The sequence below is a fragment of the Lynx rufus genome, unplaced genomic scaffold (assembly GCF_022079265.1).
Source record: "Lynx rufus isolate CCGP_SWC_20201006 ecotype Redwood Valley unplaced genomic scaffold, mLynRuf1.p SCAF_2, whole genome shotgun sequence".
NCBI classification, from domain to species: domain Eukaryota; kingdom Metazoa; phylum Chordata; class Mammalia; order Carnivora; family Felidae; genus Lynx; species Lynx rufus.
Window position 1 is genome coordinate 133909472 of NW_025814834.1, and position 144179 is coordinate 134053650.

Below are 144179 nucleotides of genomic sequence, written 5' to 3' on the forward strand. Positions count from 1 at the left end.
AGCAGGCATCATTGTCTTCTCCTGGTCTTAGAGGAAAAGCTCACAGCTTTTCACCTTTGAATATGATGTTAGCTATTGGCTTGGCATATGTAGCATTTATTAGGTTGAGGTACTTTCTGTATTTAATGTGCTGTGATGTATTACCATAAAAGTATATTGAGTTTTGCCCAATGTATTCTTTTAATTTATTGAGATGATAATTTGTTTTTTACCCTTTGTTGTGTTAATGTAATATGTCACATTTATTGATTTAGTATATTGAACCATCTCTGCATCATGGATGTAAATCCCACTTGATCAGAGTGAATGATCTAAAAGGGTGTACTGTTAAATTCTGTTTGCTAGTATTTTGTTGAGTATTTTTGCATCTGTGTTCATCAGGGATAGTGGCCTGTAATTTTCATTTTTTGTGTGGTGTTATTGTCTGGCTTTGGTATCAGAGTAATGCTGGCCTCATAAAATGAGTCTGAAAGTGCTCCTTCCTGCTAGGTTTTTTTGGAAGAGCTTGATAGGGATTGATAGTAATTCTTTTTAAATATTAGTAGAATTCACCTGTAAAGTTATGTGCTCCTGAGCTTATCTGTGTTAGGAGATTTTTGATTACTGATTCAATCTCCTTCCCTACAACTGGTCTCTTCAGATTTTCTATTTCTTCATGACCAAGTCTTGATAGGTTGTATGTGCCAAAGAATTTTTAAATTTCTTCTAGATTTTTAAATGTCTCCTAATTTGTTGGTATATAATTGTTAATAGTAGTGCTTTAATATCCTTTGTATTTTGTGGTATCAGTTATAATGTTTTCTGTTTCATTTCTGTTTTATCATCTCTTTTCTTAGTTACTCTAGTTAAGTTTGTCAATTTTGTTTATCTTTAAAAAAAAAAAGCTCTAATTTTCATTGATTTATTTTGTGTTGTTCTTCCAGTCTCTGTTTCACTTATTTTTGCTCTGATCTTTGTTATTTTCTTCCTTCTTCTTACTTTGGGCTTAGTTTGTTCCTCTTTTTCTAGTTCCTTAAAATGTAAAGTTAGATTGGTAATTTGAGATATTTTCCTTTTTCTTACAGGAGGCAATTATTGATAATCTTTCCCCCCAGAATTGCTTTTGCTGCATCCTATAAGTTTTAGTATGTTGTATGTCCATTTTCATTTGTTTCAATATATTTTTTATATCCTTGTTGATTTCTTCCTTGACTCATTGGTATGGTATGGAACCACAAAGACCCTAAATAGCCAAACCAAACTTGAGAAAGACAAAACTGGAGGTATCACATTTTCTGATTTCAAACTATATTACAAAGCTACAGTAAATCAAAACAGTATGGTAGTGGTACAAAAACAGGCATATAGACCAATGAAATAGAATACAGAGCCCAGAAACAAACTCACACATGTATGGTCAACCAATTTTTGACAAAATTGCCAAGAACATACAATGGAAAAAGGATAGTCTTCTCAATAAACTGCCTAAAAAACAATATCCACGTGCAAAAGAATGAAAATGGATCCCTATCTTACAGCACTCACAAAAATTAAGTGGAAATGAATTAAAGACTTAAGTGTAGAACCTGAAACCATAAACACCTAAAAGAAATAATAAGGAAGAAACTTCATGACATTGGTTTTGGCAATGGTCATGGATATGACACCAAAACACAAGTACAGAAAGCAAAAATAAACAAGTAAAATTACATCAAATTAAACAGCTTCTGAATAGCAGTCAATAAAATGAAAAGGCAACCTACAGAATGTGAGAAAATATTTGCAAACTATATATCTGATAAAAGGTTACTATCCAAAACATATAAGGAACTCTTCTAACACAATGGCCAAAACAAAACACAAGTAACCTAATAGAAATGGCAAAAAATCTTTATAGACATTTTTCCAAAAAAGATATATAAATGGCCAACAGGTACGTGAAAAAGTGCTCAACAATACTAATCATCAGCAAAATTTAAATCAAAACCATAATGAGATATTACCTCACATCTGTTAGAATGTCTATTTTCAAAATGAGATAACAAATGTTGGAGAGAGTATGAAGAAAAAGGAACCATTATACATTTTTGTTGGAAATGCAAATTGGTACAGCCACTATGGGAAACAGTATGGAAATGGGGGTTCCTCAAAAAATTATAAATAAAATTACCGTGTGATTCAGCAACTCTACTCCTGGGTATCTATCCCAAAGAAACAAAGTCAGTATCATGAATTGATACAAGCTCTCATTTGATTGCTGCATTACTCACAGAAACCAAGATATGGAAACAACCTAAGCTTCCATTAGTGGATGAATGGATTAAAAAATATTTATTGTCAAAAATATTTATTGTCATAAAAAAGAAAGAAATACTGCTATTTGTGATGATATGAATAAAACTGGAGGACATTATGGTAATTGAAATAAGCCAGAGAGAGAGAAATACTCAATGATTTTTCATATGTGGAATCTTAAAAAAATTAAACTCATAAGAAACTCATAATAGAGTAGAATGGTGGTTGTCAAGGACTGGGAAAATGGGGAGGTGTCATTCATAGGGCACACACTTCAGACATAAAATGAGTAAGTTCTGGGGGTCTATGTTCAGCATGGTGTCTATAGTTAATATAGTATTTAAGTACTGTATGCTTGAAATTTGCTGAAAGTAAATCTTAAGCATTCTCATCTCACCAAAAAAACACAAACTATATTAGGTTGATAAGTGTATTAATTAAGTTAATTATTCCATTTTTAAAGATCAGCTCAAATCTTTTACTTTGTTCCATGTGTCCAACAATTTATTACTGCTGACTTAGTTTAAGAGTAGTGATTTAATTCAAAGCCTTAGTTCACATGATCCTGGATAAGCTCCCAAAATGTGGTCTAGATGTCAGTTAGGGTTTGCCTGCCCCTTGAGAGCTATATAAGCCTTGATAAAACTCTCAACCCATCTTTGGAAATCCAAAGCCATCAGGATTTCTGTTAAAGGATAATAGGGAGGGAATGAGTTCATGTCCTCATGGTCCCTAATTTTATTTCTTTTCATAGGAAAAAAAATCCCCTCCTTTATAGCACAGACTAGAAAACCACATTTACTTTGAGGTCTTGTCTCAGAATCTCACTCACTATCTGCCAGTGGCTTTTCAAGATATCTTCATAAAGAGGAGCATTTTATCTATGAGAGAATTGAGATGCCAGATGCTAAAATAACACATTTCCAACTTCTCATAACTGCCTTGTTACTCAGGTTCTATAATTTGGGAAGTTATTTTTTAGCTGTAAAGTAGGCTCTATGGAAAGTGGGCCCTATCAAGTATCATCTTGCCCAACATCCTGAGACCTATAGAGGAAATTGTCTTTCCCAAGATCCTGCTATTAATATCAGAGTCATACTGCATCTCGAGCCCCTGGATTGTCATTCCAGTGTTCTTTCTATTACTTCATACTGCACTGATACTCAAAATAAATGAAATCATTATTTAGGCAACTCACTGAAATAATTTTCTTTTACTTAATCAAATGATAAAAATTCAAAGTACTTGGGTGCCTGGGTGGCTCAGTCAGTTAAGTGTCTGACTTCGGCTCAGGTCATGATCTCATGGTAAGTCAGTGCAAGCTCTGCATTGGGCTCTGCTCTGACAGTGAGAGCCTGCTTCAGATCCTCTGTCTCCCTCTCTCTCTGCCCCTCCCCCACTCTTGCTCTCAAAAATAAACATTTTTAAAAATTCAAAATACTTAATAAGATTTAAACTTATATTTTCCTTTGAATACTTAAATTAATAGTAACCACTCATGGACCAGATGTTCTTTGTGAATTTATATTTAAAAAGTGATTATGTATGCCTATAATTTATTACTCTTTCAAATCATAGTTCAAAATTCCACAGACTAATACAATTGCTAAATTAAATTTATCAGTGCTGTGAAGTCAACTTTTATTTGTTTACATTTTTAGTTCACTATGTGTAAATTCAATTTAAAAACAATTTAAAAACAAGCTTAAGGGAAGAGAATCCATTGAAGTAATTAAATTGGTTAGTATCTACTCAATTTATCAAATGCTTATTTTTTATTTTTGAGAGAGAGACAGAGAGAGCAAGTGAGGGAGAAGCAGAGAGAGAGGGGGACGGAGGATCCAAAGTGAGGTCTGCACTGACAGCAGAGAGCCCAATGTGGGGCTTGAACTTATGATCCAAAAGATCACAACCCGAGCTCAAGTCAGACGTTCAACCAACTGAGCCACCCAAATGCCCCAGTACTACTCAATTCATATACATTATTTATTTATTCTTTCTAATCAAAATAAGAAAGTTTTATTACAATAATAACTATAATTTGTTGCACATTCATTGAGGCAGGCACTGTGGCCTATGTATTATCTGATTTCTGTAACTTCTCTGTAAGTTAGGTATATTTTAGAATAATTAACTAAGAACACTAAGATGCAGAAAGGTTACAGGAAATGCCCACAGCCACACAATAAAGTGGCAGGTATTAAATTCAAACCCAATCCATTTTACCCAAAACCCACACTTTTACAAATGTGAAAATTGATTCTTTATTTATGATTATCAATATCCTTGTACTATCTATTTATATCTATTTGCATGTAGGTCATTTTTTAGAGGTCGCATGTGATGTGATAAAGATTTAGTATATCCGTAGATGTTAATAAATATTTGAGTAATTATAAAGATTTGTTCTCTTTATAACATTTTATGAGCTATTCTCAAATTATAAATTTCTTAAAATAGATAACTTGAAATACTTAATGCAATAATAAATTTTGAAAATCTTTTTCTAAGCTTTCTGATCTATTTTTCCCCTCATAAACCTTGCCAGTTCCTCATTTAAATTTTTTTGTCCAAAATTTCTGGAATAATGAGAATGCAGTTTTGCCTGACCTATACATGGACCCAGTCTCCCAATTATACTGAACCTATTTTCTTAGATTTTTTGACTGTCCCCTAACATATAGGTTCATCCTTGCACAGTATTAATCTTTAAGCAATACAATCTGGGACGGGGTGACAGGAAGACTACCTAATTGGCAATATGTCAGCATTTTTCTGGATGACATGTGATGATGGACTTGGCAGCAATAAGATCATGGGCATACCTGACCTAGCAACATGTAAAGCACTCATGTAACACAGATGATTGAACTATATGAACAGCCAATATTCCCAGAATAAGTTTTTCCCTCAAAATAAAGCAGCCATTTCTTAAAGACTTAAATCCATGTATTAAAATACAGATTTGACTATAATCATCTACCAAGGATGGGCTAAATGATATAAATTTGTTCCAAAATCTAATATGACTTCAACTAATTTGATGGGAGATAGAAGGTCAAGAGCAGGAAAAATCTTCTTGGACCTACCTGAATTTGTGCCAAAAATAGGAAATTTCAGAGAAACCTTTGTTTTTGAGAATTGTCTAGGACCAACCAGGGCCTCCATATTAGTTTGTGCACATCAAATACAAAATGATATGAGGTATTATCCGAGATGTGAGAAAAAGAATACAAAATCCTTATAAGGATAATTCTAATATACTTCCAAATATCAGTGTCACCATTTTATGGTATATACAGAAAAAGAACAGTTGTCTCACATATAACCTTGGATGGTGCACCATACAAATACTTATCCTTCCTGCCTCAAACTTTCTTGTAGGCCACTATTCATGTCCCTGTTTATCTTTTCAGAATCCTTTTGAAGAATGCCACCCCATACGCTCAAATGGCAAAAGTAGGGACTGGCCACACTTGCTTTTTACTGCCGTGAACTTTTATCCTCTCCTGTATAATTCAATCATTACTGAAGATTGGGAGAAAATAGACCAAACACTGGAAAGGAGGATTTCAAGACAGTAAATTTTATTTTCCCCATAGTTCAAAGAAAAGGCACAGAACCAGATAAACACAGAATTTCTTCTCAGAAACAGCTCATTCTTAAAGACTAAGCCATTCATCAAGTTGACTCTTCACTAGGAGTGCCTATTTCTTTAAAGTGCCATTTTACAGTTCTATAACACTCATTAATAAAATCCAACTCTGTCTACCATGTTGCCCATACTGTAGAATACGTGTTTTTTCCAAATCCCCAGAATGCAGTGGGACAAAGACAGGATTTTCCGAAGTCTAACACTCAGGATATTACAGCAGGACTGCCTACATTTTAACCTGAGATTGATCATGCAATGGATAAATTAGTCTGTGTTTGTGGCTTTGGAAAAGCTGAAATAGGAAAAACATGCATAGTTTGGAAAAATTTATATATATGTATGTATTTTTTTGGTTTATTTATTTATTTTGAGAGAGAAAGAGCAGGGGAGGGGCAGAGAGAGAGAAAGGGAGAGAGAGAATCCCAAGCAGGTTCTGTGCTGACAGCACAGAGCCTGATGCGGGGCTCAAACCCAGAAGCCATGAGATCATGACCTGAGCCAAAACCAAGAGTCAGACATCTAACTTACTGCACCACACAGGCTCCCTTATATTTATATTTTTAAAAACAAAAAACATTGAAATATAATAAAAAAATCAAAAATTTGTCCTTGTATTTATAAGCAATTTAGCATTTCATTTGTTTCTTTTTTTAAAAAAATTATTATTACAAAGGAATGTGGGTCCAATATGGTTTCGGTAGTTAGTGACTCTAAAAGTTTGAATCTGCAAAATGATAATAATAATAATAATAATAATCCAGTGAAGAAATGGGCAAAGAACATGAACACTTTCACAAAGAAGACATCCAGATGGCTAACAGACACGTGAAAAGATGCTCAACTTCAGGGAAACATCACTCATAATCAGGGAAATACAAATCAAAACCACAATGAGATATCACCTCACCCCTGTCAGAATGGCTAAAGTGAACAACAACTCAGGAAACAACAGATGTTGGCCAGGATGAGGAGAAAGGGGAACCTTCTTGTACTGCTGGTGGGAACGAAAACTGGTACACCCACACTGGAAAACAGTATGGAGGTCCCTTAAAAAATTAAAAATAGAACTTTATGACCCAGCAATTGCACTACTTGATATTTATACAAAGGATACAAAGATACTGATTCAAAGGGGCACATGCACACCAGTGTTTATAGCAGCACTATTGACAATAGCCAAATATGGAAAGAGGCCAAATGTCCACCAATTGATGAATTTATAAAAAAGATGTGAGGTACACACACACACACACACACACACACACACACACACACAATGGAATATTACTTGGAAATCAAAAAGAATGAAATCTTGCCATTTGCAACAACATGGATGGAACTAGAGTCTATTACGCTAAGTGAAATAAGTTAGAGAAAGACAAATATCATATGATTTCACTGATATGTGGAATTTAAGAAACAAAACAGATGGACATAGAGGAAGAAAAGCAAAAATAAGATAAAAACAGAGAGGGAGATAAATGATAAGAAACTCTTAAATATAGAGAACAAACTGAGGGTTGCTGGAGGTGCGTTGGGTAGGGGGATGGACTAAATGGGTGATGGGCATTGGGAAGGGCATTTGTTGGGATGAGCACTAGGTGTTGTATGTGGGTGATGCAACACTAAATTCTCCTCCTGAAATAATTATTTTTTTTTATTTTTTTTAACATTTATTTATTTTTGAGACAGAGATAGACAGAGCATGAATGGGGGAGGGGCAGAGAGAGAGGGAGACACAGAATCGGAAGCAGGCTCCAGGCTCTGAGCCATCAGCCCAGAGCCCGACGCGGGGCTCGAACTCACGGACCGCGAGATCGTGACCTGAGCCGAAGTCGGATGCTTCACCGACTGAGCCACCCAGGCGCCCCACTGAAATCATTATTATGCTATATGTTAACTAACTTGGATTTCAATAAAATTAGAAAAATTATAAAAGAAAATAATAAAAGAAAATAAAATAATAAATGAATAAATAAATAAATAAGAAAAAAAAGTTTGACTCTAGCACTGGCTTTGGCACTCTAATTCAGGTGACCTTTGATATTTAGAAATAAATGTGAAGCAAAAATAAGGATTCTCCATTTTTTTCTAGGGTATACCTATCATGAAAATGTCTTTTGGGGCATCTGCATGGCTCAATAGGTTATGTGTCTGACTCTTGGTTTCTTCTCAGGTCACGATCTCATGGTTTTATGTTTGAGCCCTGCATCAGGCTCTGTGCTGACAGTGCAGAGCCGGCTTGGTATTCTCTCTCTCTCTCTCTCTCTCTCTCTCTCTCTCTCTCTCTCTCTGCTCCTCCCCAACTCATGCTGTCTCTATCTCTTTAAAAATAAATAAACTTAACAACAAAGAAAGAAAACGGTTTTCTGGTCTCTCTTTCCCTTTCTATCTGTCTCTGTCTCTGTTGTGGATATTATGTATTGACTTCCAAATTTAAAAGACTATAATTTAGTGTTATAATATATCCCTCATACATGCACATTTTCTGGTTCCCATCCTCCCAATTTGGTTTTATTAGTTAAATCCAAATTTACTGCCTTCAACATTATGTCTATGTAAACATCTTTTATTCTGAGCCAAGAATTTCAATATCTTTTTTAGACAAGAGTTTTTACCTTTCCAAGTTAATTTTTAAATTTACTTTTACTTGCTTGACATTTTTCAAAATCTACTAAACTTTTCTCCAAACTCCAACACTTCTCTCTAATGCTTTTTACTCAAATTATTCACATGGCCAAAACTTTCAGATAATGTATTAACTTTATTTTCCTAAAAAGACCTTTCTCACAAATCCCACTAATGTCCCAATCTAGTATTTACTGGTTTACTTCTAGCCTGGTGGAACCCTACTGTTCTGGGACTTTTTGTCATTATATTGAACATTCCCTTAGTTTCTTTTTGGTATTTAATTCTATCTCAAAACCTTATTTTCCTCTTTCTGGGTTGACTACCTTATTTTGGTAAAAAAAAAAAAAAAAAGGTACATGGGAGTTATAATATTTCAGGTTTTCATATGTGAGAAGTATCTATTCTCTGCCACAAATCATGACTTGTAGTTTGGCTAGCTACAAAATTCTAAGTTAGAAATCATCCTCCTGAAGATTTTAAAGATATTATTCTACTGTGCTCAAGCTTCCAGTGTTGCTATAAGTTTTCTAATAATAGCTAACACTAATTTAGCACTTCCTATGCACCAAGTTTTATACTAGCCTACTTATTTCTTATAACAAACTTAAGAAAAAGTAGTATCCTTAATGACAGAGAAAGAAATTAAGATCCAAAGAAATTAAGTAGCTTGTCTCCTCCCCCCCCCTCAGTTTTCTGAAGTATTACAATATGCACTGCTCTCAATATTTCAATTTTTAATCTATATACAGTACTTGTATGCTTGAACTCACAATTGCCTTTTTCCTGTTTTCCCTATAGTCTCTTCAAAAATCACTGCAATTAAATGTTGAGATTCCTAGAATAATCCTCTAATATTCTTATCTATTCTATTTTCTATCTCTTGTCTTTTTCCTCTATGCCCTATTTCCTTAATTTTACATTCCAAATTTTCTATTGAATTTTTATTTTGGTTAGCACATTTTTAATTTCAGAAATCCCATTCATATGTATAAATATATTACTGTTTCTTTTTGTGTGTCTTAAACATTCTAAAATTTTCTTTATAGTATCACTTTCTTTTTTTGTTACATTTATTCTTATGTTCCTTATGGTTTTGTTTTTATTGTAAATTATATGTTTTTAAATTATCTTTTCCAAATTTGTTGGTGATTTTTAAGAATACCATTGATTTTGTACTGCTATCTTCTGTTTATCTTCCTTTCCTTCTTTTATAATTACTTAACATGGGCCATATGTCATTTAGTATTTTTTTAGGTTTATTTATTTATTTTGAGAAAAAGAGAGAGACAGAGTAAGAGGGGAGGGGCAGAGAGAAGGAAAGAGAGAGAATCCCAAGCAGGCTCTGCAACATCAGTGCATAGCCTGATGCCAGGCTTGAACTCTTGAACCGTGAGATCATGCCCTAAGCCAAAATTAAGAGCCAGACACTTAACCGACTCAGCCACCCAGGCGCCCCTGTCATTTAGTTTTTGATTATTAACAATTTTTATTATGACTAGGTCTCAATTCAGCTAAAGCTCTGTATTTGTATGTTTGGGTTTAGGGGGCCCATGTGAGCTGGGACAGCATCATTTTGTATATATTGTCTCAGGACACTTTTTTATCAAACCTTCTGTGTAAGCTCAAAGATCATTTATTTTCCTCATAGTACTTTTGCCTGTGTCTAAATATGTTTTTTAAATGAACAGAAAATCTGTATAGCTCATTACGAAGCTTTTTATTTTATAGGATTCCTTTGTGGCATTAGTGCAATTTGTTCCCCCAGGTTAACATGTAGAACTGGATTATCAAATCTGAGATCTTATTTTAGCATCAAGCTTTACTAATAATTTCAAAGATAGAGTTAATTAGGAGGTTTAGACAAAACAGAGAAAAGCCTAAGATATCAACAACAGCTCTTCAGGTCCCACTTCCTGCACTGCACATGAATATCTGACTCAGAAAAATAGATTGGGTCTCTAAATAAGGAATATAGAGTTATCTCACACATAGAAGATTTTAAGATATAAAACATCTCCATTTTAAATCTAAAAGAGTTGCATAACTTATAAAATATCACCATGCTTCATAGATTCTAGATTCTAGTTCTTATAGGTAACACTTAGCCAGGGACCCTCTACAAAGGGCATTTCAGAGATAAGGTTTCTTCCTCCCAACCAAATATCAGTAGAAAATTTCCCCAGAAATCCGGGTGACAGGAAAATTAGACCAGGTCACCTACCTCCTATTTTTCCTCCCGGGACATCTGACAGTCAAGAGAGTTAAGAGATTTCAAGTCAACTGCTTTAATTACTTCTAGATAGCCCTAAATGACTTTATACAATTATCTGGCTGATCATCAAACATATTCCTTGCTACTACTTCCAACTCTTGTTAACTTCTGTGGAAAAAATAATTTTTCTTTGTGGCTTTTCTATTCTCACACTATGGAATAGGATTTGTGTATAGTTCCAAATCCCTGGTAGCTCACTGTTCAAAGAAAGAAATCTTTGATTAGATTTTTAAGGTCGGAGACCACCATATTTCTAAGAAGTTTGTGCCATGCACAAAATCTGTTGGTACTATTTCCTCTATAGATTATTCCAAATTCCACTTGATTGGCATTTCTATTCAGGGTCTTATTGTTTATTATTTGCTCTGGAAATCTCATAGTTTTATTAGAGATGAATGGAATTATAGTTTTGCTCTTTTTATTTTCTGTTTTCACCAAAGAGGGTGGTTGGAGTAGAAATATCTTTGTAATCTCCCAACATAAGAAAATGAAACATTGTTTTAAAGGCTTTCTACCTCTATAACTAAAATTTCTGTGATTTAAAGAAGTTTTGAAAAACAAGATTTTGCTTCAAACTCATGTATTTGATATTTTTGTAAATAATCTTTTAAAAATTTGGAATTAACAAAGGCCCTATGTAAACTTCAAAAATATGCAAAAAGCTTTTGAAAAACAAATGTTTATATTTTTAAATAATTTTTGGATGCTATCTGTAAATAATTTATAGACAAATATAAGAGTGAATAAAGGACAAATAGGACTAAACTTTAGATTCACTTTTAACTATTTTAAATTAGTATCTACAGTGTGAAATTTTATATGCAGCAATAAGGAAATTTAATTCATTTCAAAGATATAGTGAAAAATAACTGTATTTTACTATAAGCTCTTTTTTTACTATATATATATAAGGTCTTTTTTACTGTATATTGAATTAACACATGTATATATTAAACATATATATATAACATACATATATATATAAATAACTGTATTTCACTATAAGGTCTTTTTTTTACTATATATGTATATAAGGTCTTTTTTACTGTATATTGAGTTAACTTTTATATATATATATGGAAAATAACTATTTTACATATATATATGTATAATCAACTATATATTGAATTGTTAATATTAACAATTGAAGGTTAATTCAATATATAGTTGATTATATATATATATGTATATATATATAAAGGTTAGTTCAATATACAGTAATAAAGACTTACATATACATAGTAAAAAAAGACCTTATAGTAAAATAGTTATTTTTCATGTATATATATAAAGGTTAATTACATATATATATATATATACACATAGATATACATATATATGTATATACATATATATGAAGGTTAATTCAATATATAGTATGTGTGTGTGTGTGTGTGTGTGTGTGTGTGTGTGTGTGTATATATATATATATATATATATATATATATATATATATATTTGGGTTAACCAGGGAATAAGATGCAAAATTCTCTGATCTTCAGGCAAATGCTGGCCAGATTTCAGTAAATGACAGGCTCTTCAGAGCAAAGGCCACAAGTTCTTTATGTTTTTACCTTTCATACCTAGCATTTTATCTTGCTGGTAGTAGTCACTCTTCCAATATGTGTGCCTGGTACTGCTGTCAAAAATGTGCTAGATATAGTTAAACAATATCTTTTTATTATCATTTTTCTAATAATTAGTATATTTTAATTATAATATTGGTACTTTTTCATATGTACCATCTCATTAATCTCTATGGACTCCAAATGTTATTTTCAATGAGTTAAAAGAAAATGATTTTTTCTTGGAAGGGGAATAGAAAATCTTCAGCAAAATAACACTTGTCAAAAAGGAGAGAAAGAGAAAAGGAAATATCCCAAATTAAATTACAGAAAGGACTGGCATTGATAGATTACAAGTGCTTAAGATAGAATAGTCCAGAATTCCTAAAGTAACACCCAATTCTTATAAAATGTACCACTTGGAAACAGAGGTTCTATTTTACATCTCATTGCATCTGAAAAAGCAATCTTTTAGCACAGTCCCAACATCCTTTTTCAATTTCAATATGACATTTTATTCTGAGGTTAATAGATATTAATAATACATACAACCACAGAATACCAGCTACAGCAAGACGCTAAATATAGAGAAGGTAATTCTGTGGCTTCTCTTCCATTATGACACTATCACAGGGCCAAAATCTGACCAGATGTAAGATGTTTATACTTTAACTTATTCAGTCCACAACTGCACCATAGAGCATCTGAGAAAGTCCCCCAGGGACAGTATTTTACTGTCACATCTTTCCTGACTTAGTTTCCTCTCTCACAGAATTTCATAGGAACAAAAGTTTGGAAACTATTGGTGTATCATTGCAAAAGACTTAAATAAGATAAATTATTAAGTATTAATAATTATCACAGTACTGAGTTAAAGGATATTTCAAAATATAAGGATTTATGCATTTAAATATTGTAACAACAGTACTGCTAACCCATAAATACATTAAAGTAAATAAGTGAAACAAGAAGTCAATTCCCAGAATTATTTATATGTATGTGCTCAAGGGTAGGGGCTTGAAGCAGAGTTAGGTGCTTAAGTGAGTCCAAAATAACCATCCCAGATAGTCAAAAAAGGAACCAAAGAATAAGTCTGATGATTTAAATAATTCTAATAGCTCTCTAATTTCTAACAGAGAATGATGGATCCACTGAGACTTCTGAAGTGTTCCTGCTTGCCTAAAGATATACCCCCATTCTATTTTAGTGTTAAGCTTCTGTAGTGTTAACCTGCATTGATCTAATCGTTTGTTGTTCTGAGGATAAGATGAGATAATGAAGCTGTATCTTAGAAGTTAGTTTATAAGTTTAATGCCTATAAGAATTCATGAACCCAATGTATCCAATCTTAAATGTTTTATTTTTTTGTGGTGGGATTCCCAACATGATCAGAAGCTGTAATAATGTAGAATTCCACCAATGAAGGACTGCAAGGGACAAGTCTCCTCTCCCTCCCAAGAAATCAAGAAACCTTGAGGCAAGTAGTCATAGAAAGAAAGGCAAAACCTGATCGAAGGTTTAAGGGATCAGAGTAATTCTGAGTACCATAATATTGCCTCCATCTTTCAAATTTTTTTTCACAAGTTCCCATAGATTAAACTATGCATATAAATTGATAATCATTGTGATATATCTGAATTAAAAGGCAACACTGATTTGAGACTCAAGCAACATGTCATTGTTGGAGGAAAGGAATTCAAAACAAGGCTTTGGCATATCAAGAGCTTCCATCCATCAGTAAGTACATAAGCTCTATTAGTGGTTTTGGCATAGAAGTATGGCTTCAATACATCATGGCCTTTTTACAAAGAGGCTTAGCATCAGCAAGGAAGGGGTTGGCAATCTATATTGGTCAAAAGACAATTTAACATTGTAGCTTAACAGGTACTGACGAAGCCATAAATACAAAGGAGAAAAATGGCAGGTGTCACATGGTTTACAAGAATACATTCATCCATGAGATACGGCATTTGTTCTTCCAGACAGAGAATTTAGTATACTTTGAAGGGAAGTCTTCCTTCCTTTGAAGGAAACGAATGGCACAGTAATAGGTATAGTCAGAGTCTTAAGACATACGATGAAATATATAAAACTTGGGACACATTTTCACTGAGATCTGGGGGTTAATATGAATGCTTAAATGAGAAAACAAAAATGCTGGTTAAATAGCAACTTAATTCAGCAACTCTGCTCTTTCAGGAAAAATAACAAATGAATTATGCATCTAGGATATAGTGAAAAATTAAGATTATAAGAAAGTAGAGGATCCTTGAAAGATGTGGGGACATGTGTGTGCAAGCAAGGTGATATAAGTGAGTCCAGAAATGGGGCATTTTGGAGAAGGACTGCAGAAGAAAAGCCCGCAACTGGTGTTAGTATGAATGGTATAGATTTCAAGTGACAAACACAATCAAAATGACTCAAGCACAATGAAAATGTGTTAGTTTTGTAACTGGGAAGTACACATACACAGATGACTTCAGACTGGAATTAGGAGCTCAAACATTATCTCTGTCCATCTCTTGGCTCCGCCTTCTTATGTCTTGGCTATATTCTCAGGCAGGCTTTTCTCATGCAGTAGCAAAGCTGTTCAAACACACTGTCAAGCTTACATTCTACCAGGTCTGCAAACTCAGAGAAAAAAGTAAGCACTTTTTTCCTAACAGTTTAAGCCAAAGACCCAAGGATGAGTCTTAATTGATTTGGCTTCATTTGTAAGCCTTATCAGAACCCAAACATTGTGACAGGGGAATGGAATGTGATAACAATCAGCATAGATCACATTCTTACCCCTGGAGATGAGATATGAGGTCAGCTGTGTCTTCACAGAATGGGTGAAACATGGCCTCCAGGTGGTTTCTTAATAGGAAGGTGATGCACAGTTACCAAAAAAGGAGGAAAAGATGCTTGACAGCTATATACAATAAATATTCATCACATGCACATGTTGAAGATTTCTAGGTCAGGTGACCCCAGATTGTACTATCACTAAGAGTTATTACTAACTAAAATAATTAATTATAAAAGGAAATTATAAAATCTTAGAATTGCTGTAGAGGACAGTATGCATGTGTATGTAATGTCTAATATGTTGCTGATTCAGAATATCATATTTGTCCTGAAGTGTCCATGATAAAATTCACGTTTAGTTTTTTTATTTTATTTGTCTTTGATATTTTTCATTTGGATTGTTACTCCAAACTCTTTAGCTGTTAATGTTAAAGAAATAAACACCCATGTCTTTTGCCATATGACTTTGCAATTCCTATAATATAGAGTACATTTTCCCACTCAGCCAATTGGTATTGAGCTTGACCATGTGTCTTGTTTTGACCAGTGGAATGCTTGCATATTGAGGCAAGCAAAGGTTTTAGATGTCCTTTCAAAGACTTGTTCCCTTGTATTTCTGCCTTGCACCATGAAAAGAACATACCTTGAGTAGCCACTGATTGAAGAAAGTGGATCAGATGTGACTTCACCCCCACAGCCAGGAGTCAAGCTCAGGTAAACCACAGCATGAAGGAGAGGCTAACCCAAATAACCTGCAGACTTGGGAGCAAAAACCATAATCATTTGTTACTTTAAATTACTGAGATTTTGAAATTGTTGATTATGTGGCATTACTATAGCAGAAAACTAAATATTAAAGTATTTACACTACTTGTGGGTTATATTCCACTGATTTTCAATATTGTATATTTTATAAAAATGGTGCTGTTAAAGAATAGTGCTGTTAAAAATAGTAAGAAAATGTTGACATGTAACAGTGGAAAATGAAATAGTAGGCAGTTACTGACAGTTAGTGGTTGGAAGACTTACCAAGAGCCTACTTACATATCTCCCCCATTATGATGTCAATAACTCACACCTCTGAGTTAAGACACCATATCTCCATATTTTTAAATAATTATTTAAATTATTTTCATTAAAAAATTAATTCAGTTAATAAAAACTATATTAAGCCATTAACATCTACTAAATCTTTGGGGCAGTGAAAAGAGATAAATTCAATTTTCTTTGAAAACTCATTTCCTTTTCTCTTTTGGTTGTATACCAAGAAGCTGACACCACAGGTCTCACTGACCTCAATGGGAGAAAAGTAGTATTAGAAGCTGGACTAGAAGCCATCTTTTCTTTTCTTTTTTGTTTTATTTATTTTTTGAGTGAGAGACGGACAGAGAGACAGATCCTGAGTGGGGGAGGGGCAGAGAGAGAAACACAGAATCTGAAGTAGGCTCCAGACTCTGAGTTGTCAGTACAGAGCCCGATGCGGGGTTTGAACTCATGAACTGCGAGATCATGACCTGAGACCAAGTCGGATACTTAACTGACTGAGCCACCCAAGCACCCCTAGAAGCCATCTTTTCTAACAAAGTCACTTCCTATTCCCTCTCCATATTTATGTGACATTGTGGGAGTGGGGGCCGCTCCCTTTTTACTGTAGTACTTTCTGTGGCCACCCAGTCCAGATGTGCTAGTCAAAGCATAACTGCCTATGGAATAATGAAATGTCTACAATATGTGTTTATAACATTCCTCAGTAAGCCTTTTTTTTTAATATTTACTGTAGTGAAATTAGAATCTCCTTTGAATGACAAACATGTTATTTTTTAAGATTAGTTAACAGCAACAAAAAGTTTTAATGGAAGAATTGTGGACCCTAAAATTGTAAAATTGCAGAATGCTCTTCTTAATGCATAATGGTAGGAGGAAAAGAAGACCAAAAATAATCATTAGGCAGGCAAAGGAATTCCAAAGAAAGCTAACCACTATAGAAAGTTCTGAAATTCTATTAAAATGTCACTAGCAAAGAATAATGAAAATATATAGATAGAAACTGGAATTAAGAAGCTATGTTTTCATATTCTTTTCCTTTTTTCTTTTTTCCTTTAAACTTGTTGATTTTAATACAAAATACTTATTCCCCTTCTAAAATACCAAAAAGCATGCAGATGGTTTTCTCTACTTGTTTCTTTTCCTGAGGAATAGCTACATTTACAGAACACTTTGGTTTCACATTTACAGAACACTACCACTTCACTCACTAGAGAAAGTGGATAACATCTTCTTGATGTTTGGACAGAAATATTGGACACACTCCTCTTTCCCTTGTGAATGATTTACATGCTGATAAAATATTCTGTTTGTTTGTTTGTTTGTTTGTTTTCCTAGAGAGGCTTTGCTCCTCTCTAGGGGAGAGCCCTGCCCCATTTCAGGCTGTTGAGTGGGAATGCCTATCTAATTCTTCGGTTCACCATTAGAAATGCCACTTGCCCGTTGATACAAATTGTGTTCTCCTGTATCAGCTTTTTACTAGAGGTGATGTTTTGGTTTTTATCTTCCTTATTCTTGTTTGCTTTTTCAATTAGTTTGACTCCAAGACCCAGAAAAATGTACTACACATTGGGAAGCATCTAAGCCTGCATACAGTACCTCTAAAATATGTCCATATAGTATATCCAAAATTAAATCTCTATAAAATAAAACTGTATTTTTTGAGTGGAGTTAAGATGGTGGAGAAGTAGGGGAACCGGAATTCCCCTTGTCCCCACAGCTGTATTGAGGTCAGAACGCTTGGAATACCCAGGCATAGAGGCTGCAGAGTGACAAAAAAATTTCCACAGGTGGAAAGAGACAACTTGGCAGGACAAGTTGCGTGTTTGTGAATTGGGAGAGATAGAAAGAGCAGCATAGTCATGGAGTGGGGGAACGATGTTGGTGGAGAAATAAAAGGAAGAGACGGGAGGCTGTAGAAGTGTGGTATTGTATTTGGGTAAGAGAAAAACCTCTCTGGACCACAGACTGGGGAATGAAAAATACAAAGATACCAAGAAAGCCAGTTTCTACTTTGCAAACAGCCTAGGAGATACAGACTAGAGTTATCAGAGTTGCGTGGCTTTCTTCACACTGGAGCCGACCATATGCGAGTGCCTGCAGAGGAGAGGAGTCAGCCCAGGGACCTCTTCACCAAATGCCACCCCTCCATGCTGGTAACTGCTTATCTACTGGAGTGAGATGGACACTGATGGAATCATACGGCCTCTTCTCCAGACGAGCACAGCCACCGGTTCCAGGCACCAACAGACAACTGTCCAGTTATTTTGTATGTTAGTCTGTTGTTGTTGTCGTTTTCTCTTTTCTTTTCTTTCCATCACTTCTCTCTTCCCTTTTTTTTCCTACCCACCCCCTCCTTTTTTTTTCTTTAATTTGGAATCAAGCTCACAGTTTATGATTTGATTTTTGGTCAATTCCTATTATTATATATCCTTTTTGTTCCCTTTCTCTGTCCTGGTTGTTTGTTTAAAATCATTTTTATTCTATTCTTTTTACACATTTTCTGTATCTCCTTCTTCTTTATTTTCCTCTCTCTCACTCTCTGGATTAAGACTTATAGTTTCCCTGATTCCCTGTCTTGTTTTTGTTTTTTCTTCCCCCCCCCCCCTTCATTTTTCTCTTTGTACCAGATAAGTCTTCCCCTCCAACATACACTTTTTTCCCTTTTTTCCAGGGTTACTGCAATGAAAAAATCAAAGCACACCTGGTGAAAGGTCCAAACAATCCCCCACTGTGAGCAGTGGGATAGAATAGCCAAAGACACAACAGAGTGCATGCAACACACTCCAAAAACACTTCTTGAAGTGCTAGGCCCTGGAGAGAGGATGACCCCTTTTTAATATAGTAGTACTCACAGGTGTGGGACACATAACAAGCTATTAAAACACATAAAAGACAGAAATTGGAACACAGGGAGATTTGGGGAGAATGGAGTATCTCTGGATAGAAAGGAAGCTCCACATTCCTTCCCTATACCACATCCTATGCATCTCTTCTATCTGGATGTCCTTATCATATCCTTTAACGAACTGGTCAACAGAAATAGTCTTGGAATATGAAAAAGAACACAACAACTGAGAAACTTTTAGCATGACAAAAAGTGGTCATTGGACCATCAAGAACCCAAGTATTTTACCCATTTGAACCACTTTTGCTTTTGGAGCAACGGGACACTGAGGTAACTAAGACACAGTCTATCATAAATACAGTTGTGTCTGATTCCTCCTAAGCCATCCATAGCAATGTCAGCGTAAAGAACCTCCTTTTGGAGGAGAGGCCAAGATGGCGGCACAGCATGGAAGCTTTTTTTGTGTCTCTCAACCCTGAAACACAGCCAGATCAACAATGAACCATCTGGCACACCTAGAAAACTGATCTGAGGGTTAACACAGCAATCTGTACAACCTGAACCACAGAACTTGGCAGGTACATGGCACGGAGAGGTGAACCAGCAGGGAGAGAAGCCACAGAGGGCAGGGAGCTGTTTTTGCTTGTGGAGAGAGGTTGGAGACAGGGGAGGGGAGAGTATGGGAAAAGCACCCCCCCCGCAAAAGTATCTGGAGAGAAAGTGGAAAAGTGGAAACAGCCACAGGGACTCAACAAAAAAGGGATAAAGGAGAAAGGAGAGGGTTTAAATTTCATTAAGACTATACACAGGGAGCGCAGAGTCTGAAACTCCACAGGTTGATACCTGGCGGTGCTCTGGTGGGAAGGGCAAATCCCTAGGAGCAGAGAGCAAGCTCCAAGGGGTCCATGGGCCACTGGAGAGTGGCACTTCCCCTGCAGGGAGGACATTTGGTAGAGGCTGTGAGGCCACCCCACAGGCAAAGGTCCCAGCAGACACCAGAGAACAATCACATTCACTGGTGTTGGAATAAGGAGGTTAATGAAGAAGCCTGGCACTAGATGGTGTTGTGATTTTCCATAACGCCTGAAATGCTGCTGTTACAAAATCACACGAACTTTTTCTGGGGTGGGCTGGCACCCAGTCGCAGTCTCTGGGTACCAGCAGCAGCACAGTCTCACCAACGTTCCTGGGGGCAGGCTGGCACCTGGTCATTGCTCAGTTAGACCCTCCCCCAGAGGATCTGAGCAGCAGTTCCTCAGAAGTGAGGGGTTGAAGGAAGGGGCCAACATGGAGGAGAAGTAGGGGGATCCAAAGTTCCCATGTCTCTCAAACAAAGCCATGTTGACACCAAAGAATTTTGAAACCCAAGCTTCTGGGAGGAAAAGAGGCAGATTGTTTCCAGGGACCCACCTGGACAACCTAATGGGCCACAGGTGGGGAACCTTCAGGGAACGACAGCAGGCCCACAATAGAGGCAGGACCCGCCTACAACCATCCACGTCCCTCCACACCTGGTAACTGTGTATCTACGAGAGTGGGATTGACACCGATGAACCAGACAGCCCCTCCTCCAGAACAGCATGGTTGCATTGTCTGGTTTAATTCTCAGACAATTCTTATTATATAGATATATTCTTCCTTCCTTTTCTTCTTATCTCTTCCCTCCTCTAGTCTGGTTTCTCTGGTTGTTGCTTGTTTAAGCAGACATATTTAATCTATTCTCTTGATACATTCTACATATCCATATTTATTTTCCTTTCTCTCTCTCTGGATTAAGCCATATGGTTTCTCTACCTGGTCAATTTTTATTTTTTCTTTTTCCTGTCCCTGTCATTTCTCTCTTTGTATGGGATAAGGCCTCTTCCATCAGCACCACTTCCACCCTGTTTGTACTTGTAGCTGGTGTTTCTGGTTTTTTGTTTTGGGGGTTTTTTGAGTGTTTGCATGTGTGTTTGTTTGGTTTTATTTTTTGTTTGTTTTTTTTTTTGTTTGTTTTTGGTTTTTTTTGTTTGCCTGTTTTCCTTTCCAGGGCTACTTCAACGAACAAATCAAAGCACACCTGGTGGAGGGTCTAAAACATCACTACAAGTAGAGAGATAAAGTAACCCAAGTCACAACAGTAGACAGCAAATAACTCACTCCAAAAAACACCTCCTGAAGGGCCAGGCCCTGAACAGTGCATGACCCCTCTTTAATATAGTAGTGCTCGCAGGTGCAGGACACATAACAAGGTTTTAAAATGAATAAGGAACAGAAAACTAGCCAAAGTGATGAAACAGAAGATTTCTCCTCAAGAGAAAGTCCAGGAAGAAATGACAGCTAAATAATTGATCAAAACAGATATAAACAATGTAACTGTTGAACAGGAATTTAGAATAATAGTCTTAAGATTAATTGCTGGGCTTGAAAAAAGCATGGAAGACAGCAGAGAATCTATTGCTGCAGAGATCAAGTAACTAAAAAAATAGTCATGATTAATTAAAAATGCTATAAATGAGATACAAAATAAATTAGAGGTGGTGACAGGTTTGAAGAGGCAGAGGGGAGAATAGGTGAAATAGAAGATAAAATAATGGAAAAAGATGAAGCTGAGAAAAAGAGAGATAAAAATATTCTGGATCATGAGAGGAGAATTAGAGAACTAAGTGATTCAATGAAATGGAACAATATCTGTATCATAGGAGTTCCAGAAGAAGAAGAAAAAGAAGAGAGAGAGAAAGGGGCTGAAGGTGTACTTGAATAAATCATAGCTGAGAACTTCCCCAATCTGGGGAAGGAAACAGACATTGAAATTCAGGAGGCACAGACAACTCCCTTCAGATGTAACTTGAATCAATTTCTGCATGACATATGATAGTGAAACTGGCAAAATACAAAGATAAAGAGAGAATTCTGAAAGCAGCTAGGGATAAACAGGTCTTAACTTACAAGGGTAGACACATAAGGGTAGCAGCAGACATATCTACTGAAATTTGGCAGACCAGAAAGGAGTGGCAGGAAATTTTCAATGTGATAAAAAGGAAAAATATGCAGCCAAGAATCCTTTATCCAGCAAGCTTGTCATTCAGAATGGAAGGTGAGATTAAGGTTTTCCCAAACAAACAAAAACTGAAGGAATTCATCACCACTAAACCAGCCCTACAAAAGATCCTAAGGGGGACTCTGTGAGTGAAATGTTGCAAGGACCACAAAGTACAGAGACATCACTACAAGCATGAAAGCTACAGATAACATAATGACTCTAAACTCATATCTTCAAATAATAACACTGAATGTAAATGGACTAAATGCTCCAATCAAAAGACACAGGGTATCAGAATGGATTAAAAAAGAAAAAAAACCAAGACCCATCTACTTGCTGTCTACAAGAGAACAATTTTAGACCTGAGGACACCTTCAAATTGAAAGTGAGGGGATGGAGAACTATCTATCATGCTACTGGAAGTCAAAAGAAAGCTGGAGTAGCCATACTTATATCAGACAAACTAGACTTTAAATTAAAGGCTGTAACAAGAGATGAAGAAGGGCATTATATAATAATTACAGGGTCTATCCATCAGGAAGAGCTAACAACTATAAATGTCTAAGCACCAAGTTCGGTAGCACCCAAATATATGACAATTAATCACAAACATAAGCAATCTTATTGGTAAGACTGTTGTAATTACAGGGGACTTTAATACTCCATTTATAGCAATCGACAGATCATATAGACAGAAAATCAATAAAGAAACAATGGCCCTGATTGATACACTGGACCAGATGGACTTGACAGATTATTTAGAACTTTTCATCCTAAAGCAGCAGAATACACATTCTTCTCGAGTGCACATGAACATTCTCCAAGATAGATCACATACTGGGTCACAAAACAGACCTCAATAAATATAAAAGAATTGACATCATATCACACACACTTTAAGATCACAATGCTATGAAACTTGAAATCAACCACAGGAAAAAGTCAGAAAACCTCCAAAAGCATGGAGGTTAAAGAATATCCTACTAAAGAATGAATGGGTCAACCAGGCAATCAGAGAAGAAATTTAAAAATATATGGAAACAAATGAAACTGAAAATACAACAATCCAAACCCTTTGGGATGCAGCAAAGGCAGTCCTAAGAGTAAAATACATTACAATCCAAGCCTATCTCAAGAAACAAGAAAAGTCCCCAATACAAAATCTAACAGCACACCTAAAGGAACTAGAAGCAGAACGGCAAAGACACCCCAAACCCAGTAGAAGAAGAGAAATAATAAAGATCAGAGCAAAAATAAACAATATAGAATCCAAAAACAAAAAACAAAAACAAAAACAAAAAACAAAAAACAGTAGAACAGATCAATGAAATCAAAAGTTGGTTGTTTGAAAAAAATAAACATAATTGATAAACCTGTAGCCAGGCTTCTCAAAAAGAAAAGAGAGGGCCCAAGTAGATAAAATCATGAATGAAAATGGATTTATTACAACCAATCCCTCAGAAATACAAGCAATTATCAGGGAATACTATGAAAAATTATATGCCAACAAACTGGACAACCTGAAAGAAATAGACAAATTCCTAAACACCCACACACTACCAAAACTCAAATGGGAAGAAATAGAAAATTTGAACAGATCCATAACTAGTGAAGAAATTGAATCAGTTATCAAAAATCTCCCAACAAATAAGAGTCCTGGACCAGATGGCTTCCCTGGGTAATTCTACCAGATTTTTAAAGGGTTAACTCTTTAATACTTATCCTTTTGAAGCTGTTCCAAAAAATAGAAATGGAAGGAAAACTTCCAGACTCATTCTATGAAGCCAGCATTACCTTGATTCCCAAACCAGACAGAGACCACACAAAAAAGAAGAATTACAGGCCAATGCCCCTGATGAACATGGATGCAAAAATTCTCAACAAGATACTAGCAAATCGAATTCAACAGCACATAAAAAGAATTATTCACCACGATCAAGTGGGATTCATTCCTGGACTATAGGGCTGGTTCAATATTCACAAATCAATCAATGTGATACATCACATTAATAAAAGAAAGGATAAGAAACATATAATCCTGTCAATAGATGCAGAAAAAGTATTTGGCAAAATAAAGCATCCTTTATTAATACAAACCCTCAAGAAAGTTGGGATAGAAGGAACATACCTTAACATCATAACAGCCATATATGAAAGGCCCACAGCTAATATCATCCTCAATGGAGAAAAACAGAGCTTTCCCACTGAGATCAGGAGAGCTTTCGCCTGAGAGGAATTTCCACTCTCACCACTGTTGTTTAAGATAGTGTTGGAAATCCTAGCTTCTGCAATAAGACAACAAAACGAAATAAAAGGCATCCAAATTGGCAAAAAAGAAGTCAAAATTTCACTTTTTGCAGATGACATGATACTCTACATGGAAAACATGAAAGACTCCTCAACCCAAAAACTTCTAGATCTGATACAGGAATTCAGCAAAGTCGCAGGATATAAAATCAATATATAGAAACCAGTTGCATTTTTAGACACCAATAATGAAACAACACAAAGAGATATCAAGGAATTGATTCAATTTACAATTGCACCAAGAACCGTAAAATACTAGGAATAAACCTAATCAAAGATGTAAAAGACCGTATGCTGAAACTATAGAAAGCTTATGAAAGAAACTAAAGAAGACACAAAGAAATGGAAAAACATTCCATGCTCATGGATTAGAACAACAAACATTGTTAAAATGTCAATACTGCCCAAAGCAATTTACACATTCAATGCAATCCCAATCAAAATAGCACCAGCATTCTTCACAGAGCTAGAACGCACAATCCTAAATTGTGTATGGAACCACAATAGAGCCCAAATAGCCAAAGTAATGTTGAAAAAGAAAACCAAAGCTGGAGGCATAAAAATCCTGGACTTTAGACTATTACAAATCTGTAAGCATGAAGACAGTATGATATTGGCACAAAAGCAGACACATACATCAATCGAATAGAATAAAGAACCCAGAACTGGACCCACAAACATATGGCCAACCAATCTTTGACAAAGCAGGAAAGAATATCCAATGGGAAAAAGACAGTAACTTTAGCAAACTGTTCTGGGAAAACTGGACAGCAATAAGCAGAAGAATGAGACTAGACCACTTCCTTACACCATTCACAAAAATAAATTCAAAATGGATGAAAGATCTAAATGTGAGACAGGAAACCATCAAAACCCTAGAGGAGAAAGCAGGAAAAGACCTCTCTGACCTCAGCCGTAGCAATTTCTTACTTGACACGTCTCCAAAGGCAAGGGAAATAAAAACAAAAATGAACTATTGGGACCTCATCAAGATAAAAAGCTTCTGCACAGGAAAGGAAACAATCAACAAAACTAAAAGGCAACCAACAGAATGGGAGAAGATATTTGCAAATGACATGTCAGATAGAGTTAATGTCAAAAATCTGTAAAGAACTTACCAAATAAACTCAACACCCAAAAACAAATTCAGTGAAGAAATGGGAAGAAGACATGAATAGACACTTTTCCAAAGAAGAATCAAGATGGCAAACAGACATGTAAAAATATGCTCAACATCACCCATCATCAGGGAAATACAAATAAAAACCATACTGAGATACTACCTCACACCTGTCAAGTGGAACAACTTAGGAAATGACAGATGTTGGCGAGGATGTGGAGAAAGGGGAACTCTTTTGCACTGTTGGTGGGAATGCAAACTGGTGCAGCAGCTCTGGAAAACAGTGAGGAGGTTACTCAAAAAAGAATTATGCTATGACCCAGCAATAACACTAGTAGGAATTTATCCAAAGGATACAGGAGTGCTGGTTTGTAGAGGCACATGTACCCCAGTGTTTATATCAGTGCTATCAATGAAAGCTAAATTATGGAAACAGTCTAAATGTCCATCAACTGATAAATGGATAAAGAAGTGGTATATGTATATACAGTGGAATACTATTCAGCAATGAAAAAGAATGAAATCTTGCCATTTGCAACAACGTGAATGGAACTGGAGGGTATTTTGCTAAGTGAAATAGGTCAGTCAGAGAAAGACATACCATATGTTTTCACTCATATGTGGAATTTGAGAAACTTAACAGAAGACCATAAGGGAAAGGAAGGAAAAATAAGTTACAGAGAGAGAGGCAAACAATTAAGAGACCCTAAATAGAGAACATACTGAGGGTTGATAGGGGTGGGGAAAATAGGTGATGGGCATTGAGGTGCTGTACATGTGATCAATCACAGGAGTCTACTCCTGAAGCCCAGACTACACTATATGTTAGCTAGCTTGAAAATAAATTATTAAAAATATTAAAAAAACAAACAAAACAAAAAATACTGTATTTTTCTGAAACATTCTCTTTCTAAGAAAAAATACTGAAATATTAGTCCTTTTTCCCATCCTTTCTAGGCCTTTTTGTTAAATGCATACACATTTCTTTATTGGTTTTTTTTACTTTTAGAACAAAAAGCAGAAAATATAGCAATTGCTTTTGTTCTCAAATGAAAATTATAGAAGTTTATTTTCATTGAAGTGGGATTTTACTGGATAGAATTCCATTTTTTAATTTTAAAACATATTAATACTCATGACATAGGGAAGCATTTTTTTTTTTTTATGAACTTTCTTCTACTAAGCCAGCAGTATTGTAAAAATCATTAGTTCCTGGCAGATTGAGGGGCTTTGTGTAGTTTTATAGTATGCTTGAGGTGTCACTTGATTGACAGTTAAATCAAGGGATAGTTCTATTATTTCTATCCCCAATGACATAAAAATAGTAAGCAGGAAGCAGGTTGTCATTCAAAACCAATTATTTCAACATATGACAATAGAAGTCTGGAGTGACGACTGACAAATACAGGTTCATGAAAATCTTAAACCATTCAAAGACTGGCAGACCTATATGAAAGTGGACTGAAGAATTCAGTTTTGTTTAAACTGCATAGCTGGGAGCTGGTGTGAGGAGGGAAGCAAACCAAAAAGGTAACATACAGTAAAACTTAATAAACTAATTCTGTATTAATATAAGGAATGATAGTTTCTACAATTTCATTATCTTGCATAGATAGTGATATCCTTTATATTCACAAATATCATTGCTGGTGTCAATATATCAAATCTAACAGGAAAATCTTGACAGAAAATGCATTCTGTTGTTAGTCTCACTCTACCTTTCCAACCTATTTTCCATTAGTATCCCATGAATCCCCCGCTCTCCAGCACTAATCAACTGATATATTCACTGCCATACAGTCTTCAGTCCCTTGGGCTTCTGCCATACCTTTTTTATTCTTGATATATCCCTCCCTCCTTTCTCTTTCTTACAAATCCTCTTTATCTATATGAAGACCTTCCTTTTCCATCAAGCTTTCTCAGACCATTTCAGCACATGCGTTATCACCCTCCTTTGAAATCAAACAACCTACTATCCACAATTTATTATGCATAACTTTAACTATTTTTCTCTAGTTTCTTTAATGTATCATATAGTTATATTTTTTCCCAATGATACTATATACTTAAACATGGATAATATATTTCAAAGTACCTAAAAGAGTGCTATGCACTTAACTAATATGTTACATTGATTGACGTGCATTTTGTTTATTACATAGAGATTTGTTGAATCTTTATTTGTAGCTCTTACAGCACATGTAAGATTATAATACACAAAGCTGAGGCTGAAGTTTCTCATAGAAGAATTCCTACAGAGAGAACCCAGAACTGAATTAGAAACACTATAGTCAAGATAAGAATTTTCTGTCAACTTTCAGCCAACGGCATATAGGTTGAACCTGGCAAAATTTCACATTAGTATAGATGTTACTTTCTGCTCCAATTCCAATGTTTTGTGGGTTCCCCCCTGTTTGAGTTAGATTTTAGGCAAATATCAAGTTGCCAGCCCTCAGCATTAAGAGACATATCTTTACTGAAGAGATAAAGAAATGTGTATTTAACCAGAAATAGTGGTTAATATATTATATGTAATTTCTCATTCAATACACCAAACAAAAAAGGTGAGGAAACTTTAGTTTCAGAGAGGTGTTTTTAAAATGTCCCTTGAATTGATTATGAAAATATAATGATTTCATGACTCCAAACAGATCCTTAAAAATATCAAAGAAAAAATAATGAGTTGGATTTGACAAATTTACAATTATAGAGAAATAATAAGTATCACCTTTTATTCTAGTGTAAGTGGTGCTGTATGAACCTAAACCCTTTCAACACACCTATTTTTACCTAAGTAGGTTATGTGAGTGGCTCTAAGCCACACTTTTCCCCCCCCCGAGAGTTTAAATTCAGTTCAAGGACAAAAAAAAAACAAAACAAAAAACCAACAAGCAGACTGTGTATTTGCTCATCTGTTCCATTTCTTGGGAAAGACCTTTAAAAGTCTTTTAATATATCACTTACCCTTCTGTTTTTGTTAAGCACTGTTTTTATTGGAGTTCTTAGATGATTTCTTCTAAAACCTTAGGATTTTCTGCAACAAACTATAAGCTACATCTGATATATCTAGATTTTTCTGCTTTATACTTACTTTTTTTTAGAAACTTATAAAAAAAAAAAAACAAGAGAAAAATTGAGATTCACTCAATAAAACTAGCCCTGAGTTAAACCCCTGAAATTTTTTTCCACTCATTTCCAAATTGGAAGAAAGAATTTATTTTAACATATCCATAAGAATAAAATACAAATCCTCAAAAACTTTGATTTAAATACTTAGATATTTTACTATCATTTGCAAAACCTGTCTCATTTATCTCTTACATCACAGAAAGTGATCTCTTTAGAGATCTGGTTTATTGAACGTAAGTGTCTTTTTGGAAGCTCTTATCATGTATTGGTCTAGCATCTAGATATACTTTATTTGGAAGTTTAATGATAATAATAATGATACTAATAATAATAATGTTGACATTACTCTGGAAAGTCACTGATCTTTTCTCAATCATTCTTTGTAATCATATTCTGTCATTCTTTGTAATCATATTCTGTGATGATGTTCAGTGGTTCACTTTTAACATGGAAGTGAAAGGCTAACCGTGAAAAATAATTTTTCAACATAGTTATTTTCCCTTCCATGAAAAGAGAAATAACTCAATGTTCACATGAAGAATTGCCTCAATACATAAAATGAAACATCTAAAGGAAGAAACTGTTAACAAGTTTCTTGGTATGAGAAATCACTAAGTACATAACATAAGTGGATTTCAAATGTATTATATCCTGATCAGTGTGGCATCATTTTCCCCGTGTCAAGAATATTAGGTTGGAGACTTCTGGGTGCCTCAGTAGATTAAGCGTCTGACTCTTGATTTTGGCTGAGGTCATGATCTCACAGCTTTTGAGTTCAAGCCCTGTATTAGGCTCTGCACTAACAGTACAGAGCCTGCTTGGGATTCTCTCTCTCACCCTCTCTTTCTGCCCTTCCCCTGCTCTCACTTGCTCTCTCTCTCTCAAAATAAATAAATAAATTTTAAATAAAACTTTAAAAAGGAATGCTAGGTTGATATAACAGGGGCATAGCTAACAAAAAAATTGACTGCTCTTATAACTTAAAGATCTTGAAAACATATGAATTTTAGGGTTTTTTTTCTATTTCTTGAAAAAATGCCATTGGAATTTTGATGGGAATCTTATTGAATCAATTGACCACTTTGAGTAGTATGGACATTTTTTTAGATGTTCATTATTTATGTTGAGAGAACAAGAATGCAAGCAAGGAAGAAGCAGAGAGACACAGAGAGAATACCAAGCAGGCTCCACACTATCAGCACAAAGCCTGATGCAGAGCTCAATCTCACAAACTGTGAGAGCCAAAATCAAGAGACGACACTGAAGCAACTAAGCCATCCAGGTGCCCGGGTAGTATGGACATTTAACACTAATTTTTCCAAACCAAGAACACAGGATATCTTTCCATTTATTTGTGTCTTCTTCAATTTCTTTCTTTAATGTCTTATAGTTTTCAGCATATAGAATTCTTCCACCTACTTGGTTAAGTTTATTCCTAAGGATGTCATTGTTTTCCAGGCTATTACAAATGAGATTGCTTTCTTAATTTTTCTTTTTGAAAGTTCATGTTAGTGTATTGAAATGCAACTGATATTTGCATGCCTAATTGGTATCTTGCAACTTATTAAATTTATTAGTTCTAACAGTTTTTTTGGTGAAGTCTTCAGGAGTTTCCATATATAAGATTATGTCATTTGCAAACAGAGACAATTTACTTATTTTCTGATTTGGAAGCCTTTTATTTTTCTGTCTTGCCTTATTTCTCTGGCTAGTACTTCTAGTAGTATGTTGAATAGAAGTGGTAAGAATGGGCATCCTTGTGGGGAATAAGCTTAGAAATTCCCTGGGCTTACATCAGTGGGTTAACAAGGCATAAAGAAATAAAAAGCCATAGGATGCTCACACCTGAGTTTGGGTAAACAAGATTGGCACCCCAGGAATAAGGAGGCTAAAGGCACCAAAAATAGAGAGGTGCAAAGGCATGCCAGAATAGAGACAGGGTGCAGAGCACCCAGAAGAGAGAAGGAGGGGCAAGGGCCCCAGAGGCGTGCAAAGACACCCAATACAAAGGTATATGAGGTAAGCGAGATTAGACGTTCAGGGAAGAAGAGCCCCTCAATTTAGTACTATAGCAAAAAGCTGCTTTCACAGGAGGAAAGGACCAAGTTAGGTAAACAGGTAAGTTGCCCTATAGACTGCTGTGCTGCAGGGGAAGCAGCCCAGAGCAGAAATGATTAACAAAAGAAAAGGTGCCTTGTTAACTCCGAGGTTATTCCCCCTATCTTCCTTATCCCCAAGGCTAGCTACAATAAACAGACATGGGGCCTCCTGCCTGCCGTTAACAACTGCCCATCTGCCCATCTGCCTGGCGCCAGGATTTTGTTTTATATTGACCCAAATCCTAAACACCGTATACCTTCAAAACCCCCCTTTTCCCTCACATCCCCAAGTTAATGTTCCCAGTTTTTTTGTCTTTTTGTGCATGCCCATCATGTTTGTAAGCCTTCTGATCTTAGTAAATACAGGGCAAGGACCCTTATTCGGGGCTGTTGTCTTTTCCCAGATATTAGCCATCTCTCGGTTTTCATTCTCTTGTCTTGCTAGACAAGAAAGAACTTTAGACCCATAGTCTATGACACATCCTTTTCTTGTTCCAGATTTTAGAGGAAAAGCTTTCAGCTTTTCATGATTGAGCATGATGTTTGCTGTAGGCTTGTCATATGTGGCTTTTATAATGCTGTGGTGCATTCCTTCTATACCTAATTATTGAGAGATTTTATCATAAAAAGATGTTGAATTTTGTCACATACTTTTTTGCTTCTATTGAAATTCAATGACATTTATGACCTAACAAATCAGGGTTAACCAGGAATTAATTTAATTTGGGAAGAACTGGGGAGGGAGTCATTGATTTGTTAGTTGGAAGACATGTAATCTGAGGGGAGTAATCTAAGCAGAAAGGGAAATATTACTAAATCAGAAGAGAAAGAATAATGAAAGAAAGAAATTTCCCCACAAGATAAAAAAGGAAATGGTATTATTAACACAAGTGAGAAGAATGGCCTTTGGTAGAATGAAGTACACTTTCTTCATTATGACAGGCAGGAAGAAGAAAATAACAGGGGCAAGTACAGATAAATTTACAGGTAAAAAGAAGAGACAGATTCACAATTATGGTTTTATTTTATCACTCAAGCATAAGGAAAACAACTGAGAGTTATAAGACCCAGATGAGATCCTTACCAAATTACACATTTAAAGTCAAGGTGAAGGAAAATGAATAGCTAGAGGATCAGGAAAAACATCCAGAGCATATGGTGTAATGAAAGTCCTAAATAAATAAATAAACTCATACTGGGGGTTAGGAGATGAAAGAAAACACACACACAAAAACATCAAGTTAAAGACATTACAAAGAGAAAGAGAAAAAAATACAGAAAGAATATTCCTGGGAGCTCCATACAATTAAGAATGATACCTTGCATAATTTAAGTTTTTAACTTATTAACTGTAAAAGGGCTTTCATACTGTTAAAACCACTCAAGTGTTCTAATTCTGTATGGGAATCATCATTAAATCAACTATCCCTAACTAATTCTTAGAAATACTTGATGGAAGAAATACAGAAATACATACTGGGCAAATGGTGTTAATGGCAACAAACATATTTATCAAGATGCCTCTCTGAATTCTTAGAAATTCTTTTGACAAATAAATCATCATAAGTCTTCTAAAATATAACATGATGTTGATTGTGGCTACCTTATAATTATATATGACTTGTATGCTTTTCTGAGTTTTTCAAGTTGGTTACTTATAGCTTTTACCAAAAATTAATGAATTATAAGAATACAAACACACACACACACACACACAAAGAAATACACTTGGTTTTTTCTCTGATTATGTATATTTGCTTCAAATTTTATAATTTAGATTCAGCATGAATTGCAATAAATGGATCTTCAGCAGAGTTACTAACAGAAAAATGAGCATTGCCATCCCCAGAAACATAAATTTTAATTCCTGTACAATTGCCATCAATTTTATCTCCAGAAATAACATCACAATATGTGCCAGCAGGAAGACCAGTTTGCAAAGTTAAAGATAATGGCCTGCAAAATAAAATTTAAGATTTAACTTGAATTCAACAGAATGAAAAGCAAGAATTCAGACTATCTCTAAAAGGTTAACTTTGTGCTGTAGAACTCTAAGCACAGTCTCAGTGAGAAGAAAATCCAAATACAAAAACCTCTCCAGTAGATGTGAACAGTTTTCCAGGACTAAAAGTAATCTTACAAAAGATTTACTAATTCCCTAGTAAATAGTGAATATTACCAGAAAATTAAAGTTGAGGAATATCAGTGAAGATTTGAGTGAATTATCACCCTTCGATAAAAGCAATTCTTGTAGTTAACACAATTCTTTTAAATTTGTTCTCATCTAAACTTAAGAAAATAATAATTACTTTCAAAAATTTAAATTTGATTATTTCTTCAAAAATATTTTTCACAAGAGGCTAAAATGAATTTGGGCTGGAGATAAAAATAATCTTGGATTTTGTGAAGTATATGGTTTTAAATATAACGCTGTCTCATAAATTTATGGGGCACCTGAGTGGCTTAGCCAGTTAAGTGAATCTTGATTTTGGCTTAGGTCATAAAAGACTCTTGACTTTAGCTCAGGTCGTGATCTCACTGTTTGTAAGATTAAGCCACAAGTCCAGCTCCTCACTGACAGAGTGGAGCCTATTTGGCTGTCTTCTCTCTCTTTGTCCTTCATCCCATTCACATGTGTGCGCGCTCTCTCTCTCTCTCTCAAAAATAGACAAACATTAAAAAAAAGAGGTCTTATAAATTTATTTTGCTTCTCCCATCCAGAAAAGATAGAAATGAAAGGACTAGCCATGGCTTCTTTTGGTAAGAAAGAGATATATTCAATTTATTTTTTTGTCAGCAAAATATAATTTAAGCTAGAATGAGCTAAGCATGAGTGAAAGTTGGCCTTGGACTGAGACATTTCAATTGCTTAAAAGATGTCTTCTAAGCTATAGTTCTATATATTAGGGAATCAATATACTAGAGGCAGAGGATATAAGTATGACCAATGAAAGCCAATAAGAAGTCTCAGAGTTAAAACTCAAAAATCTCCTGAGGCGGGTCACTGATGGACCATAAGATACATGCCCTTTATACATATGCTTTAAAAAACATATTATTTGTCAGAGAGAGACAAGGAAATGAAAAAAGAAGACCAAAAATTAGATAAAAGAGTACTTGAAAAAAAGAGCTAAAAAAAGATACTGAAGCAATATTTTTCCATTATTTAAAAAAGGGGAGGAAAGAGGAAAGGGGCTATGACATGTTCTTCTAGTGATTTCACAACCTTTATATCAACTACTCTGTGTATTTTGTGTGGGGTATATGTGTGGAAACATACATGTGCAGAATATCTGCACATGATATGCAAGGGTGCACATAGAATAACTCCACTTAGAACAGAAAGTCCTAATAAGGAAGAGATCAGAAGAATAAGAGCCATCATTTTTCTTCTGGTTCTTTTCAGATTCCTGTGTTTTCTTAATCTGCTGACTAAAGAATTTTTTCAGATATAAAAAAAGTAAATGTGTAATAAGAGAAAGTAGTAAACCAAGAACATACTAGTATAAATGTTATTTAAAATGTTACTTCTAATTGATATCTACTTACCAGTCATCATTGTTAAAAACAATAAATCCTCTGTTTCCTCTTCCAAAAGCTACTTGATTGCTACCATTATCCCACCAGTTTCTAAAAGGTTGGCCATCAACTACATTACGGAACATAACCATGTTCCTAAAGATAAAATACCACATAAAATGCTGATGAATACATTTAACAGTTTAAAATAAAATTTTAAGAATGTTTAATATTAGAGGTCATCTCTAAATAAGAATTCCTACCTTATTTGACGCCACCGATGTTCACAGACCCAATCATTGCCACAAGTGGTGTCTGGATTAATAGTAACTTCTTTAATTACTCCATTATTATTTGGTGGCCCAATCCAATCATTAACATCCTTAATTAAAGGAAAAAGCTTAGATTTTTAACATTTCATGTATTTGTTTCTTTCTTCTTTATTACACAAAACCCAATCTGTCTTACTTGTGTCTACAGCATCTTCATTTAGTAATACTAACTCCTTCAGTATTTTTATAGCCCTTTACCAGGTCCTTACCATTTTCTTCCCAATTGCTAATTCTCTTAGTGCCATATATTAAAGGTCAGATTTTTTTTTTTTTTTTTTTTTTACCTCTTCACTTTCTTTCCAAGGAATTGTTATGGCTAAGCTCTGGGAAAAAAGTGAATGACATTGAAATGACAAGAACTGTAGTGTCAGAGACAGCAGAATGAAAACATAGATTCTATTACTATTAGATAAAAAATCTTAGATAACATTGGGGTGACTGGGTGTCTCAGTCAGTTGAGCACTATACTCTTGATTTTGGCTCAAGTCATTATCTCATGGTTTGTGAGTTCAAGCCCATCTGGCTCTGTGCTGGACAGTGCAGAGCCAGCTTGGGATTCTGTCTCCCTCTTTCTCTGCCCCGCCACTGCTCATACTCTCTTTCTCTCAAAATAAGTAAATAAACATTAAAAAAAAAAAAGAAAACTTAGTTAACATACATAACTTCTCTGTGCCTAATTAAATAATTATGTGAAAAATACCTTGAATATGATAATTGCTGAATAAATATTCATTTCTTTCATTCTTCCTTTTGGATAAATGTGCTAGTCAATACATCACAATATTCTTTACTAAATTGATCAAATTTTTAATCTTGTGATTTTCGGATTGGTAATTTTAAAGATAGAGAAAAAAATGGAAGAAATCAGTCTGGTTTGAAGTGAAAAAGATTTTTTTTTTTTTTTTAATTTTTTTTTTCAACGTTTATTTATTTTTGGGACAGAGAGATACAGAGCATGAACGGGGGAGGGGCAGAGAGAGAGGGAGACACAGAATCGGAAACAGGCTTCAGGCTCTGAGCCATCAGCCCAGAGCCCGACGCGGGGCTCGAACTCACGGACCGTGAGATCGTGACCTGGCTGAAGTCGGACGCTCAACCGACTGCGCCACCCAGGCGCCCCGAAGTGAAAAAGATTTTTAGTTTAGGTATGAAGTTGCTGTACAATGCTGCATCTGAAATCTTCAGTTTAAAAAAAAATTCCAATAACTTTCCCAATACATTCATAATTTTATTTCTCAGTTCGTTTTTCAAATTGCTACTCAATACCCCATATATTACCCCAAATATTTTTCTCATCTTTACCTTTTCCAAAATAGTCTGTAAATTTCCCTTCTTTAATACATATATTTTCCTTCCACTTATAAGATATTTTCCCTATTTAACAAAAGTTCAACTGAACAACTTCTTTGCATTCCATACAACTTTTTAAAAAAAAAGTATTTAACAAATATTTATATTGATCATACTATGGGCAGGTACTGTTTTAAGTTCTTTACAAGTGTTAACTTGTAACCCTCATATCAACTCTATGAAGTAGGTACGTATGAGAAGTACATATTTTACTTACTATATCCTTATTTTAAAGTGTTTCTTTGGGGAGGGGATGTTTGTCATACTTCTGATATAGCCTACAATACTCTTTGACAACAGAGACCATAATATTAATTGAATTGCTAAAAGCATCCTGCATCAGGTTTATACTTAAATACTTGATAAATAGTAAAAATAATAGTGTCATGTACAATTACAACAAAACTGCCTTTCCTGAGAAAAATATATATTGGACAGCACAAAAACTTACTTTTCCATTTTCAAAATGTCTTGGCCAACGGAAGCTTGACATTACTCGTGTAAATCCATACGGATGAGCAAGCATAAATCCAACTGCCATTTTGTACAGTCTGAAGGTTACAAAATGATATCATCATAGAAGAAAACAATACTTTTAATGTCATTAAAACAAATGTAAAAAAATAGGGGGGGGGGTAGATTTTATTTCTTACCTGGAGTCCCAGAATGTTAGAATAGATGCTCCTCCAGCTCCATGTCCTCGCTGATTGTCATGATTGTCCACAAAGACAAGTGCTCTGTCAGAACGCATGAAACCCCATCCTTCTCCCCAGTTCCTATTAAAACACATATACACAAAAATACATGTATTCTTTTCCAATAGTTTTAGGGTAACCTAAATGTGTATTTCTTTTGGTATAGCATCCCCAAATGAAATTCTGTCTCTAATTAAATGATTATTGTATAGGAGTGTTTTTAAAATAAAAAAATAAATATATATAGAGATAAATAGATATACTATATATATATAGATATACTATACATTCAATGTATGTATATATGTATGGATTACTTGTATTATATTCATGTTACAGGTATAAGATTTTTGTTATAAAAAGTCCTTTTAGAGGTTTCAGTATAATTTAGATGAGACTTCAGAAGGATCAACATCCATATCACATCATACAGAATGGAAAACTGGGTTAAAATCAGGTTTCAATATTATATTGTTATAATATAAACATTCTAATATTTGAAATTAATTAATTGATATAATATATGTAAACTCCATAATGTAGCCACATTTTAGGTACTTTATAAATGATACAATCATTTTAATAATAGCATGGCCTTCACATATTGTATACAAACACTAGTCAAATATAGTAGAGTTATATAAGACATAGATTAAAGTCTCTAGGTTATGTTTGAGGTTTTGAGATATCCTCATGATTGACATTCTAAATAATAAAGATGATACATTGGAATTTGGGAAACTATAACCCTTATTATTAGTAATTGAATCTTTAAAAATTCTAAATAAGTTCCAAAGAAGATAACTCAGATTGGAATAATAAGACTAATACATCTGTGAAATAATTTAAAAGACAAATCGTATTTCATTTACTTTAAGTAAGCCATCTTCTCTCCATCCCACTTGCGCAGAACTGTGCCTAATTTTGCACCATACTTGAATTCTGTCACACAGCCATTTCCAAAGTACTCATTGCTTTTAATTGGCTCACCACCCAGATCAATTACCTAGTAGAAATACAAGAAAAATATTACTTTAATAAGAACTTTAAAGAATTTTAACCAAAACGTTAACATTATGTAGAAAATGACTTGAAACTATTTATGTTATATGAAATACCCAAAATGGTTTTCTTTATATCAAGATTCTACCTTTTTTGCTAAATTATATGCTACAATATTAAAAATAACATGATACAAGGTGATCTGTTGTCCTGTGAGAATGTTGACCTAATTTAGTATTGTACATAAATGATAACAATAGGTCATACTTATATAGCACTTGATATCTGGATGAAAACATCTCTAAGTGGTTGATAAATATTAACTCATTTAACTGTTGGACAAAGACAAAGACATAACTATTATCACCATCCCTTTTCTTCACTTGAAAATAAAATGTTGCATACAGAGGTTAATCAACTTGCCTAAGTGAACACAGCTACTAGTGCTATAGCCAAGATTTAAACTCAGACTGGCTCAAGATAGCAACTATGTTATTATCTGTCTTTTCTAATGGTCTCTGGGGAGACGGTAAATGACACAGATGTTTGCAGCCTAAATGAATTCTCTGCACTTCCATAAAACCTCTTGTGATACAGAGTTAGATGTTAGATGCTGTTCCAATGAAAGAAGGGTAAAGAACACTCTTCTATACAAATGATACAGCCATTAAACTAAAGAAATTCTATCTTTAATTAAATCTACCATTTATTTTCTAATTAATTAAGTTATATTTTTTCATATACCTATGAAATACATATACATATATGTACTGATGTACCTCCTGGTAAATGAAGGGTTTACTTCCTTCGGGGAACCAGTTTGTATTTAGATTATGCAGTTTATCCAAAATTGCCTTCATGTCTCCAGGCCACATGTGCTTAGAAGCATCAATTCTGAACCCTGCTACACCAATGTCAATGAGGCGGTTCAGATATTCAGCAATCTTAGAACGCACATAATCTTTCTCCAGTGCAAGATCAAGAAGACCGACCAGACGACAATCTCTGACCTATTGAGGTAAAAATTTTGTGATTGATACACAAAACACCACCTTAACCTGACAATCCATTTGATTATTCATTCATTTATTCATTAACAGGTGTTTCTATAGTGTCTTTTTTGCATTGGGAACTGAACATACTGACATTCTAGTATGGACATACCTTTGATGTATTAGAAAAAATGGAGTATGTAGGAAATAAAGTAGATGAGTTTGTTTTTTTTTTTATTGGGACAAATTTAATTGGGAAAAATATTTTAAATACTGATTTGAGTTTCTAATTTTTAAAGAGTCAGACTTGGAATCCTTATTTTCATAAGGAATCTAAACCAGTATTTAAAATGAAGATCAATAAGCTACATGTGGATAATTAAAGGCACGGATAGCTCTTTATTCCAATCACTGTGGTTTTTTCTTTAATTACCTGATAAGGATCATTATAGTTCTCAATGTCTCCACTTCCAGTTCTACATTTACCATCATTAAAATCCCAATGAGAGAATGGGACTGCTGGAAAATCTCTATTTCCAGGGTTGAAGTAACTTCCACAAGTACTGCTTGTTCCTGCACCCACACCATTCCCACTCATATGATTAATTACAGCATCCACATAAATATGGACCTGAAAAACAAAGTTTCTATTTCAGTTTGTCTTTAGAGAGGTAGAAATCTATAGTATTATCGACTAAAGTTTACAGCATGTTAATCACACTCCAAAACTGGTATTTGTTATTTTTTAACTTACCTTCCTAGTAAACCAAAAGTTAAGTGTGAAGGGAAATCCATGTGAACTGAATACCTATCTGCATTTTACCCTCTTGGTAAAATATTTACATAAATGACAAACTGGTAACTAAAACTACCATAACTATGAAAAAATACAAATAGCCTTTTGGGGGGACAGATCAGAATCATAGAAGACAGGAGAGAACATTGGTTTTTGAAATTTCCATGCATCATCCTAAGAAAGAAGCAGCTAGCCTCTATTATCTACTTAGCATCTAAAGAGAGGAAGGTAAATCTCTCATAATATAACTATTTACCATCAAAAAACCTATGGGGAAGAAGACCCAGAAATTATAGGTGCATATACAAGCCACATAAAAATTATAACAAATATTGCAACTGGAATTTCCAATTCCTAACTAGAAAGTATTCCCCAGAAATGTGTACAGTTATATTTGCTTTATAAATAATTTTAGCTTTAAACTTTGATTGAAATTTTCTTTAGTAGACAAATGGTACATATACAAAGATTTACAAAAGCTAAACATAGGTAACAATTAAGTTCTAGTTATAGCTTAAGTGTAAAGTAAAATAAAATAAAATAAAAAACTATGGAAAATATTCTGCTCATAAGGAACAGGAGACAAGAGAGAGAATTTTCCTAAATAATGTTTTTAAAGGAAATTTTAATTCACTTACACCAACGTTGTTACATCTAGTCACCATGTCTTTGAATTCATTTTCATTTCCTGATCTTGTGCATAACTTGTAGCTAACTGGTTGGTATCTTTCCCACCAAGGTCTTAAAGGGCTATTAATCACAACATTTTCATTGGGTGGAGAGATCTACAAATAAACAATAAGTATCATATTATGGGTTACTTTATATCATCAGATACTCTATAACATAATCAATGATCTAAACTTATTTCTGAATCTTTGCATATACAGCTACATTTTTAACTACCACATTGGAAATGTCCTCCTGAAGAAGGTTTATATCAGAAACAAAACATAAAGTTGTCAATAATACTAAATTTTTTTCTTCCTCAGTAAACCATTTTAGAGTACCTATTTGTGCAGTAAAATCTTCCAGCTTCACAGATATAGATCATAATACCATTTACTATAAGCACAGAAAACTTTGCAGTTTATACTAAGAATAATACCCACCTGAACCCCTCCAAATCCTTTGGGAGCTAAGTATCGCTCACATTCAAGAGCAATGTCAGCCCAGCGCCACTCAAACAGATGGACAATAGATGTCCGTCCAGGCTTGGTATTTGGGTTATACTGAGCCCAGCAGAACCCAATGACTGAAAGCAACAGAAAGAACTTCATTTTGCTTTGAAGTTGTCAGTGTTCTTTGCAGCAACTATTTATCTTCCTGTAAGAAAAATATTTTACTAGGTAAATATTAACATGAATAAATACATAGAGCATAAAGTGTTTAATCATGATCTGAAAAGAATTATCAACAATGATAATATTAACAGGTGAAGAATATCTGTAAACAATATACCAGGCAAACAATCTAAATGACCTTTTAGAACTTAATGCTTTGTTTACTGAGGGAATATTAACCTTTTTCAACATCTGGAATTTTATATAGAGAGAATCCTCAATCATAGATTATTTAATCAGAATTAGATTTTCTTTCTGAAGTCCTTCACAAATAGAAGGAAAATCACAATCAAAGCCAGTTGAATTTATAATCAAAACATTGCCTTAACTATCTATTTGCAAACATTATAATGTTTCAATTTCAAAAAGAAACAAGATATTTAATTCAGTTCTTTTCTTATACCACCACCCTAATTTTTAGTTATTTAACTTTCTACATTAAGATTTAAGAAACTATTTGGAAGTTGAAATAAAGATAGAGACACTTTTCTCCACTCCATCAAATCATATGCTTAATGCAGTGGCTGTAGCAGCAGAGCGTTTTGTTTTTTTCCCCTTATAGCCAAATATTTCATACCTGATAGGACACTAAATTAATAAATTCACACCTCATTTTCTTCTTAACGTAAGTAAAAACCTATGAAAGAGAATAATAGTACAGGTGGAAAACACTTAATCCTTTAATCCAACAAGCATTAACTGAATATTGTTTTTTGTTTAAGCATGTGGATGATATTTGGGATACAGTAATAAATAAGATAGATAGGATTCTTGTTCTTGTTACATTCTAGTGTGGAAAGAAAATATATGAGTAAATGATGATGATGATACATTGAAGATATCAATAAGAACTAGTATGAATTAATAGTAATAAAATAGAAAGTGACTTTGCCATTAAGGTATTTTAAACTAAATATTCAGGAAAGATTTCTTTGTGGAAATGATTTTCAGCTAGTATTTGAAGGATTAGAAGCACCCAGTGATTTGAAGATCAGAGAAAGAGCAATCTAGAGGAAAGTACAACAGAAAAAACCCAAGGAAAGAAAAACTTCAAGCAATATTAAATAAATAAATAAATAAATAAATAAATAAATAAATAAATAAAAGTGTAGCTAAACAATATGTAATAAAGGGAAGGGCAAAATGATATGAGGTCTGAGAATTAGGCCAGATCATGTAGGATCTTGTAGAATATAATGAAAGAGAGAGGCATTGTGTCTGTAAGAAAGGGAGCTAAGAAACTCTGGTGTACTTTAAAAGAAAATCACTCTTGTTACTCTGAAGAAATTGGATTATAGGAAAACAAGAGTAGGGGTAAGGAGATCTGTTAGACTTTTTTAGTGGTTTAAGAAAGAGGTGAGTGGCTCAGACTAAGGGCATTAACAGGATATATTTCATAGGCAGAGAGGTAATAGGTTTATGGATAGATTAGAGCTGAAGAATGAGGGAAAGAGAGGGGCGCCTGAGTGGCTCTGTAGGTTAAACGGCCGACTTTGGCTCAGGTCATGATCTCTCAGTTCATGAGTTTGGCTCAGGTCATGGTCTCTCAGTTCATGAGTTTGAGCCCCACGTTGGGCTCTGTGCCAACAGCTTAGAGCCTGGAGCCTGCTTAGGATTCTGTGTCTCTCTCTGTCTCTGCCCCTCCCCTGCTTGCACTCTGTCTCTGTCTCTCAAAAATAAATAAGCATTAAAATTTTTTTTTTTTTTTTTTTAAAGAATGAGGGAAAGAGAAAAACTAAAGAACTAGGTATCTGGTAATGATACCATTCATTAAGATAAGGAAAAATAAGGAAGTACCAGCTTTGGGGAAGGGTTACATAGAGCACTATGGTCCATAATTATTTCTCTAGCAACCCTAATGCTCTCCTTTGGTCCTTCTTCCAACTCACCATGTAAACACTATGTGTCCTACTTTCTTAGTCAGTTCAAGTTACTATAACAAGATTATCACAGACTGGGTAATAATCAACAAATATTTATTTCTCATAGTTCTGGAGGCTAGGAAGCCTGAAATCAAAATGTCAGTAGGTTCAGTGTCTGGTGAGAGCCCCCTTCCAGGTTCATAGATGGCCATCTTCTCCCTGTATCTTTACATGATGGAGAACAGAGTAGAGCTCTAGTCTCTTTTCTTACAAGGACACTAATGCCATCATGGGGCTCACTCTCATGACTTCATCTAAACCTAATTACTTCCCAAAGACCCCACAACCTTATACCACCCATGGGGAGCTAGGGTTTCAATATGTAAAGTTGGTGGGGGGGAGACACAAACGTTTAGTCCCTAATGCTTACCCATTGCAAAACTAAAATTTCCTCATATTTCACAAGTAATTTCACTGCTCCATAATTTTTGAAGTGTTTTCCTTCCTATAATCACCTTCCATCATCCTTGTATACTTCATAAGCAACATCTTTTAAAGCCTTTCCTGTTATTCCCAGGCATAGTTAATAACTGATCTATATGATAGCTTTTTAACATATATCACAATATTAAGCTGTATTTGATTTATATTGTAAATATATTATAAATAATTAAGTACTTATGTGTCCATCATTCTGGACAAAACTTCTTAAAGGTAGACTTCCTATCTAATATTCCTAGAAACTAGCAAAACAAATAGCTAGTAATGGCTTATGTAATCAACAAATTGTAACATAAGATTCTAAATTCTAGGCACTGTGCAAGGCATTGGCATAACTTGGGTTATGTCTTCAATGATTTTTAAAAATAAACAAACACTGTCAGAAATTATGTGATACAATTTAATCTTTGCAAAAACTTTTTACACATAAAGGAACTATAGCCCAGATAAACAGTAAATTGTCCAGGCTCAGACAGTATATAACAAGCCAGAATTTGATAATAGGTCCTACCACAAATAAACATTCTCTGTATTATACCAATATTCCTCATAGTATTCTAGAGGTGTGATATCCAACATGGTAGCTACAACATTTGGTTACTGATAACTTAAAATATTAGTCTGTACAGAAATGTGCTATAAGTGTAAAATATACTCCACATTTTGAAGAAATAGTGTGAAAAATTAATGTAAAAAATTAATAATTTTATGTCATTTATATGTTGAAATGATATTTTGTGATGCATTAGGTTAAATAAAATTTATTATTAACCTTAATTTCCCCAGTTTCTTTTGGCATCTTTTAATATTTGGCTATCAAAAATTTTTAAATTATATATGTAGTTTTCATTAAATTTCTAATGGGCAGTACCATTCTAGAGATAATGTTAAATCAGAGAAAGGACACAACTGTACACAAACATAAGTAACAATAATAAAATAAAGAATATGATTACTACTTTAAGAAAGATACAAGTAAAGTGTTTCATGATTTCATTGATAGAAAAAATAATTTGTGCTGGATGAGAACAGAGGAAGATACAGTCAATTCAAAGAACAGGTTTGACTTTAACCTTTAAATAAAACAGAGAAGGTGAAATAGCTCTGACTAAAAAAAATAAATAAAAACAAAAACAAAAATGAAAACAAATTTAGGAAATGAGAAAGAAGAATATCAAGAAACCAATATAGTTTTGTAGAACACTAAGTAAGGTGCAGGGGAGCCATAGGAATTAAGGTAGGAGAGTCATATTGAGATCTCTTAAAGTCAAGGAGGAGAAAGTAGAATTTCTTCCTAAAGCTATAAGAAGCTACATAGAAGGGTGTTGTTCATTTGTTTGTTTGTTTGTTTGTTTTGAAAAAGAACAGTAACATGATTAGAGCTTTTAAAGTATATCAGATGGATTGGGAAGCAAAGAGAACTGAGATAGAAACAATTGAAAATAGCAGTAGGAGTGAAATTGAGTGTATAATAAATTGTTACAATCAGTGTCACCCAGTGAATGACACTTGCTTGTATCCAATTTGGGGTCTCTTCCTTCACAGGCTATGGAATTGGCTTATAAGTCGTTTTGCCCAGTGGGATGTCAGCAAATAAGACACAAACAAAAGTTTGACTATCATTTACCCAATGGATCTTGATCTCTTGAAAAATCTAAGACCATTGTGTTGTTTGGATAACTAGGATAAATTACCACATGAAGAGATCTAATTGTTTCTACCCATTCCAACCATCTGAGTTGATCTACCAACTAACTGTAGTCGAATGGTTATTCCAGGGCAAAAGCAGCAGAAGAACCACCTAGCCACCCATAAAATTGTGAGGCATAATACATTATTATTGTTATTCGGCAATAATTCACTAATACAGAAAGGAAAGATAAAATAGATTTGGTGGAGACCAAGTCTACATGAAATGGTAAGTAACTGGATGTAGGAAAATAAAGAAAAGGAAGAGTCAAAGGGGACTCTGATTTAAAGGTTAATGAATCGAAGAATGACAATGCAATTACCATTCTTGAGCAATCTAGAAGCAGACTTGGTTAGGGAAACTGAAGAACTAATACTGGGATATACTGAGATTGAAGTATAAAAAAGTATTAGATATGAAGAAAGAAGCAGATAGATTTGGGAACTTTCAACAAAGCAATGATAGTTTCAGAAATGGCATACAAAATATTTAACAACTGGATTTGGTCACAGACACTGACCAATCAGAATAGATACCATCTATAAACAACTAGTATATATAAGTCAATGAACATGGATGAATTATCAGGCCTGGAGAGCTGGACCCTTGAGAGTAGACAAAGAGAGTTGACAAGACAGCTGTTGAGTCCAAATTTACAACTTTGTTTGGGTAAAGCCCAGCAGTGTATATGATAAGGGAGATTGGTGGGAGCATATAAAGAGGTGCCTTCATAATAGGGAAAGGACTTTTATTACCAGAGAAAGGCTTTCAAAAACAAATAGGAAGGAAAATTTGCAAGGAGGACAAGAGACCAACTGGATGTAGATGAGTATTAGAATAAGAATAGGAGAGAAGACTGATGAGACTGTGGATGATATAGGGCTGATGGTGATAAAGAGGCGGGAATTAGATAAGAGCAGCATGGTTTGAACTTTATACATGACTTAAGGTTCCAAATGTTAAAATGTAATGGTTAAGAACATGACCTTAGGAGTTAGACAAACTACAGTTTAAATTCTGACCCTGTCATTTATCATCTGTGTGACCGTGGAAAATAATCTCTTTAAGTTTATCTATGAACTAGAAAAAGCAATATGTACCTCATAAAGCTGTCATGATGATTAAGTGAATTAACACCAATAAAGCTGTTATCCTGGTGTATGAATACAATAAAAACTCAATATATTTGGCTGCTGTAATGTTATTATTGTTTTGTTATTTTTACTGCTGGTACTGTTCAAACTGCTCTAAACTCAGGCTCTCTTTCTACTTCTACTTATTATCACTTGGACATTCTCTCTTTCCATTCCATTCTTGCCAAATTCTAATAATACTTTGTATTTCTCAGAACTATTTGCACACCCCCCCCCCACACACACACACACAAACACACGGAAGAATAGATAGTGATAAGAAGGAACTGGCAATGTTTTCTACCTATTTTTTCCACTCTTCTTTTTCTCTCTTTTAGTTTTAACCGCTTTAGAACTTCTAGCAGACACACATTGATTTTGAGATAACTTCTCATCACTGCCTCATTAGTTAACTCTGAACTGTTCTTTTAATAGCAAGTGTTTTTCACATGTATGTTAAGATGTTATTAAAATAAGGGATAACATATTAAAATTATGCAGACATAATTCGGGAAATTTTACCGGCACCCCAGCATAGGTGGATATATACAATCATACAATAATCTTTACCAAGGGTCAGTCACTGTCCTATATTTTCTCATTTAATCTTAATTTTCCTCTCAATCTAAAGAGCTATAAACTCCATAAGCATTAAAACAACTAAAGCATATTTTTATATCTTGTGAAGTAAAATCTGCAAACAAATCCTTGACATCTTTGACATCAATAACAAATTAAAAAAATAAGAACTTGAGATAGTTATTATGGCTACTTCTCATTATAGATTTCCTAAAATTGTTCCCCTCAGAGAAGCTATTCACAGTTATTAATACTAATATCAATGCTCTGCTGCCCACATCTCATATTTCTTCTTTAAAAGAAGAAATTTCCTTTTCAAGTTTTAAGGGTTACTATAATAAGTCATATGAGATGTCTTGGGAGTTCCTTAAAAATATGAGCTAGAACATTTGATAATATCTTACCGATAAAGCAATACTCCTTAAGAAGTATTTATATTTGAAGTGCCAATAAAACATATCCGATGTTAAAAAGAAAAAAAAATTCTATTAACTCAGACTCCTCCATAAGTTTTCTAGTTTCTGATGTTCTCAAGTATTTTTTTTCTCAATCAGTATTATATAAAAGATACTTGTTATTTTATTTAATGTCTACAATATAAATGACATCATAAGGGAAAGGCTCTAGAAAAAATTCAGGACTTCTCTTAACACATGAAATACCATAAATTTGGTCATTTAGCTTAAGTCTACCTAAATCATACCATGGCTTAAATAGCATAAAGGAGCTCTATTAAAATGTTAAGCAAAAAGTAATAGTCAAAAAACCACTATCTATTTCTATAGCTTCCTTTCTACCTATATAAATGTCAGTTACCTATATAAGTATTAGTTATTTATAATGTTCTTTTCCCCTTTCCAAAACAACCTCTCATCTCAGGCATATACTAATATATTTTTTAACATGTAGATAAATTAACATTAACCTAAAATAAACAAGTTATCTACTCTTGTAATTTGTAGTTATTAGCCTAGATACTTCATATCTATATAAATATCTTTAGAGTAAGTTGTTTAAAGTATTATTAAAAATTTTAACAGAAATACCTTAAATGTCACATCTATGCTTGTTATTTTGTCACTTTTATTTATCTCCAAATGTTTTCTTTTTCTATTTTTCTAGTTTTCAATATTCTAGAACTTTAATTAGTATTATCAATACAGTAGTTGTTCAAGTTAGTGGTTTCCCTTACTGAAAAAAAGTCTTAATTCCTCTAAATTTTACACTGAATCATGTACAATTTTCTCAAAACAGTATCCTGTCTCCTATGAGCTACCTACCTCCATAAAACAAAAAGAAAAACAAAAACAAAAAACTTAAAGGAAAAACAGGAAAATGAACCCTGAGCTCAGGATAATAAATCACCTGTGAAGTTAAAGAAGGCAAATATAATCAAGTCTACCTACCAGATTCTTTAAATGAGAGAAACGTTTTGAGCCAAGACTCAGACACACTTCAAACAGAAACAGTACATTTTGTGCTGCTGGAAACTGAAACTTGAGTTGTCAACAAACCTAAAATAGCTTGTAAAACTTTGACCCATATCAAATCATATGACAGAAACCACTTATTTCAAGACAAAAAACGGGGGGTAGGGACTACAATACTCACAAAACATTAAGATAACTTACCACATCAACTTCTTTACATCAGCAAACTCTCAAATTGACAGGTCAGTCTTTTCAATCATACAATAACAAAAATCATATAGTTCTTGTTTTGCTTTCTCTTCAATGAGGAAAAAATGCTGAATTTAAAGCTTTATAGATTTCCTATAATCCTCTTCTTCTCCATAGGTGCTCTTACAATGCTGTTCCAACTCTCCAAACCAAATCTGTGAAAAAAAGTCTAATGTGAGCTCCACAGTGATACTTGATTAGCTACTATCACTCCCAATTCCCAGGAAAACCAACTGTCTTCCCTCAGCTCAATTTGCCTCCCTGACACTTCTAATTACACTGTACCTTTTCAGTTGTTTGCTTTCTCTTTTGGTCTTCCTTTCTCTTTCTCAGTATTATCTCCCAATCTCAATTAGTCTTTTTATTTCCTAAATCATTTATATCAATCTATGAATTTTTTTAAATAAAATAACCTTTAAAGACACAGATTAAAATGATTGTGTTACATTATATAAAAAAGTGTGAGTAGGATGTAAACAAAGTCTCTAAACCAAAATCTAATTTTGCATCTGAGCTTTGCGACCTACTTTGTGAACCTTAGGGAAAAGAGAAGCCTATAGATTGCATTTAGATCTTAGTTGGAAAATGGGGATAATAGTATTGTTGATAAATATGATAAAAATACAAAAATAAGTAAAACCAACTAACAATATACATTGAATGTTACTATTACCACTTTGATTCCTTACACAAACATAAATGCAAGCTAGAACTATGATTATACCCAGTTTTAAAAAAGGAAACTGAAGCACTAATATTAAGTAAGACAACTATTCCATGGTCAAATTTCCATAAACACTGCAACTGAAATTCAAAACCAAGCAGTTTAACTCCATAGTGAGCTCTTAGCCATTACTCAGTCTTATCAGTCCCCATCACTGAGTCAAGTGATAAAAGTCAAGTAAAATACTTTATGTGAAGATATTTTAGAATCTGGAAATTTCTGTTTAGCTAACATTAATAAGTTTATAAAATTGCAAAAGTAGTAAGGGTTATTAGTCTCATATTTCCTGTTTTTCAAATTTTCACACTGAACAAAATTAATCTTTCTCTGTTACAGTTTTTATACCTGATTTCATACCCACAGAAGGTATTACTATTCATAAATATTCAGTGCTCCTCCCTGCAGGTTACATATACCTTGTCCTGTTGAATTTGGGAATTGTCATGTCATTTGCTTTGGCAATAAAATACAAGCAGAAGTAATATGTTTTGTTCTGGGGCCTCTGTATTAAAATAAAGTTTCAGTGGCAGATTGTAAAGTGACTAATATGAAGAGTCCCCTTGTTGATCTAAGATAAACACAAGAAATAAATTTGGCTACATAAGCTACTGAGTATTCAGCTTTTTGTTACTGCAGCATAACCTAGTCTATCCTGATTGACACAACCATTAAGTTCCTGTAAGCTCTTTGATTCCTAAGACATTCTATATGCCATTTCAGTTTTCTTGGGATGTAGGAAGAAAAAATAAATAAGATCAGAGAATATTTATATTGAAAGAGACTACTGGAATAGTCCAATGGTTTCTAGATTTTGAGCTCTAAATAATAGAATTTTAAAAGAAATTGTATAAAAAATATATTTTCAGACAAAAGTCATGAAATTCAGTTTTACAAAAATATCTACCATTAATATATTGTTCTTATCTTTCTCTTCTTAAATTTGAAACCACTTATCTAAATCTAATATTATTTTATTGATATAAAAAAACAAGACCTAGGATTAAGACAAGTAGCATTTATATTAAACCAATAACAATTTAAAAAAATTGACATGTGATGTCAGCATCATGGTGGTATGAGTCATTCCTCTTTCATCTCCTCTTTGATTACAATTAATTAGTCACCTATACATGAATAAAAGTGCCTCTGTACATTACAACAGGACACCTGTGAAATTTCTATCTACTCGTGCACCCGAGAGAAAGTGGATAGATCTCAGAGTGAACTGTGGATTCAGCGGAATTGGTGAACCTGCTCCACCCACATTGCCATGATTAGATAAGGGGAAGCTGGAGGGTATACCACTGGACAGATACACATGGAAGCATCAGCCTGATAGGAGAGCCTGGCACACCATCAGACTGGTACAGAGGTGAGTTTGGAGGCAGAGGTAAGAGAGGAACCCACTGAGGCAGGCTCCCTCTCCAGGACATCAGTGCAACACTCTGGGCTTTTGGCAACAGAAGGAGTTACCTCTCTGGCAGAGGATGTGAAAAGCACAAGAAGTGACAGACTGCCCAGCTGCACGTGGGCTGCAGCTGGAGAGCTTGTTTCTCTCCTGCAGCACCAGAGTTCTAAGGAATGACCTCCCTGACTTGGAGGAGGGAAGGGAAATGGAAGGAGGCAGACAAGGAATATCAAATGGCGTTTAAGGAACTCATTTCCTTCTGTATGCTTCAGGGTTTCAGCTGTAGATCCACTCATGGACCTTTTGAAGTTCCCTACACTAAGATTCACCTAATGGGCTGTAGGCATGCCCAAAGTCCCAGGTGCTAAACCCACATCTCTCCCAAATCTGCTGCCAGCTCTTTTTGCACACTTCATCCTAACAGCCATCTCCCACAGGAAAAACCAAAAACTTGAGGTATAGTGCCATCTTCTGGACTACAAAAGAAAATTTTCTAACTGCTAACCTGTTGAACTACTGTAACAAGCCAAGTTACACAAATCCTTAAGTAGGAAAAGTGTTTGCTGCTTCAAATGTAAAATCAGAGGCATATATTGTTAAACACAATGAAAATCAAGATAATATTATATAATGGAAATAAGATAATTCTCCATATACTGAACTCAAAGGCACAAAATATTGAGACACAACTGTTAAAGAATTCAAAATAAATTTTATGAAGAAATTCAGTGAGCTACAAGAAAACTGAGAAAGGCAATTCAATGAACCTGGGAATAAAATTAATGAACAGAAGGAGTTCCCTACCAAAGAGACTGAAATTTTTAAAAAAGAACCAAACAAGCACCTGGGTGGCTCATCAGTAGACTCTTGCTTTCTGCTCAGGTCATTATCCCAGGGTCACAGAATCAAGCCCTGCATCAGGCTCCATGCAGAACACACAGCCTGCTTAAGATTCTCTTTCTCTCTCCCTCTGCCCCTCTCCCTAGCTTGTGCTCTCTCTCTCTCTAAAATAAATAAAGTGAAAAAAGTAAAAATAAACAAATTCTAGAGCTGAAGAAGTAAAACAATGAAATGAAGAATGCATTAAAAAACTTAACAGAAGACCATGGGGGAGGGGAAGGAAAAAAACAGAGAGGGAGGGAGCCAAACCATAAGAGACTCTTGAAAACTGAGAATAAACTGAGGGTTGATGAGGGGTGGGAGGGAGGGGAAGGTGGGTGATGGGCATTGAGGAGGGCACCTGTTGGGATAAGCATTGGGTGTTGTATGGAAACTAATTTGACAATAAATTTCATATTAAAAAAAAAAGCACAGATAACAGGGCAGATAGAATGGAAGAAAGGATAAGTGACTTGAAGGACAGGAATTTAGAAATGAATCAGTGAGAAGGGAGAGAAAATTAAGATTTTATATTAAAAGCAAAGAGGGGTGCCTGGGTGGCTCAGTTGATTAAGCATCCGACTTCAGCTCAGATCATGATCTCATGGTTTACAAGCTGGAGCCCCATGTCAGACTCTGTGCTGACAGATAAGAGCCTGGAGCCTGCTTTGGATTCTGTGTCTCTCTCTCTCTCTGCCATCCCCTCCTTGCACTGTGTCTCTTACTCTCTCAAAATAAATGAACATTTAAACAGTAAAAAAACCCTATGAGTACTATAAGATTCTATCAGAAAAGCAAATAGAATAATTAATTTACCAGAAAAAGAGAAAGGGAAGGGGCAAAGAGTTATTTAAAAATACAATAGGGGCACCTGGGTGGCTTAGCTGGTTAAGCTTCTGACTTCAGTTCAGGTAACGATCTCATGGTTCACGAATTCAAGCCCTGCATTGGGCTCTGCGCTGAAAGTGTGGAGTCTGCTTGGGGTTCATTCTCTCTACCTCACTCTCTGCAAACCATCCCCCGCCCCCCGACTCATGCTTTATCTCTCTCTCAAAAATAAATAAATAAAACTTCATCTCTCTCTCTCAAAAATATAGCTGAGAACTGCCCAAACCTGAGGAAGAAACCGAATGTACAAGTCCACAAAACTAGAACACTCTATTATTTCAATGGAAAAAGACCATGTCCAAGACACTTTATTAAAAGCTGTTAAAAATCAGTTATAAAGAATCTTAAAGGCAGCCAGGGATATCAAAGAAAGCAATCTACAAAAATACTCCCATTAAACTATCTGTGGACTTTTAACCTGAAACTCTATAGGGCAGGTGAGAATGTAATGAAATATTCAAAACGTTAAAAGATAAAAACTGACATCATTTGTTTAATGAAAAAACAATCTAATTTAAAAATGGGCATAACTAAATAGATATTTTCCCAAAGAAGACATCCAAAATGTCAACAGGCACATGAAAAGATGGTCAAAATCACGAACCAACATGGAAATGTAAATCAAAACCACAATGAGATGTTACCTCACAATTGTTAGAATAGTTATCATCAAGAAGGCAAAAGATACTAAGTGATGGCAAAAATGTGCAGAAAAGGGTACCCTTGATTCAACCACTGTGGAAAACAATATGGAGCTTTCTCAAAGTTAAAAATAGATCTACAATATGACCCATCAATTCCATTTCTGGGTATATACCCAAAGGAAACAAAACCAGGATTTCCAAGATACATATCTGTACTCCCATGTTTACTGTAAGCATTATTCACAATAGCCAAAATATGGAAATGAGCTAAGAGTCCCTCAATGAATGAATGGAGAAGGTGTTGTATAAATGTTATGGAGTATTAGTCAGCCAAAATGTCTTTGTTTTATCTTTATTCCTCAAAACTACTTTCTCTGGGTAAAATTATAGAAGCTATTTTCTTTCACTACTTTGAGTATATTCTACAGACATCTGGCTTCCTTTGATGCTATAGAGAAGTCAGATGTCAGTCTAATTGATATTCCATGGAGGAAATCCTTTTTTTCTCCTTCTTAAAAATTTTTCTGCTTTAAAAATATTGTCTCTGTGTTATGTCTAAATATGGGTTTTAAAAAATTTATCCTGTATTCTTGGAAATGTGTGTGTGTGTGTGTGTGTGTGTGTGTGTATCTTACCAGATCTAGAAAATTCTAAGGGCATACTTTATATAGCCATGCTCTCCACAATCCATTTATTTATTTTGCTTCTTTTGGACTACAAGTGAATATATGATAGTTTTCACTCTATCCATTCTGTCTCTTAGTCTCCTATATTGTTCATATCTTATAATTAGCAGCCTCTCAAAATGAAATACTTAGGTAAAAACCTAACAAGATATATGCAATATCTATATGAAGAAAATTACAAAACTCTGATGAACAAAATCAAGGAAGAACTACATAAATGAAGAGATATTCCATATCCATAGGTAAAAAGACTCAATATTGTCAAGATACTAGTTCTTCCCAATTTTATTATAGAATCAATACAATCCCACTAAAAATACTAACAAGTTATTTTGTGGATATCTACAGATTCTAACATTTATATGGAGATTAAAGAGACAGAAAAACACAATATTTAAGAACAACAGTCAGAAGATTGACATTACCTGACTTTAAGACACTATAAATCTATAGTATTCAGAATGGTATTGGCAAAAAAAAAAAAAAAAAAAGACAAATCAATGGAACAGAATAAAGATCCTAAAAATAGAGCCACAGCTATAGTCAACTGATCTTTAACAAAATAGGAAAGGCAATACAATGGACAAAAGACCATCTTTTCAACAATAAAGGGGGCAGGGGTGGGTTTCTGGACACAGACTTTACATACTTCTACAAAAATTAACTCAAAATTAACTATAGACATACATTTAAAATGCATACTATAAAACTTCCAAAAGATAATATAGGAGAAAATCTAGATAGTCTTGGATTTGATGATCACTTTTTAGATACAACACCAAAGGCACAATGCATGGATGAAATAATTGATAAGCTTGATTTCATTAAAATTTAAAACTTCTATGTCAAGAGGATCAGAAGAAAAGCCACAGACTGGGAGAAAATATATACATGAGACATATCTGATAAGGATTATTACACAAAATATACAAAGAACTTTCAAAAATCAACAAAAAAATGAACAATGCAATTGAAGAATGAGCAAAATATCTAAACAAACACCAAAGAAGATATACAGATGGCAGGTAAGCATATGAAAAGATGCTCAATATCATATGTCATTAGGGAATTGCATATTAAAACAATAAGATATCATTACACACTGATTAGAGTGACAAAAATCCAGAACACCTACAACAACAAATGTGAAGGAGGATGTGCAGCAACAGGAATTCTCATTCATTGCTGGAGCAAATGCAAAATGGTACAAACACCTTGGGAGGCAATTTGGCAGATTCTTACAAAACTAAACACACTCTCACCATATAATCCAGCAATCATGCTCCTTGATATTTACCCAAATGAGTGGAAAACTTATATCCACAAAAAAACATACATACAGATGCTTATAGCAGCTTTATTTATAATTGTCAAAACTTCAAAGCAACAACATGTCCTTCAGTAGGTGAGTGGATAAATAAACCATGTTACATCCAGACAAGGCAAATTTATTCTGTGCTAAAAAGAAATGAGCTATCAAGCCATGAAAAGATATGGAGGAGCCTGTATGCATATTACAAAGTGAAAAAAAAAAAACAATATGAAAAAGCTACATTTGACAAATATAACTTGACATTCTGGAAAAGGCAACAGTTTGGAAACAGTAAAAAGATTAGTAGTTGTCAGAAGTTAGGGGGAAGGAGGAATAAATAGGTGGAACTCAAGAGAATTTTTAGAGCAGTGGATTTATTCTGTATAATGGCGGATATATATTATGCATTTGTAAAACCACATAAAATGTACAATGCCAAGAATAACCCTTAATGTAAACTTTGAGTGATAATAATGCGTCAATGTAGGTACATTAATTATAATTAATGTACCATTCTAATGCAGGATGTTGATAGTAGGGGAAGTTTTACATGTGTGAGGGCAGGGATTATATGTGAACTCTGTAGTTTCTCTCAATTTTGCTTTGAAGCTAAAACTGCTTTTAAAAAAATAAAGACTATTGAAACTTTTTAAATAAATAAACACTTTTTAAAAAAGGTACCAGACCCTATTCCCTAGAACCTGTAAATGTTTTCTTGTTTGGAAAAAGTCTTTGCAGATGTAATTAAGTTAAGGATCTTGAGATGAATAGAGTAACCTGAATTATCCCAGTGGGTTCTGAAAACCATATGTATCTTATAAGAAAGAGGAAGAAAGAGAGTCAATACCATGGAGGCGTAGATTGGAGTGATGCAGTCACAAGTCAGGGAATGCTGGCAGCCACCAAAGCTGGAAGAAAGAAGGCTCACTTTTTCCTTAGAGCCTCTAGAGGTTGCATGGCCCCCTGCCAACACCTTGATCAGTGAAAAGATTTTGGATTTCTGGCCCCCGGAACTGTAAAAGTGTAAATTTCTGTTGTTTTAAGCCATGAAGATTATGGTAATTTGTTATAATAGCCATAGGAAACGAATACAAGTATGTGCTCTTTTGTGTATCAGTAGTTGTTTATATCATATTATTGTGGATTTGGTATAGTGAGGTCTGACTCAGATCAAGAGAGAGAAACCAGGAGGTTTTACAATTTGTTATTCTCACAGTACCCTGAGGAGAAACAGGACATCACACAGGGCCACTCAGGGGAAGCACCAGAGTTGGTCACCAAGCAGAAGAAGGAAAGGAAACTATGAGCAAGTTCCTTTTTTATGGTTTCTACAGGAAGAAATGGGTGAAGGAGGGTAGGCAGGCTTAGGATGTCTACTTTTAATAATTTCAGTGGGTTCCAGGGTAGAAAGATACTCCTGGTTGTCTAGTACCTGGCCCTTGGGTGATTAGGGAAGGTATACAGTGATGTGACCCAGAGTGTGAAAGTCTGATAAGGGAAGTTGTTTGGGATGTGGACTTAATCAGATGCCCAAGAAAGTCTGATTGACCTGTAGTCAGGGCCTCAAAATTGGATCAGACAGCATTTATAAAAAATATATTACAGTAGTCCATTTCTTTATATTGCTGGGTGGTAGTCTATTATATACATGTACCATCATTTGTTTATCTAATGTGTTGATGGCCATTTAGATTTACATGTTTTGGCAATGATGTATAAAGCTGCTGTGAACAAGGATAAACAAGACTTTTTATAGACATGTATTTTCATATCACATGGATTAATACCTAGATGTAAAAGTGTTCATTCTTATTATAAGTATGTGTAAAGTGGGGGCACCTGGGTGGCTCAGTCAGTTGAGCATCCGGCTTCAGTTCAGGTCATGATCTCACAGTTTGTGGGTTCGAGCCCCACATTGGGCTCTGTGCTGACAGCTCAGAGCCTGGAGCCTGCTTCGAATTCTGTGTCTCCCTCTCTCCCTGCTCCTCCCCCACTCATGCTCTGTCTCTCTCTCTCTCTCTCCTTCAAAAATAAAAACATCTAAAAAAATTTAAAAACTAAGTATATGTAAAGTTTATAAAGATAGTCAAATTATTTCCAAAATGATTGTATCACTTTATACTCCCACTAGCAACCTATAAGTAATTCAGTAAAGTTCTTTTTTTTCTAATGTATAAATCTGAGTTTTAATAAATGTGTACATATACCCATCTCAACCACAATATGCAATATTCCATCATACCCCAAAATACCTTCATCCCTTTGTAGTCAATTCATCCACCCACACCTAGCCTCTGGCTCATCAGGTCTCTGTACTATAGTTTTATCTTTATATGATTTCATGAAAATGGAGCCACACACTGTGTGACTTTCTGAGTCTGGCTTCTTTTACTGAACATGATGCACTTGAGATATATCCATACCGTCACATGTATCAGTCATTAGTATTTCATATAGAGGTACGATACTTGAAGAACATTTTGGGTTGTTTTCACTTTGGAGAATGATGAATAAGGCCACTCTAAATGTTCACATACAGGTTATTTTTTTTTTATTAAAATTTTTATATTGTGGTAAAATACATATAAAAAGTTTACCATCTTAATTTTTGTTAAATGTACAGTTCAGTGTAGTATATTCACAATGTTGTGCAACCATCACCACCATCAATCTCTATAGCTCTTTTCATTTTGAAGAACTGAAACCCTTTACCCATTAAACAGAAACTTGAGGGGCACTTGGGTGGCTCAGGCTGTTAAAGGTCCACCTCTTGATTTTAGCTCAGGTCATGATCTCATGCTTTGTGAGATCAAGCCCTGCATTGTCAGTGCAGAGCCTGCTTGGGATTCTCTTTCTCTGCCCCTCCTTGGCTCATGCTCTCTCAAAATAAATAAACACTTGAAACACACAAACAAACAAAAAAACAAACAAGCTGCTAGAAACTCTCCATTGCTCCTTCTCTCCGGCCCCTGGCAACTTCTATTCAGCTTTCTCTTTGTGATTTTGACTACTCCAAGTACCCCATATTGTGAAATCATACAACATTTGTCTTTTTGTGAGTGGCTTAGTTTATTTATTATAATTTCACCAAAGTTTATCTCCACTATAGCATATGGCAAAATTTCATTCTTATTAAAGACTGAATAATATTCCCTTGTATGGATAGACCACATGCAACTTATCCATTCATCTACTGATGTACTCTTGTGTTGCTTCCACCTTTTTGGCTATTATAAATAATGCTGTTATGAACATGGGTGCACAAATATCACTTTGAGAACTTGCTTTCAATTCTCTTGGGTATATATTCCAGAAGTGGAACGACTGAATCATATGGTAATTCTATTTTAAATTTACTAAAAACTGCCACACCATTTTCCACAGCAGCTATACCATTTTACATTCCCACCAACAATGCACAGGGTTCAATTTTGCCACATCCTCATAAACATTTGTTTCCTGTTTTTGTTTTGATAGACATCCTGAATGTGAGGTGGTACCTATGTGCATATTAAACATTTATACATATTCTTTGGAGAAAACTCTACTCAAATTATTTGTCCATTTTTTTAATAATTTTTTAAATGTGTTTATTTAATTTTTGAGAGAGAGACAGAGCATGGGTAGGGGAAGAACACAGAGAGAGGGAGACACAGAATCTGAAGTAGGCTCCAGGCTCTGAGCTGTCAGCACAGAGCCTGACGCGGGGCTCTAAGTCATGAACCACAAGATCATGACCTGAACTGTAGTCAGATGCTTAACCGACTGAGCCACCCAGGCACCCCAAATTCTTTGCCCATTTTAAAATTAGGTTGACTTTTTTGTTGTTGAATTTTGGGTGTTCTCTATGTTTTCTGGATATGAATCCTATATCAGATTTATGATTTGCAAATATTTTCTCTCATTCTGTGTACATCTTTTGATATACACATTTTTAAAAATTTTGTGAAGTCCAATTTGTCTATTTTTTCTTGTTACCTATGCCTTTGGCATTGTATCTAATGCATCACTGTCAAATCAAATGTTGTGAGCATTTGCTTTATTTTAGGAGGTTTTTTAGTTCTTAAATTTATGTATTTTGATCCATTTTGATTTAATTTTTATATACAGTCTTAGGTAAAGGTCCATATTCAATCTTTTGCATGTGGGTACCCAGTTCTCTCACCACCATTTGTTGAAAAGACAGACCTTTCCCACTGAATGGTCTTGGCATCACCCTTGTCAAGACCATTTGAACATGTATGTAAGGATACATGGATTTTTCCTATTTCTGGATTTTATTCTATTCCATGGGTTTATATGTCTGCCTTTATGCCAGTACCACAATGTTTTGATTACTATAGGCTTGTAGTAGCTTTTTAAAAAATGTTTATTTATTTTGAGAGAGAGAGAGCATGAACACACAAGTGAGGAGGCACAGAGAGACAGACAGAATCCCAAGGAGGCCCCGTGCTGTCAGCACAGAGCCTGATGTGGGCTCAATCCCATGAACTGTAAGATCATGACCTGAGCCGAAATCAAGAGTTGGAAACTTAACTGACTGAGCCACTCAGGTACTCCTTGTTGTAGGTTTTGAAACCAGAAGTGAGTCCTCCAGTTTTGTTCTACTTTCTCAAGATTGTTTTGGCTACTCAGGGTCCCTTAAGATATGAATTTTAGGATAGGATTTTCTATGAAAAATGAAAAGCCAGTGGGATTTTTATAGAGATTGTATTGAATCTGTAGATCACATTTGGATGTATTGACATTTTAATACTATTAAGTATTCCATTCCATGAAAATAGGAAGTGTTTCAATTTATGTCTTCTTTAACTTTTTTCAGCAATGTTTTATAGTTTCCATCATTTGAGTTTTCACCTCTTTGGTTAATTCCTAAGTATTTTATTCTTTTTCATGCTATTACAAATGTAATTTTTTCCATAATTTCCTTTTCAGATTGTTCATTAGTATACAGAAATGCAACTGATTTTTTTTAAGTTTAGTTGTTTATTTGCCTATTTATTTATTTGTTTACCTATTATTTATTTATTTATTTATTTATTTATTTATTTATTTCGAGAACATGTGGGAGGGATGGCGGGGGGGGGGGGGGGCGGGAGAGAGAAAAAGTCCCAAGCAGGGCTTGGATTGGGCTTGGAAAAAATCCCAATACAGGGCTCAAACTAATGAACTGTGGGATCATGACATGAGTTAAAATTAAGAGTCAGATGTTTGACTGAGCCATCCAGGCACCCCAAAATGCAACTGATTTTTGCATGTTGATTGTGTATCCTACTACTTTACTGAATTTATTAATTCTGACAAGTTTTGTAATGGAATCTTTATGATTTTCTAATATAAGATATTTACAACTTGATAAAATAAAACTCAATAAAACAAAAAGTGGAAATAGGGCCTAAATAGACATTTTTCCAAAAAAGACATACAAAAAGGAAACTGGTACATGAAAAGATGCTCAACATCATTAATCATCAGGAAAATGCAAATCAAAACCACAGAGAACTAATACCTCACACCTGTTAGAATGATTATCATAAAAAAGATAAGAGATAATAAATGCTGGCAAGGATGTGAAAAAAAGAGAACCCCTCTACATTGTAGATGACAGTGTAAAGGAGTACAACCACTATGGAAAACAGTGTGGAGGTTCCTCAAAAAACTAAAAATAGAATTACTATATGATCCACCAATCCCAGTCATTTGTGACAACATGGATGAACGTGAAGGGCATTATGCTAAGTGAAATAAGCCAGACACAGAAAGAAAAATACGGCACAGTATCACTTGTAAGTGGAATCTAAAAAAAAAGGGAAAAAAAAAGTCAAAACTATAGTCAGAGAGTAGAAAAGTGGTTAACAGGAACTGGAGGATGGCAGAAATACAAAAACGGTTGGTAGAGTATAAACTTGCAGTTATAAAATGAACAAATAAAGTCTGAGGACCTAATGTATAACATGGTGACTATACTTGGTAACACACTCCGTAATTGAAATTTGTGGACAGAACTTAAAGGTAAATATGTCAGATGATGGATGTATTAATTAACTCAATGGGGGGGGCAGATTTTTTCCACAACGTATATGTATATTAAATCATCACACTGTACACTTTAACTATCTTAAAAATTTATTTCTCAATTATAACTCAGTCATGCTGAAGACCATATCATCTGTGAACAGAGATAATTTCACTTCTTCCTTTTCAATTTGAATGCTTTCCCCGCCTCCATCCCCACGCCCCTGGCTAGAATTTCCAGCACTATGTTGAAGAGAAATGGTGAAGTGAGAATCCTTAACTTGTTCCTGATTGTAGAGGAAAATTTTTCCCTGCTTTTCAGCATGGAGTATGATGTTCACTGTGGGTTTTTCATATATGGCTTTCATTACGCTGAGGCAGTTTCCTTCTATTCCCAGTTTGTTGAATGTTTTTATCATGAGAAAGTATTAAAGTTTGTGAAATGCTTTTTCTATATAATTTGAGATGACCATGTGGTTTCTGTCCTTTATTGATTGATTGATTGATTGATTGATTGGGAGAGTACACACATGCCTGCAAGCAGGGGAGGGGCAGAAAGAAAGGGTGAGAGAGAATCCCAAAAAGGCTCCACCCTGACTGCATGGAGCCTGACGTGGGGCTTGAACTCATGAACTACGAGATCATGGCCTGAGCAGAAATCAAGAGTTAAATGCTTAGACTAGTGAACCACTCAGGCACCCTAGTCCTTCATTTTTTTAATGAGCTGTATTTAATGAACATTGATACATTTTCATATGTGGAACCATCCTTGCACTCCAGGAAAGATCCCACTTGGTCATGATGTGTAATTCTTTTAATATGCTGCTGAATTTAGTTTGCTAGTATTTTGATGAAAAAAAATTTTTTTTCACATCAATGTACTCACTTTTGAAGAATGGTTTTGCTAGATATAGGATATCTGTTGATATTTGTTGAGCTCTTGGATCTCTATATTCATAATTTTCATCGGATTTAGGAAGTTTTCAGCCATTATTTTTCAAATATTCTGTCATTTTCTCTCCTTTTCTGGGACTCCCATAGCGTATATACATCTGTTTGCTGGTGTTCCACAGATCCCTTATGCTCCGTTCATTTTTCTTCAATCTTTTTTGCTTCTGTTCTTCAGACTTAATCATTGTCCTCTCATCTGGGTTGTTGATTCTTCCTTCTGCCTACTCACATCTTCCTTGGAATTCCTCTAGAGACTTTTTCATTTCATTTATTGTCCTTTTCAGTCAGGTTTGTTTGTTTTTTTCCTAGCTTTCTGTGCATCTTCCTTTAATCTTTTGAGCATCCTTATAGGTTGTTTTAAAGTCTTTCTCTTGTAAATGCCATCAGGTCTACTTCAGGGACAGTTTCTGTTTTTTGTTTCCCTTTTGAATAGGTCATACTTTCCTGATTTTTATTGTCTTCTGGTTTTCTGTTGAAAATGACATTTTAACCTAACAATATCTTAATTCTGAAAATCAGATTCTTTTCTTTCCCTAGGATTTACTGAGGGGTTTTTTGGTTGTTGTTGTTGTTGTTACTGTTTTAGTTTTTTATTGTTTTTTGCTGTCTCTGTGCTAAGGATCAGCCTGAGGTATAAAACCTAAGGTCTTCTCAGATCTTGTTTGAGTCTTCCCTTGGGTATTTGTGGTCAATTTCTAATTTTTCCCATATATGCATTTTTTTCTTAATTTTTTTTTTAACATTTATTCATTTTTGAGAGACAGAGACAGAGTGTCAGCAGGGGAGGGGCAGAGAGAGAGGGAGACACAGAATCCAAAGCAGGCTACAGGCTCTGAGCTGTTAGCACAGAGCCTGAGGCGGGCTCAAACTCACAAACCACAAGATCATAACCTGAAGTCAGACACTTAACCGACTGAGCCATTCAGGCGCCCCGATATATGCGGTTTTTGAATATCTAGTCTTTAATGTCTAGCTCTCTAAAGGGGGGAAAAAAAAAAGACAAACAGAAAGAAAAAGAAAAAAGAAAGGAAAAGAAACAGGAACAGAAAGGAAAACAAAGAAAAACAGGGGGAATATAGGAGGATCAGTCCTTTTATACCCTTGGAAGTCACTTCATAAGGGGTTGGGGGGTTGCTTACAATGGAAAGAGGTAGAACAAACATGGTTTCTCAATTCTTTTTTTCTTTTTTCAACTTTTTTTTTTTTTTTTTATTTTGGGGACAGAGAGAGACAGAGCATGAACGGGGGAGGGGCAGAGAGAGAGGGAGACACAGAAACGGAAACAGGCTCCAGGCTCTGAGCCATCAGCCCAGAGCCGGACGCGGGGCTCGAACTCACGGACCGCGAGATCGTGACCTGGCTGATGTCGGACGCTTAACCGACTGCGCCACCCAGGCGCCCCTCAATTCTTTATCTCCATGATCAAAAACAGAAATCAGCCATCAGCACTGATACCCAATATTTGGAGGTGAAGGTTCTTTTTGTCTTCTCTGGCTCCCACTAGCTGTGCACAAGCTGCTCCAGGAATACACGCAGAGCTGCCGGCTGTATGGCTGGGGTTGGTTAATAGGTAACTGCTACTCTGTTAAGAGCTAAATTTGAATGAAATTAACTTGTTATTTACTGTGAGAGCTTTCCCTTGTTAAGTTGCAAGGCTTCAATAGACTCGAGTTCCAAAATAGTTACATCAAATAAATACTACCAGTGCAATTGTCATCTAGTTGGGGAGATGGATTCCTGGTGCTTCCTACTCTACCATGTTTCCAGAATCCTTTCACATACAAGTTTTTTGTGTGAGAACGCAGTTTTTTGTTCCTTTTAAATACTCTGAAGTGTGAAAGCTAGATCACATATAAGTGTACATTTAACTTTATAACAAACTTCTTCAAAATGTGGCAAAGCAGCTGTACCATCTTGTACTTCCATCAGCAATGTATGAAAGCTATAGTGCTCCATTCTTGGCAATTGTTGCTACTGTTGGAATTCGTTTTAAGCCATTCTAATAGGTGTACAGTGCTATATTACTGCAGCTGTTTTACATTTATCTAAGGACTAATGATGTGCATCTTTTCACGTGCTTATTTGCCATCTATCTTTGGTAAAGGATCTTCAGATTTATTATCCTTTGGGGGGGCTATTTTTTTCTTAGTTTTGAAAGTCCTTTATATATTCTGGATAAAACTCAAATGTATGTTTTGCAAAACTTTTTCAGTCTGTGGCTTGCCTTTTCATTTTCTTAGCAGTGTCTTCTGAAAAATACAAGATTTTTATTTAACAAAAACCAATTCTTTCTTCCTTTCCTTCCTTCCTTCTTAGCGTGTTGTACTTAAGAACTTGTCTAAGCAAGGTCATACAGACTTCATCCTATTGTTTTCCCCCTAGGAGTTCTATAGTTTTACACTTTATGTTTAGGGCTATGATTCATTTTTGAAGAGATTTTTGTGTAAAGTGAAAGGAACGTACAGAGGTTTTTAGCTTATGGATGTGCAATTATTCTAGCATCATGTTGAAATGACCATACTTTCTCCACTGAATTGTTTTCTCACCTTTGTAAAAAATTACTGTACATGTGAGTCTATTTCTGGACTTTTCTGTTCCAATGATATGTGTGTCCATCTTTTTGCCAATACCACACTAACTTGTTTGTAGTAAGTCTTAGAATTAGGTAGTCTAAGTTATGCAATTTAAAAGAATTTTTTTTTTTCAAAATTGCACTGGCTATTCTAGTTCTATTCCTTTTCTAAAGAAATTTAAATCAGGTTGGAAATATCACAAAATATACTGCTAGGATTTGTGAGTAGTAATGAATCAACTGGGGAAGAGTTGATAATCTTAAGAATCATGAGTCTTTTGACTCATGTACACAGTATCTATCTCTCCCCATTTATTTAGATAGTCACTTTTCATTATCAAAGTTGGTGAAGGGTTGTAGGTTTAGTACATATTATGTAGACTGATTATTTGATACTATTGCAAATGGTACTTTTAGAAAAAAATTCAATATCCAGTTGTTCATTGACTTTTAACCTTGCAACCTTGCTTACCTCACGTATTAGTTGTAGGCTTTTTAAGTCTTTGGGATTTTCTACAATCAAGTCATCTCTGAATGGGGACTTTATATATTTCCAATTTGTATGGTTTTTGTTTTATGCACTGGCTATCAGTAGATATTGAAGTGGGGAGATTAGTGTGCACTTTTTCATTTTGTTCTCAATCTTGGGGGAAAAAATTAGTTTTTAACTACCATCAGGACATCTGTAGGTTTTGTAAACACTATTTACCAGATTTAGGAAGCTCTTTTCTAGTCCTATTATTACTGAGATTTTATTAAGAATGAATGTCTATCAAATGCTTTCCTTTCATTTATTAAGATAATCATGTTTGTTTTTTTTTTTTCCCCCTTAGCCTCTTGATATGGATTACTTTTACTGATTTTCAAAGGTTGGGCTAGCCTGTATTTCTCAAGAAAAACTGCATTTGGTCATGATTTATAAAACTCTTTACACATTACTTGATTCAACTTAATATTTTGCATCTACACTCATGTGAAATATTGATATGTAGTTTTCTTGTATCCTGTCTTGTTTTAGCATCAGGGTAATACAGGACTCATAAAACGAATTTGGAAGTATTCTCTTGTATAGAATTGTTGGTTTCCTCATTAATATTTAGCAAATTTCACCAGTGAAGCTACCTATCTAGGCCTTTAGTTTTCTTTGCAGAAAGATTTTTAACTACAAAGTAAATTTATTAAGTAGCTATAGGATTGTTCAGGTTACCTACTTCTTGAACAGGCTTTGATATTTTGTCACTTTTATGACGTTGGCCTATTTCATCAAAGTTGTAAATTTATGGAAACACATTTTCAAAATATTCTAAATATTTTCTTACAACTTTGGGGGTATTTTTTCTTTGCAATTTGGCTAGAACTTTCTCAGTGTTATTGATCTTTTAGGCATTAGTTTTGTTTACAATACTTTCCACTGTTCTGCTTACAATTTCACTGATTTATTTATTATTTCCTCTTTCTGATTGTTCTGGGTTTTACTTGCTCTTCTTTTTCTAGTTACTTAAGGTGGAAAACTGAATCATAAATCTGATTTTTCTTCTTTTCTAATATAAGCAAATTCTCACTAAACACTCTTTTGGTATATTCCACAAATTTTTTATGATTTTCACTTTCATTCAGTTCAAATACTTTTTAATTTCCATTAAGAATTGTCTTGATCCACGTTATTTAGAAATATTAATATCCAGAAATTTGAACATTTTTCACATTTTTTCTGTTACTGATACCTAATTTAGTTCAACTAAGGTCAGACAATATACTTTATATGATCTGTTAAGGTTTTGAACTTATTGTTTTATCAGTACCAAATCATGTGTCTTCCAAATGAATCACTGTTGTTTAGTTCTTGGGATGGAAAGGAAGAAAAATCTTACTATTTATCCATAACAGATAAACATACAGTTCAAAAACAAAAAGTATACTGTGATATTAAAATTTCATGTAGAGTGATTAGTGAAAAAAATTCTAAAAATGTTCCTTTGGGGAGGGCATATGAAAACATAGCTGCAAAACACTGGATTAGAGGTGTTCCACTATTTTATTTTAAGTTGTGATATAGGTCATACAGAAAGATGCAAAACAACAACAACAAAAAATTACAGACCCCATGTCCCAAGACCCAGATTTAACAGATGTTAATATTTTACCAAAATATTCTTCAAATAACTTTTTAAAAGAAATGTACAATATATAGAGCTATCCAAACCCCAATCTTTCCTTCCATCCTTTTCTCCCACAGCAAGATATTAAATGCCTCCATAAATATTATTTAATGGTATTTTATGCATCTTTTTCTAAGCTCTGAAGTTTCATACAATAAATTACCTCTTGCTCAGACTTGCTTCTTGAATTCTTAAGATTTTCAAATATCCTAGTGTATCAGTACTATATCATAATTTAAAAAAATTAACATTTCTTGTATAGTCAAATACCCCTTTTCTCATTTTCAGTTGATATAGTTTCTAATAGATGTAACCCCTTTTAATCACAGATGTTCTAACATGTTGATTCATCTCCTAATTTCACCCCAAGGCATTAAAGCTTATGCTTGTTGCATACAGGTTCTCCCTTTCCCAGTATTTTTTCAATATTTAGTGAGTTTGAGCCGTTTACTTTAGATTTCTTACTGGCCTTTATGTGAATCCAATACCTCTATAACAGCTTCCTTTCAGAAAATGTCAGAGTAGGATATATAGTAACTTCAGTTCTTGGAAAGAACTGAATAGAGTGAGAACACTATTCCTCCTGAGATCATCAGTTCTCTTATGTACCTAACATATGTGGTTGGCTATCACCTCTCCTGAGCAATCATATTGAGGTCAATATTCTTTGTTTTATATGTATTAGTGAGTTATAAATAAAACAAATATCTTATTAACTTACAGCTAAAGTTTATTAAAAAAAAAAAAAACTCCTCCATTGCTCACAATGGGAAATGTTCTCTTCTTATAGGGTGATGAAGATCAAATAATTACTGTAAGTACAGGTGCTCAATAAATATTATTTTCCCTTACTTCTTTTAAAAGCCTTGATATATCTTGATATTGATTTTAAAGGAGTCTTATTTGTATAGCATATACTTTCCAAATCATCTAAAGCAGAAACCTGAATGCTACTGCCTTTTGATTTACCTAATCAGGATTATGCTGATTCCATTTATGTTACTATAGTAGGAGGCAGAGCCATGCTAGGTTGGGATGAGGAGCACCTGCATTATTCTGTGCCTGACTACTTAAATTTTATACCCTATAGGTCTCACTTCCCTCATACTAATCCCAGCCTTTGTAGAAGGCATAAATGGAAAATCACATGGAAATAAAAGTATATATTGTATATTGTAGTAAAACATTTGATTTTGGCTGTCAAGTACCTACTTTCTTAATTTCATAGCACTGTGCTTTTCCTCTGAAGAACAAACCCTTTCTAACTCTCACTTTATGTGGTTTATATGAAACTTCACTCCTTATGCTTTAAGGGTAACATATATGACCCATAGTCAGCCCATAAGGGTGCCAAATCCCTCCAGCAAAAGGAAAAAGTACTTATTTAAAGTTTGCTTTGTTTATAGTAACTAAAAAATTCAATGACAGACTAGCTGTTAGGGTTTTTAGTATAGGCTTAAATTATTAGTACTTCTCCATGATGATTTTTTTTAAAAACTCACTGATAACAAACAATTATCACAATTACCAGGATAATGCTTAGCAGCTCCAGGTATAGCTCTATCCAGTTGAAAGAAAAGAAAGAAAAGAAAGAAAGAAAGAAAAGGAAGGAAGGAAGGAAGGAAGGAAGGAAGGAAGGAAGGAAGGAAGGAAGGAAGGAAGGAAAGAAAAGAAAAAAAGAAAGAAAAGAAAGAAAGAAAGAAAAAGATAGCAAGCAAGCAAGAAAGAAGGAAAGAAAGAAAGAAAATTAAGAAGGAAAGGAAGGAAGGAAGGAAGGAAGGAAGGAAGGAAGGAAGGAAGGAAGGTCTGTACAAGCCCTGGAAATCCTTCTAATTGGACCTATTCGGGTCATATGCTCAATTTATGAAATAGACACAGTGGTGGGATGGTTGTACATTATCCATAAACAGGTTAATAATTTCTGGACACCAAAGTTCTTAAACTTGCCAAGAAGTCTCATCATCCAAGTGTGGCAAGGAAGTGTGAAGGCCAAGGACAGGCTGTCCCCAAAATGTGCCACCTTGGCATACTAATTATTAAGAATGCTCTCCCCCTCCCCACCTTGTCTCCAGAAAGCAGGAAATAAATGAAAGGCACTCTCCCTGAGGTATCTTTATCACCAGAGATAGGAAATTCAGAGCTATGAAGGTTGTGTGAACATGTCTTGTTAGTTTTAGTAATTTACAACCATAGCCTAAATTCTGTTTAGAATCCTTCACTATTTGAAGCTCCCAAATTAAGTTTTCTTTATCTTGTCAATTCCTCATTGATTTATGTCTGTGTTGGAGTAAGCAGTTAGGTTCTAACAGGATACCTGGAGGCCAGCAACAAGGAAGTCATGGCCAGCTATCAGAAACGTCAGAGAGAGGCCTGTCCTGGTAGCAGTCCACAAGAATCTGGACCAAACCAGACAGGCCCAAGATGGCAGATGCCATGACAGGAAAGCCCTGACCAAATTAGTAAGAAAAAGTATGAAAGCCTGCTTCCTGCCCCAAGTAATAAATATTCCACCCCCTAGTTAACAACTGTCAATAAAAGTTAGAAACCCAACCCCTAAGGCACACAGCTCTCTCTTGAGCTCACTTGCTCTCATATCTCCAGAGTATACTTTTCAGTTTAATAAACTTTCCTGCTTATGTCGCTCATCCACTGTGTTGTGTGCCTGTCCTTGAGTTTTTTCAAGACAAGACAGAGAGCTCTTGACAACTCCTTCAGCTAGGTTGAGGCCCCCTGGCCTGGAATCTCCCTGGGTCTCCCCAGTTCACCTGGCAACATCTGCATAAAATGTACAGAAGCATATAACTTGAATATTTAAGACTTCATGTTATTATTGGGCCTCCATTAATTAAAATGTTTTTTTCCTACTATGAATTTGTTTCATGTCAGCTTAATTCTTAGACCAGTTAGAAGAATCTTGAAGGAAATTTTTTCCTCCCCAACAGTTGGCTAGTTGGCAGGATAAACTTTAACTGGCTAAATATTGCTCACCCTGAGATTGTTGTAGTTGAGAAATCCTGGCACATCTGAGACAGCTGGCAAAAGGTAAGATTTCTTACCATGTCAACCTCCTGCAATCTGTCTGCAAGGTCTGGTGGAACAAGCAGCATGAGTCCTTTTTCTTTCTAAATTTAGAGGAGCGAGAGAAAATATTTTTGGAAATAGTTGCTTGGGCTTAGCAATTCGAATTAATTTGGTAGAGAGTACTCTTGGTTTTTACTGACTGATTTCCTCCCAGAGATCGTCACTCCATTGTTATAAAAAGGAATTACTACAGGTTAAGAATATCAGCAAAGGCCCTTACAAGTCTGCTGTTCAAACTAGTATTACAGACTTCTGAGTTCACAATTCTCATCAGACTGGCATATGTTTTGACAAACTTTGCTGTGTGGGTCTCTCACGTAAAAACTGGATGAGGTTTTTCCTTTTGTCTTGCTTTATGTCTTGAGAACTTGGATTTGTGATCTGTGAATATATTCTCTCTGGTCTCCACCACTCTGGAGGGTGTACTTACTGGGGTGCACCTTGGTAGCCACAGAGAGTGGGGTTGTGAGATACGAAGTTGAAAGCAGCACTCTCTTTGTCCAGCCAAGCCAGCTCTCAGAAAGGTAAGTCATAAAAGGTCCCAGTCCAGAAGGGACTTTTGTGGTTTGCTGATTACTGCCGAAAAGTCCCATTCCAGTAGCATCTGCCTGGTATCACAGATTAGTGGGTCTATGACTGGAGGTATCTCAGGTTTCTGTGTGCTATCAAAGACACCGTTTTCACTAAACTCATCCACACTGCCTATGTAACAAAGGTTTTTGCTTCCTTAGACTATTTCTGGGAGTTAACTTTGGGATCATGAGAACTGTATCTATCATCCATGCCCTCTAGATATGCCTCTCACATTCATGGCCTAAGCCTAGAAAGTCACCTAGGAGTCTTTCCATAAAAAGGCTTATCAGTTTGAGTTGCTATTAAAATCAGTAAGATCTTGGGATGCCTGGGTGGCTCAGCGGTTATGCATCTGACTTTGGCTCAGGTCATCATTTTTCAGTTCATGAGTTCGAGTCCTGCATTGGGCTCAGTGCCGACAGTTTGGAGCCTGGAGCTTGCTTCAGATTCTACGTCTCCTGCCCTTTCTGCCCCTCACCCACCCATGCTCTGTCTCTATCTCTCTCAAAAAATAAACATTAAAAAATAAGTTTTTTTAAATAAATAAAGTTAATAAAATCTTACTCATCAATGGTGAGACAATAAATCCTTCACATTGGCTGTTTAAAAAAAATTTCTTTATATAGAGCTCTCAATTGTCTTAATAGTATAATAATTGCGAGCCTTAGGGATTTCCTTGACAAAATGAAAGAGAAATTAGACCTAAGACAAATACTGATGTCTACATTCAAAGTAAATTCCCCTTCTTAAAATCTGGCCCCATCTGCCTATTTTAACTTCCCTTTCCCTACAAAAAGTACTCCAGCCTAAACTCTAGATTCAAAGTATATAGGTTACTTATGTCAATGCTAAATAAAACCCATGAAGTGGAATTTAACAAAAGCACTGAAGCAAGTGATACGGCTCACTTTCCTGTTTCATAACAACTCCTACTTTCCAGAGCTCTGTAATCAGGCTCTGCCAGCTGTAGGCATTCCTATGCAATATCATTTGTAGATATATCCTGAACCACCCCACCCAGGGGGAAAAAAATTTCATGTCCCTAGGAGAGCAGTAAATCTTAAAAATTACAAAGCCCGTTTTTACCTCCACTTTCAGAAGATCCCACCAAATTTAGAAAGAAATTAGAAGATTGGTAGCCACTCACAACCTCCCCACTACAGAATAAACAGATGACCATAATTTCTTCTGGCCTTCCTACAAATGAACAGCAGAAGGCTGATATTCAGGGGCTAACAGAAGCCAACATTGAATTGTGAAGGCTTCTGTTAAAATAATTTTTACAGAATTTTTTACAAAGATATAAATCTTCTGATTCCCACTTTAGTTGAAATCTCCCTGATCTAAAGAGGCAAGTTTTAGATGGCTGATCAATCCTGATATTCTAGCTGTAATTCAGTTCTTTGTGGGAATTAGAAACAAGTTTGCCTGCCAAATTTCTACAAAACGAAAAATGCAACTCTAGAAGCAAATCAACCCCCCCCCCCCGCCCCGCTGCAGTCTCTACCAATTCCAAAACCTCACCTATTCCTCTTGACACGTTTATAGATACTATAAAGATCAGGATATTGAAGCAAAATTGTGCTGTATTTTAAAAAAGGTAAATTCTAAACAGCAATTATCCTGTAACTCCTAGAAAACACACACACACACAATTTACATTCTTTTTCTGTCCCTTAAAGTCATAAATCTTGTATCTCTGAAGTGTAAATACAGCCCACAACTACCAAGGCAAAGGAAAAAAAGAAGGAAGCAGGTCTTTTTTTTTTTTTTTTTTTTTTAATTCTTATTTATTTTCGAGAGAGAGAAACAGAGCACAAGTTGGGGAGATGCAGAGAGGGAGACAAAGAATCCGAAGCAGGCTCCAGGCTCTGAGCTGTCAGTACAGAGCCCTATGTGGAACTCGAACTCATGAATCAGGAGATCATGACCTGAGTCAAAGTTGGACGCTCAACCAAATGAGCCACCTGGGCACCCCCTGAAAGCAGCTCTTTTTAAAAAGTACACTGCAAAAGGGCTCTCTTGCCCCTTTTTCTCTTCAAATATTGCTAACTGTAAGGCTTCTGCCTTTGTCAGTATATGTATCTATTGTAGATATATGGCTTTTTCTACCTCCAGTTGGTATTGCTAAAGTTAATTTGTAAAAGACCTCTGTTCAATTTGCTTAAAGAAAATTAAGCACATAATAATTTTGAATTCCTAAAATTTCTCAAAATAAAAAAGAAAATCCAAATGAATTTCAACTTCATGTGATCTGGGAAAGTATTTGGTATTAAAACTAACTGAAGGTTTTGGTTTAATTAAAATAGACATGTCTTTAGAGTTATCAGCATTAAAATAATACTTTTATTCCACCTGGGTTTACTGAAAGTCAAATAAGTTCATGTAATCTCTACTGCAAAACTTGTCAGCCCAAAACAATATAAACTGAGAATAATGTCAGATTCTGCAGACAGAGTTGTTTTTGTGGGCAACCTACACATAATTGTTAAGAACAAGTAAGTTAGATAGATATAGGTAAGATAAAAAGGTTTCAGGTAAACTTTTAAAATATTGTCCCCAAATCTTTTTGGTAATCTGAAACCTAAAAGTTTTACTAACTGAGGAGTTAAGGTAAATTTAAGGAATATCTAATAAATCATTTCCAAATATGATAAAATAATGAAACAATTACTGAACATAGATTTATCTACTTTTGGCTTCCTTATTACAGAGAAACTAAAGATAAGCTTGAGTCTGATACTGAACATTTTCTTATGTTTTACTGAAAGATTATATTTTGAAGAAGCACATTTCTTGAAATTATGAATTATGTCTCATGTCAATTTAATTCTTAGATCAGCTAGAAGAAACTTGAATAATAGAGGAAATTTTCCTGCTGAACAGAGGCAATAGAAGTTCTGGTCATCACAGTGGAGAAATGACTGTCTGTCTAAGATCTCAGAATGTTTATGTCACCTTTGGAATCGGTGTGAGTTGAGAATCACCACAACTACTACTACAAGAGTTAATATTTATGGAGAATTTGAATATTATATAGATATACATATATCAGACTCGTTAAGTATTTTATATTCATCACACATCTTTACAACAACCCTAAGTATTATGATTATGCCCAGGGAAACTGATAGAGAAGGTAATAACTTGACCAAGGCCATAAAGCAATTAAGCCTTAGAAACAAGATGTGATGTTAGAATATACATCTATAAAACCACTGCAGTATACCACTTTTCAGTAAATTAACCTGAACTTCCTGTCACTGTAGAAAAGTTTTATGATTAATTTTTAAAAACTGTTTTTTGCATACCTAATACAATTACATGTTCTAAGGAATAATTTTATTTAGCTCTTAGCTCACTGCTCCTGTTATAAATCTTAATAATCTCAAAATCCACTTATATATTTCTTTTAATACCCAAGTTTCTCAATATCTTTACTTAATCTCTTTCCATGACTCTGCTTTCACTCAACTACCATGTCCACATCCTGGAACTTGCAGTCACTAATTACCGTCTTCTCTCTACTATTGTCAATTGCTGTCACTTTATTCTCTTATTTCAACCTCCCAAATTTGTACTTCTTACTCTAGTATATAACTCCAACATATCTTTAATCATACTGCAATCTGTAATTGATCATACCATTTCTCCACTGTGTCTTAACCTTCATTTTCTCACTTTGCTCTTTATCCAGATCTCTTTCTACACCACTTCTTTATACTCATTCCCTTGAGTGTATCAACACTTTTTCATTTCTCCCACTTGGCTGTATTCACCTAGGAATATTTCAATTCTAATTAAATTCAATTCTGTCTACTTAGTGATAGCACCAATTCTAGAATACTTGGAAATGAACACAGAACTATTTGACTAGTGTCACTTAAATTAACAACAGACTTCAAAACACCACTTAAGTACCTTCTAGCCATCCTTCTAAGTCTATTCACTCTGCCATTCAAGTGTCTATTTTACACCTTCCTTTTTGCCCCTGGATCCAACACTCTTTTCCTCTTCATGATCTTGCTTCCTTTCTATTTCACTGAAAAAAATAGAACACAACTTGTACATGCTCCTACTATGTATCTACCAAACTATAACCATTTAGACTTACACAATCTGTCCCTTCTGTTGCTATTAGTGAGATGTTTCATGCCCATCTTTAAAACGAACTCTTCTATTTGTACACCATATCTGTACCTCCAGCAATATCCCTTTCCCTCCTATATCATACTTGGTTTTGCTTTTTCCTCTACTGGATTAGTCCATACAAACATGCTGTATCCTCAATCTTTCTAAAACAAAACAAAATCAAAAACCTTTTTAATACTGTATCTCCCTAGATTAAGAGTACATTTTTCTATTCAACTTGAGAGCAAGACTCTTCTAACAGTCATCTTCATTTCTCACTATATTAAATTTACCTCCTCTCATTTCTTCCATCCATCAAATCAGTTTGTCAGGAGAGAGGTGTGTTAAGAACAGGTATGATGTAGTTGACCACCCCTTCCTACTTGAAGATACCTTCTTCATTTGGCTTCTGCCTATTCCTTAGTCTTCTTTACATATTTGACATCTAAACACGAGCATGTTCCCGGATTCACTTCACCATACTTCTAATGCTTACCTTTAAAATTTCTATTTTCTTTATTTCACAATGCTGTGAAGAATAAACTGTGATTCACAACAGCTTTCTAACAAAGACCCAAGTCTTTGGGCAGTGATTCTAAGATGAAGCTACTATTACATATTCACAGGACACTTTTAATAAACAAATTAAATATATCAAAGTTTTATATTAACACATAGCTGAAACTAATTTCACTAAGACAACAGGATACTTTTGTATGGGAAACATTTACACCTTTAAGGTTTGGGGGCACCAAAATAAAAGACAATTAAGAACAAGAATACAAATCCCCTGAAGTGGGAAAAATCTTCCACTACTAAAACAAAACAAGCAACAACAAAAAACAGCAAAACTCATAGCCAAACAAACCACTCCTAAAATAATTACAAGAAATAAGCAGTAACATTATTAAAAAAAAAAAAAAAAAAAAAAAAAAGTATGTGAGTGCAGTGGTATCCAGGTAAGAATGAAAAAAGAGCTGTATCCATAATCATAAAAGAAAATTTCTATTTAGTATTATAAAATTACCTGAAAAAAAATTTTTTTTACCTGGAAAATTTTTTATGTGATTATCAAATTACACTTTCCAAATGTATTAAACATAAAGAAAAATAAAGAACATTTATTGGAAAGAAAATAATTTATTATATATGAGGAAGATGATTAAAATACATGTAATATATCCCCAATAAACAGATTTAAATGCATATAGATTTAATTTTTAAATATACTTTAAAAGCTGTTACGCACAGTTCCATAGTCCAGGTGTCAATTTCTTCTCCTCAAAGTTGGAAAGCAGTTGGAAGACATGGAAGCAAAAGGAACCTAAAACACCGTAAGAATTCATTAAAAATAATGATTATAAAACATTTCAATTGTTTTAAAATAACTAAAAGCTAAAACATTTATATTTAGAAAATTAGTGAATCATGTCAGTACTACAAATTTTTGATTGTCAACATAAACAGCTTATATGGAAACGGATTTATAACATTAGAAAATAAAACATTTTAACTGTCTCTATTAAAAAATAGCAATTTCAACATCTGCAAATTTTCGTACTCTTAGAGTGATAATTTATTAACAGAATTTTGAATTATTTTCATAGTACTAGTAATAGAATTTGCAAGAAATGTAGAGGCTCTAATTCTTGATTTTCCTACTTGTAGAAGGTTGGATGGCTAGGCATCTAACTATTTTAATCTAAGTAGTATCTAAACTGGTCAGCCCTTGTAACTACTGAAGGAACCTTTTCGAATTAGATTCTTGGTCTCATTCACAGAAATTCTGATTTATTAGTTTTAGGAGAAAGCCCAGGAATCTTTATATGTAAAAATCCTTCCTCAGTGGTTCTCAACCTTGGTCACACATTAGGAGGGTTGAAAAACTCCAGTATCTATGTTGTACTCCAGACCAATTAAATCAAAACGGAGAGAAACCTAAGCAATAGTGTTATTTTTCAGGGTTTTTTTTCTTTTTTCTTTATCAGTATTTTTGAAGTTTCTCAGGTGATTCCAAAATGTGGCCAGGATTAAAAACCACTGTTTTGGGTAATACCGGTCACCAACTAGTCTGGAAACCATTGTTATTATGTATACCTACCAGTATTGTTTCTTTTCACTTAATGTGCTACCCTGAGTCAACATTATGTCTTCTCCTCTCTGTTCCTCTTTTCTTATTCCTTTTGTTTTGTTTAGAAAAAGAAAGAGGAAAAAAGATACTTCTGCTTGCTATCTATGTCAAAAGACATATCAATATTAAAACCTGAGATGTGAGATCAAGATTAAAACCTGCTCCTCTTATTTGGAACTGACAAGGAAATCCAGTTATTTTAATTTTCATTATGTGTACTTTTTTAAATGAAAAAAATCCTTTCCCCAAACAAAATTTACAACACATTATATAGAACACCTAAACCAGATACATCATAAAACAGAAGGCATGTTACTGAATTAGGTTTAGGAAATACATAAATATAAGAAACAAGACTAATTTCTGTGTTAAAGCAAATGCATACATTCTCCAAGTAAATATGTTGACCTGATTCACTAACTTTCCCTGGAAAAATTACATAACCTCAAGAACGGCATAGAAAATTCAGCAACAAAGCAAAAACACCAAAAAAACAAAAACAACAAAAAAAACCCAAAACAAAAAAACAAACAACAAAAAAACTTCCCAAAAAACAAAAAAAAACACCACATAAATGATTTGTCCAATCAATGTTGATAATTTTAAAAATAACTCATTTGAATAAAATTATAAAAAACTATTGCTTATTCTGAATCCATGAGTGGGAAAGTGACAAAACATTTCTAGGAAGAACAAAAAACACTGCCCCAAAAAGGATACAACAAGAAAGGATACACTTTGTATGACAGTATTACAGCAGTATTTACGCAGGAATGCTTCTAAAGAAGAACAGCAGAATGCAGTTTAATTTTTTTTTCTCAGTTTTCACATTATATTTACAAATAAATTACTTTTTTAAACACACACTGAAAATTGTTTATTTTTAACTGGTCCATTAAGGTATTTGTAAGAATTCTGACTACATCAGGATATATACTTCACAAAATTCAAATTATCATGGCATTTCACAAAAGAAATAAACATTTTGCAAAATTTTCCCTAATTATATTTTTTTTAGCTTAACACCAGTGAAGTTGACCAAGTTATTTCATGTTCCTCCAGTTTATAAAGGCAGGAAGATTTAAAATAAAACAAAATGAATGTATTTCTACTCATTTGATTTCCTAAAATCAAACAATGTAACACAAACTTTGAAGCTTAAAATGGTTAATTCTACCACTTCTAATCATTAAATTACTTAAGTACGCATTAAAATTACTTATTGGAAAGGCAAAAAATTTCTTGCCTCAAAAAATATGTAAATAGTTCTGTGACATATATAATTAGTAATGCAAATTCTTAGGCCCATTAAGAGTGACCAATTTGTCTTGGCTTGGTAGACACTTTCCCAGTCTCAGCACAGGAAAACTGGGATGACTGACTACCCAAGACCCCTACTCCAGACCTACTGAGTTAGGAAATGGGTGAGGGTGAGGGGAAGCCTAGCAAACTGTTTTATCAGACCTTCAGAATACCATAGTACATATTAAAGTTTAAGAAGCATTGCTTTCCTCTAGTTAGAAAAAGATTTAACAAAGACTCATTTCTCTCATAAATTCATTCTCCAAACTAAATTTTTACATACATATGGGCTTTATTCATAAGGTAGTTATAATTTTGAAATTCACTGAGAATTAACTGCACAGTGACACAGAGAGATAGAGACATGGGTGGATCGATCAATTGATTCACATCCTTTAAAAACCTTAGGAGATACCTGAATTTATCACTATCAGGCTTTTATCTTTCCTTAATTTTATCTCAAGACAGTTTGTTCTTTTATTATGTTATATCCACACTTACCTTTATTAATTTTTAACACTTTCTTTTTCCTTCTTTAGAATCTTGTTTTGGTCTAGCAGATCGAGCAAATTGCTAATATTTAAAAATTAAGGTTTCCTTCACAAACATGACAGTAATCCTCTCTAAATAATTATTAAGAACATTCTAGTATAGGGTAGAAGTACAGTTTTTAAATTTTTTTAATGTTTATTTATTTTTGAGAGATGCAGAGCGTGAGCTGGGGAGGAGCAGATAGGAGACACAGAATCCGAAACAGGTTCCAGGCTCTGAGCTGTCAGCACAAAGCCTGATGTGGGGCTTGAACCCATGAACCTTAAGATCATGATCTGAGCCGAAGTCGGATGTTCAACCGACTGAGCCACCCAGGCGCTCCAGAAGTACAGTTTTTAAAATGTATCTCTTATACTTGTCTTCCTACTCTCAGACATTTGTCAAATATTTTTTTAAGTGCCTACCTGCTGCTCATGATTTGCAAAAGTAAAAAATTTACCTTTTCTTTATAGTCATTTTTTTACACCTGGACCTTCACTACATATATCCCTCTGATTTCTATCTTGCAAACTGCATTAACTACTAAAAGCAGAATGTTTAATCAATAATATATTTTGGTAAATTTTCAAATAGAAATATGAATTACAAAATAAAACAGTAAAACTGCAGTGAATCATATCTTTTTTAAATGACTCCTAGTGGATTTGTGAATATGATAATCTTTTAAGCTTAGCATAAAAATGTACTACTGAGCTGTAGAAATGAAATGTTTAAACATGGCTAAATTTTAATAACCCCATGCTGCTGAGGTTCCTCTATTCTCCAATAAAAATCTAAACAACCACCTGATTCAGCTAAGTATGTTTGTAACTGAGCATCTGGAGCTAGAATGCCAAGTGTTGAGACTTCTTAACAATAACATAAAAATTAGTTGCAAGTATACCCTTCTGCTTAAAAGACACATTGTCTTTGGAAAAGACTGTTTAAAGGATACAACCACCATAGGTTTTCCAAAAAGAACATATCCATTAGCTTCCTTTAAGGCTTTTGCTGCTGCTTTTTCATTTGGAAGTCCAATGAAAGCTTGTCCTTTCATGCGACCTTCTTTCATCAAACGTATATCAAACCTAGAAGTCAAGGAAGAAAAAGAGGTTTTGATTTAAAGAATGTCAAACAATTTTGATGAGGGGAATAGAAATGTGTCAAACATCTAAAATTTTTTCCATTTCAAAGTATAAATGACTACAGTGTCTGATTAGAACATTACTCAAGACTTCTTAAAATTATGTTTTGTATTCTGTTCTAAAATTGATTCTACGTAATATAAGTTTGATAATGTGCTTATATCTAGCTTTTTAAAGCTATGTTAAATGTATTTAGGTAGTTTATTTTTATTTATTTTTTGGGGGTACCAAATTACTTTGTTTGAAGGAATGTTACAAATGAAGGAAGTTAAGTAGATGTTTTGGTACAACTTATAGAAAAGGGAAAATGTCACCCCAACATACATGCACTGCCTCGGTGACCAGGGAAGTCACCCATGTGGCGATGGGAAGACAGCCTAAGGCTTAGCTCTCATTATCACTGTTTCCCAACATGTGCTTGTCAAAGAGATACTCTGCCATGCTGTATTTACATAGTTTAAAAATTATATTGCTAGAAACTATGAAAACAAATTTAAATTTTTATTTTGTAGCTCTATTTTTAAAAAATTTCAGGGGCGCCTGGGTGGCGCAGTCGGTGAAGCGTCCGACTTCAGCCAGGTCACGATCTCGCGGTCCGTGAGTTCGAGCCCCGCGTCGGGCTCTGGGCTGATGGCTCGGAGCCTGGAGCCTGTTTCCGATTCTGTGTCTCCCTCTCTCTCTGCCCCTCCCCCATTCATGCTCTGTCTCTCTCTGTCCCAAAAATAAATAAACGTTGAAAAAAAAAAAATTTAAAAAAAAAAAAAACAAAAAAAAAACAAAAAAAAAATTTCATACAGCCAACTCAATACTAACTACCCAAGTGACAAAAAAAAAAACTACATAACCAAGAACAGAAAGGCTGAGAGGTACCACAGAAAAGTAACATAGAATTTCAAAGTAGAAACAGACTTTATTATCTAGTCAAAATCATTTTTACAAGTGACGCCTACAGAGAAAGAGTGACTTCTTCAAGGTCATACAGATAAAGTTAGAGTAAAACAGATACCAGATTTTTTTTATTCTAAGTGTAGTGTTCTATTATTTTATAGCATATTCATTTTTCAACATTTTTTGGAAAACTGTATTAGAAAATCGGAAAAACCGAACTGTAATTTACAACTAAAGTACTGCCTACAACTGTGATAGTCCATACAAAGCATTTTAAAAATGCAGTGATTTTTTTTTAATTCACATGACGAGTCCCATGGAAAACAATTAATTGATCATTTTGACGTATACAGCTTTCTCCATATAGAATTATCTTTCCTCTCAAATTCTAAATGCAGCAATACAAAAAAACAGAGGAAATGGATAGACACACACACACATATGTATTTATGTACACTAAACATTTCATACATATATTCTTCTGTTTCTTATAATGATTCAAAAGTAGAAACAAGAAAAAGGACCAGTATTTTGCATGCCTAGCAACAGAAACTATTGGTATAGTATAAGAAGAGATATTTGCCACTGACAAGTATAAACAAGCCAGACAGACTTTAAAAGATTAAAACAAGACTAACTAGTTCCAGTTACTCTTTTATCTCCACTCTTTTACCTCTACTCAAGTCTCTCTCTTTTCCTTTTCTACTTTTCCCTACTTCTAATTTATGTGGTTGAGGGTCTTAAATACTTGAGTTAACTAATGATGGCATTTTAAAGAATGATATTCTAACTCTAAACATTAGCTTTTAACTCATTTACAAATCACATCTATTTCTTTTGCTCTCACAAAAAGTGGGAGACTTGCTTAATGCAGACTAATTAAAAGAAGGGAAGTTACTACCAATGTTAAGAATCTGAAAATTAGGCCTGACTGCTATATATTCCTGCATGAGTTATTAAAGCAGTAGTTTCCAAAGTGTAGTCTTTGGACCAGCAGCTTTGGCATCATCCATGAGCTTTTTAGAAATACAAATTCATGGGTCTTACCTCAACCCAGATGGGCTGAAGAAACTGTTTTTACCAAGCTCTCCAGGTGATTTTCACTCAGGGTAAAGTTTGAGAACCACTGCTTTACAACTGGGGACTAACACTGGAATTTATGCTACTTGTATAAATAAAGTTTTATTGGAACTCAGCCATAAATAATAGTTTATGTATTGTTTATACCTGCTTTCATACTACAAAAGTAGAACTGAGTAGCTCCAACAGACACTTTATGGCCTGTAATAAATTAAAAATAGAAAATGTCTGCTACCTGCCCATTTACAAAGAAGTTTGCTGACTACTGCTTTAGATATCTAAAACTTATGCAACAGGGAAAATGCTGGGATAAAAAGGGGTTAATTTGTAACAGATAAAATAAAAAAATTTAAGAATATGCTTCCACTTACATTATCCGTTGTGTTTCTGAAGAAAAGTCAACGTATCTCCCAAAAATAAACTTAAGGTCCTAGAATTTTAATAAGAAAAAGAAAAATAAGAAGGTTCAGGGGAAAAAAAAGGTAAAATAAAAAGCCAATTTATAAATTTCAACTTACCTTTTCTTGAACATGTTTAGCTAAATTCTTTACGTAAATTCTACAGTTTGGTTCACCAGGTTCGTAACTTCTGAAAACTGAAAGTGTTTCCATTTCTTATTTAAAAGGAAAACAAAACAATATAAAATTAGTATTTTTTCATTAATTATTTTCAAAGAAAAACCATAATAACAAATACAAATGTTAAATAGATGAAAAAAGCATATGAAATTGTCAAAACTACAGCCATTAATAGCAGTATTATTAACAAAAATACCCACTAAAAATATGAGTTGATAATATGAAAATAAATTTAAGAACTTAAGGCATCTAGGGGCACTGGGTGGCTCAGTCAGTTAAGCATGTGACTTTGGCTCAGGTCATGATCTCACAGTTTGTGAGTTCGAGCCCCATGTGGGGCTCTATGCTGACAGCTTTGAGCCTGGAGCCTGCTTCAGATTCTGGGTCTTCCTCCCTCTCTGCCCCTCCCCCCACTCATGCTCTATCTCTCTCTGTCTCTCAAAAATAAATCAACATAAAAAAAAAAAAAAAGAATTTCAGGCATCCAGAATAACCAAAACTTATCCAATAAAATATCTATTATTGAGGCTCCTTTATGATGTTACTTTATTAAAAAGACTGAAGCAATTTAATGTTATCAACCATTTGTGTCACTGTTTTGCTTAAAGTCAATTTCCCAAACCACCAGGCACAAACACAGTCAAATGTAAGTATTAATTTAGTCAAACCTGATAATCAAGTATTTCGTACAAACTGTGGCTTCTGAATCCCTATACAGTTACTCCTATTAAGTGTCAATTATCAGTTCCTAACAACTGACATTCTATGCAAAAATGCTAGTTGGAGGGTTATTTCCCATTATTATGGAAAAAATTATAACATGCTACATGTCAATTAAAACCCCTAATTTCCTAAAATGTAGTAAAACAGGAAAAATTCTTTAGAAATAAAAAACTATCATGTTAGGAAATAAAATCCATAAACACAGACTTTAATCACTACAAAATTGAAACTTTTTTTTTAAAACAAACAACTGCTTTGCATGCATCTCAGACACAATATTGTGATGATATATCTACTGCATTTGGAATATAGAACTACAAATTATGGGCCACTTGATTTTTTTAAATGTCATATGAAAGTTTTAGGAATGAAAACAAAAATTTTTTCCAATTATATATAGACTGAAAACACTGTATTGAGAGACACTTTCCTCCCTACCGAATATGGGTATTAAAAATAAAAAAAAAGTGATTAAAAACATTAACTGGAAAGATGTTTTGAAGGATATGCCTTAAATATGGTAAAGAACATGACAAGTTTTGTTGTTTCTGAAGCATCAAAGAAATGGAATGAGCACTGGTTTATTTCACAAAATTACCTTCTCTAGAAATTCTGCCTTTTTCCAACTCCCTTCTAGAAATACACTCTGATGGCATTTCATCACAGTCTTCTTTAATCTCCTCTGTGATGTTCAAATTAGGTTTGGGGAAGATTTTTCCAAATCCTACATTGGGTGCATCATCTTCAGTAGCAGGTAAATCTAAAAGTTAATGTTAACATCAGCAATTAAAAATTCCCTCCCTTCAAAACAGGTTTTGTTTTCCATTTTAAGGTATCTTCTGGCACTAAAACTCTGTAGTGTTTTTCTCAATGCTTTAGAACTTTTCTGTAGGCAAACTTTTTCTGTAAATGTTCAAATAGCAAATATTTTAGGCTTTGCAGACCATATGGTTTTTATCATGGCTATTAAACTCTGTCACTGTAACATGAAACAGACACAGACAAAAGCTAAACAGCCAAATGGTTGCTTTGTGTTGCTACTTGTAAGAGCCTGCAAAGTGGAAAGAAAATGAATTTATTTTCAAGGAATTTAGTTCGAGGTGCCAGAGGGGATATCTGATTAAATGTGGTGAGCAAGATAAGCAGAAATGTGTGTTGGAGGGGAGGGGTTGTCAACAGTATTTTGTTTAACCCACCCACTCTGAACTATGAATAATTACATGAAAGAAATCTGCAATTCATTAAATAAATTACATAACTATCAAAGGCATTCTGTAATGGCATGTGGTCATTCAAGATTATACAATGCATTTGATGACTTCATAATGCTACATCAGAATATTAGAAAACAACCATCAAAGATTATTAAAAGATTAAGATCAGAACATTTGCTGAAATCATAAGACACTTTCATTCGAAGTTACCAAAAAAACTTCATTAAACCTCTCCCCACTCTCCCACCAAAAAAAAAGTCAATCCTACTCTTGGATCCTACAAGAAGTACAGAAAAACAAGTACTCATACTTAAGAGATTACTGACTAGGAAAATTCAAAAACACTGCAATTTTTAAAAATTTTTTGAATGTTTATTTATTTTTGAGAGAGAAAGAACAAACAAGCAGGGAGGGGCAGAGAGAGAGGGAGACACGAAATCTGAAGCAGGCTCCAGGCTCTAAGCTATCAGCACAAAGCCCAATGTGGGGCTTGGACTCACAAACTGCAAGGTCATGACCTGAACTGTTGAAGTCTAACACTTAACAAACTGACCTATCCAGGTGCCCCAACATGGCAAATTTTAAATTTTATATAGCAACATTAAAGATTTCATTTACAAAACATGAATTTTACCTTCAGCAAAAATTAAACTGGTATGGGAAGGATAGGGTTAGGGTTAAACATTCACTAGAAAAATTCTAGTCATACTACCAAAAAACTAAAAAGCTATGAAAATAGTGCAAAGAATATGCCATATTTAGAATTACAAAAGTTTGTACGTAATGTTGAAAAATTGTTGTACAAACAGATCTCCTGTGGCCTGAAAGCATCAATAAGAAAAAAAAACTTTAAGACTGCTTCTACTATTACTTCAACATTACTACTTGCACTGATGTAGAATGGGAAGACTATTACCCTCTCATACAGGTCTAAACCTTTGAGAAAATTAAACTTAAAAACTAAAAATATTGCATGTAAGGGTGACTAACATGAAACAAGAAAGAAAAATATACAAAAAGAAAAATATAGGGGTGTCTGGGTGGCTCAGTCAGTTAAGCATTGGGCTCTTGATCTTGGTTCAGATCATGATCTCAGTTTGTGGGTTTGAGTCTTGAATCGGGCTCTACGCTGATGGCATAAGAACCTGCTTGGGATTCTCTTTCTCCCTCTCTCTCTGTGTCCCTCCCCTGGTTGGGCTCACTCTCTCTAAATAAATAAATAAACATATATATGTATATATATATATATATGTGTATATATGTGTATATATATATGTGTGTATATATATGTGTGTGTATATATATATATAAACAAAAAAGGAGCTATCTGTGCTCTACCTACTGTTCATTTATTAAACAACAATAGCTAATATTTAGACATTTAGACCAGGCCAAGCAGTTTACTTGGATCATCTTGGTTGTTTCTCACGATATTTATGATCTCCTCTTCTGTGATGGGCACTGTGCCCTGGGGCCGGGGTACTGCACATGCTGCCTCTCTGGTGGAGATTATGGTCACATGGCTGACACAAGCCCAACCCTAATGCCAGCAGGGCCAGGAAAAGAGTACAGATGGAGGCATCATACCATTTTCTTAAAAAAAAAAAAAAAAAAAAAAAAAACGATGAAGAAAAAAAAGGTAATGCCTTCTCACTAACCATGAGAAAGGACTTAAAAGCAGTTTTTCCACTCACTTTCTAACAGTTATTGGAACTATGATCATATATTCACATAAGTGCTCAAAAACACATGTGCAAAAATTTATGTTCCAGTGGTTTCTCAAATAGTAAACAGAAACAACCTCAACTTCTACCAACAGAGCATGGTTAAATAAAGATTGATGAAGGGCACTTGGGTGGCTTGGTCAGTTGAGCATCCAACTTTGGCTCAGGTCATGATCTCACAGTTCGTGGGCTCAAGCCCTGCATCAGGCTCTGTGCTGACAGCTCAGAGCCTGGAGCCTGCTTCGGATTCTATGTGTGTCTCTCTCTGCCCCTCCCTCACTCATGCTATCTCTCTCTCTCTCTCTCCCTGTCTCAAAAATATATAAACATTAAAAAAAAATAAAAATAAAGATTAATGCAACTAGACTATGTAGTATTATGCAACCATAAAACAAAATAAGGTTTATATTTTATGTTCTAATACAGTAAGCCACTCCCACTAGATTTTAAACTCCAAGAGGTGAGAGACGATGCCTAACTTGTCTTTTAGTGCCAAGCACAAAGTCTGCTATGCTCTACACTTTCAATAAGTCAATATTAAGTGAATGGCAAATACATAAAACATGATGCCCATTTAAAAAAAAAAGAAAACGTGTTTACACATGTGTAGGATAAGGTCTGAAGAATAACTATATTCTACATTATTAACAATGGCTGTCTCTATGGAGTAAGATAGGGCACAGTGGGGTTTGAGGTGTTAACTCTTAAAATGTTACTTTATATGTTTATTTTCTATAAGCTCGTATTATTTCCAAAATTAAAAAACAAGATTAAAAATAAAAGGAATGTTATTATAATATCAAATTAATGCCTAAAGTAAGCAGAAAAAGTATCTGTAATGTTAATAATCTTTACACTTAACACCATCTTAGTAAATAATCTTCCATGTCTTTTGGATAAAAAAAAAAAAAATTTACATGAAATCTACAACAGACACAATAGTCACATAGCTTGTTTCCTAATCAATAATACAACATCACATCTAACAATGAAAACATAAGTCAACAGAAGAAACTTTTCTATTGTATTTTTAGTGTAAACATCAGCAAAAACCAGACTAAATTTCACCCCATAGTTCATTACTAGCAAAAGGCAACAGTGATGGTCTCATCATTAAGCACTAATTTTGATTACAGGAAAAAGTTCAAAATGGATAGTATTTCATGATATTAAGGAAGTCTGCATATTTCAAATATTTAATTCTAACACAAAAAGCAGATTAAGAATTTTTACATAGCATATTAAATAAAGAACTAGAATATGCTTACCATAATTTTGTTCTTCACAATTTTGTTCTTTTTCTAGATCTTTCTTAAATGCAGATGGCATGTCAGTAGATATATGAAATTCAATTTTCTTATTACCTACAGGTTGTGGTTGGTCAAATACATCCGAAGGTAACAGCACTGGATGTAAACTGCTGTTTATAAACAGTGACAGCATTACTTTGTAATTGCAAATAAAATCCTGAGTAAAACTTCATTTCATATTTACCATAACAATGATAAAGTGCTCATAATACTATAAGCATTACACAAAGTAACTTCCATTTAATACTTCAATAAATCCTAACAAATTTTCTAATATGAGTATTATTAAATTCCTAGTTAGACAAGGAGACTGAGATTAAGGGATATCACTCATTAGATGACAGAGACAGTACTTGGGAACTACTGATTCCAAACTTGAGGATATTTACCAATACACAAAGAAGTTCATTCTATGTTTAATATATGCATGTTTATGTACTGTATTCTATATGCTGTACAATAAAGCTGTACTGTCCAACAGAATTGCCACTAGCCAAACATGTGGCTAATGAGCACTTGAAATATTGCTTTCCAAATTAAAATATAAGCATATAAAATACACACAAGAATATAACAACTTTGTACAAAAAAATGTTGAATGTCAATAATTGTTTATATTAATTATAAGCTAAAATAATATTTTGGATATTATGGGATAAATAAAATATACTATCAAAATTAATTTCATCTGCATCTTTTTACTCCTTTAATGTGGCTACTGGAAAACTGAATTTGGTTCACATGACTTATCTTTAGTTATTTGTGCTGCTATAGAGATTAAAAGCATGGGACTGTGGTATCAAGACATACATAGGTAAGAAACATACATCATATTTATACTTAATATGAAACTTTAAAAAAATAAGACTCATTCCTTTCAAATGGAAAAAAGATTTTTAGCAAACTCTCTATGAAGTTACTTACAAGTTCAAGGGAAATTATATTGTAGAATAGCTAAAAAAAACAAAACAAAACTAAAATTGCAATTAATGATAATTTTATCTAAGATATTAAAATGCATAGAATTCCATGGCAAACAGGCAAGTAAAATATCTGCCATAATTGTTTTTAAATGACATGAGTTAAGCAAGTAGACAAAGTACACAGAAAATGCTTATTTCATAACCCAAAACAAAATTACCTGTGTGCAGTAGATGGTGTTTTCAACATATCCTTTATTTTTTGCTTTTTTCTAACATGGTGCTGCTTTATTGTTTTTGGCCTTTTGGGCTGAAGATTTGCTAGTTCCATTAGTTTGGTCATTCTACATTAGGGAAAGAAAAATAAAAACAAAAAATTCCTCATGTAGGCGCATATAATATAAATTAAGCTATAAGTATAAATGACATATTCTAGTAAATTAGGATTTATGTAGAATAAGTATAGTCTGTTTTTTAAAATTTTTTTAATGTTTATTTTTGAAAGAGACAGAGTGCGAGTGGGGGAAGGGCAGAGAGAGAGCGACACAGAATCTGAAGCAGGCTCCAGGCTCCATGCTGTCAGCACAGAACTCAATGTGGGGCTCAAACTCATGAACCGCGAGATCATGACCTGAGCTGAAGTCGGACGCTCAACAAACTGAGCCACCCAGGGCTCCATTAAGTATAGTTTCTAAGCCATCAATTAAGATAATAATTTAAAATAAGCTCATATTCTAAATTTCCTTGGTCAACTTTCATCTTACTTTAAAGGAATTGGAAATTTACTTAGTTTCAATTTATCTCTAAAAGATATGTTTTAGTATAAAAATTATTAGTTGTTCAAATAAAATGACTACACCTGATGCCAAAAAGTTAAAACAGGATACAGTAATACAACAACTTATGTAACTTTTCTCTTTCATTGACTGACTTTTCTTCTAATTAAAGATAGCCTAAACTGAAGTATTTTTATTTTAAAGCATTTTGTGTATAATTGTTGCACATGAATCATTACACAAACAAGATAAGTTACTTGACAACAATGTTTTCAAATACAGTACTATACTCTGAAGTAGTTTATAAATAACTATCAAGGTGTAACAATTGATACATTGTATCTAGTTTATCTTCATTGTGAGTGTGAATAATATTTAGAAAAGATCTTGTCTAGGCTTTTTTGTATCTTCCACAGGATCGGACATGGTGTTTCCACAGAGCACAAGCTCAAAAACCACTAGTCATAGATAGCTCTATATCTATAGTTACATTTGTGAAATTTGGAAGCAAAATAAACATGCACGCAAAATTCAAGAAAAGAGAATTAAGTCGTTAACATAAGCTTTAAATCTAAGTGAGGAAAAATGTAAGCTTATGCTATGTAAACATAAAGCCTCTTAACAATCATAGTTTACCCAAAATTTTATGAATAAATCTAGTAATACAAAAACATGCCTCTGTTCACAAACTGCTCAAAGTACACTAAGCCTCTACAACACTGCCAGGCATAAGTTAGGCAGGTAATCAACAAATATTTGCTGAATGAACAGTACAGGTTTTTGTTTTTCCTTTTTTTTTTTTTTTTAATCTCCAGAAGATACTGGAAAAGCAGAAACCAGAGACTGTTTCATGCAAAGACTTTATTCTCATTACTCAAGATGAATTGTTAGAGAATTCCTCACTATATCCCTAAATGAAAACCTAAGTAAAACAACAGAGTTTTCACCAGTTTGCATAATTTTTACAAAGAAAGTAAAATTTACAGAGGTTATAGAATTAACACAAGGCAACACTCTATGCTGTTCTTTATTCAGTAACAAGTTAAAGTTATAGTCTATCAAGAGCTGTCAGCTTTCCTAAAATGTCTCTATTGAAGACACTCTGGTCACCCCATTTATGTAGTTTTGGCTCCACCTACACTTTGATTTTAACTATTTCTCTTGAAAGAATATATATATTGAGCCACTACTTAAGTGAACACTGACTCAATTAATAGTGAAATTCTTACTGATTATTTGTAACTATTGCCTAGATTCTCTGCTTGGGTTTTGACTCCTGTCAACCATTCCTGTATCTGACTTCTGTACAGTTACCTAAGATTCTCAACCTATGGGGTACCTGGCTGGCTCAGCTGGTGTGCTCCACGTTTGGTGTAGAGATTACTTAAATATAAAAAATCTTAGGGGCGCCTGAATGGTTCAGTTGATTGACCATCCAACTCTTGATTTTGGCTCAAGTCATGATCTCACGGTTCCTGAGTTCAAGCCCCGTGTCAGGATCCACACTCAAGTGTGGAGCATGCCTGGGATTCTCTCTTTCCCTCTCTCTCTCTCTCTGCCCCTCCCACACTTGGTCTTTCTCTCTCAAAACAATTAAACTTTAAAAATAAATAAATAATCTTAAAAAACAAGAAAAAAAAAAAGATTCCCATCATGTGCACATACTAGTCTGCTGGAGGAGCGATTGGCCAATTAACAGCCTTAGGACCAAATTCAGCCAGCTACCTGTTTTTGTAAACAGAAAGTTGTGCTGGAACACAACCAAATCTGCTCATTTAGGTTTGTCTACGGCTACTTTCCTACTATAACAGAACTCTCTAGCCCTATACAGAAAATGTTTAGCAATTCCTATTCTAGGCTATGCTATGGATTATACACCTGGACATTATTAACAACTTACTGCTTTTCACCAGAATCTTTAAATAAAATATATGTAGGCTGTCAAGAACAACCAATAAATTCACCTGCATTAGTAACTATGAATGGCTTTGCATAAAATCCCTCAGAAATGCTCTGGAAATAGTCAGAGGTGAATAAAATTCATGGAATAAGCTGAAAAAATATGAATACAATCTATTCTTATTCTTGTTATTCGAGAGAGTTATGTTTTATAAAGTGTCCCCTCCGCCAAAAAAAGTGTCCACAAAGAATTAGTGAATAATGAATGAATCAATGCCCCTAGGGGAAAGTCAGGATTAGTTTCCTGCAAGCCTATTCTCTAACATTTCACCAACTGATCTATAAACACCTTGTTTTATGTGTTTCTGGTTTAAGGGCACCTTATTTTAAATATGGTTGATTCATTAACACTGAACTCACAGTCAACAGCACTACAGCTCCAACCTGAACAAGGTTTATCTAATGTGTTTTCTCCATCAGGCACATCACAGCCTCCTTGATCTTGTAAACATTAGACAGAACTACAACACTATGGTTGGAAACCGCTTTAAACAGCAAAATCACCAAAAAACAACATAAAAATGTGAAAAGATTAGTATTAAATAGACCACGAAAAGGATACCTGTCAACAGTATGGGAGCAGAATGTCACCCTGTTATACCTCATCTGGGAATACACACGTCAAGCAACTCAAATTTTTCATCATTGCACCATGCCCACATTGGCAAAAGACCATAAAAGCCCTATCTATAAGTAATGATTTTGGGGTTACAAATAAATTTTAGCAGGTAGGCACATTCACAAATAAGCAATCCACAAATAATGAGGATCAATTGTACTTTATAGTATCATAATCGTCAATCTAAAAAAATCACTCATAATCCAAAAAATTTTCCTTAGGTCTTAATATATAGTCCCAGGTCTTAATCTGTACCTAATATGCATGGTCAAGAGTTGGAGGGTTGGGGACAAATTCTAATCACCCCAAATTACGAACAATTACAGGCAAAATTTAATAAGAGCAAGTGAATCATTCTGTTTCTTCAAATCTAAACAAATCTTACTTGATATTACAAACCTCTGTCGGTCTTCATCATCACTGCTTTCATATTCTGATTCTTTACTTGATAATTCCTCCTCCTCATCTGGCAAAGGAGGTTCCTCTGGTGGCTGAGGAGATGCAGGTGGAAGAGGTGCATGTAATGGCATATAGTCTTCATACTAATTAAAAGAAAAAACAAAAAGACTACAGCAATCTATGATATTTATAGAACAGAAAAACTATTCCATCCAGACACATTATTCTCAGATCTCTTTCCCTCACGATATTCTTTTACACATGCAACATTGAGTAACACCTGCTACAGAAGATGGCTAATTGATCACAAAACTTGTTTCTTCCTCCTTCGCACCTAGCTGGACTAAATTTCCAAACCTCCTACAGTTAGATTTCACCATACAACAGTTTTAGCCAACAAAATACTAGCATAAAAAAAAAAAAAAAATCCACCCATAATCCTCTCTTCCTTCTTGATCTGCAAGATGTATGGTAATACCCTCACTGATATGGGAATGCACGTAATGAAGTTATGTCTTTTGAATGATTCAGTAGAGTACACCACCATTCTGTCCATTTTGGGATGGACTTAACATGCATAAGAAATAAATTACACTGTGTTAAGTGACTAAGATTTGAGTTTTATGTTAACAGTAGTTAGCCTAATCTTTTTTTGTTTATTTTTTATTTTGAGAGAGAGAAAGAGTGTGCATGTGAGCTTGTGGGGCTGAGAGGCAGAGGGAGAGAGAGAATCCCAAGCAGGCTCCACGCTCTCAGCACAGAGCCTGATACAGGGCTCAATCCCACAAACAACAAGATCATGACCTGAGCCAAAATCAAGAGTTGGACACCTAACCAACTAACCTGAGCCCCCATGCACCCAACAGTTAGCCTAATCTTAACTAATAATCCTGTAATGTGCCAGGCATTGAGATGTTGGGATTACAAAATATTATCAAGGTTAATAGTATAGACATTAGAAAAGTAGCCAATATGCAATACATAGTAGAAAAGCAAATGTTCTACTTAAATGTTAGGACTCAAAATAATTTCTCTATGCTACTGTGTAAACAAATACTAAGAGTACAACACCAAAATAGAAACTAGAATTATTCAACAGCAGATGATCTAAATTACTGATAGGTTTGCACAATAAATTCTAATAAAAATTATTAGCAACATTTCTTGTCTTTTGCAAATGAAGTTCTATATGCAGTAAAACCAGAAACAATGGAAATTTTCATAATTGTTGAATGTAATTATTTTATAAAATGGCAGAACGTTCTGGATCAGAGGACTGAACAACAACACTGGCAGCAGACGATGGCCTCTAGGGAGCCAATGGCTGGCTCAGTAGGTAAGGCATGCCACTCTTTTTGTTTTTTTGTTTTTTTCGTTAGTAGGCTTCACTCCTAGCATGGGGCCCAACACAGGACTTACACTCATGGTCTTAGAGATCAAGACCTGAGCTGAGATGAAGAGTCAGACACTTAACTAAGACACCCAAGCACCCCAAGCATGCGACTAGATCTCAAGGGCATGAGTCCAAGCCCCACGATGTAGAGCTTACTTAATTTAAAAAAATGTTAAAAAAAAAAAAAAAAAAAGATATCACAGAAATGATGGCCTCTATTACCAAATGCATCTCTTTCATGTTCTGGCTTTTTTCCACTTTTAATTGTTCATTTGACTAATGTTCTATTAACTTTGTATTTGTCCCTTATTTTCAATGTACATTAGAGGTTACTGGCACAATATTTGTGAACTTTATCCTAAATAATCCCACCTCAGAAGAGATGTTGTAAATCTTTAAAATTCTAAGAGATTTCTTACCATGGGAGGTCGCGCAGTAATTGGTCCAAAAGGTGTGGGCAAATTCATTTTATTCATAAGATGAAGAACCTTAAAGCAGAAACACATTTATTTATTTTTTTTTTTTTTAATTTTTTTTTCAACGTTTTTTACTTATTTTTGGGACAGAGAGAGACAGAGCATGAACGGGCAAGGGGCAGAGAGAGAGGGAGACACAGAATCGGAAACAGGCTCCAGGCTCCGAGCCATCAGCCCAGAGCCTGACGCGGGGCTCGAACTCACGGACTGCGAGATCGTGACCTGGCTGAAGTCGGACGCTTAACCGACTGCGCCACCCAGGCGCCCAAAGCAGAAACACATTTAAAATCATATAATAAAATGACGATTCAACTCACATCTTTTTTTTTTTTTTTTTTACATTTATTTATTTTTGATAGAGAGAGACAGAGCACAAGTGGGGGAGAGGCAGAGAGAGAAGGAGACACAGAATCCAAAGCAGGCTCCAGGCTCTGAGCTGTCAGCACAGAGCCCGACGCGGGGCTTGAACCCACAAACCGTGAGATCATGACCTGAGCCGAAGGTGGATGCTTAACCAACTGGGCCACCTAGGCACCCGATTCAACTCACATCTTATATTTTATGTAATTTAAAACTTTGCAATAACATTCCTGATTTAGTGCAAAGGCTGGCCACCTCTTGCCTTATCCCAGAACAGGGATAATACCAGGTGCTGGTATATCTCAGAAGATTAGCCTTCCTGAAATGTTTGCCAATTCTACAAATACTATTATTCTCATTATTAAAAATGTCATGTTCTTGCAATGTGAATGCTATCAAAATGTTATGTCTTTCCCCTTAATTATTGTAGAATTATGAAACAGAAGGTACAATAAAGAAAATAAATATCGTGTACATTTTGTACCTCAAAGTATCTTACTACTATCAATACTTTCAAGCATTTGCTTAAGGGTCTACTATGCCTTTTTCTTTAAGAAAGAATCTCTATGTTAAAGGTGTATGCTTAAGTAACAAAAATTACCAGAAATTATATTTCCCAAATTACATTGTGTTTATTAGTATTATTAATAGTAAGCATATTACTATGTTTATACCACAGTTTAGAAAAACTTCTATTTGAATCCAGTAACACTTCATTACCTTTTGCAACGGACTGAACCTCCACCCATATACATATACTGAATCCTAACACTCAGTGTGATGGATGGTCTTAGAAGGTAGGGCCTTTGGGAAGTAATTAGGTCATAAGGGTAGACTCCCATGAATGGGATTAGTATCCCTCATAAAACGGACCCGAGAGAGCTCTCTCACCTTTTTCAGCAAGGTGAGGATCCAAAGAGAAAACGGCCACCTGCATCCCAGGAAAGGGCCCTTACCAGAACTCAACCTTGCGGGCACCCTAATCTCAGAGTTCGAATCCCCATCACTGTGAGAAATAATTTTCTGTTTATAAGCCAGTGAGTCTATAGTACTTAGTTATAGCAACCCAAACTAAGACACCTTTAATTACTATAATATCATTGCATGTTGGAATTAGTCTGATTAACACTATTATGAAAAGTATAAAAATTAGCATGGTGAATAACTTATCAAGTCATTTAAGCATTTACTTTGAGGAAAGTTACGTTTCATTCTACTTACCTGTACATAGAACTTAGGCACACTTGCCAAAGCATTTACTATGTTTGCTAGGATTGTGCTTGAAGGTGGTGGGTACATATACTTGAGACATGAATTCAGAGGAAAAGTCAGCCTAAAAAAATATTTAAAATGTTTATCATGTTTTAGTAAATTTCGTATCAATAACTCACTTTTAGGTAACATACAAAATTGCTCACATAATTCAGTACTTTTAGATTTACCTTGTTCCTAATAATCCCAAATAAGTACATTTAAAAAGAAACTTGCTTTCTGACTGCACTAAAAAAAAGGTATTTCTTACCAGAGCTTATCTTGTAGCTCTGAACATTTTTTTTTTATGTTCATTTATTTTTAAGAGAGAGAGAAAGAGTGTGAGAAGGGGATGGGCAGAGAGAAAGAGAGGGAGACACAGAATCTGAAGAAGGCTCCAGGCTCTGAGCTATCAGCACAGAGCCTGACGCGAGGCTCTAACTCACGAGCTGTGAGATCATGACCTAAGCCAAAGTCGGATGCTTAACTGAGCCACCCAGGTGCCCTTATAGCTCTTAACATTTTAATGGTCCCAAATTCAGTGACAAACTCTAACTGCTGAAAATGTTCAATCAACATGTTAAAAATATACATGACAGATAATAAAATATCCTGTGGAACATCTTATTTGCAATACAGGCACGCACACGTGTGCACACACACACACACACTCTGAATGACAAAACTGAAAAAAACAACAAGACACTAACAAAAAATACTAACCCATGGTTTGGTGCAATCCCATTTTCTATGGTTAAACAACCAAGTTCTTTCTTTTCTTTATCATCTTCCACAGGATCATCAGATCTAAAAAATACAGAATCAAAGTTGATCTTATCTTTAGAAATAGAGTAAAAAAACTGCATACAGAAAAGACATATTACCTTTTCAAACATGGTACTGTATTACGAAAATAGTTCCATAATAAATAAAACTTCCAACCATTTCTCAAATAGCAAAAGAAAGGTAAATAGTAATCAACATTAGTAAACGTCCTTCTCTATCCTAGACATTATACAAGGCACACATTTTCATTTAGTCTTTTTACTCTTCAATGAAACCCTATGAAGATGGTATGACAAATCTCATTGACAAAACAGACAAAAAAACAACAACAAAAAGCAAAAAAAAATACCCCTGGAGTTCACACGGTATACAATAGTGATACTCAAATTTCTTAACATGTATCAGTATCACTTAAAGAGTTTGTTACAATTCAGACTGCTGGGCTTTATCTTCCCCTTCCTACCCTTCCCCCCACCAAATTTCAAATTCAGTAGGACTAGGGTAAGGCCCAAGAATCTGTATTTCTTTTTTCATTCATGTTTATTTATTTATTTTGAGAGAGAGAGAGAGAGCGAGAGTGAGCAGAGGAGTGGCAGAGAGAGGGAGACAGAGAATCCCAGCCAGGCTCTGTGTTGACAGATAATAAACACAGGGCTCAATTTCAGGAATAGTGAGATCATGACCTGATCTGAAATCAAGAGCTGGGTGGATGCTTAACCAACTGAGCCACCCAGGCACCCCAAGAATCTGGGGTGCAGATGATGCAGCCGGTCCAGGGAGTACTCTGAGAACCACTAGTGCAAAGCAAATTTATAAGTTTTATAACTACAAAGAGTTACAGTTGGGAACTAAATAAAAGTCTTTGATTTCAAAGGCCATGCCTTTTCATGACACCCTGCTATCTGTAATACAAGGACTTATACTAGTTTTATTCCTCCACTTAAAATTGAAGTCTAGTTATATTCCTCCACTTAAAATTGATTACTTTTCCTCCACTTAAAATTGATTACTTTTCACCCTACCCTCTTCTCACTTCACACTGATTAAATTCTTAATATTAAATCAACACTCAAGATTCCTAATGCACAATTAAGAACAAACATAAATATAATACACTAGATTCAAGAGATGTATCATTTATTATCTGAAATCATTTACTTGCTGGTCTGAAGACAACCCAATAGAAACACAATTGATTAAAAACACTTTAAAATTTTAGGAAAACCTATCTACATACCTTTTCTTTTTTTCAGTGTCTGAAGAGGGACATGGGGAATGAACTCGATCTTGTTCTTTTGCAAATTCAACAACTAAAGTATGACCCAAAAGTTTTAGCTGATGAAGTCTTGTCAATGCCTTCAGTTGGAAAAGCAAGAGTAAAATATTTTATAATTCCACCAAAAATTATTTGTTAGAGAACATCTATATAATAACTTACACATGTTCTTTGTTAATGCTGTTAATATTTCCTTGGCTATTTCTTACCCATTTCTAATGTCAGGCTGGTTGGCCTTTGTCGTTTATTAAGGGACTGCTTCCTATCACTTACCAAAACTAAAATCTGCTGAAATCCAAATCTGCCTATACCTAGGCAACTGAAAAGGTTAAAAAAACAAACACAATCAGCCTGGACTCACTTTAAATTCATGACCACAACCACAAATCTGGAGTGGAACTTAATGATGCCATACATATCTCATTTTTAGTTCATTTTTTCTACTAATTTCTAAGACTATTTTGTACTTTCTCCTGGCTCCTCAACCCTCACAACATTCCTTTCCCATTCTTTACCCTAGGACTTTGCTTCCTACTTTGGGAAAACTGAAACAACTATATGAGAACTTCAGATTCCCACTATAACTCCCATCTACCAGCATATGCATCTACATATTCTATCTTCTGCTATAATGTATTAACTAGTCATGTTTTTAATCTCAATCCAGTTGCTGGACTTGTATACTAAATCCCACCCTCTCATCTACTCAAGAGTCTCTCTTCTGCTTCCTGAAACTGTATGGGAAGTGTTCTTTAATTTTCTGTCCTCTACTAAATCATCCATATTAGCACACAAATATGCTTCTATTTCTCCCATCCTAATTTGTTTTCCTTCATCCATTGATCCCACTTTGCTCTTCTCCCCTCCTTTAATTACTGTTGCAGTAAAACTCCTTAAGAATTACCTAAGCCCTTTACCTAGAATTCCTTTGCTCCCATCCAGTCGCCAACTCAGTCCACTGGCACTGCTTAGCAAAGACAACAAATTCTGTACTGCCAAGCCAATGGTCTACTTTCAATCATCATCTTATTGCATTTAACACAGTTGATCACGCCCTCCTTGATACATGTTCTTCACTTGGTGTCAAAACATACTTTCCTGCTGTTTGCTTCCTAGCTCACTGGTTTCTACTGCTTAATCTCTTGGCTTGTGCCTTCTCAAATTCTAAACGTTGGCATACGCCAGAATTCTATTATGGGCCCTCTTTCCAGCTACTATCTTGGTGATCTAATCAGCATCCTAAATTTAAATTCCATCACTATGCTTAAAATTCCCCAATTCATAACCTCAGTGCAAACCTGTCCTGAAGTCCAAGAAAACATATCCAAACTACAGGATGGCTCCTGTTAGGTGTCAAACAAACATCTCAAACTTCTCACACTTCAGAAACTGAGCCACTAATGCTCTCTCCTCATCCCCTCAAATATTTTCTATCTGGAACTTTTCACATTTCAGTTGCTGGTATAACTCCATTCTTCTACTCACTTATGTCAAAAATATTGGAATCAACTGTAAGACTTCTTCCCACATCAAGAAATTGTTTGTTTCCATCTTCAAAATATATCCAGCATCTAACCACTTCTATCACCTCACTCCAAACAGCTATCATCTCTGAGCTGCCACCATAACCTTTTTACAGATTCCCTTGTTTCTACTCTTCCCTGCTTTACATCTCTTCTCAACACAACACCCAAGGTGATCCTTTTAAAGATATGTTAGATTATGTTACTGCTTTGCTGAAAATATTCCAATTGTTCCCCATTTACTCAGAGTAAAATCTAGGATCCTTAGAATACCTAAATGAGGGTCGCCTGGGTGGTTTAGTTGGTTAGGTGTCCAACTCTTGATTTCAGCTCAGGTCATGATCTCAGGGTTCGTGAGTTTTGTCAGCACAGAGTCTGCTTGGGATTCTGTCTCCCTCTCACTCTGTACCTTCCTGCTTATTCTTGCTCACTCTCTAAATAAACTTTAAAAAAAAAAAAAAGAATACCTACATGATATGGCCTCTATTACTTCTCTAACCTCAAATCCAATTATTTCTCCCTCATTTTGTCTGCTTCAGCCACTTTCGCTTACTTAAACATGACGTTCTCCCATACTACAGCCCTCGTTCCAGCCATTATTCTGACTGGAATGTACTTTCCCCAGGTACTCTCTTAGCTAACATCCTTCACCTCCTTCAAATCGTTACTCAAATATGACCCTTATCACCTCAACAGCAACTTAACCATTCCCATCTAGCACTCTTGATCCTATTTCCTTTTCCTTTGTATTCCATAGCATTTATCATTTTCTAAAATATTAAACAATTATGTTTATTATTTATAATCTGCCTCCCCTTTAGAGAATGTGAGCCTCAATGAGAACATAAATCTTTATTATTATTTTCTTCCTCGCAAAATGGATGTCATACATATTCTCTTTAAGGATATATGGTTTTTCATTTTTAATGTTAGCTAATTTCCCCCACCTCTCTCAGCTACTTACTTTGTAGTTCTACTTCATTTTCAACTTCTTCTTCTCATTCTCCTTTGCTGGTCTGTCTTCCTTGGGCAACCATACCCATTCACCTGATTCAAAAAACTCCATTTTGAGCTTGTCTCAGCTCTAAAGCCATATTTTTAACTGTATTAAAAATATTTCCACAGAAGTAGCTCACTGACTCCTCAAAGTTAACAGATAGCATTTGAATTCATTATCTACCTTTGCAAGTATCTTTTAAACCCTGCCCTTAATGTCAGCTAATGTAATAACCTAATACCTCAGCCCAAAAATCTCAAACCTAATTATGTATAGGAATCACAAGACCTACAAACTCAATCTCTACCAAGTGTATACCTACTTCTTCCTTTGTCTTCTTATTGATTTACTCAGACCTTTTATCTTGCCTTGCCCATTATAACACTTCTCTTGTCTTGGCTTTCCATTTGGTCTTCCTACCTTTAGTTTTTCCCCATCTAATCCATTACATGAACTCTACCAGATATTTTCACAGATCTGACTATATTATTGGCCAGCTCAAAACTACCAGTGCCTTAATATCTACTAAACAAAATTCAGTCCCTCCCTCCCACCCAAATTTAGATCTCAACCTATTTTCCAAGTCCTATTTCCATTTCAACCCTTAATTCTTGCTCTACTTACAACTTTCCATGTTTGACAGCTTCACTTAGTGTTCACCCAACCTGAAAGGGCCCATCTCCCTTTGTTTTCTTCTTAAAATCCAACTAATCATTTAAAGGTCTACCTCAAAGGTCAACTTCTTTGTGAATGCATCCCTAGGATTTTTAAAATACATGTATTTTCCCTTTAATACTTAAAACATCTTACCTTGCAGTTAAAGAGAGTTATCAATCTTTGCATCCTTTAGAATTTATTTTTAATTACATATGAAATTACAATTCAATCTTAATTTGCTTTCCAGTTAATCTATGTTTGTTTGTTTATTTATTTATTTATTTATTTACTTATTGTGAGAGAGAGAGGGAGACACAAAATCTGAAGCAGACTCCCGGCTCCAAGCTGTCAGCCTGACAGGGCTCAAACCCCCGAACTGCAAGATCATGACCTGAGTCCAATGCTTAACTGACTGAGCTACTCAGGTGCCCCTCCAGTGAATCTAGAATAATTTCCAAATACCTAAACATTGGAGAAGATTTGCCAACTGATAAACCAAATGCAGTCTATGAGGAAAACTCTTGAAATACAGACCCTTTTGCTTTTGAAAACTGTGGTTTAACATCACATTTCATTTTTGAACAAAGATAAGTTAATAGGAAATTGCTGACAACTTTAATAGTAAAAAAAAAAAAAAATAAAAAAGTCATACCTTTATAGCTGCTTTTTCACTAGGAAAAGTAGCAAAAGCTGTATGTTTCTGAAAAATAATTAAGGTACAAATTATTTGTAACATAATTTCAGTCTTCCATAAGGAAGTCTGATACTTCACCAGTTGACAGTGATTTCAAAAATTAATAAAGTCATGGAAAAGGATAGAAAATCAAGATTGTTTTAACTGATAATTAATTTCAGTACAGTGGTTCTGAATCTTTTTTGCTTCAGAGTTCCTTGAGATGACAATTATGTAGCCTTTTAAATACGAAGGTGTACACACATATACAGTATGTTTTACACATGCTTTTAAATAGTTCAATAGACCAGAAGTTTAAAAACCCCTACTATACACAGGACAACTCTTAAACTATCTCAATATACAAATATCTGCAATTTATAATATATATGAAGATCTTAAAAACTTTCCTCTATAAGATAAATGCGAAGTTTAAAAATGTTTACCAACAGAAAATCATTAAGTGCATGTTTCCTTTGTAATTTATCCTTGTAATAAGGGTTCAATGGGAGAAGTCTATTTTTCAATATAAACTGTAAATAGTTTAAAAACCATCAGAAAAAAACATAAGTCAAAAGTAAATGAATCCTTATGCTGTGAAAGAGTTGTTGTCAAGAGTTGCTTATATTATATCACACATTCTAATTTTGTCAGATCTGATCCAACATGACCTAATCAGAGTGTATTTAAACTAAATAACACAGAATACTTGTACTTGCTGGTATACATGACACTTTGATCAAAACTGGTCGTTCTTCTCAGTACTTCTTAACCCTGGCTGCATATTAGAATCACCAGAGGAGACTAAAACCACTGATTTCGCTGCATCATAGACCATCTTGCAGAAACTTAACATCACCGTACTATTTTAATGGAGAGAAACCCATCTAAAACATCTTCAGGTATAAAAGCAAATGAAGTTATTGAGTAAATTCCTGCAGTCTCAAAATATTGTTCCCCAAAGATTCCGTCAGAAATAAATTTTTATTTTATTTTTATTTTATTTTAGAGAGAGAGAGAGAGAGAGAGAGAGAGCGAGCGAGCAAGCGAGCATGAGCGGGGCAGAGGGGCGAGGGAGAGAGAGAGAATCCTAAGCGGGGTCCAAGCTCTGCGGGTAGCCGGAGAGGAACTCCATCTCACCTCCCACGGAACACGATCTGACCGAAATCAAGAAATGAAGGCTCAACCACTGACCCACCCAGGTGCCCCTTTTTATTTTTTTCACTTTACTTTAGAAAAAGATTTTATGAATAATTTCTTCGTAAAAAACCTAGTAGAAATTCTGTAACTGGCTTACTGAAGTTACTATTGTAGTCTCTCCTCTATTTTAATGAATATCTTCACAGTGGCATATACGTGAACCAACATTTTTGCAAAGTCCTTTGTACTTTATATTTGAGTACTGAGTCTAAAAGAAATGCTGTCAAATTCAGAGGAGTTTTGAGATTCCCCGGATGGATCAGAAAAGGGAACATAAGCCACTCTTCTGCCTTGCCCTTCTCGGCGGCGCTGTGACTAATGCAGGCTCAAGCCAACTAAAACTTCACATGGTACGCAAGACGTCTGGACATTAAAGAGGAAAGATAGACACGCCCTCACTACACAAGCGCATTTTCCCACTCTTTTCTGTCTTCCTTCTGTCAAAGCTTCCCCCTCCCCGAGTCAAGGGCCTTCCCCGGCGGCTTGGGACAGGAGCGCCCTTACCAGTCGTCCCTTATCTGACAGGACGCGCACCGACTGCGCCCCGAAATATTTCAGCAAATCCTCTTTCTCTTCAGCAGTCAGCTCGGCTGGCAGGTGCCTCACAAGAAGGGTTCGGTCGCCCCGTGACGGAGAGAGTGAAGCAGAGTTCTGACACCCTCTTGCCATCGGCGGTAGAGGCTGCTCGGGAGCCGCCATTTCCCTCAGAGAAACTGCAATACGGAAAGCGAAGAGAAGAGGCCGCAGTGAAAATGAGCTAATCAACAGAAGCTGGGGATAAATGAGTATTTTTCCGCCTCGCGCTAAGGATTCTGGAAACAGAGAAATACCGCGATAGAGGGTCACTTTCTCGCGAGACTTGCATCCGCGACGGATGTCTCTTCGGAAACCGGTTTCTAAAAATGAAGAACTAGGTTCCAAACGAAGGGAAAGCAAAGTGGTTTTAAATTACAGGTAGCTGCTGAAGGTATTAAAAAAAAAAACTTTGCCCTAGAGAAGCGTGAGGATTTAAAAATGTATCAAATAAGGAATGAGGGGCCCCAGTCGCGTGAAGGGGAAAGAACGTAAACCCAGGGAATGAAAGAGCCACCGCCGCGACAGCGCAGGCGGGGAGCAAGACGGGACGCGGCGCTGGCCTGGGCGGGAGCTGAGCTCACTGGATTCCTGTTTCCTGGCCAATCGCGAAAGCGTATTGACTGGCTGGCGGCGGGGGGGTGGGGGTGGGGGTTGCTTACAGTCTTGGAAGAGTAAAACCTAAAGATAGCATGTTCTTCCTTCAGTAAGTGCATTTAGAACTCAGTTTAAGGAACAAAAAGTTAACAAAGAAATGTGTTTTGTTTTCTTGAATCATCGTGCATATAGCAGCCTCATAGGCTCTGGCCACTGTTTATTTCACGGAATTGGTGGCCTCTAGGGAGATATACTCTAATAAATGTAAATAAATGATTATATAGATAAAGCGATATATCTTCACGTTTAATCCTCATAACAACCCTAGGTACTCATTTCGATTTTATAAGTGAGGACGTTGATGTACAGGGGGCATTGATATACAATGAGGGCATTGATGTTTAAGTTGCACAGCTAGTAAATGGCAAAGCTGAGATTCGACCCTGTTAGCGTGACTGGCGTTACACTTTGATCCACTATCCTGCCAGGTTTCTGAATGTAGTGAGGGAAAGATCATCCCAAGAAGTCAATCAGAAATCTTCCTCACTGATTTTTCTAGTAGGGGTGTGTGTGTCTGTGTATAATGATTAAATTTTGGATATGAAAATTTCTAGAATCCCTTGAGGATTCTAGAGAGAGGTATTGGTTACAGTCGGCTACATTCTGTACAGATGCTGCTATAGTCTAGGGGCCTATGGAGCCTACTTTTTATTTCCTACTTAATTAGGTATTAAAGATATAACAGCAAGCAATATACTAAACTGCTTTCATGGAACATTGTTGGAGAAGCAGGGAAGGGACCTTTTTTTTTTTTTAACATGAAATCCCTGATGTTTATTATCATAAGAAAGCTTGGACGTCTAAATTCTATAGTTGTATTAAGCACTATGAGCAATTCAGGAGGCTCTAATTTAGTATTAGTATTTGGTAGTACTCGACGATTTTCTGATTTTTTTAAACATAATTTATTGTCAAACTGGCTTACATACAACACCCAGTGCTCATCCCAACAAAGGCCCCCCCTCAAGGCCCATCACCCACTTTCACCTCTCCTCCACCCCCCCATCCACCCTCAGTTTGTTCTCTGTATTTAAGAGTTTCTTATGGTTTGTCTCCATCCCTCTCTGTTTGTAAATATTTTTTCCCAGGAAGGGACAGATTTTAATAAAAACTAGAAAAACATGGGAAAACCCCCAAATGTCAGTTATGTAGAGTCAGACCTTGATGCTCCAGTATGTTTCTTTGGAGTCTTGATTATATGGAGACTAATTGTAAACTGACTGATTTTTCTAGTATGGGTGTGTGTGTCTATGTATAATGATTAAATTTTGGATATGAAAATTTCTCTTTGGTTGCAGTGTGAAAAATATAGTAGAAGCCAGTAGAAGCTACTATAATAGCCCAGGCACAAGACATTGCTTGAAATAGTTTGGTAACAGTAGATATAGAGAGAAGAAATTGGAATTGAGACATATTTTGGAAGTAGAATTGATAGACTTTTAGATGAAGAAGAGTGATTAAGGATAGTTCTGAGTTTTCAGCTTGAGCGCTAAACTGTTCACCATCTAGGTGGATGATGGTGCCATTTACTGAGCATGAGAAGAGCGACTAAAATGTTAACTAGATTAGGGACTGCAGGGAAGGGTGGGAAATGGAGGAACACATGTTAAATTTCAAGTACCTATTCAGTATGCATGTTTCAAGTAGGAAATTGGATGTGTAAATATGGTATTCTAGAGAAATATCAACTGGGGATGCACATATAGCATCAACACACATAATATTTCTATCCAAGGGATGAGAGATAGTGTAGGCCAGGGGAAGGGGGCCCAGTATTGATCTATGGAGCGTGCCAATGTTGGGAAATGGAGGAGAGGAGAAAGAACAAGATAATTCTTTTTCTTTTGGCACTTATATTCTAGTAGTAAAGATAGACCACAACATGTAGATAAGTAAATAAGTTCCTTTGGAGAGTTATATGTGCTTTGGAGAAAAAAAAAAAAAAATAGAGACAGGGTAGAGGGATAAACTTATTAGAGAAGGCATGCTGCTTTAAACACTGTCTTTTGCAAACTTTTGCTGTGTCTCTTACCATTAGTTAAATGATGAGCATATAATGTATAAATATCTGTTCAAGGAATGAATTCAGGAATGGATTAACCTTAATATTTATAACTGTTTCTTATGGTCAAAAATTGCTCCATCGGCCATCAACATAAATTTAATGGTCCTTATATATTATAATTGAGTATCACAACTCATTGGGATAGTTTACCATTTAATTTAATTACTTTTATCTGCACTCACTTAAATCTGTCTTATCCTTCTCTTGCCAATAGCTCAGACAGATTTCATAATTTCTTAGTCACTTTCAGTTAATAGTCCCAGTGGTCTTGAAATGTCAACTCTAAATTACATTCAGGCCTCACTTTTTACCCTCTTTTCATATTAGCCTTAACCTGAGAGATAGGAGGAAGATATAATTTGCTTTTATTTCTCCCATGTTTGAGTAGAAGTGGATGTGCTCTGTTCTGAGTTGCACATTTCTCATTTTCTTTTCTTGTTATACTGCAGAGGTTCCCAAATTTTCTCAACTCCTGTTGCTTTTATTGTCTCAATAATTTTTTCATAACATCCTTTGGTGCCTCCTTACTTCCTGTTCCACCTTGACTTTCAAGAGGCACTTGTTTTTTCTCAAAGCAACAGGGGTAAAAAAAACCAAAAACCCAGCTTTGCAAAGATTTGTTATTCATTCATTTATTTGTTTGTTTATTTATTTATTTATTTATTTATTTATTTATTTATTTTTAAGTAGGCTCCACACCCAACATGGGGCTTGAATTGACTGACTGAGACAATGGGCACCCCACCAAACATTCTTAAATTCAAAAATATTTCAAGCTGGTGATTCATGTAGTGTCTGGCAGATATTGAGTGTTGCTGTTTCCCTCAAATATTTAAAATATTCCATAGCAGGGGCATCTGGCTGGCTCAGTCTTGATTTGGGGTCATTAGTTCAAACCCCACGTTGCATGTGGAGATTGCTTAAAACAATAATTAATTAATTAATTAATTAATTAAAAATCAAAATAAATTATTCCATAGCACTCCTGTGAGGTGGCTGGGGCACCTGGGGCACCTCAGCGTACAGTTTGAGAATTGTGGCTCTAACTTCTTTTTGGTTTTGATTTTCTTCATTGCAAGGCAGGAGGGAATGTTAGAGGTTGGGAGTATCTTACTTCATTGACCAAATGTTGGTTCTTTTTCTCACTCTTATTCTCTCTGGTTCTATCTTTCTGTGGATGGAAGCCTCTGCTAATGTGGTTTTTAGGGGCTCATATTCATCAATTCCCCCTCTATCACTGAGTACCTTCTGAGATAAGAATAGCTTTCCCTGCTCCTTGGCCCTTACTTTGGATTCCGTCCCTAGTTTATCTGCATTCCTTTCCATTTTCAAGCTCCCTATTTTTTCCCATGAAGCTAGGAGCACTGCTGGGGCCTATTTCTGCTATTTTTGGAAGGCTGTGGAGAACTAACCTGAGAAAGGAATTTATTCTTTTTTTTCAGACTTTTTTTTTTAAATTAAAATATAATTGACATAGAATATTATATTAGTTTTAGGTATACAACATAATGATATGATGTCTGTATACATTACAAAATGGTCACCACAGTAAGTCTAGTTTACATCCATCATCTTACATAGTTACAAATATTTTTTTCTTATGATCAAGAACTTTTGAGATCTACTCTTAGCAACTTTCAAATATACAATACAATATTATTAACTCTAGTTACCATGCTGTACATTACATCTCCAGTATTTATTTTATAACTAGAACTTTATATCTTTTGACATCCTTCACCCATTTCTCCCATCTTCCCCCCGCCGCCCCCCGGTCTATGACAACCACTTTTTGTATCTCTGAGCTTGGTTTTGTTTTGTCTTGTTTTTGAGTCCCATGTAAGTGAGATCAGATGTCATTTTTCTTTATCTGACTTATTTCACTTAGCAAAATGACCTTGAGATCCATCCACTTCGCCACAAAAGTCAAGATTTCCTTCATTTTTATTTCTGAAAAATATTTCATAATATTTCATTACATATCACATTTTCTTCATCCATTCACTCATTAAGGGATGTGTAGGTTGTTTAGTCTATATCTTGACTATTGTAAATAATGCTGTAGTAAATGTGGGGATACATATATCTTTTTGAGTTAGTTTTATTCAGCTAAGACCCACAAGTGGAATTGCTGGATCATATGGTAGTTCTACTTTTATTTTTTGAGGAGGCCCCATACTGTTTTACATAATGGCTATACCAGTTTACATTTCTGCCTATAGTGCACAGGGATTCCCTTTTTCTCCACATCCTTGCCAACACTTGTTATTTCTTTCTTTCTTTCTTTCTTTCTTTCTTTCTTTCTTTCTTTCTTTCTTTCTTTTGATAATAGCCATTCTAATAGGCATGAGTTGGTATTTCGTTGTGGTTTTGATTTGCATTTCCCTGAGGATTACTGATGTTGAGCATCCATTTGTGTATCCATTAGCCATCAGTATGTCTTCTTTGGAGATATGTCTACTTAGATTTTCTGCTCATGTTTAATTGAATTATTGTATATTCTTTTGCTATTGAGTTTCATGAATTCTTTCCCAAATTTTTTGTTAAAAACAGTCTCCTCTTCCTTCATAGCCAAACATCTAGAGAGAAACATAAATTATCCTTATTCATTTACCTTCTACTCACTCAAAAATGCATTTCTATCTGACTTCTGATTCCATTAGTCCTTAGAGTAATTCTCACTAGGGTCAACAGATACCTCCAAATCTCTAAATCTAGTGGACTTTTTCAGTGTCATTTTAACTTTTCACAGCACTTGAAACATTTGACAACTTTCTTTTTGAAGCATCAGCTTCCCTTGGTTTTCAAAACATACCATTTCTCTTATTGTTCTAGCTCACTTTTTCTCTAACCTGATTCTAATAAATTTTCAATTCCTTATTTTTCCCTCTGTCACCTAACTTTGAACTTTCTTTCCACTTTTACCGTTATATTACAACCTTGTTTGTTAATCTCATTGAAAAAAATTGAGGACTCCCATACCCATCAATCATACTTATATTTGTTCTCTTTGGTTAAGCCAAACTCTCACCTCAGAAGTGGATCCCCTGCCTTCTTGGGTACTCTGAACCAGTCTCATTCAGTATGTATGCTATTATCATTTTGCTTTTTGAAAAAGCAAAGCAGGGGCACCTGGGTGGTTGAGTCAGTTGAGCATCCAACTTCAACTCAGGTTGTGATCACATGGTTCATGGGTTCAAGCCCCACATCAGGCTCTGTGCTTATATCTCAGAGCCTGTAGCCTGCTTTGGATTCTGTGTCTCCCTCTTTCTCTGCCCCTCTTCTGCTCATGCTCTGTTTCTCTTTGTCTCTCAAAAAATAAAATAAAAAAAAAATTAAAAAAAAAAGCAAAGTAAATGATTTGGAGAACAAAGGCTAAAGAAATATAGAAAAAAAATTAAAATTTCTTACAACTTACAGCCCATTAACAAGTACTTGGGACAGGTAGGGTGATCTTTCTTTAGTAACTCAAGTGCCTTACCTTTAATACTTTGCCAGAGGCAAAAAGCAAAAGCAACATTAGCTTGACATTAGCTTGACCTCCAGGATCCTATAAGTCTTCTTTAACATATAAAAATCCCTTTGGAAACTTCCTTTATCTCTTACCCTCACCTCCTCCTCCTGCAGAGGATATATGTTAGCAAAAGCCCTCCAAACATATGGCCCACTGAAATACATCTGAAGGATCTCATGACTAAGGTTTTACTAGACAGTAGTAAATGACCCCTCAAGGTCCTAGAAACCTTGCTTGCAAATTCCTCGGAGACTTATGCTATCCCTAACCCCCTCCCAACTTGAAAGTGTATAATTAGTCACTCCTCACAATTGTAGTGCAACTCTTTCAGGAATCTGTCCCTGTGCTTTAATAAAACCATCTTTATTTTTGTACCAAAGACATTTCAAGAATTCTTTCTTGAACATTCACTACTGAACCCCAACATTTCATATCAGCAAATATACAAATTAAAAAAAAAACAACTTTTGTTTCCACTTCCCTCTCCAGCTGCCATCTCTTTCTGTTTATAGCAAAACTTCTAGAAATGGGATTTATATTTGTTGTCTCCACTTTTTTTCTCCTATATTTTCTTCAGTTTTGTTAACAAAGAAAACTGCAGGCCCAAAATGGCATCACTTAGGCCAAGTCATTGAAATAAGGATTAATATATAACGTAATTATAGTTTCAACCTCCCCAAGAAATATAATCTTAACTGGTCCATCAGGAGTTTTCTGTTAAGCATCTGTCAAATGGGCCCTCTCCAGCCCCCAAAGGAAGATGAGGTGGTCTACTTAGTAAAGACTTTCTACCATTCCCTATAAGGGAAAGCAACCTTTCCTGGAACAGTTCTTTCTTTTCTTTTGCTAATAATTTCTTGTTCCATCCTCCTTCCTATAAAAACCTTTTATTTTGTGCAATTCCTTGGAGCTCCCCTCCACCTTCTAGATGGGATGCTGTCTGATTCATGAATTACTAAAGCCAATTAGATCTTCAAATTTATTCAGTTGAATTTTGTTCTTTAACAGATTTGGTGGCAGCAGTGGGATCCGAAGCAAACCTCCATCAAAATTCAGGGACAATGAGAAAGAGAAGCATGGTGCTCTATGAACCTTGTTGAATTCACTGTCTTTCTCGCTGTTTCCAAATGCCGTTGGTGAGTTCCTCTCAGTTTGAGCTCTGCTCTCTTTACGTTTGAACTCTGACCTAATTGGCCTTTTTTTTGTCCAGAGTTAATAAGTCATTCTAGACTTAAAAGTAGCTGTAACAGATCGTCAGTCAACCCTTGGTTCAGTCCACAATGCGATATATGAATCCCTTCCCCAGTTCCAGTCTGTAGTCCCTGTTTACTGGAGTTTTCTAGTTTGGTCTGTATTGGGAATTATTGGTAGTTACCAGCTAGAGTTGGACTGGTTGGACTTAAGAACCAGACTGAGTTCAGAATCAGGGTCTGATTTAAGAATTAGAATGAGTCTGGGATTGGACTGGGTCTGATTTAAGCTGGATTGCATTTAGTGTGAGACTTGGTGTTTTAAATAGAAATTAGTAGCTAATGGGAATATTGGAAGCCAAAAATAAAGCTGCAAACATTGATAGACATGGGTTGAGCATTTCAGGCTTTTGGAGCATTTGCCATCTCGAGAAGACTCCCATGGTAGGATAACTTGGTTATGGAATAAGTTAGACTGACACTCGGTTACTTGCCAGCTTCAAGAAAATATCTGTACAATGAGGTACACTGTAAAATACCTCCCCAAAACCAACCCCATGGCACATCCCTCTTAGGTGTGCGTTTGCCTCCAAGAATCCTAACTAAAAGGCCTAGCTTAAAGAAATAGGATTCTTTAGATTAGAGAGTTGAGCACACACCTGCTTATTCTATATCTAAGAGCTATAGTCCTGAAAGTTGCAGATATCTAGCAAGATGAAGAGTTTTACTAAAAACAACCTAAAATTACAATGGCCATTATGGGAAACATTATAATTAGATAAGATCACTTAAGAAGAATACTTGAAATTAACAGTCCCCAAATTAAATAGAATGGGATACTTATTTTAATTTGCATGCAGAAGTCTCCAAAAGTTTTCAAACTTCTAAAATAGTTTCAATGGAAGATTCATTGCAAATGTCTAATAAAAAAATAGAGAAAATGTACCTAAAACAAAGATTATAAGACTTATATCTACTCTGAAGAGGCTATTAAACAGCTATCTCTCTTTTAAAAGTTTATTTATTTATTTTGAGAGAGAATGTGAACAGGGGAGGGGGAGAGAGAGAGAGAGAGAGAGAGAGAAAGAAAGAGAGAAAGAGAGAAAGAGAAAATCCCAAGGTGATCCCATGCTGTTTGCTCAGAGTCTAACATGGGGCTCGAACCCACAAACCATGAAATCATGACCTGAGTCTAAATCAAGAGTTGGATGCTTAATGGACTGAGCCACCATGCACACCTCATGGAAGTAATTTTAAAACGGAAGCTATAAGGTCTCTGTATATCTGAACATACAGTTCATATGTGTCTATATCTGTCTTGTAGATGTGTGATATTTTCTACCTCCAGATGGTATTGCCAAAATTAATTTGCTAAAGCTCTGTTTAACTGGCTTAAACAAACTAGCACTTACGTAAATTAGTGTACATAAAAGTTCTCAGAAATGTAATAGAAACTAACCCAAATGTTTTTCAGGTTCTTGTTGGTATGGTTTGAACTAGGGTCCATGAGTCAATGGCCAAGAAAGAATTCTTGAAACGTGCAAAAGGGTGTTTTTATTGTAACACTGGGACAAGACCCCTGGGCAGAAAGAGCTGCACTGGACTTGTGAGAAATGGCTGATTTTATACTTTGGAGTTGGGGGAAGTACAGACAAAGGAAGTTTCCAAAAGGATTTTCATTTGTTAAAGAAGACTTACAGGATCTTGGAGGTCTGGTTAATATTGTTAATATTAAGATTAGGTTGTCTTTTGCCTCTAGCAAAGTTTTATCATCATTGAGGCAGCTAAGCTCCTTGAGGAAGATCACTCTGGCTGTCCCAAATACTTGTCAATGGGCTATAAGTCCTAAGGAGATTTAATTTTATCTATATTTCTTTTACCTTTATTCTCTACATCATTGTATTCTGGGATAATCTTCAGTAAATTAAAGTTAGCTCAATAAATTCACTGGTTTAATTAAAAGAGGCATGTCTTTAGAGTTATCAACATTGAATATAATTCTGATAAACAAATTTTATTCTACTAGTTAAATTTATTTACTAGTTAAATTCATGTAATATCATTTGCAATTTGTTAGCAAAAATAATTTAGAATTATAGTTGATTTTATCTGGTGTCTTATGAAGTTTTTATACATAATCTAAACATAATTGTTAAAAACGAGTAGATTGAACAGATAACGTTTTGGGTAGACTTTAAAAATTATTTCCCCAAATCTTCTTGGTAACTCAAAATGTTAAAGTTTTGCTACGGGATGAATTAAATTTGTTGAATATTGGGATCATTTTCTAATAAAATAATAAAACGTTAATTACTAAACATAGATTTCTCTACTTTTGGCTTTTTATAACAGAGAAACTAAGATATTCGGATGTGTTAATGCTACATTGGAAAAGGCACATGCTTCTGGAAATTATGAAATGTATTCATAAATTTGCCAATGTAAAGAATGCTGGTATAAAGGTTCACAATTGCCTACTTCTAGTTTTCACTAGAAATTAAGGTTTCTAAGAGTTAAGAATTCTAATTAATATGTGATTAAAACAACTAGAAATAATAAGGGAAATATCTCCTTATGTTGTAGGATTTTTTACCTCATTACCTGGGATTCGTTGTTTCACTGCTTTGAAAACTGAAGAGGTGGGCACAGAATGAGCAGCAGGCAGAGGTTTATTAGAATATAAGATTAGAAAGGAAGAATAGTAGGAAAGCTCTCTTTACAGAGAGGGGCATTCGAAGGTGAATACTTGATGAAGTTTTGGGATGATGGGGGGTTTGTGGGGTCTGGAGCAGATGGCCAAGAAAGAATTCTTTAAGATGTCTTTGGTGCAAAAGAGTGATTTTATTAAAGCATGGGGACAGGATCCATGAGCAGGAAGAGCTGCACTGGAGTCATGATGGGTAACTCATTATATACCCTCAGGTTGGGAGGAGATCAGGGATAGAGTAAGTCTCTAAAGAATTTTGGAAACAAGGTTTCCAGGACCTTGAGGGGCTAGCTGTTGCTAGCGAAACACCATTCATCACCATTTTAATAAAACCTCAGTCGTAAGACCCTTCAGATGCATATTGGGGGGCTATAAGTTTGGAGTATGATTGCCAGCATATATCTTGGGGCAGTTGAGATAAAGGAGGTAGACTTACAGGATCCGTGAGGTTGGGACAATGTTAAGCCAAGGTTCTCTTTTGCCCCCAGCAAGTGTCATCACTGAGCTTCTAGAGGGAGGTCACTCTGCTGGTTTCAAGAACTTGTTAATGGGCTGTAGGCAGTAAGGGAATTTAATTTCTCACTTGCCTTAGTTTCCCACATTATCATGGCAAGCACTTAAACCCCTTTCCTTTGTTCTTGGGTAGCCAGGAGTGTCCAAGGAGTATCACACATGTCCCACCTTGAGGGAAGGTTGGTTCTGGCTTGTGTTTTGCCCTCAGCCTGCCTCATGCTCAGTCATCATACCTATGGACAATAGGCAGGGGTCCTTGTTTTATAAGGTTCTGGTCACCCCCCACCCCCACACCCTTCCTCCTTATTCCTTCTCAGGTTCTACTCTTATTGACTGGATAGCTAGGTGTTGGGTTGTCCATTCCTGATTGACTCATTTCCATTGTATAAGGGGTGGTCTAAGGCCATACCTGTTCCTTGTGAATCATAGGTTTTATGATCTACTTATTTTTAGTGAGGTCTTTTGTCAAATTCCTGAGAAAAACCTATGGGGGTGGTGTCTGTTACATTCTTAAGAGGAACCTTATGCCCCAGGGCATACTGTGGTCAGATACTCCCAGCATTGTTCCAAAATACGTGTTTTTCCCCACCAAGGGACCTCAGGAAGTTTCCCTCTCTGCTTATTTTATCCTATCTTTTCCTATCATACCAAGAAAGTAGGATGTATTTTCAATATTAAAAGATATGAGAAATTGAGATGCAATTTTTGTTGAGGAAAAAGAAAGTAATTTTGTCTTAAAATGAGACTGGTTGTTTAAAGAGAAAATAGACAAAATCTGAATATAAAAGAGAAAATTGTAGAAAGTTTGTGAAAAAGGAAACTTTGGAAAATAATTTTATATGTGGTCAGTGATAAGGGACCATAAGGCAAGCTGACACCCTATAGCCACCCCCACCCATGGTATATGTGTGATATTCCTCAGGTACTCCTGGCTGCCCAAGAATAAAGGAAAGGAAAGAAAACAAACAGTTAACTGATAGAGATCACAGTCATACAGGACAATTTTCAAATATCTTAGTAAATTACAAGAAAAAGGCAATCTTATCAATAGCCTAATGTCTAGAAATGTGTACCCCCAATATCACCCTCCCCTCCATAGTGATGTGGGGAACAAAGGCAAGAAGGAAATGGCAGGTAAAGTTAAATCTCTTTATAACCTGCAGCCCATTGACAAATAAATACTTGAGGCAAATAGAGTATAACATTTCTCCAGGAACCCCCTACTGTCATAATGTTAATCCCTTATTAGGGGAAAAACAACCTTAGCCTCACAAAAGCAAGGACTCAGGTATCTTATGAGTCCTCTTTAGCATATATTTTTTTTCTCTTTAACATATGAAAGTCCTTCTGGAGGCCTCCCTCTTGCCTTTACTTCCCCCAAATTACATAGTATATAACCAGTCACTCTTCATAACCCCAGTGCAGCTCTTTCTGCCCAGGAGCCTGTCCTCTGTCCTTGTGCTTTAATAAAATCACCTTTTTTTGCACCAAAGATGTCTCGAGAATTCGTTCCTGGCCATGGGCTACAGACCCCCACCATTCTAAAACCCCATCAGTCAGGAGGTTGGAATGAGTAAGTTTTAATATCAAAAGTAAACTTACAAAATTGGAATTTGGTTTTCTCCATTAAAAGGACAAAGTTGCTGGATTTTTGGTCTGCTTTTGTTAATAGATTATGAACATTTCTTTACCTTTTGAGTGATTTGCCTAGAAAACAAATATTCTGTGTTTTATAAAAAATAATTTCCTGTGTCTACTGTCTTTATCAGGTCTTTGATTACCTAGGAAAACTGAGTTTTCCATATATGTGTGTGTGTGTCTGTGTGTGTGTGTGGGTGTGTGTGTGTGTGTGTGTGTGTGTGTGTGTGTGTATGTACGTATATATCTTTTTTCTTTTTAAGTAATCTCTGTCCCCAATATGAGGCTCAAACTCATGACCCCAAGATCAATAGTTGCATGCACTACCAACTGATACAGCCAGGTACCCCTGAGTCTTCTTAATATTAAAAGAGCTAAATTTGGGGGATCTTGGGTGGCTCAGTTGGTTGAGCATCCAACTTCACCTCAGGTCATGATCTCACAGTTCATGAGTTCATGCCCTGTGTCGGGCTCTGTGCTGATGGCTCAGAGCCTGGAGCCTGCTTGGGATTCTGTGTCTCCCTCTCTCTTTGCCCCTCTCCCACTTGTGCTCTGTCTCTCTCTCTCTTTTAAAAATAAATGGATATTAAAAAAAAAAAACTAAATTTTGCTAATAGGTAATTAAGTTTTATAATGATCTGTGATACTACTCAGGTCAGCACCTAAAAAAGTTTTTTGTGTGCTATTTTTACAAACTTCCCCAAATCAAATTCTAAGTGAAGTCTTTTAGTCCTAGAAGAAACTGGAATTTTTCTAGAAATTTCCCTGGAACATTCCAAGGGATTTGTTAATAAACTAGGCTTATTTCATATGTTAAACTATATGGGAAGTATTGTCAAATAAGAACTAATACTATTCTTTTTTTATGTTGTTTTTGTATAAATATATAAGAGTTCTAGAAATTATGTGAAATTCCTAGAAATACGTGTCCTGGTATGTTACCACTTGAAAATATTCTTTTACCTTCTGAAGTGTCTCATCAAAAATGAGACTGATATTAAAAGGACTAAACTTGAGTATCAAGGAAATGCTTTAGCTGACTTTCATGCAGAGGCAGCAGCAACAGAATCTATAAAGATTGTGGCATATGTGGATGAAGTCTATTCTGCCTCTGCAGAAAATGACCCTTTGATGCCAGACTTTTACCATCCTGATGTCCTTGCCCATGGCAACAGCCTACTTCTAAAACAAAGAAATTAAGATGGGTTAACAATAGTTGTAAATTAAATGAACAATTAAGGCTATGGGGGGTTGGGGTGCCTGGGTGGCTCAGTTGGTTGGGCGTCTGACTTCAGCTCAGGTCATGATCTTGCGGTCCATGAGTTTGAACCCTGTGTCAGGTTGTATGCTGACAGCTCAGAGCCTGGAGCTTGCTTCAGATCTTGTGTCTCCCTCTCTCTCACTGCCCCTCCACTGCTCACATTGTCTCTCTCTCTCTCTCAAAAATAAACATAGCAAAATTAAATTAAGGCTATGGGAAACCCAAGATGACTGCACAGTTCTTTCTGGCTCCCTGGCATGCCCCATTTTTTTGGTGTTTACATTTTTTTAACCACTCTCATGCATTCAAGATGTCTCAAATTATTAATAGACATTGAAGGGAAGACTTTTATAAAATTGCAAAAATAGTCTACCAATGATGTCTGACCTGTCATGTTCATAATCCTGGAGAAACTGGTTTTTTTCCAAGAGGATTCACACTTCCTCCCTTTGGACACTTAGGATACCTGAAGCTGGACTTCATTCAACTGTCTCTTAGTATAGTTTACCAATATGCTCCTGTTCTTTTTTGTGTGTTTTCCACATAGATTGAAGCTTTCTTTTCCTATAAGGCTGATATCCTCATGGTAGCTAAAAAAACTGCTAGAAAATGTGTTTCCTACTTAATATACCTTCCATGATCTCTGATGACCAAGGCACCTACTTCACGGAGAAAAATCACATGAGCCTTAATGGAAATCTTGAAAACTTTTTGGAATTATCACTGTTCATATCATTTCCATCATCAGACAAGGTTGAGAGAACTAATGGGATCCTCAAACTGAACATTTCTAAACTTGCCAAAACTACTGGACTTCTCTGTCCTAAGGTATTGATTGCCCTTGGTCTTACTATTAGAAGCTTTCCTTTGGGAAGCATAAACTCATACCACATTATATAGTCACAGGCAGACCAATGTCTGTTGGCATACAGCCTTCTGCAGATCCCTTGTTTTCTCATGCTAGTATGACCAACTACAGTAAATCTTCCATGTCTTATGCTGAAACCTGTCAACAGGTTATAGAAGACTTTCTGGATCCCAACTCAGAGGAACCTGTTGGGCACAGTCTAAAGCCTGGTGACTGGGTATTCTGGAAACATTATCAAAGGAAGACAGTTCTTGAGCTCAGCTAAAAGGGACCTTACCAAGTTCTCCTAACTACTGATACTGTTGTGAAACTATAAGACACTGGAGACCTCTGAATCACATTGACAAGGAGGAGAAGTAGGTGACATCAAGGTAAACTGATTCTGCCCATGACAATGAATCAACTGCAGACTTTAAAGATGAAACCCTTTCCCCTTGTTTTCTTTTCCTGTACTTTGGCATTTGCCTGGAAAGATAATGCCATCATCTATATCTCCCAGTCCATTGCTGAGAGGGGGTAATCTAGAATTTATTTCAGGCTAGGAGAAAATCTAATTGTGCCCTAACTTTTCACAAGCAAAATAAGATCTCTCATTGGTTGACTCCCCTGAATTTACATTGTTGAGTTAGAAAGGACCTCTTAAGGAGGTTTTCATGATTTAGGATTCTTTCTGTTTGTCAGGTCTCTATTTCCCTGGTTAGGGCTAAATGTAAAGGAGGCTATGACCAACAACCTCTCCTTAATTCTTAATTATTGCAGAACCATCTGCTGAAGTAATGGTGGCCCCAAAAAGGTCTTTAGACTCTCTGGCCAAAGTTCTTGATAATAGGATAGCCCATTATTATCTTTCCGCTGAGCAAGGAGGTGTTTGAGCTGTGGCCAACACCACTTGCTGTATCTGGATTAACACTTCTGGGGAAGTTAAAACTTCATTATATTAAATCATGGAGCAAGCCACTTGGCTTAAAAACTTCACTTCTTCAAGGAAGTCTTTCTTTTACTTTTGATTTAGGTTTATGAATTCATGATTATATTTATGTCTTGGGGACTATGGCTTTGAAGTGCACTCTGAACATTGGGAACTATTCTTATAATCTCCTTGGCATATTGTATCCTCTCAAAAACTTGAAATGCATGTTTGTAACTGCTAACTACCAAGCAGATGATCTTCCTGAGAGTGAAACCTTGGAGGAGAAGCCAAGAAAATGACTGACTTAAATGAAACCATGACTTGTGAATATCATGGAGGTTACGCATGACATATGGCTACCACGCTGAAGGAAAAACACAAATTGCAAGAATTTTAGAGCAGTAGCTAAGAGCGGTGCTAATGCCTTACATTTTTATCACATCTCTTAGTTAAACTGAGTCTGATCAATGGTGGGGGGAGGGGGGGAGAATTGTTAAAAAGAAAACCACAGGCCCAAAATGGTTTCACTTAGGCTGTCACCAAATCAAAGCTTAATGTATAACCTACTTGGAGTTTTAACCTCCCCCAGAAATTTAGTCTTAAGTAATCAAGAGTTTTCTCTTAAGCATCAATTAGGTAGTCTGTCACATGCACCCTCTCAGCCCCGGAAAAGAAGATGAGGTAATCTGCCTAAGCTCCCCTAAGGGAAGGTAAACTTGTCTGGAACAATCCTTTCTTTTCTTTTGCTAATAACTTCTTGCTCCAGCCCCCTACCTATAAAAACCTGCTTGTTAGATCGGATGCTGCCTGATTATTAAGTGATTCATGAATCACTTCATAAAGCCAATTAGATCTTCAAATTTACTCAGTTGAATTTTTTCATTAGCAGTTTATTCTAATCAAGTGAGCAACCCCACTATTCTACTGAAATTGCCCTTTTCAAGGTCACTAATGACCAACACATTGCTAAATCCAATGGTAATTTCTCAGATCTTATGCTACTTGATCTATCAATATCATTCAACACAATTATTTACTCTCTGCTGTAAAAACAACCAAAACAAAGCACAACTCCCAAACTAAGCTCCCTTCATTTGACTTACTGAGTAACACACTTGCAATGTTTTCCCTCAGTCATTCTGATCACTCTCTTTGTTTCTTTTGCTGGTTCCTCCTTATCTCCCTGACCTCCAAATGTTGGAGTTTCTTTTTACTCTACCCATCCTACAGGTAATTTATCAAGTTTCATGGCTTTTAAAACCATCCATATATTGATGCCTCCTAATTTAATATCTCCAGCCTATACCTCTTTCCTATATCTAACCACTTGCTTTGATACCTCCTCCATGTCATATAATAATCATCAAAAACATAACTTGTTTAAAACTGAGCTCTTGGGGCTCCTGGGTGACTCAGTCGGTTAAATGTCTGACTCTTGATTCCAGCTTAGGTCATGATCTCACAGTTCATGGGTTCAAGCTCCACATCGGGCTCCATGTTGAGAGCACTGAGCCTGCTTGGGATTCTCTCTCTCCCTCTCTCTGCCCCTCCCATACTTGCTCACTCTCTCTCTCTCTCTCAAAAATAAGTAAAATAAATAAATAAATAAAACTGAGCTCTTGATATTCTTTAAAACTCTCAAGTTTTTTCCATCTCAGTTACTTTTGATTTCTCTTTATCTTTTATACCCCATGACTTTCCATTCAACAAACCCTTATTGTACCTTCAAAATGTATCAAAAATTGGACCATTTTTCTCCATCCCCACTGTTACCACCCTTGTTAAAGCCACCATGAACTTTCTGAAATTGCAGTGGCCTTATGGCCATTCTATTTTTGTCCTTGCCCCTTCAGCAGACACAAAAAGGCTCAACAATTATTCCATGTGTTCTTCATTTCCCAACTCCCTTGTTCTTAGGTATGACTATGCAGTTCATTCTGGTCAATGGGCTGTTAGTGAAAGCAACATGTGTCAATTCCAGACCATAGCATGGAAGAGTAGATGTGAAAGCAGTGATCATGGGGACCACACATTGAGATTATAGAGATAAGGTAAACATAAGTAGACAGGTAAACATAACAGAATACACAGTCACCATTTAAATGACAACTGCCTTACAAAATTACTTGACTCCCACCAAACTTTCCATAATTAAGAAATATCTTTTATTATGTTAATGCACTGATAGTTTAGGGTTATTATTTTTTTAACCATAGCAAATCAAATTCTATTATGAATAAAATACACTCTGATGGTTGATTTTATGAGTCAACTTGACTGGCCACAGGATGCCCAGGTTAAACATTATTTCTTGGTTTGTTTCTGAGGGTGGTTTTAGATGTGATTAGCATTAGATGTGGTGGACTCAGTAAAGTGGTTTGCCTAGTCTAATATTGGTGAGCATCATACAATCCTTTGAGAGCTTGAATGGAACATGAAGTATATGGTGAAAGAGTCTGTCCCTTTTTTTCCTGCCTTACTATTGAGCTGGAATATCTCACCTCTGGCCTTTACTGAGAATTATACCATTACCTCCCCTGGTTCTCAGACACTCAAATTTGGAGTGATTTATATACCCAGCATTCCTGGATCTCTAGCTGACAGAAGGAAAATCATGGGACTTTACAGCCTCCATATTCACATGAGCCAATTCCTCAAAATAAGTATTTTCTCTATGTGAATATATAGCTTTTATTTATAAGATTTTAAATTTGCTTTATATACATATTGAAGAGTATATGTTATATTATATATTAGTCTTATAATAAGAGTATATTTGGGGAGGGGAAGATAGCAGAGGAATAGGAGGACCTTAGGTTGGCCTCATCCCACAAATGCAATTATGTAACTATCAAAGCATACTATCTATCCCAGAAATTGATCTGAAGACTGGAAGAACAAACACCACAATTACAGGTAGAAAAGAGGCCACATTGAAGAAGGTAGGAAGTGCAGAGATGTGGCTTGGGAGAGAAATGGATTGTGGTCACTGTGGTGAGGAGGGATCCATGGTTATGGAGAAGCTTGAGAGATAGACTAACACACAAGAGAGTGCATGGGGAAAATGACTCTCCATAGCAAATTGGCTTGGAAAGTGAGAGACCCTGAATTTTATAAGTTCCTGCAACCTGCAGGGCTTAAAGCCTGGAGTTTTAAAGGTCAGTGTGCTTGGCTCTAAGAGAGCTTGGAGGACATTGGGACTGCTCTTAGAAAGAAGGCAGGCAAACAGCACATAGACATACAACATAGAAACAGTCATCTGTTCTATGTTCTATGCTTGGGGCACAGAGTGGCCCATATTGCTCATCTTGGAGTGTTTCCCAGAGAGGCAGCATTCACAGAGAGAACACTCCAGGAATAAAGGAATTGACAGGCCTTTTCCCTCTATCTGCCCTTCAGCATAAACACAGAATCACCTGCAGGAACCAGTGCAGTGCTGGCTCTCCCTACCTAACTTGCATACACCCCCACCCCACACCATGTTCTGTAAGAAACACCATTCTTAGTCATGCATGCCTCAGTCCCTTTACTGTGGACCCCCATCCCCAGAAGATTGGCCCATACCCCTGCCAACACTGCATATCCTGACCTTAGAGTTTTTCAGGATCTTGGTTCCAGCAGCAGGTCTCATTTCACAAGCAGACCAGGGCCCACCTAGTTAAAATATGCCACATTTAGGCCAGGGACCAAATACTGCCCACAACAGTCAAAGAACCTCTGTTGGTGACTGACCTGAAGGATAAAGCAGCCATGACACAACAGCAGAGTGCACACAGCACAACTGGATATACTTCTGGAAGCACCAGTCCTTGGGGAACAAGGAACACTATACTGCAGGGCACTCTAAGACCTCTTCTTCATAAATCCATTACCCTCAAGAACAGGAGGTATAGCTGACTTCTCTAACACACAGAAACAGGCACAGTGACTTAGACAAAATGAGAAGACAGAGGAATTTGTCCCAAATGAAATAACACAATAAGGCCATGGCTGGAGATCTAACCAAAGGATATCAGATATAAGTAACATGCCTGATGGGGAATTTAAAGTACATGATCCTAAATGTCCTCACTGGACTTTAAAAAACAGTGGAGGACATCAGTGAGACCATTAACACAAAGATAAGGAAGGAAATAGAAATAAAGGACTCAATAAACTAAATGAGAAACACACTTGATGGAGGGAACAGCAGACTGGAAGAAGCAGAGGAATGAATTAATGATTGGAAGACAGTAATAGAAAGTAATGAAGCTGAACAAAAGAAAAATAATTTTGCAAAATAAGAATAGTTAGGGAATTCAATGACTCAATCGAATGTCCAGAAGAAGAGAAAGAAAAGAGGACCAGAGAGTTTATTTGAAGAAATAAAACTTCCCTAATCTGAGGAAGGAAACAGATATCCAGATCCAAGTGACACAGAGAACCCCCAACAAAAGCAGACCCACACCAAGACATATTGTGAGTAAAATGGAAAAATATAGTGATAAAGAAAGAAATATTAAAAGAAGCAAGACACGGGCACCTGGGTGGTTCAGTTGGTTAAGCGTCCAAGTTCACAGTTCATGAATTTGAGCCCTACATCAGGCTTTCTGCTATCAGCACAAAGCCCACTTTAGACCTCTGTCTCCCTCTCTCTGCCCTTCCCCCCTCCCCCAAAAAAATAAACATTAAAAAAAAGAAGAAGACAAAAGAAGACAGTTACACACAAAGGAAATCCCATAAGGCTATCAGCAGATTTTTCAGCAGAAACTTTGCAAGCCAGAAAGGAGCAACAAGATGTATTCAAAGTACTGAATGGGAAAAACCTGCAGCCAAGAGTACTTTATGCAGCAAGGCTATCATTCAGAAGAGAAGGAGAGATAAAGAGTTTCTCAAACAAAAGTTAAAAGAATTCTTGATCATTAAACCAGCTCTGCAAGAAATATTAAAGAGGACTGTTAGAGTGGAAAGGAAAGAACAAAAATGACAGTATGAAGGTAGGAAACACAAAGGAGTGAAAAATGAGTATTTCGGTTAAAAACTCCATCATGGAACTCACAAAACAAAAGGATGCAAATCTGACACCATATACCTAAAATATGGGGAGGAGAGGAGTAAAGAATGGGTTCAAACTTAAGCAACTATCAACATAATATAGACTACTATGGGGCACCTGGGTGGCTGAGTTGGTCAAGTGTCTGACTTTGGCTCAGGTCATGTTCTCTGGGTTTTGGGTGCGGGCTTTCCATCAGGCTCTGTGCTGACAGCTGGGAGCTTGGAGCCTACTTTGGGTTTTTTGTCTCCCTCTCTCTCTGCCCCTACGTGACTCATGCTCCCCAAAATGAATAAACATTAAGAAAATTTAAAAAATGTATAGACTGCTATATGTGGAAGATGTTATTACAAACCTAATTGTAACCACAAGTCAAAAACCACTAACAAATACACAAAAATAAAGAGAAAAAAATTCAAATATATTACTGAAGGGAACCAACAAACTATGAAAGAGAAAAGGACAAGAAAGGACCAGAGAAAATCTTTGGAAACAACCACAAACAAGTAATAAAATGGCAGGCAATAAATATATATCTATCAATAGTTACTTTGAATGTAAATGGACTAAATGTTTCAATCAAAGACATAGGGGTGACAGAATGGATAAAATAACAACACCCATCTATTGCTCCCTACGAGAAACTCATTTTCTACCTAAACACACATGCAGATTGAAAGTAAGGGGATATAGGGGCACCTGGGTGGCTCAGTCAGTTAAGTGGCTGACTTAGGCTCAGGGCATGATCTCACGGTCTGTGAGTTCAAGCCCTGCATCAGGCTCTGTGCTCATAGCTCGGAGCCTAGAGCCTGCTTCTGTTTCTGTGTCTCCCTCTCTCTCTGTCCCTCCCCCATTCATGCTCTGTCTCTCTCTGTCTTTCAAAAATGAATAAATGTTAAAAAAAATTAAAATAATAAAAAAAAGAAAGGGGATGGAAAAACATTTATCATGCAAATGGATGTCAAAAGAAAAAGTAGCAATACATATATTGAACAAAATAAACTTTGACACAAAGACTGTAGAGATACAGAGGATACTATATAATAAAAGGGACAATCCAACAAGAACATAACAATTGTAAATATTTATACACCTAACAGGGGAATTAACATAAAGGAATTAATCAACAATAATATAATAGTAGGGGACCTTAACCCCACTTATATCAATGGACAGATTCTCTAAACCGAAAATCAACAAGGAAATAATGGCTTTATATAACACACTGGACCATATGAATTTAACAGGTATATTCAGAACTTTCCATCCTAAAACAGTGGAATACACATTCTTTTCAAGTGCACATGGAATATTCTCCAGAATATATCACATATTAGGCCTCAAAAGATGCCTCAACAAATTTTAAAAGATGAAAGTCATACATGCATCTTTTCTGACCACCACAGTATGAAACCAAAAGTCGAATACAAGAAAAAATCTGAAAAGACCACAAATATATGGAGGTTAAATAACATGCTATTAAACAATGAATGGATTAACCAGGAAGTAAAAGAAGAAATAAAAAAGTACCTGGAAAAAAATGAAAATGAAAACACAGTGGTTCAAAATCTTTGGGAGGCTCTAAGAGGGAAGTTTATAGTATTACAGTTCTACTTCAATCAGCAGGAAAAGTCTCAAACAACCTAACCTTACACCTACAGGAGCCAGAAAAAGAACAATAAATAAAACCTAAAAACAACAGAAGGAAGGAAATAATGAAGATTACAGCAGAAATAAGTGATACAGAAACTAAAAAAAATAGTAGAACAGATCTATGAAACTAGGAGCTGGTTCTTTGAAAAAAATCAAGAAAATTGGTAAGCATCTTGCCAGACTCATCAAGAAAAAAAAGAGGAATAACCAAAATAAATAAAATCACAAATGAAAAAGGAGAAATAACAACAAACACCATTGGAATACTAACAATATTAAGAGAATATTATGAAAAAATATATGCCAACAAATTGGACAACCTGGAAGAAATGGATAAATTTCTAGAAACATATAAACGACCAAACCTGAAACAAGAGATTTTCAAATATAAATTTTTAACAGACTATTTCCCAGCAAAGAAATTGAATCAGTAATCAAAAAACTCCCAACAAACAAAAGTCCAGGATCAAATGGCTTCACAGGCAAATTTTACCAAATATTTGAAGAGTCGATACCTGTTCTTCTCAACTACTCCAAAAAATAGACACGGAAGGAAAACTTCCAAATTCATTCTATGATGCCAGCATTGTCCTGATACCAAAACCAGATAATGATACCACACACACACACACACACACACACACACACACACACAAAGAGAGAGAGAGAGAGAGAGGGAGAGAGAGAGAGAGAGAGAGAGAGAGAGAGAGAGAGAGAACTACAGGGCAATATCTCTGATGAACATGCATGCAAAAATCCTCAACAAAATAATAGCAAACCAAATCCAACAATACATTAAAAAAAAACATTCACCATGATCAAATGGGATTTATTTCTGTGTTGTGAGAGTGTTTTAATATTTGTAAATCAATCAATGTGATACATCACATCAATAAGAGAAAATATAAGAATGATGTGATAATTTCAAAAGAAGCATAAAAGCATTTGACAAAGTACAGCAGCCATTCATGATAAAAATTTTCAACAAAGTAGGTTTAGAGGGAACATACCTCAATATAATAAAATCCATATATGAAAACCCCCTAGCTAACATCATCCTCAATGGGGAAAAACCGAGAGCCTTTCCCCTTAGGCCAGGAGCAAGACAAGGATGTCCATTCTTACCACTTTTATTCAATGTGATACTAAAGGTCCTAGCCATAGCAATCAGACAACAAAAAGAAATGAAAGGTATCCAAATAGGTAAGGAAGTAGTGAATAGTATCCAATAGTATCCAATAGTAAGGAATAGTGAAACCAAACTTTTACTATTTGCAGATGACATGATACTCTATATAGAAAACCCAAAAGACTCCACACACACACACACACACACACACACACACACACACACACACACACAACTACTGGAACTAATACATGAATTTAGTAAAGTCATAGGATATAAAATCAATCTATAGAAATCTGTCACATTTCTATACATCAATAATGAAGCAGCAGAAAGAGAAATTAAGGAATCAATCCCATTTACAATTGCACCAAAGACAATAAGATACCTAGTAATAAACCTAACCAAAGAGGTAAAAGACCTACAGTCTGAAAACTATAAAATACTGAAGAAAAAAATTGAAGGCAGCATAAAGAAATGGAAAGAGTTCATGCTCATGGATTAGAAGAACAAATATTGTTAAAATGTCTATACTGCCCAAAGCAATCTACACACTTAATCCAATCCCTATCAAAATACCACCAGCATTTTTCACAGAACTAGAACAAACAATCCTAAAGTTTGTATGGAACCACAAAAGACCCCAAATAGCCCAAGAAATCTTGAGAAAGACAAGCAAAACTGGAGGCATCACAATTCCAGACTTCTCATTGTATTATAAAGTGGTCAAAATATTATGGTACTGGCACAAAAAAAAAAAAAAAAGATACATAGATCAATGGAACAGAATAGTGAACCTAGAAATCAACCCATGAACCAATGGTCAATTAGTTTTCAACAAAGCAGGCAAGAATATGCAATGGGAAAAAGTCTCTTCAACAAATGGTGTTAGGAAAACTGGACAAGTACATGCAAAAGACTGAAACTGGACCACTTTCTTACACTGTGAACAAAAATAAATTCAAAATGGAAGAAAGACATAAATGTGAGAGGTGAAACCATAAAAATCCTAGAAGACAGGTGGTAATTTCCCTGACACTGGCCATAGAAACATGTTTCCGGATAATGTCTCCTGAGACAATGGAAACAAAGCAAAAATAAACTATTGGGACTGCATCAAAATAAAAAGCTTCTGCACAGTGAAGGAAACAATCAACAAAACTAAAAGACAACCTACTGAATGGGAGAAGATATTTGCAAATGACCTATCTGATAATGGCTAATCCAAAATATATAAAAAAACTTCCATAACTCAATACCCAAAAAGCACAAATAATCCAATTTAAAAATAGGCAGAAGAGAAGAACAGATATTTTTCCAAAGAAGACATCCACGTGGCCAGTAGACACATGAAAAGATACTCAATATCACTAATCATCAGGGAATGCAAATCAAAACCACAGTGAGATATTACCCCACACCGGTCCAAATGGCTAAAATAAAAAACACAAGAAACAACAGGTATCAACAAGAATATGCCAAAAAAGGAACCCCTGTACACTGTTGGTGGGAATGCAAACTGGTGCAACCACTCTGGAAAATGGTATGGAGGTTCCTCAAAAAATTAAAAATAAAACTGCCCTACAATTCAGTAATCACACTACTGGGCATTTACCCAAAGAATATAAAAACACCAAGGTGAAAAGATATAGGCACCCATATGTTTATTGCAGCATTTTTTATAATGGTCAAAAATATGGGAAGAATCCAAGTTTCCATCAGTAGATTAATGGATAAAGATGAGGTGTTTTATATATATGCAATGGACTATTAATCATTAAAAATGAAATCTTCCATTTGCAACAGTGTGGGTGGATCTATAAGGTATAATGATAAGTTAAACGTCAGAGAAAGACAAATATCATATGATTTCATTCGTACTTAGAATTTAAGAAACAAAACAAATGAAGAAAGGAAAAAAGACACACACACAAAAACAGATTCTTAAGTATAGAGAACAAACTGATGGTTACCAAAGGGAAGGTAAGTAGGGGGATGGGTAAAATAGATGAAGACGATTAAGAGTATACTTATGGTGATGAGCACAGAGTAATGTACAGAATTGTTGAAGCCACTACATTGTACACCTGAAACTAATATAACAGTGTGTGTTAATTACACTGGAATTAAAATAAATGAAAAAGTAAATTTTAGTTAAACTCTACCTTAACCCCAAATTGATAAGACCACTGGCTCTACCTTTGTTTTGGTGAAATCCTCGCATTTCTTGCTAATGTATAATTTCTTGGCAGCAAATACACCTACGTTTGTCAGACGAGAGATGTGGTACAGTTTGGTGGTCTTTGAACAGATTTATTAACCATTTTTGAACAACATTTTCTCTCCCCAACAGTCTCAAGGACATTTAAAAAGACATAGACTGGGGCGCCTGGGTGGCTCAGTTGGCTAAGCGTCCGACTTCGGCTCAGGTCACGATCTCACAGCCCGTGAGTTCGAGCCCCGCGTCAGGCTCTGGGCTGATGGCTCAGAGCCTGGAGCCTGCTTCCGATTCTGTGTCTCCCTCTCTCTCTGCCCCTCCCCCGTTCATGCTCTGTCTCTCTGTGTCTCAAAAATAAATAAACATTAAAAAAAATTAAAAAAAATTAAAATAAAAAGACATAGACCAACCACAATAACAGATGGAAATTAGCATGTAACTGAGTTGTTACAGGAAGCTGTGTAAGAAAGCAGAGAAGAAAAAAATAGACTAATTTTAATGTCCCTAGTCCTTTTAGTTGCTCCATTATTTGACTCTAATTTATGTTTCACCCTTCCATGCACCTTATTACATAGTAAAGTGTATTTACTCTTTCTTGAACACATTCACGTATTCTCTGTGTACTTAAGTATGCTTGTGTATGCTGGCCCCTAGTGATGAGTTTCTTGGTCTTCATACAAATACAAACTTTGATGCCCTATATACTTTGTAACTTCTACTATGACACCTATAGTTTCCTTTGTATTACAGTTATTTGTAAGTTTGATTATTAGATTAAAAAATTTTTTTAAAGATTTTTATTTTTAAGTAATCTCTACACCCAACGTAGGGCTTGAACTCAGAACCCTGAGACCAAGAGTTGCATCCTTTCCCTGCTGAGCCAGCCAGCACACCTGATTTTTAGATTCATAATTGTGACTTACCTGGAAAGTTGCAATAACCTTCTGATCAATTTCTTTTGTTTTCACTCTATACATCCTACAAGCTACTCTGTTCACAGTAATTAGTGTGATCTTTAAAAGACATAAATTTGAGGGGCACCTGGGTGGCTCAGTCAGTTAAGCATCTGACTTCAGCTCAGGCCATGATCTTCCAGTTCCTGAGTTCGAGCCCTGTGTCAGGCTCTGTGCTAACAGTACAGAACCCGGAGCCTACTTTGGATTCTGTTTCCCTGTCTTTCTGACCCTCCCCTACTCTCTCTCTCTCTCTCTGCCTCTCTCTCAAAAATAAATAAATGTTAAAAAAAAGACATAAATTTGATTATGTTATTTCCCTGTTGGAACCTTTCAATTGGTTTCCCATCACACTTGGAATATAAAGTCCTTACCATGTCCTCTAAAGCTTTTTAAGGTACTTCTGTAATCTCATATAATCCTACTATGTTTCTTATGCACTCCCCTTTAGTCATCCTTGTTTCATATGGGGAGGGGAGTGGGAGGGTGGAGACAAAGAATGAAAAATAGAATCCTTCCTAATGGCGTTTGTGTTTTCTACCTCTCTAGCATTCTTCTAGATGCTCATATCCCTCACATTTATTCAATGTCTATTCAGATGTCCTTTCCTCAGAGAGGATTTTCCTGGAAATAGTGTACCTCCTCACCTTCCCATCACTAATCACTTATCCTGATGTATTATATTTTGGGCATATAACAGCCTATGCATTATACATTAGTGCTTATGTATATGAGTGTGTTCATGCGTGTGTGTGTTTATGATATAAGTTTTAAGAAGTTATGTGTGTTTGTCTTGTCTTTTTTATATTTGCTTCTTCACAGGCCAAAAATAATGAATTTTTAAAAATGTTTACTTATTTTTGAGAAAGAAAGAGCATGCAGGGCAGGAGCAGAGAGAGAGAGGGACAGAGGATCCAAAGCAGGCTTTGTGCTTAGAGCAGAGAGCCCAATGTGGGGCTCGAACTCACGTATACTGTGAGATCATGACCTGAGCCAAAGCCAGACACTTAACCGACAGAGCCCCCAGATGCCCCCAAAATAGTGAATTAATGAGTGCTTTCCAATCATATATTTGTCTTTCTTGCATATATCAAAGTTTCAGTTTTAACCACCACATTCAGAAGTGTTTAAAAACACAGATTTGAGAGTGAAACAGTCTGGGTTTATATTCCCGTTCTGTGTGACCTAGGGGAAGTAATGTGACTTTCTGCTTCAGTTTTCTGATCAGTAAAATGTAGAAAATATCTTCCCCATAGGCTTTTTATGAGTATTATATGAATTAATCTGGCACAGAGTCAGTGCTTCATTGTTATATTTGTTGCATTTTTTTACGTTAATTGGTGATTGAGTAACATCTGTCTTCCTCATGAGACTTTTAGGAACCATATTGTCTTTTTTTTTCTCACTGCCGTATCCCAAGATTCCAGTTCATAATAGAAACTCTATAAATTCTGTTGAAAAAAGAAAAAGCAATGGTATAAGTTTTGAGGTAATGAATGCATATTTGTATGCACTGAATGCATTCTCATGTTCTGTAGTTACTAGTAATTGACAGCAGATGGCAAACTTGTTTTAGGCAAGGCAAATGTTGCTGGCATCAGGCCTCATGAAACAGAGTGAAAAGTGCAAGAGAGGGGGAAATGTCATATGTATGTTTTTTAGGTTGGCAGGATGATAGGAAGATGAAAGTTTAATAATAAAATAAGAAGAGTCGCCTATATTTTATTCTGCTTTATTCCATTGTATGTTCTACCCTTCTGACCAGCTTTTGCAGTGATGATTTTTAGCATTTCTGTCATTCTACTAGCTCCTTGTTGCATTATTCATAATTTTCTATTAAAAAACAGTGTTTAGAAAGTTTTATTATACTATTTATTATTAACAAAAGTTTCCTTTCAAACCTATGCCTGCTGGTTCTAAAAATCCATTATGATTTTGGCTGAGACATGAGTTACTCTATATCTTACACCCTCCATTTCTCATTCTTATACAAGAACTTTAACTTTTATTTTGATTATTGGTCACTCACACTGATGTGAACCATGTGTCATTTTTGTTTTCTTCTAGCTACTAATATATCATCTTGGGAAAAGAAATTGTGGGGTTCAATGCCATTGTGTTTGTTCAACTTTACTTTTGTTTAACAAAATTATTAACAGGCACCTGGTATAAAAGAAAGAAAAGAAAGTGTTGAAGAGCCTACAAATAAATGATCAAATTTTTTGATTCTGAAAATTAATTTTATAAATATCCATTAATTAAAATTGGTTAAATATATGCAGATGCTCTGGTAAAATAAATTTACTAAAATATATTCAAAATGTGGACATGTAACATGAATAATAGTACTTTAAGAGAGTGGTCTTATTATTTTTCCCTTTGTAATGTGATGTGAAATGTTGTTAGCTATAAGAAAGAAACTTGATTAACTTTCTTTCAACTGCTGAAGAAATGTTTTTTTTTCTTCCTTTTCTATGCTTAGTAAGAAGGGTGATTATTACTCAACTGTCTCAATTACAGTGGCTTAGAATGAAAGAAATATAAATTATTTAATTATTAATATTAATTTTTTACACCTTGCTACCATTAGCAATGCTGGAAGGAATTCAGACATATTAAAAGTCTTTCTCAGTTTAAACGATTCAAAGTGGAAAAACACATTCAGTACAGTGATTTCTTACATCATGGGAAGACTTGTAGCATGAATTCTGAGTCTTGCATTGATTTCTGCCTCTCTCTAATCTCTCTAGTCTATTGTCTTTCAAACCTGACTCATAAAATTATTTTATATTCAACTTGAGAGAGGATTTATGAGTTGAGCTATTATACTAAGAAGGCTTCCCCCAAGTGAATTTTTCAAATATATGACTGTCCCACAAATATCCCAGATTAAGTCACCTTAACAACTCACATATTTAAAAAACAACTATACCATCCTGGAAATTAATAAGTTAATATTTTCTAAAAGTAATATATATTTATATTGAACTGTGCTGATTAGCAAATGAAAGAATGATAAAATATAACCCCATCAACTAATGATAAAGTCTGTTAACAGTTTGTATATTCCTTTTACTTGTTTACCTATTTTATATACATGTATTTGTAAAAATTGAAGTTTATCATTCATATTACTTTGTAATTCTTAGTAATGTATTACAAACATATAATTATATACTGTTCTTCAAATCATGTTTTATAGTATCCCAATGCATGAATTCAACCAATCCCTTTATTATTTTCCCTTAATATATGTCGAATATACTATTAGATAGATATAAAATAACATATCTAATATAAATGTTATAGAGCCTAGTAATAATAAAAAGGACATCCATGAATCTGCTACCTCACTTCTAAATTAAAACATTGCCTAACAACGATTACTATACATTGACAAATTCCTCAGTGTATATAATACCATGTGAGCAAGTACAGCTGAACAATGTAGGTTGGGTTCCAGCACTCACAGTTCTGCCTCTGTAGAATTTTTTCCATCTACTTGAGGTCAGTTTTTTCCTTCTTGCCTTTATCTAGTGTCTTGTTTTGATCTGTAACACTTACGAGTAACAATTTGGATAAGGATAGGCAGGCATGTAGGTATCACATCTCCCCCAAATAAATAGTTTTCAAAAACATCATCTTCATCCAAATTTAGCAAAGATTCATTTTCATAACGGAGACCACCTATATCAATGCAGCTCCTTTCACAGTAAAGAAAGCACTTACAATATTATATGAAACAACTACCTTGTTATATTTTTAAAAATTTATTTATTTTGAGAGAGAAAAAGCATGAGCAGGGGCAAAGCAGAGAGGGACAGAGAAAATCCCAAACTCATGCTGTCGGCACAGAGCTCAACACACACGGGGCTCTCTGAGCTGAAACCAAGAATCCAATGCTTAACCTAATGAGCCACCCAGGCACCCCTAACTTGTATCTTTTTAAACTTTTCATTCCAGAATAGGATCTTTGCTTTACCTTTTCTTAATCAAAAGCCTCATTTAAAGTAAATTTTCTCTACTTCTAGAAAAAAGGATTTTTTTTTTTTGCTTAAAGGGTTTTTTTGCTTCTATCATGTTTTAAACAGTTTTAACTATTTTTAGATAATTTTAGATAAACCAAGTTTATAAAGTCAGAGAAAATAGCTATTTCTTAAGATTAAAAATGATATCTTATTCTCTTCTGGGTAATTTTTATAGTATAGCTAACCAATCAAAGCGTGGCAGTCAATAGTTGCTAAATAAATGATTTTGGTGAGAATTGCTCAAATTCTAGAAAATACTCTAATTTTCTAGAATTAAGCAGCCTGGCAACCTATTCTATGTAAAATAAAGCATAGCCCCCATCAGAAAAATACTTGCAAGAGTCTCTTGATAGTTATCTGGGGAACTTGCTCTCCGCTCAGCCATTCCTCAGACTTCATGTTTGAATTGAGTTACCCCTAGGTACTTCAGGGCTAGACTCATTGACTTGAAGCAGTTGCCATCTGGCCACTGAGTTTATTTCATACATGAGTAGAAGAGCCAGTCCAACTGAAGTAAACTTCAGGACTGTTGCTGTGAATACCAGGGCAGATCTTCTCTTCAACACTGGACTTGATGTGAGTGGCTTGGATTCTGTTAATTGGAGGACCATGGCCTGAGATCAGAGCCTCAAGGGGAGTAGAGACTGAAAATTGATCCTGGTGCAGTTTTGTTTCTGAACTAGAGATAGATTTACCCCTACAGTGTTCCTTTATGTTAGCCAGTATCCCTCCTTTTTTGTAACATCTAGTTTTGTTGCATTTTCTGTCACTTGCAACCAAAAGAATTCTAACTTATTGATTTAGTTTCTTTGGGCTATGTCTTTAGTTTCTTATTCAGATACATATCTTTAGTTTATGAATGATTCTAAAAACCTCCATTTTGTGGTTTTCAAGCAAACAGTTGACAAAAATTTGAAGGAGAAAAATGGGTAGGCTCACTGCCATCAGTCAGCCATTCAATCAGTCAGTGAATATTTATTAAACCATCATCAGACTAAGAAACTCATGAAGGTAGTGGACCATATCTTCCTTTTTAAGTCTCTGTCAACAATTTCTAGGCAATTTCTTACACATTGTAATTGTTCAATTATTACCTAAGGGAAAAATGAACAAAATAATTAAGAGCACTATAACTTAGTAGAAAAAAAATCTGGGTTATTTTGCCTGAAATATTTGATGATTGAAGAAAAGCATATTTATGTTTATACTATTAAGCCATAGATAGACATAAATAGGTAAGGAAAAACTCATATTATTAATTGTATAATCATGAGAAAGTACTTTTCTGAACCTCATCTGTAAAATAATTATAATATCAAGCTTAAGAATTTCTTTGAGGATTTAATGAAATAAAGTATGTAAAGTGCCTATAAGAGCTCAATAACTGTTAGCTACTCTTATTGTAATGAATGAATGCTGAACTTTGGCATAATTTAATAATGTTTGGTTTTTACTGCATTGTTATAACTTTCAAATTTTGTTGAAAGCTAAATTTTGTAGTTAAATTTGACACTAAGCATATCCAGTCAAGGTTGGATTTATATATTCCATTAAGTAATCACTTACCAGATTCTCACATCAGATGTCTCAATTTAAGAATATTGGTGGCATTCATTTGTATAGAATGTTGACAGCAAGGAAGCTGAAAATCCTGCCTGGCTTATCCAACTATACTAATTCTTATAGCAGATTAGATATATTAGAAAATAATATGAATTAGGGCTATCAGTCATGAGACTTGAGGACATCTTAATAACAGAGCAAGAAAGCAAATTATTCAAAGTCTTTACTTCTAATTAATAATCAAGGAGAGTCTGAAAAGCATCTTATTATGACTTTTACAGTTAGGCAATTCTACTAAATATCCACAGATTCATTGCAAATACTAATGATATACAAAATAGCATGCATCTTCATTTACCAGTTCCAGTGTGCTTTAAACATACTCATCTAGTGCATGTCTTTTATTTATTTATTTATTTATTTATTTATTTATTTATTTATTGTTAAATTTACATCCAAGTTAGTTAGGCTATGGTGCAATAATGATTCCAGGAGTTACTGCATTTCTTATTTTATGTTCAAAGTACATATCAGAAAAAATAAATAACCAAGAATTGAGAACTATTTTTGTCCATTATTATCTGTCTTCATATCTTTTCTCCAGAGTTCCTAAACCCAAAACCTGTTCCCAAAGGGGATTCGAGGACTACCTGTATCAACTGACTGCTTTTTTATAACATGTATTAAATGATTTAATCAATTTCTATTAGGTGTTTTTGAATCCATAAAAAAGCCTACACCACCAGACTCTCTTGAATGACACCTGAGAAACTACTTTGTTAAACTCCCCTTGTAATGCAGAGGCAAAGTCCTGTTTTCCATGGAACTTAAAACACACATACATAAACCTGTTAGTTACTGTTAATGTCCTATTAATGGCCACTGGTTTTAACTTTACTAAAGTCAGTCTACAAAATTAAGTCCTATATTATTATGTTTAATAACAACAACAAAAAAACACCAAAATTGGTACTGAGAATTTAATAAAGGGCTTAATTAATGTATCTGTGTAGTTATATCACAAATTAATTCTGTGAAAATATAGAAAAGTGGCATAAAAAGTATAAGGGGCATCTGAGTGGCTCAATTGGTTAAGCATCCAACTCTTGATTTTGGCTCAGGTCCTGACCTCACAGTCGTGAGATGGAGCCAAGCCCCACATCAGGCTCTGCGCCGAACGTGGAGCCAGCTTGGGATTCTCTCTCCCTCTCTCTCTGCCCCTTCCGCTTTCATGCTTTCTCTCTCTCTCTCAAAATAAATAAATAAACGTTTATGTAAAGAATGGATAACTAAATACTATATAAATGTTATCATTGTGGACCATGGTATCAGGGAGCATTCCCAATGCTGTAGGAATTAGTATGGTGTATATTTATTAACATATCCAAACACATACCATAGTGCCCAACATTTGATATGGACTAAATCACATCTAATATGAACTAATCACAATATAAACTGAGTATGTATTTTTAATTGCATTTATTCATTTTATGTATTTGTTTTTATTATAATATTAGACATATATGAATATATATTAATGTAGACAGATCAGTGTTTGTAGGAAATGGGGTTTTTGGAGGTTTGTTTTACTTCTATGGTAGACTGAGTTATTTGCTTCAGTTCTTTTGCCTGCTCCCTGTAATCATTTGCCCTGTAACTTTACAACTTTACCCTCCTTCCCAAACATGAAAGAGTATACTTTCTTCCCTACCTTTTAATGTTTTACTCAGTCATATGACTTGCTTTGGCCAGTGGGATTTTAAAAGATATAGCACAATGTATTTGTATATTCAGGCTTTCCATCCAGCTTCTTACCATGAGGAGAATACCCTGGCTAGCTACTGGCTCCAGGCGGGGAATGAACATCATGTGAAGTAGAGCCACTCCAGCAAACCCAAAGACATGTGAATAAAACTTCTGAGAGGTTTTCTGGGCAGTTTTAATGCATCAAAAGATAACTGATAGAATTTAATTCTCTTTTACATAGCTTTTCAAGACATTTCTTCCAGGAAATCTTCCCAATATTCTTCCTTTTTCTTAGGCTGGAACAGATGCCTTTGTGTCTGTGAATTGCCCTCTCCATATCTTTATCACTGAATTTACCACATTATACTATAATTGTTTTTTAGTTTGTTGTAATCTTCCACCAGGCTAATTTTCTTTAGAGTAGGAAGTGTATTTTTTTTTTCAAAAAAAAAAATGTACCTTGCACATAATTGGAGCCAAGTAAGTATCGGATCAATAAAGTAATTTAAAGGAATAAGTCTGATATGCCATGTGAAATTACATGTAGTCATCCAAATTTTCACTTCCTTATAATAGTAATATATATCCACACCATTGCCATGTCTCCAGGTAGGCAGGAAGTACTTCATCAGCCTTTAATTCAAGGCTTGCACATTTGACTAGCAGTGGGGTATGAACTGTTAGCAGCCATGACAGAACTTATATAAAGTAGTTGAGTCTGCCCTGTTGTGCTTCTGTTATTGTCATGTGAAGAACATGTCCTGGGTAACCCACTAGTTGCACTGATCCAAGAAAGATAGAGCAGACTTGAACCTAACCTATAGTTTGGAACCAAGGTCAGCCTAAATCATCCGACCTCTATGGGACACAAATGTGTAAGCAAGAATAAATGTTGTTTTATGCCTCAGAGTCATAGGGTAGTTTGTTACAAGCACAGTTGTGGCAATAGCTGAAACTTATCTACGAAGAGATTTTTTTCATATGACTAATTCATGAATAAACCACACAGTTTATTTTATATCCACAGAAAAATTTTCTAGTGCATACATATTTTCATAATCAATCAAAATGAATCTAGTATGCCTTATGACATAAAGCAAATCCTATTGACAGAGTTGAATTATATTACCATCATAGCAGATGGATAGTTACAATTTTAGTTAATTTCAAGCTATGAATCACACTATTCACTTCCTTCCCCACTTCTCTCTCTTCCCCTCTCTCCCTACACACACACACACACACACACACACACACACACACACACATGCACACACACACACGTACATACAAATACATATCCATCTAATTATTAAGCTAAAGCTTACATATGTGGTCAACTCTGCTGGTTATTTATTCCCTGTCATCCATTTTCCCTCTTCTTATAATACTAGGCACTAGATCATGCAGACTAAATATTCCCAGTCTCCCTTCAAGCTAGATGTGCTTGTGTACTGGACAATGGCATATGAGCAGACATAATCTCTGCCACCCACAAGTAATACCCTTAAAAGAAAGGAAAATACCTTTCCTTCCTTCTTTCCTTTTTACTGCTAGCTAGAATTTGTACAAGTGGCAATGAGCCGTCTGAGACTCCAGAGATGGACAAACCACAAGACAGAAGGAAGTTAACCTTCTGATTACTTCGTATAGTACAACTGCCATACCTGCAAGGGCCTTTAACTTGTGTGAAAATAGACTTCATTCTTGTTTATGCAGTTGGTAATACTATATTTGAAATGTATACAATAAAAATGCATGGTCTATATAGTATTCATCAGAGCTACTCTAATTAGATGGCCTACTTTTAAAATGAATTTTTTTAATATGAAATATTTATTTGTTAATACACATATACATTGATTAGAAACTAGAAATTTTAACCTCTGCACTTCTGTCTAGGAATGATCATTTTAACAGTTTGGTGTTATTGCTTTTGCATGACTGGGCCAGTTGTCATGTCTGCATTACCTCCTGTGCAAAATATTAGATGACAAACAGTCCTCGCCAGAGCCAATGATTAAAAGTAATTTAAAGGTGTATTACCCACTCAGGCATAGGCTGAATGAGGGGAGTCCCTGGGTTTGGAGACCTCCGAAGAGAAAGGGGGAAAGGAGGGAAGCAGAGGAGAGAAGTAGAGTGAGAGAAGAGAAATACAGTACGGGATACTGTCTGCCTATATTTTTGAGTAAGGCCAAAGGCAGACAAATATTGGTGGCTCCTCCAGATAGGGGTAACGATTAGAGAGTGGGAGTGGAGATCCAAGACAGGCAGGGTGGCATGTATTGCATGCAGCCTATTTACCAGCATAACAGAAGTGACTGAGGTGAGGAAAGACACTGACAGTTTTCTCTCTGGTATTCACTTATTGTACCAACTCTATCTCTCACAGGTATGTATCCTTCTAGCCTAATTTTAAAAGTTGCATTAAACTTGATTACAATTAAGGAAGCGTATGATGGCTAATTTTATGCATTAACTTGGCTGGGCTATGGTGCCCAGATATGTGGTCAAACATTATTCTCCATGTTTCTGAGACTTTTTTTGGGGGGGGGGGGTGAGATTAATGTTTAAACAGGTAAACTTTCAGTAAAGTGGATTACCTTCTGCAAGGTGGTTGTGCCTCATCCAATCAGTTGAAGACCTGAATAGAACAAAAGATTGAGTTCCTCTGAGTAAGAGAGAATTCACAGGAAAAGGCTTTCAGACTTGAACTATAGCAGTGGATCTCCAACCTGCCAGCCTACCTTGTGGATTTTGAATTTGCCAGCCTCCATAATCCAGTAAGCCAGTTTCTCAAAATAAATCTCTTTATATACATACATACTATTGGTTCTATTTTTCTGGATAATCCTAATTCAAGGGCACAACCAAAACAGTTACTAAATATGAAGTATGTTCGTATTCATTTTGCAGGGGAAACTTCTATTTCAAATGAAAATAAAATGATGATGATAATTGGAATATAGCTATACAGATTATATTATGATCCACTTTATTTAAACCTCAGTGTTATATGTTCCTCAACATATTACCAACCATCTATATTGGCCCCATATGTTATTTCTTAATTTCTTTATCAAACAAAACTATTGTGTATAGTGAACTAATTCAACCATAAATCAAATAATTTACCATGACAGGTAAACAGAAATGTTTACCCAGTAAGTTTTACCTTAGGTTTGGTCTGCAACCAGTGGAAAATGCTCCCTTGTACTAATGAATAGATTCAGTGAAGCTAGCCAAAGCACCTGCCAAAAATACCTTAAAAATGTTCCTTTTCCAGAGCCCAAAAAGTGAAAAGTGTTCAAAATGTTAATTCAAAGTACTAAGGGAACAAACGCATACCTTGTGTTAACCAGTGTTTATATGGAGTGGGAATTCACATTACTGAGGCTTAATTGTATAAAGATATCTAGGGCCTAGCAATAATTTTTGGGTAAGGTGTTTGGATAAGGCACTACTCAAGTAAGTAAGTGTCTTTCTCTCAATGTTTTTTATCTTAATTCAGTAAAATACCTTTCAAAGTTTCTCCCCCCCCTTTTTTTTTGTGAGGGAAGGGATGCTTTTTTAATACATGAAGGAAGATAAAAAATGATGATAATAATAGTAATAATAATAATAGCTGCTTTCAAACTTGTGGGTCAAAAATGAATATTCCCCAAGCTTCAGGGAGAAGCCCACTCAAGGTGGGACATACCAAGAAAATAATTTCCTAAAGATTTCCTAAAGATATTGATACCTGTTCTTACCTTCTGGCTCACAGGAAAGATGACTAAAATAAATGCCTCTCCTATGCTGTAGACCCCACCTACCTGCATTTCTTCAAGGATATTTTTTCACAGATTAATCCATTTCTTTCTTCAAAGCTTCATTTTTATCTCTCTTTAACTATTTCCTTTCTCCAGAAAATACATGTGTATAATTGATTTCTCTTGTCCTCAAAATGCTCTCCCTTACTCCTGTGTACTCCAATCACACTTATTCCTTTATTTCACAGCCAAGCTTCTTGCAAAGGCTTTTTAAAAGATTCCTCTTTCCACTCCTTTATTTAGTAATTAGAGACATTTCTAAGCCAGCATGTAAAGCTCGAGTGTTACACAGACTGTCAAATTTAATTCTTAACTGTCTGACAAAATATATGTAGATATCTCCTACTCCCTATTTACTGATGAGGAAACTGAGGTTGAGACAGGTTAAAGCACTTGCTGAACATAATCTAAACCCAAAGTCTGTACACTAGAATATAGATATTTTCATCCTCCCTAAAATTAACTGCTGTTCACTAAATGATTGCCTACTCTGTTAATATGTATCAGGCATTGGTTAAGCTCTTAAGCCACATCCTGTTGGTTTGTTCTCATGACATCTCTGTGAAGTGGATGCCCCATTCATTCCTCAACCTCCATGGAGCTTCCAAATTCAAATGAAATGTCTTTTCTCAAATTGTGAATAATCTATTGAATGTCAGATTAAGTTAGCATTTTTTTCCTTTTTAATTATTTGTGGCATTTAGTATTTCTGAGCACTCTTTTTAGAGAAAGATGTCTTCTTTAATGTTAGTGAAAAAATCCTGACTTACACATGTTGGTAATAAGAAAATTGGAAAACACTAATAAAGAAAAAAATCAAGAGTAATCCTACCATTCAGAGGTGATTAACATTACTATTTCACTGTATATACTTTCAGAATAACTCTGATTCACATACTTTCATATTTATGAATATTCATAGATATTCATACATATTTTTTAAATGCAAAGTCTATGAAATTTTGTAATCTACTTTTTTTCACTGGTCAGTGAAAGGTTACTATCTTATATGTCAATAAACACTTTCTAACAAAATAATTTTTAATGGTTTAATGGTTGCACAAAATGGCCGTCTCATTTATTTAACCAATAATTTATTGTCAGATGTTTCAGTTGTTTTTGAATTTTTCCTTAGCTATTAAAATAATGCTGTGATTTTCTTTAGGATAATTGGCCAAAAGCATAACTCTAAATCAAAATATACACATATTTTTAAAGTCCGGAAGACAGATGGTAAAATTTCTCACACACACCTTTCTGAACACCCCTGCCAACCTTGATTGTTGATTTACTTGAATCGCTCTTTCCTGGCTCAGCCTATCTTCCCAAACACTGCTTGTCAATCTCCTTTACTAATAGCTTCTTTCTTTCTGGACCCCTTACATGTTTCTGCTTCCCAAGGATTTGACTGTGCTCTTCTCACTATACATATCTTACTGGAATATAATATCTAGGTGCATGGTTTCTAGGTTAGCTTCCTATGGCAATTTCATCACCATTTTTTTTCTGCCTCACTAAGCATTTCCTCTCTACTTTACAAGGCTCTACCTTTGACCTAATCTTACAGTCAATACCATTGGCTTTCAAATTTGAATACAGCAGACTCTAGTTCTCAGTACATATTTCTGTATTGGTTATTTGTTACTGCCTAACAAATCACCCCAAAATTTGGTGGCTTAAGACATCAAACAGCTCTCTGGATCAGCATTTGGTCTAGACTCAGCTGGTATCATATGTGATTGTAGTCATCTCAACACTCAACAAGGGGTTGATGGTCTAAAGTGGTATATTAGTTTCCTGTTGCTGCCATAATAAATTACCACAGACTTAGTGGCTTAAAACAGTGCAAATTTATTATCTCATAACTCCATAAGTCAGAAGGCTGTATTGGTTTAGCTGGTTTCTATGATCCAGATTTCACAAGGTCAATATCAAAGTGTTGGCTAATTGAGCACTTATGAGAAGGCTCTAGGAAGAATCCACTTCCATGCTTATTTGGGTTGTTGGCAGAGTCTAGTTCCTTATGGTTGTAGGGCAGAGGTCCTCCTTCCTTGTTGGCTCTCAGCTAGGGATTGCCCCTGGCTTTGAAAGAAATCTTTCTTCTTCATCTCAGAGCCAGTGTCAGTGTGTTGAGTGCTTTTCATGCTTGGATTCTGTCAGACTTCTCCTTTTGCCAATCTCTCTGACTCATTCTTCTGCTTTTAAGTAAAACTTCGACTAGTCACATAAAAGAAAACATGTTAACTTCAGAACTCAAAATGAAAAAAATTGTAGGGACACAATTGAAACTTGTGCTTTTCTAGCTCAGATTCCTATTCCATTTTTTTTCATAAGAATGGGAGTATATTAAGTTGTTCTGGCATATTTCCTTTCATTTATTCTGTAAAATTCTTTTGTTTTCAGGGATGGGAACCAACTTAAACTGGGTCAAGTACAAAGTTGTTTATTATAAAGCCATGGATGTCTCATAATTTTAAAGAATGGAAATGAATAATGTTGGACCTCATGGGACCTGGATTTGGGATGTCAGGAACAGAGACCAGTCTTTGTTACATTCTCAGGAGCCCTATGGACTCTAAATCCTGCTTTTCTAGCTTTCTCTTTGATGCTGAACTATTCTGTGTCTTTCTCTGTTACCACCTTGTAACCTATTTAGTATGATGCCAATTAGAATCACCAGTAACAGCTATAAATTATGAATACTTGGTATCTGTTCTTATTAGTAATTGATTACTATCTCTCTGTCTCATTTCAATTCTTGAAAGACTCAGATTTATCATTGGACTGCCAGTATTGACGGGCTTTGGGCTAGATGATTATTCATGATTGAACATGAGGAGATGGGTGAAAGGGTCATAAAAATCTGTCTCTCTAGGGTCTGTGGTTATAGTAGATTCTAGAAAATGAGTGTCTAGGAGAGGAAATGACAGGCATGTCTACTATACTTGTTAAAAATTTTAAAAGTCAAGTTTTAAGGAATATTTAAATAATATATCATTACTGCTCTTAAATATTCAATATTAAAAGTACACTATATTTCTCTTCAGTCTTTTAATATGCGTTTTTATAGTTATGATCATGTATGCATTTATATACTTTTATTTTGCTTTCTTGTTATTTCTTGATACAGCATAGTTTCCTTACATCATTAAAAATGCTAAAAGACAAGTTATAAATGGCCACCTCACGTTAAATTATTTGAGTGTATAACTCACTTAGCTATTCCCCTAATATTGCAAATTTGGCTTGTTTCCAACATTATAAAACTTAGGTTGATTAAATTCTTTGTTCATAAATTTTTGTCTGCATTTTGGAGGTAGATTTCTGGTGAGTAATAAGGAAGCAGGGTATGAAAATTTTAAGATTTTTCAATTGCCAAGTTATTGGCAAATTTCTGGAAGGATCATATCATTTTACAACATTGCTTTTGTTAATCCTTTTTACTTATCATCTAGTGATGATCTAGGGGAAGATAGCAGTCCTGAGAATATGAGTCTTAAATTAAAATTTAATTCCAAATGTAAAGAGAGAAATCTAGATTTGTGCTTTCATTTAAAAATTTTTTTTTTCAACGTTTATTTATTTTTTTTTTGGGACAGAGAGAGACAGAGCATGAACGGGGGAGGGGCAGAGAGAGAGGGAGACACAGAATCGGAAACAGGCTCCAGGCTCTGAGCCATCAGCCCAGAGCCCGACGCGGGGCTCGAACTCACGGACCGCGAGATCGTGACCTGGCTGAAGTCGGACGCTTAACCGACTGCACCACCCAGGCGCCCCTGTGCTTTCATTTTAACTAAAAAGTTTTATTTAGCAAAATAGAGGCACATTATGAAAAGTACTCACCCCCCTTTTATTCTGAAAGATAGCAAAATAGAGGCAGATTATGAAAAGTACTCACCCCCCTTTTATTCTGAAAGATCTATTCATTGAAGCCATATTTTTATTTTTATTTTTTTTTTATTTTATTGAAATCCAAGTTAGTTAACAATGTAATAATGGTTAC

The 144179-nt window shown here is 35.2% G+C and overlaps 2 protein-coding genes across 6 annotated transcripts; both read right to left on the reverse strand.

Annotated features, from left to right (window-relative positions):
• Positions 1–32500: 32500 nt before the first annotated feature.
• AMY2B (amylase alpha 2B) lies at positions 32501–76345 on the reverse strand. Its single transcript, XM_047083026.1, has 12 exons — positions 75502–76345; positions 48182–48384; positions 40555–40768; positions 40081–40227; positions 39080–39277; positions 38434–38664; positions 37525–37658; positions 36611–36733; positions 36409–36508; positions 34539–34657; positions 34306–34431; positions 32501–32712 (listed from the first exon to the last, which is right to left on the reverse strand). Exons 3-12 carry the CDS (start codon positions 40720–40722, stop codon positions 32523–32525), a joined length of 1536 nt encoding a protein of 511 aa, XP_046938982.1. The 5' UTR covers positions 40723–40768; positions 48182–48384; positions 75502–76345; the 3' UTR covers positions 32501–32522.
• On the reverse strand, positions 75502–103034 carry RNPC3 (RNA binding region (RNP1, RRM) containing 3). Of its 5 annotated transcripts, none has more exons than XR_006962657.1 (17): positions 102648–102925; positions 100923–100970; positions 97055–97173; positions 95755–95838; positions 95002–95113; positions 93364–93432; positions 91552–91694; positions 88020–88142; positions 86837–86988; positions 83229–83390; positions 81848–81942; positions 81701–81759; positions 79172–79304; positions 78187–78258; positions 77119–77162; positions 76354–76432; positions 75502–75576 (listed from the first exon to the last, which is right to left on the reverse strand). XR_006962657.1 is itself a non-coding variant. In XM_047083023.1 (16 exons), the coding sequence occupies exons 2-15, from the start codon at positions 102840–102842 to the stop codon at positions 78199–78201; spliced, it is 1554 nt and encodes a 517-aa protein (XP_046938979.1). In that variant the 5' UTR covers positions 102843–102856; positions 102974–103034; the 3' UTR covers positions 77100–77162; positions 78187–78198. The 5 variants fall into 5 exon arrangements, 3 of the variants coding, with proteins under 3 accessions (XP_046938980.1, XP_046938979.1, XP_046938981.1); XR_006962658.1 differs by having other exon boundaries at positions 77104–77162; XM_047083023.1 differs by lacking the exons at positions 75502–75576; positions 76354–76432 and adding an exon at positions 102974–103034 and having other exon boundaries at positions 77100–77162; positions 102648–102856.
• Positions 103035–144179: the final 41145 nt, after the last annotated feature.

Coding starts and splice junctions, on each gene's coding strand:
- RNPC3 (XM_047083024.1), bottom strand. CDS start 102,842: ATGGCGGCTCCCGAGCAGCCTCTACCGCCGATGGCAAGAGGGTGTCAG. Junction 95,839..97,054: donor GACACTGAAAAAAAGAAAAG/GTATGTAGATAG, acceptor TGTATTTTTTAG/ATCTGATGATCCTGTGGAAG. Junction 79,305..81,700: donor TCAGAAACACAACGGATAAT/GTAAGTGGAAGC, acceptor CTTGACTTCTAG/GTTTGATATACGTTTGATGA.
- AMY2B (XM_047083026.1), bottom strand. CDS start 40,722: ATGAAGTTCTTTCTGTTGCTTTCAGTCATTGGGTTCTGCTGGGCTCAG. Junction 40,228..40,554: donor AAGGATTTGGAGGGGTTCAG/GTGGGTATTATT, acceptor GTTTATTTGTAG/ATCTCTCCACCCAATGAAAA. Junction 36,734..37,524: donor GAGAAGATGGCTTACTTAAA/GTAAATGAAATA, acceptor GTGTTTTAATAG/GAACTGGGGAGAAGGATGGG.